The sequence below is a fragment of the Lagenorhynchus albirostris genome, chromosome 15 (genome assembly GCF_949774975.1).
Source record: "Lagenorhynchus albirostris chromosome 15, mLagAlb1.1, whole genome shotgun sequence".
NCBI classification, from domain to species: domain Eukaryota; kingdom Metazoa; phylum Chordata; class Mammalia; order Artiodactyla; family Delphinidae; genus Lagenorhynchus; species Lagenorhynchus albirostris.
The window spans coordinates 7,029,644-7,173,822 of NC_083109.1; positions in this window are offsets into that span (position 1 = coordinate 7,029,644).

Below are 144,179 nucleotides of genomic sequence, written 5' to 3' on the forward strand. Positions count from 1 at the left end.
GGGGCTTCCCTGGTGGCGCAGTGGTTGAGTCCGCCTGCCGATGCAGGGGACATGGGTTCGTGCCCCGGTCCGGGAAGATCCCACATGCCGTGGGGCGGCTGGGCCCGTGAGCCATGGCCGCTGAGCCTGCGCGTCCGGAGCCTGTGCTCCGCAATGGGAGAGGCCACAACAGTGAGAGGCCCACATACCGCAAAAATAAAAAATAAAAAATTGTGTCATACGTTTCCTATCAGACCACTCTCTGAGTATTCAGTTTCCTATTGTGGCTTTTCTTTAGGATGACTGAAATAATGTTCAGAGGTCTTTGGCCATTGCAAAACCATGTGAACTGAAAAAACAAAACAAAACAATAAACAAGATGAAGGAACTGGGGATGTTTAACCTGTTTGGGCAAAGACTTTGAAGAGGTACGCCAGCTGAGTTCTAACATTGAAGCGTGGTGCTACCCAGAAGGGGGTCAGCTGTATTTTGTAGGACGTCAGGAGGTAGCTCTGGACCATTGGGTAAAAATGACAGAAGGCAGACTTGAACACCAGCTGAGAAATTCTTTTTCTTTCTCAGACTTCTCTGAAATGCAGTCAAATTGCTTTGGGGAGGTAAGGCGTTGCTTACAAATGGAGACATTTAAGCAAAGACTAGTCAGTAAGGGACACACTGCTGTGACTTAGAGTAGATGCCTCCTGAAATGTTGCGATTCTAAGATCTATCAGAGGCCGCTCATGGATCCTCTCTCTTGTCATTGTGAAATAGTTTATTGTGGATAAATCTTTGATATTTTCCCAGCTTTATTTCAAAATCTTAGCACTATTCAAATCATTCATTTCAACAATTCCCTAACAATGCTTTCTAATTTATGTAAGCTATTACAATTAAAAGCTTGTTGTTTGTCCTCCTGTTTGGTTTGCTTACACGCAAAACAATTCGTGTTAATTTTTCAGTTGTCATGAAGCACAGACTGTTAAATTCCAGGGCCAGATAAGAGCAACACTTGGGTCTTCTCTCAATCTGCTACGTACGTATTTACTGCTGCAGTATATAAATATATATTTGGGGTCCAAATAGACCTTGGGGCAGAGAAATTTCTTTACATGAACTCATTTACTAAGAAATGAGTTTGATCAGTGTCTCAACACCACAGGCCCAGAAGGTAAAACGTAAGATGAAGTTAACTAGGTAACGTGATAATCAATCAAATTAATGCACTGTGCATCTAACTCCAAATATGTTTAATAATACAGCAGTGGGGCACAGTTACATAAATATCTACAGATCAATGTGTAAAAAATATCACATTTTAATGCAAAAAGTTTATCTTTTTTAAAAAGGTCCGTGTCTCTAATTTTCATAGCCGAATTTTGTGTTTGTTCATTCGTTTTCTCAGTACTCTGGAAACTTTGAGGCATCTTTGGCTCTTTTGTTATTTTTGATGGAAAGTATTGTTCTCATTCGGCCACTGGTTATAACTTCCAAGCTGAAAGCAGGTTCCCCTGTGATTTAAAGGAAACAAACAAAAGAGTTAATACAGTGCGGCACCAGAGGAAAATGTCTCAGACCTGTAATTGCCATCAGTTGGTGGGCCTGGTGGCTGTTTTCTGAAGTGGTTCCCAGGGGCTGAGCTAGACCTGCTGGAATCATTTCAGAACTCTAATCTGATATAAAGATCACGGAGATGAGGGTTAGGGTGAGGGGATATGGTGGAGGGCAGGTCTGGGGATTTAAAATTGGGTACCTTTTCCCTTTTTAAGTAGAAGATATGAAAACACCATGAGACCCTCCCACAATCCATACAGAGAGAGGAAAATCATCTTAAAATTCACTTTCAACCTATGACATTTCCTAAAATGCCCAAATTCTCAATATTTATACTCTGAATATCAAACCATGAGTTTTACTAAATCAGTCAGCTTTGTGGATTTACTCTGAAAGGTACAAGCACTCTTTCAAGCTCAAAATGACTTTTGGACATAAGAACCCATGTGTGCCTGCCCACACTGGGGACAGAGTTTAGCATAGAGGGTTGTTTGTTTATTTTTTACTCCTTCCTTTGTTTGGAGGAATATTGTAGGCTTTTCTTTTCTTTTGAGTAATTTAAAAAGTTCAGAAAATAATTTAATAGCTGTTTTCGTACAACTCAGAATTGACCATTGTTAAGAATTTATGATATTATTTCATCTTTTTTCTAGAAATAGAACAGTTCAGGTAAATTTGAAGTTCCTTTCCATACAAACCTGAATCCTACTTTTCTCTTCATTTCCTAAGTGGTACCATAATTATAAATGGTTTTCTTAGTATATTTTATGCTCTCATATACATGTGACTTGGCATGTCTATATGTATATATATAAAAGTGTGTATTGTGACACCATACTTTGTGGGTTTTTTTCCTGGTGATTGTTGGTATTGATTTAGGTTATTCATTTTAATAGCTTTATGGTGTTCCGTTACGTGAATATATCACATTTTGCTTCTAGAGCCCAGTGAATAGACATGTAGGTTGTTTACAGTTTTTCACTACTACAAAAAAATGCTTCGCATGCCTTCCTGTATAAGGTACATGCAGGTGTTTTTTCCCCTCTAGAATATGTATTTAAGAAAGGAATTGTGGTGTCCAAGCAAATGTGCATTTATATTGTCCTCCAGATGTTTTAGCAGTTGACATTAGTTTATTAGCGTATCCCTCTCTCTACATACTTACAAGCACTTGATAGACCTGAGTTCAGTTTCCTTACCTTCAACAGGAGGTAGATCAGTTACAAAATCACTGTTTCCTCTCCAGATATAATGCTCTGTGACAGTGTGCCTCACTTAGGGTCCAGGCCCTCCTCTTCCCTCCCTTCCTCTCCTCTCCTTTCCTGTCTCCCCCTCCCTTTCCTCTTCTCCTCTCCTCCCTGCATCCCTTACATTCTCCTCTCTACCCATGGCTTCAGTTGCAAGCTACACATTGAAGACAGCCAGAATTCAAGAGAAGATAGTATTTCAATGAGAAGGTGGTCCACTCTGGGTTGTGAGTGATGGAGAACAGGGGTGGTAGCATCTCCTCCAGTGGACCAACACTAAGTTTGTCACATAGTAGATGGTCAATAAAATAGTCTGAAATAGATGAATCTTAGATAGCTAAAGGTAGAATTAAAAAATATGCTGTAAGATTTTATAATGTTCTCAACTTGTAGGAAAGAACTATTAACAGTGGCTATTAAGTCAAAATATACAAGGTCCAGTGGTCTTGTGGGTCTTGCCTCTTTTTTTCAGGTTTCTTATTTGCTAGCTGGTTTTTTTTTTTTTGTCCTGTCTTTAACCAAACTGGTTAGTAGAAAATGTCCCAAGTTTTTGTTCTCTGGGTACATTTTTTTTTTTTTTTTTTTATGAAGAGAGATATTTTTCCAATGTTGAAGTCCTCTGAGAATGACTCGAATTTAAATTTGAATAGATTTGAGCCATGGTAACACCCAAAGCACAACAAAAACTCTTCCGTATCTCTGGAATAAATGGGTTCTGTCTGGCTTCATTCTACAGCACACTTGAACATTTGAATGCACAACTGACCAGCCCTTGGTGGGCTGGTTCATTCCTTTTCCTGAATGCCTGATATATTACCAGCACTTTATGAGTTACTTTGACGGATAACAAAGGATGCTATTTATTTTCCATGGAAAATAGTGGAAGGAAGGCTGACATTTCTTCTGAGTTTAGAGGCAAAATAATTGTAGTGGATATCTGTGTATGTGTTTGTTTATTTTCTTTAATTGACTTACTTATATGTACTTGTTATTTTATTTGCTGCCTAAATTCCATCGACCCTTCTTCTAGTTGTAGACCAAATTTTATCGGGGGAAACCAGTCTTTTCAGTTAATGAAGTTTAACTGGGATTGACCCCATTCTCAGCTCCAGGGATGACCATGGGAGTTGGGCCTATCGTTTGCCTATCGTTTCTTCCTCCTTGTCACAGGGACTACTTTAGGTTTGGGCACATGAAGTTCAGGAGATCTCCTCAAAATGTGGAATGAGGGGAACTCTTTTTTTTTTTTTTTTTTTTTTTTTGCAGTACGCGGGCCTCTCACCGCTACGGCCTCTCCCATTGCGGAGCACAGGCTCCGGACGTGCAGGCTCAGCGGCCATGGCTCACGGACCCAGCCGCTTCGCGGCATGTGGGATCTTCCCGGACCGGGGCACGAACCCGCGTCCCCTGCATCGGCAGGTGGACTCTCAACCACTGCGCCACCAGGGAAGCCTGAGGGGAACTCTTTTTTTCTGTGGGACTTGAGTCTCAGAGCCCATAGATCTGGGTCTGATGGCAGCCATCTTCCTCCAGAAGAAATCTGAAGGTGAGGACAACCTGGAGGAGGACGGAGATGCCAGAGCATCTGTGTTGCTCACTTGATGCTCATGATGGTGACATCATTTGACCCATTAGATCAAGCCACATGGCGAGCCACTTTGAATCCTATACTTTTCAGTGACATGAATAAAGAAATCCCTTCTTAGCTTATGCAAATTTGAAATGTATTTTTGTCATTTGTCATTTGCCACTGCAAAGAATAGTAGAGAGTTAGAAATTAGCCTATAAATCCAGAGAACATGGAAATACTATAGATGAAAAACTGAGGTTCAGGCTTATCTTTCTTTGATACTAGTTAGAAAATTTGGATAAACGGTTTGTCTAGATAGTTTCCCACTGTTTATGTAGTCCTCCTTCATCTGGTAATTAGAAACCCTCCTCTCATGTTGGGGGGGGGTCCATAAGTTATGAAGGAAAGACCCCAAAGAAGCCTAACCACCTGCTTCTGTTATTGAATGTTCCTGAGAGTTTAAACACATGATAAATAAGAGTCCTATTAATCAACAAGACTCATGGTGATGGAAAGGCCATACAAATGGAAGCTATTTAGGGAAAGTTATACTGTTAGTAGAATGAGATTTGAAAAGCATTAAACACTGGAACATTTTCTTTATAAAATCATCCTGTCTCCATCTCTGTCTCCTTGGAACATTAAACACAAATGAGTCCAAGCGAAATATTAAGGCTTTTGATGATTTATGATTAATCGTAAATTCAGAGAAAAACACACAAATTTGAGGCATTATTGTTATTAAGAGACAGTCAGTGCTTTTATCTTTTGCAGTCAGCATGTTCACTTACGTTCTCTCTTTTACATATTCACAGTCATGGTCATTTTGGAGACAATATACATAACTGGATTTTTAAAAAAGTTTCTTCACCATGGTGTCTTCTGGTTGGAAAGATTCCATAATTTAATATTTTCCCCAGCAGACAAGTTTTAAGACTTTATTTTACTTTCAGAGAAAAGATATGAGATGATGTTCATGCCAATGAGAAAGACGTCTGGTATGCTGTGTTGTTGAGATCTGGCCCCCAGAGGAGTTTTCTTTTACAATTTCCCCCTGTGACATTTAACACACGCATTTGTATTCTGCAGCTATTTTGTCGCGGTGGTTTCCTTTGTCCATCACTTCTCTCATCAGATTGGAAAGCGTTTCTTATCTTTTCCCATCTTGTCTCGGCAAAAATGCACTATTCGTACCAAGTTAACAAAACCTTATTTACAAACTATGATAGGACCGAAAACACCTAAAACTGAAAAGCGGTTGGTGGTATTCTTTGACAGATTGAACCATTTGAGGAAGACAGAAAACTTATCAGATTCCCACTCTAGACACACACGCTGAAATCACCCTGTGGTTCATTCAGACTCTTCCACTGTGCTTTGGGTGATGGTTAAGAATAGGAAACCACAATCCCAAATAACCCCAAACAAACTTTCCTTTTTCCACACATTCAAAGCAAAATAGAAAGTTTAAAAATTATCTGGGGCTTCCCTGGTGGCGCAGTGGTTGAGAGTCCGCCTGCCGATGCAGGGGACGCGGGTTCGTGCCCCGGTCCGGGAAGATCGCACATGCCGCGTAGCGGCTGGGCCTGTGAGCCATGGCCGCTGAGCCTGCGCGTCCGGAGCCTGTGCTCCGCAACGGGAGAGGCCACAACAGTGAGAGGCCCGTGTACCGCAAAAAAAAAAAAAAAAATTATCTGGATGGATACTCCCCAGACAACTACTGTGAGTAACACAAGTGAGAGATCCCACTGACTAATATAAGGTCAATTTCCTTGCCAAAAGGTGACTATCTAGTTCAAATAATTCCTAACAATTCTCAATGAGCGTATTAGAATAGCAAAAGTGGTTATGTGAGAAAAATACATCCTGGTTTTGGAATAAATTGAGGAATTAACAGCCATATGAAGTCTTAACATTAAAATATAAATGCAGTGAACTCAGAGGGACAGAAAACTTCCCAGTTTCCTTCTCAAGGAAGTTATTCCCAGTTTGTCCCCCAAAGAATCTCTTGTTTCACATTCTTAGACCATGGTCTTCTTCTCATTAAGAGCACTTTCAAGGTTGAGATTTTTAAATACATTTGTATAAATCCTCAGGGGCAGGGACGCTAATTTTTTTGCTCACCATTGAACCCCCAGTGTCTAATGCTGCTTGATACATATAGACACACAAATATTTGTGAGTGAAAAAAAAAGCTTATACAAAAGAGTGTCCACTGAATATTGTTTCTTGTGGTGGTTTGGAGGGGAACTGAAGTGTTAAACAATAAGGAATTGTTTTAAATACAATTTTGGTACACCCATAATAATGAGATGGCATGGACCACCCTCCCCCGCGCCCCCTCAAATTGATGTTTTTAAAGAATTTTTAGGAGTATTGACAAAGGGACATGGTACTTAGTAGAGAAAAGCAGGACAAAAGTCTAAACAACTTCGAATAACTATTCCAAGAAGATTACACAATTATTTTCCTTTTATCTCTTTCCTTTTTTGTTGCTTCAATTAATTTCTTTAGAATAATTTTTGTCACTCTTCACACTGCTCAGATAGGAAGTTAGTCCCACACATATGTAAAATTGGGGCTTAAAAACTCTTTGTGAAACTCTTAACTCCTATTTCAGCCTTGGCCCTAAGCATTATTTGACTTCCAACGTGTCACGTACATCATATAGACAAATAATTCCCCTAGGATTCCTCCAGGTACTTAATTTCCATGTAAGACATCTCAGAATTCCAAAAAGCACAACTTGTAAAAAGGGGTTCTGTTCTACGGGGACAAAACAGAATTAACCATACACATGCTTTACAAATTTCACTCACATGCCTACAGACTACATAACTGGAACTAATTGTAGGGATAACGTATACTGTTACACAATAGACTACTGTTTCTCAAACCATGTACCAGAGAACACTGATTCCTAGAGATTCTTATCTAGTGAATAAGAAAGGGTTTTCTACTCAACTAAACTTGGAAAATTCCATATACTAAGTCTCCTTGAAATCACCAAATTGTATTTGCATGTTAAAGGTTCAGAGAACTCTCCCAGGAAATAAAAGAAACTGATTAATGCCACCCACAGTTAAACAAATACACTTGTCTGCACCAGATAATATTGTTTTCTAGGTATATCTATTAAAAGACTACACAGCCCTCCCAACCGTTTTTTCTCACTAGCAAGTTAATTACATCACTACACCTTTGTCTTTCAGAAGGATAAAGCCCCAAGACCTTCTTGAAGCTTCCAGATTCTGGAATATCACCATAACATGTTATTTTGTTCAGAAAATCTAGTAAGACATAATTTTGTAAGCGTTGCAGTCTGCAAATATTGAGTAGAGTATAACAAAGCATTGTTGAACCTGCACTGACTCAGATTGATACTCACTTGCTAAGGAACTTATCCACCCCCCGCCCCCATGCAGTAACGTCACAGATCACACAATTCAAATTAATGAATGAGCAAAATTATAAAGTACCAAATATGATGAACGTCTGGTGGGTATTTCAGACCACTGTGGAGGAGGTGCCTTAACGCTGTGAATTCTGGAGTCTCTGTACACAACATGGGTTTAGGTAATATATTGCTTAAATTTTCTAAATTGCTGTAATCACCGTAAACCATCTTGTGTACAGGTATCACACTTATGTTAACACTGCATATTTTAATAAGTATCAGAAAAAAATACCACCAGCAATACCAAACTTGTTGTTTTCCAGATGCTGTTGCTTAGAATAAAGCTAAAGTAGGTCTAAGGTTTTAGAAAATGACTTGATTTAAAGAAAAATATTATGATCATTAATAGCATGAGTAATACATGGCAGAAAATCTGTAAGGGGCTATGAGAATGACGGGGTTGGGGAACAATGGGTTAATTATCAGTCTCCCATCCAAACGGGAGGTGGTTAGACTAGTGGCTCTTAAACTTGACTGTACATTGGAATCATCTGGGAAAAGGTTTTACGAAAACCAGTGCCATCTCCATATGGGCGTCAGTAATTCTTCTAAACTCCCAGGTGACTGACTCCAAGGTGGGTTAGAGAATTGTTGGGTTAAGGTATCATCCTAATCCTGCATTGCTCCTGATTCATTTCATTCTTCCAACTGCTTCTGGATCTTTCTTTGACCTGACTTGTCCATTCTACCCCATGCCAGTCCACCGAGCCCACACTGGTCAGTCCTTTCCTTGCAACAGAACTGAAATATTAGCTGCAGGAAGTTCGTGATCTTTCTATGGACATGGCTTGAATTCCAGCATTTCTATTAGTTTCCTGCCTCAATTACACAGATTTTAGAGTTGAACTTTAACTGTTCTGGTTGTTTGTGTGCTATGCACTACTATGCAAATCTCACGCAAAAGCTGGAGATTTAACTTTTCTCTAGTGCCAGAGAACTCTGCAGCAAAATTCTCTAAAATATCTGAGAATGCCTTCTGTAAGATGTTCTCCCTATAAGTTTTCTATAACTGTGGTTGTCAGTTTGTTTTGTAGGCTACGAAGAAGACTTTCTGGACTGAGTTAGAGGGTGTTTTCCCTCTTATTTAAAATTTCAAAATTCTGTTCTTTCCTCCACATACCCTATCCGCCGCTCAGACTCTGCCCAGCCTCCCACTCTCAAACCTCTCTTAGCTATAGCAGGTGAGGTTAAAGATGATCTACCTGCATAAAAATGAGTTGTTTTATTTTTTATTCTATAAATAATTACCAAGCACCCGTTTCATGCAGACAGCATGTAGAAGTCACACATGCAAAAATAGATTTTTCTCTGATATATCTAGGCTGTGCACTCAAATACTTTAGTTCATGATTCTGGGACTGAGACATAGAATATCAGTCCTTCAAACTACAGGTGTTCAAAAGAGATAGAAAGTTATTTTCTGCCTCAACATTGACCTATTTATTCTCTTACACCTGCAACTAATGCTAACACATATATATGGAATCTAAGAAAAAAAAAAAAGTCATGAAGAACCTAGGGGCAAGATGGGAATAAAGACACAGACCTACTAGAGAATGGACTTGAGGATATGGGGAGGGGGAAGGGTAAGCTGTGACAAAGGGAGAGAGTGGCATGGACATATGTACACTACCAAATAGATAGCTAAATACTGTCTAGATTCATCCATGTGGCTGCAAATGGCATTATTTCTAAATGAATAGATTTTGATTAGACAACCCACTGGGTTAAGACACTGTCCTAGTGCAGGCGTTGCCTCTGGTTCTAAATACATTCATCAGTGAATGCGTTTTGATTACATGAGTGAGTAATACCGACCAGTTCTGTGTGAATGAAGCTCAAGTGATGGGATCATACTACAGAGCAGGTCCCTGAACTTACATGAAATGAGAGTCATTGATAATCTTGCCCTGGATTCTCAAATAGCGTCACCAATCTTGCAACTGTTTGGAAGTCCAAATTATTCATATAGCATTTGTATACCTGGCAGTTCTTTTCCAAGGTATTGGCATTTATTCTACACGGTGCTCTGTGCCAAAGGTTGGAACAACGGGAAACAGCGTGGCCTCTGCTCTGGAGGAGCTCTAACAAGTGGGAAAGGTGGGGACTCCAGCAGGCAGTGGTATCCGGGTCTGCTGTAAGGACAGTACAGGGCATTGCAGGAGAGAGAGGAAGGGCACCTGATCACGCTGGCGAGGAGTACGGCAGCTTTCCAGAGGGAGTGACATGTGAGCTGAGCCCAAAGGCGGATGACTGGGATTAGCCTGGGTGAAGATCAAAGCTGAAGGTGAAAGGCGAGGTTTCAAGGAGAGAAAATTGCTTTACAGAGGCCCAGAGCGCAGCCACAAGATCCCAGCATCTGTAGAAATATATCCCCCTGGATGTGTGCCTTCTGTGTGGTGTGCCCTGAACATCCAGCAGCCTGAGAAAGGTGGGGGATCTGGGTCCCCGTGTTGATTGATTTAACAAATGCCAACAGGTACTTGAAAAATTGGAGCAAATGTGTTAGGAGTAATCTTCCCAATGAAGTTAAAACTGGGAGTTGACTGTGAGGGCGATTTGTGGTGTCTCCTTCCTTTGATGCCTGTTAGGACACGACAGACTGTAATGGACCTTGGAGGGTTTGCAACTACGTAATTCTCACTTTGTCAACAGAGCTGACCACATTGTATCATAGAAATCAGGCGACTGTCAAAAGGCAGTTTATCCTCGGCTTACTCTTCACCTCCAGACACACGTCACACGTCTCCTGGTCAACCAACATTTTCTCCACCCCGTGCATCCTTGCCCACCCTGACTCTCCCTTTGTACACGTCTGCTAGAGTAACACCCCGTAATAACACTGACTTGCTATGAAGGGCTCACACTTTCTGAATTTTCATTCAGAAAGCCTGTCCTTTCTTTTGTTTTGGTAGCAAATGCAGTACTGAGTACAAACACACACACACACGCCCCACAGGTATTCATTTTAGTATATGTTTGAATTAAAAAAGTAGGTTGTTCAGGTAAGTATTAAGAAAATGGTAGTGTAGATGGTACACAGGTATTTTGGTAACTGTAAATGACTGACCTTTGGGAAATATTTTGATAAACAGAATATGCATTTTTGGATTCTGATTGTAGTTTGAATCTCAGATTTACCGGGTGACAACATGGGAAAGTTAATCCATGTCACTGAAGCGCAGTTTTTAAATTTATGAAATGGGTTAATGTAATCTACAACATGGGTTTTTGGTTTTGGGACCCCTCATTTAGAACTTTATAGAAAACAAAGAGCGGAGTGTCTAGAATATGGCACATGGTGTAAATGTTCGTTCCATCTCTCCTGTCTCTCCTACAATAATTTGATGGTGTTCTCCCTCAGTGAGATCTGGATCTAATCTTTAGTAGGTAGGCACCATCACCCAGCACACTATTTTCGCCTGAATTTACACCGAGCCTTTTTTCATTCCGGTTCCCAGCTCTTCATTTCATTTTCAAAATTATCCAGCAAAGAGGCAAATTACTTTGTCTTTTAGGACTGTTCCTGGGTGTGCAGTCAGCATTCCGACAAAGGAGACCACAGCCTCATGTTTCCGTTTTCCAATTGCCGTGTTTACTGCGAGGGTGTTAAGATATTTTTATTGTGGGCTTGGTGTGAAAATAAAGCAGGCAGGATAAAATTTACTGGCAGTGGGATGTGACTCACGCCTCATATTCCCCAGAAGTTACAAGGTTTTAGTTAATAGCAAAAGCACAATTTCCCACTGATAATCCCATTTTTAACAAAATCCTAAAATCCAGGCTTTTTTTGGATTTCACCTTTTTTTTTTTTTTTTTTTTTTTTTTTTGCGGTACGCGGGCCTCTCACTGTTGTGGCCTCTCCCGTTGCGAGCACAGGCTCCGGACGCGCAGGCTCAGCGGCCATGGCTCACGGGCCCAGCCGCTCCGCGGCACGTGGGATCCTCCCGGACCGGGGGATGAACCCAACTCCGCTGCATTGGCAGGCGGACTCTCAACCACTACGCCACCAGGGGAGCCTCCCCATTTTTGTTTTTATTAACATCCTCCCTCTGTTCTAGTATCCAATCCAGGCGCCACCTTGCATTTAGTTGTTAGTCTCCTCTGTTCCCTCTGGTCTGTGACATTTCTCAGTTTTTTTGTTTGTTTGTTTTTGTTTTTTTCATGACCCATGAGAGCCTTGAGGATTACAGGACCCATATCCTGCAGAATGTCCCCCAGTCTGAGTCTTTCTGGTGATTTTCTTATGATTTGACTGAGGTCATAGATTTGGAGGAAGAAAAGCGAAAGATGAAGTGTCCTTCTTGGCACATCAAATGAGGTTGCACATGACACCCACAAGACCTCTCTGGTGATGTTGGCCTTTATCCCTTGGTAAGGGTGGCATCTGCCAGGTTTCTCCACTGTGGTTACTATTCTTACCTTTTCATACTCCATACTCTACTCTTTGGTAACAGTCACTAAGTCTAGCCCACTCTCAAGAGGGGAGGGGTAGAGAATCTATTGCCTGGAGGTGGAAATATCTACAGATATTAACACAGTGCTTCTGTAAGGAAATTTTATAAGCTCATTTAAAAAAATCTAACTATTTTGGGGTAGTTTTGCTTTATAAGTCAACCCCCATGCAGTATAATAAAATCCACATCTAATGTGGTCTTGATATTCTCTCTGGTCCTTGTGATTTGAAGTATTTATATAACAAAGTACCGTTGAGATGTATTCCTCGTTTTCATCTGTAAAACAGAAAGACCAGCCTCATATACTCTCTTTCTGTTTTCTTTTGAAAAAATAAATCCCTATATTAAATGTTGGAAGATACACGATCCCACAGGGATTTAGCAAAAAGAACAAAAGATGGATTTCTGTCAAGTCTAGAAAGCATTTCTGCCGATATTCACGGAGCATTTTCAGAGCGCACATGAGTTACTTATCTAGGGTAATTTCTTCAGTGCTGTTTGTAGATCAGCTATGGCAGTTTGCATCTCCTGCTACTTTGGTTCAAGAGGATGGGCAGTTATTCCAGAGACAATCTCTACATTGTAACACTTAACTTCTACAAAGGCATAACTGGTCTAAATCATTTGAAAACATTAGTCAATCAGAAAAGAAAAACTTACTGAATACTTAGAGTGTGATACACTGAAAAATGTACCTATCCTCATGAACAGATGCCAGTAGCTCGTTGCTTCAAAAATATTTCTTTGGAACTAGTTGGTTGAAAAGATATGACTTTTCAATGTAGTTACTGACTTTTCCCTCTTTGCTAAGGGAAATCACAATGACAAAAGCTCTGTGGCTGAATTTAATTTGGTGTTTCATTTTATGAAGTCAGAGTCCCAGACATTTCTCTGAGAGCTTCAGTGGGGACCAAACCATAGCCTAAAAGACAGCAGGCTCACTTTGGCCAGAAGATTATGCAGGTCCTGCAGCGGGGGGAGGAGAGTGACAGTTAATTGAGGATGTTAGCCTTTGTATGAAAAAGGGGGAAGAATCTAATACATTTCCATTATTCTAAAAATGTGGAAAACATGTTTTAGAAAACTTATAGAACACAAACAGCACAAAATTTAATTTTTTTTTTTTGCGGTACGCGGGCCTCTCACTGCTGTGGCCTCTCCTGTTGTGGAGCACAGGCTCTAATTTTTAATTGACAAGTTGTACTTCCTCAAAATTGAAACTTTTGCTTTTTGAAAGACATTTACTAGGAAAACCAAAGGCAAGTCTTGAATTGGGAGAAAATATTTGCAGATCATGTAACTGACAGGACCTAGAATATATAAAGAATGCCTAACAACACAATAACAAGTAGACAAATAACTGAAAAAAAGTGAGCAAAAGATTTGAATAGACACTTCGCAAATTAAGATCAACAAGCAGAAGGAAAGCTGCTCGATACCAAGAGTCAACAGAGAACTGAAAACTGAAACTACACCTGTTAGATTGGTGACAATAATAATAAGACTGCTGGACGTTGGAGAAATTTTGAGCAGCTGGAGGTCTTGTACTCTGTTAGTTGGAATGTAAAATGGTACATTAAGTCTGGGAAAACGTTTGATGGTTTTTTAAAAAAATTAAACATATATTTATCATAAGACCCAGCAATCCCACCCTAGGTGTTTTCCTAAAAGAAAACATAAAATACGTTATACCAAAACTTATATGTGAATAGTCATAGTAGCTGTATTTATAATCACCAAAAACTGTAAGCAACCCCAAATCTTCATCCATAGCTGAATGGAAAAAAGGTGTAGTATATACAATGGATATTACTCAGTAGTAAAAACAAACTGTTGACACATGCAGCATGACTAAATCTCAAAATAATTATGCTGAATGAAAGAAAAGAGACAAAAAATGTATAGTGTGTGATGCCATTTATGTAAAAATTCTAGAGCATATAAACTAATCCCTAGAGACAGAAAGGTGGTCAGTGGTTTCTGCAGGTGGCGTGGAGACAGCAATGGACATGATGGGGTATGAACAATTTTAGGGAATGATGAAAGTACTTTATCTTGATTGTAGTGATGGCTATGTAGATAGATACATATGTCAAAAGTGGTCAAATTGTACTATTTAACTGTATGAAATTTATTTTCTTCAGTTATACCTTGACAAAGTTGTTAAAACTTTCAAATGGCGAATGTTATGTTCGACTGATCTATTTGTGGTATAATCCAGTATAATTAATACTAGAGATTCAAAGTGAGAAATATATGAAAACCCAGTTGTATCAAAATTGTAATGATTCGTCTCACAAACTAACCAATCATTCTACCAGTCCTAGGCACCGTAGTTTAAAATATTCTGAAATTACAAGTGATCTTTGGCGTTTGTAGTTTTGACAGTCACAGTTTCAACAGCTCCCGAGACACCTCCAAGCCCCAGGCTGTGGGTGGCAGTTGGTATTTTGCTGAGACAGAGACTTGAGTGCCACACTCAGCAGATGAGGCATGTGGTCCCCAAGCGGCATCAGCCAGCAGCTGACTGGTACGTCTCCTCAGAGCTTTCTTCTTCTCTAATCCTCCCGGTGTCTGCAGTGGCCCTAACGACGTGATTGTATAATAGGCATGTGGGCATGTCTGTTTATAACAGGTAGCCCATCACAGAAAGGAGGAAAGGTGGTTAACTTCTGGTGTGAGGGTGTACACAGGAAACAGGCCTGTCCGTCTTAACAGAAGTGTGCCTTTATGTATTTGTGACGTGGGAGGTCAAGTCAGGCTTTTGCCTGAGAGCCAGAGGTCTGGGCTGAGATTAGAAAAATGAAACAGAGCCTGAAGGAAGGAGTAGGAGAGTAGACAAGTGGGCTTGGGGTGGGGATGGGGGATTCCAGGCAGAGGGATCAGCATGTGCTAAGCTAAGTGTGCTTGGGGGAAAATGGAAACAGATGAGACAATCATTTCTACAAGTTTCAATTTACGGATAGTTCAAGAACCATCACTCATAAATGTCCAGCCTAATCCTTTATGCATAAAGAAACAATGGACCATCTTGCCTCCAGAGTCCTAGGTTACATTTATCTTTTAGCATTCATAGACGAATTTGCCATGGATTTTTGTATTCTGATATATGGGTATTTAGCTTATGGGCACATACAATTAGAAACATGGGAAATATACAGCTGTTCTTGACTTTTCATTGTAGTTGATTTTATAAGGTAACTTCATCAGGCGGATTTAAAGTCCCTGAAGGGAAGGTCAAAACATTTTGGGCAAAGATAATAATTAAGCCATTCACAAATATGATCACGAATTATTAGTGTAGAAGTCACTGTTGAGGTCTAGTCCCCTCCCCCTAGCCCAAAGACATAATAAAATGAGCCAACACAGTTGATAAAGGACATTATTACTGGAAAATAAAACTTTAGAGATGCTTTCACTCCCAACTCCTCATAATAAAACTAATACCAATTTTTTTTATTCTAATAGATCATTAATTATAAAACACACCTTCAGTTTAAGGAATTGTTTATTTTGCAGGAGAAAAATACGCAACAGAATCACATTAAATATAGCACATTGATTGTCAAATGTAACTTAATTTTGAAAATGTTGTAAAACTTAAGTATTGACACGTACACATACTATATTTAAAATGGATAACCAACAAGGACCTACTGTATAGCACAGGGAACTCTGCTCAATATTATGTAACAACCTAAATGGGAAAAGAATTTGGAAAAGAATAGATACATGTATATGTATAACTGAATCACTTTGCTGTGCACCTGAAACTATCACAACATTGTTAATCAACTATACTCCAATATAAAATAAAAAGTTAAAAAAGTAATTAAATATTGAAGAAAAATAGCTTAAAAAAGAAAATAACCAAGAATAAAATCATTTAAAGAGGCTATGTGCTCAGTGCTTTATTGGGTTCTCTCATTGCATTCCCTGGAAAATCCTAGGTGACTAAGGGCCATTTCTATCCATGCTGTACAAACGAGCAAGCTGAGGTCCGATGCAGCTGAGCAGCTGAGTCAAAGCTAGAAAGGCTTCCATCAATTACGTTTCCCTTACCAGCTCAAAGTCAGCAGGAGAGAGGGGAATCAAAGATTCCCTTTGTCTCAATGCAGAATTTTGCAACACATCTGCCTCCTAACAAGTCACTGCCATGGCAAGCAGTTTCCAAAGAGATGAACTTGAAAAGTAAAAAGAAAACTGTCAACTAGCTATCCCGTGCCCCCCAACAAACCCCAGTTGAAACCAAAGTTCTGAGAGCTCTGTTTTTGATCTGCCAAATTAAATGTCTTTGTGAAATGTTAATCACAGCCGTTCATCTCTGAAAAGCCCCACCTGCTATAAAGCTTCTACATCTGTTAATAAGAACTCTGGGATGGGGAGTAAAGGAGGATGGTTCGTTTGTACAGTTTCACTGTGTTTTTTTTTTTTTTTTTTTTTTTTTTTTTGCGGTACGCGGGCCTCTCACTGCTGTGGCCTCTCCCATTGCGGAGCACAGGCTCCGGACGCCCAGGCTCAGTGGCCATGGCTCACGGGCCCAGCCGCTCTGCTGCATGTGGGATCCTCCCGGACCAGGGCACGAACCCGTGTCCCCTGCATTGGCAGGAGGACTCTCAACCACTGCGCCACCAGGGAAGCCCTCACTGTGTTTTTAAAACACTGGTAGTTTTATGCAATTTAGGTAGAGGGAAAAATAAAAGCAACTAGTTGGAATAAAAAAAAAATTGTGGTAGACTTGTGTGTGGGAACAGAGAGAAAGAGAGACAGAGAAAAGAAAGTGAGTAAAAAAATGAGGGGGAAATATTTTTGGTTTTTTGTTTGTTTGTTAATTTGTTTTGTTTTTAAATACAGCCTCCAGTAGAAAGCCTTGGCTTGAGGCTGGGGAAAAAATGGTTGTGCGCTCATTTAGAATATGCAAAGGATAAAACACAAGTAATGATTGCATTTAAACACTTTCAGAGCATACAAAATAGGCATGATGAGCCCTGCTTTGCCTATGCTGAAGTTCAAATGAAGCAAGGCAGGAAAAATGTTTTTTCTACTAAAAAACATTCTAAAGGGCCATCCAGAAGTAAGGGATTATTTTCACGATCGTTATCAATTTCTACCCCAGCAGCCAGAACAAGTTTGGTATGCATTTCAGTGAAATGCTGTGTATCATTGAGTGTATGTATTCTTACAGCACAGAAAATAGCCAGTGGCATGGCTTGGTGGTGATCTCCATCACTCAGCTTTTGTTGTTTCATGTCTCTGAATCTCCTTGCTAGAGATATTCTGAGCTCCCAGTTGTGATTCTAGTTGTCAGAGAAGAAACGAATGAACACCTGAATCAGTAGGAAATAGTCTTTGGATGTTTTATTGCCCTTCACCCTGTGGTACACATAGTTAATACAGGAGATGACAAGGTAATATTCCAACGCCGAGTCATGGAATCCCCATCAGACTGTGAGTGCCAGCCTTGCTTTCCTACGTAACCTGGAAGGTACTAGACACCCCATAAATATTGGTGCAATGAATGAACACTATGTATCTGGAAAAGCTTACATGATCCAAACCCTTCATCAAAGGCAACATTTAAAAGAAGACAGCTTGGCTCTTGATTAAGGAAATGGATTAATGGGTTCAAATTCTGACACAGAATTTGTGTATGTGCCATGGGACAGGGGTGGTGTGTCTTTCTCCCTCTCTCTTTCTCTTCCTCTCATTCTTGTCATATTTTTAAAAAAATGGCATTCGTTATATCCTCTGCTGATGGCGTATTATTATCAATGGTCCTTACGAGACTTCTCTTTTGTTATTTAACCATCCATTGACTCATTCATTCATCATTTCACCTCTGTGGTTCCCTCCCGCTCAACTCATGGGCAGCCATTCAAAGGTGTTTAATTTTAATCTTTTTGTTCACACGTGTCCTTGCAAAACTAGTATTGTTGAGCATGCCTGCATTTTTACTTGATGTTAATAGATTGTGGGCTATCTATCTCTCTGTCAAATATAGGCGGCTAATACATAGTAAGACAGATGGATCAATATGGTCCTTTTTTTCTGAATTAACCTTTGTTCCTTCTGCACTAGGGATTTACGTCCCATCTATATTGCTCTCTTACCTTCACGTTTTACCTTTTATCTCTCCCAGTGATGGACACACAGATCAATTCTTAACCTCCTGCAGTGAAACTTATTATACATGTCCCCTCTAGACCCGTGTGAGAATTTCTGTGACCCTACGCCCAGGAGCTGAACTACTGGTACATCACTAGGCATGTGGCAAGTGATCTGTGAGCCACAGTCGGCATATGACACGGACCCTTCCACCTTGGCCTTCCTGACGGCAGGAAGATGGTGCCCTGTGGCCACTCTCAGCCTGGCAGAGGTTCCAGGATCTGGTTCACAAACTTTCCTGAGCATCAGGGTCACTCGAGGGGGCTTGTTAAAGAGACTCTGGGACCCTAACCCCAGAGTTTCTCACTTAGAAGCTCTGAGATGGAGCCTGAAAATGTGCATTTCCAATAAGCAGCTGCAGCAGCTACGTCTGGCTCTGGGTCCATCGTTTGAGAGCCTCTGCTGTAGGCGGGGGTCAGGGGGAGAGGAGTGCTTGAGGCATCAGGGTGGTGGTTGTACGTACAGATGACGACCACTCAGTGCTGACTGGTGGCAGTAGCAGCACATCTTTAAGGTATCAGCAAAAGAAGGGCAACAAACTGGAGAGCGTGTTGAGGATTAGATATTTGAAACTTGCAGAAATCGCATCTAACTAGGGATCTGGGGAAAACCAGTGTTGGGTTTTCCTTTGCTTACTTTTATTTGGGCGCCCTTTCTCCTTTCTTCCCTCCTTCTGTTCTTATGCTGAGGACCTTTTCGTTCAATTTTTGCCATGGTGCTGGCTCTTACTCATTTGATAGTGAGTGGATTACTTTTATAGCAAAGCAGTTTGGCTCAGAAACATATCAAGTCAAAGGGGTTGACCGTGGCTCTGGGCAATTGCAAGTTTTTCCATAACAATTATGAATCTGTCCATCATATAAGTATCACTTTTGGATTGTTGGCTAGTCCCTGTTAACTAGACAGGGCACACATTTTAGCATCACTCACAGCTCTTAGGAAATTGTAAATGTGACTGCTGGCCATCTATTGGGCATTATTTCTAAGACTTATTTTAAGAATGGGGAACTTGTAATTTGATCTGTTGCAAATCAGTTTTCTGGTAATTTGGCAATATGCCCCACTTGATTAGAATTTCTTAGTTATTGTCTCTCATTCACCTTATAAATGCAGACATTTTCCTTTTGGAATTCTATAGCCATGTCTCAATCACCCACTGTTGATCTTCCCTCTTTTCCTTAATACATTTATTAGCTCATAAGACAACTGTTAGCATGTGGGACAGGTGTATTTTCTTTCTCTTCTGCATGCATCATAGTATCTTGCACAGTGTTAGCACAATGATTCCTGGAGAGCTGGGGTTAATTGTGTTCTCAGAGTCTCAGCACACTGCCTGGCACACAGTGGGTGCTCAGTCAATGCTTGTTGAATTAATAAGTGGACAGATGAATAGACGCTAAATACCGATTAATTGTTGTTTTTGATTAGTGGACAAGTCTTGTATTAGATCATTACTATTAAAACACTTCTTTTTTTTAACAATTTGTAATTGAAATGTCCACCTATTGCTTCCTAGCTTGGGGCTCAGGGAATTAGTATATTGTAGACACATTTTGTGCCTGAGAGATTTTTCTACTTAAGCGTTTAGCTACAATTAAGGGGTAGTGCCTGGAAGTAAACCCACCTCTAGTGAATTCCCCATTAAATGCTTGAAATCTCTTTGATAAGTAGGTGACAGATAAACAAATGCATCTAAAAACAATTCCAGTTATCTACAATGGTTAAAAATGAGGTACTCTGTTTTAAGTTAGTTTTCTCATTATGACAATGTTATTATTAACTTCGTTTTCTCATTAATAGAGAGTTTTATGTTCCACTTAGTATTTTCCAGTTTTCCCTTGAGGCTGTGATTATAGAAAGCAATCAAAGCCCATTGTAGAAAACATTGGAAAACAATAAAAGACCAGTATAAAAGGAAAATACCTACACCACCCAGATAATACTGCTGTTAATTTCTTGGTAAACGTTCTGTATGTATATTACATTGTACTATTGCGATTACATTGTATTTTAAAGCCCTGCTTTCACTTTGTTCAGCGTTAGACAAGAGTTGTTTCCCCAGGCTAATAAATATTATTTGAAGACACCTCTGTTTGCATGGCTGTATTACGTGGCACCACTTGGATACATTAACACTGACTCAAGCAGGTCCCCTTCTCATCGACGTACCAGTTGACTATCCTTGCACATATGTGTGCCTTTGTTTTCCTCTCTCACAGTTTAATAAGAATAGATTCCTATATGTGGAGTAAGTGGTTAAAGGTTGAGACTATCTTAAGGCATTTGATCTATATCAATACGTTTTTCAGAAAGCACTGCCCATCTTCACTAACTCTACCAGTGTATGCGAGTTCTCATCGTATTGTTTTGTTGTCATCGCTAAATATTACTATCTTATTAAAAAGGTGAGTAATGTGATAGATTAAATTTATCAGCTTCCAGTGCTTTAAAACAGAATGCCTCCTAAAATAACACAGACCATAAGGCATGTTAAATTTTCAGGAGCCTGAAAGTGGTAACTTGTATTGTAAAGGACAATAGGTAGAGACGTTATGGGACCCTAGAAGGAAAAGATCCTTGTTGTGTGATAACCTTTTGACATTTTTCAGATTAATGATCCTGTTTCTCTGTTTTTAGTTTCTCAGAAAATAGTGAATAGAATACATTTTTGTTGATATGGTCCTTTCCCATCACCCTCTAGCCCATCCCTAATAATCTACCTTCTACAGAAATATGTTGAAGATTTTTTTTCTCTTAAAAATTTGCATTCTAGACCTATGTCTACTCAAAACATAGAGACCAGGTCATCTGGGATTTATTATGGGTTCGTGGCATCTATTAAAAATTGAACATCAGTATTTTAGAGTCATTTTTACATTATTCATTAAAAAAAGAGGGGCTTATTTTCCAAATTATTAAAGTGTGACTCCCCCAAGGTGAGGACCCAGAATGGTTTTGTTCATTATTATGTAACCTCGCTTATAGAAGATGCTCAAAAAACATCTGACGTACAGACAGAAACCCATATTCTTTCTGCACAGGTGACAGAATACTGTGAGAGGTTTAGATTCACATGGAAATTCTCTGAATTTAAAGGATATATTGCACATAACGGGTAATGAATAAAGTAGGTGGGAGAGGTTCAGATTTCAGTTCCGTTTAAAGGAAATACTTTCCAACAAGAGAATTGATATGCCCAACCTCCAGCCCATCTCAGTTTCCTTCCAAGCACAGAATAGGAAAAGTAAGTGAAATCCGGCTCTCCACTGATGACTAACCACTGGTTTGTGGACCTGTGTTCCATTCTGAGTCTAATGGGGCCATCAGCATTGGGCACACACTCTTGAGAATCTCTGGCTGTTATAGACTCTCTACTGTGTAACTCACATCAGCACAACTCCTTTGACTTAGTTTCTTTCTTGTCCTGGAGCAAGTGGGGAGGCACCAGTGTGGGGTATCCATCCTTAAAAACTCATAGAGAAGATGGATTCTCAGCATCATCATTTTCTCCCTCCGCTCCCCCTCTCTTTTTTTATTTGTGTTTAGCCTTCAATGTCACTTTGCACGTAAATTACTCACCAGCAATTGGTTGGATGTCACTGACAAATTTTATTTATCCCATTCCTTTGACACTTCAGTATTTAAGTACCTTATTATGAGTAAGGTACTAGAACAAATCCACCCCAGTTCCCTACTGGGAGTTACACATGAATAAAATCCTCAACCAATGTAAATTCAATTGCTACCACTATAAGTGCCTTGATGGAGCTGTACATGGTACTATGAGACTGTTTAATAGGATTGCTTGACTCAGTAGGAAAAGGAAGGTAGAAAGGATCTAGCAGAAGGAAGAGCATACATTACTGCCCCTGAGACATTGTAGGAATGAAAAGCCTTTGCAGGTGAAGCACAGAGAGAAGGAACATGGGGGTGTATTGAGGCTGGAGTGGTAATCAAAGGCTAGATTATTCAAAACCTTGTAGGTTGTATTAGGATTTTGGTCTTCTATCCTAAGAACAATGAAAAGTCACCGAAATATTTTAAGTACAGATGACATGATTTGATTTTTAAAAATACTATTATGGAAAATTTCAGACATGTAAGAAATAGCTTTGCGCATCCATCAACGAACATTTTTCAACTCATGGTTAATCGTGTTTCATCTGTAACCAATCCATATTTCCCTGCCTCTCATCACATTTATTTTAAAGTAAACCCCAGGTATCTTATCATGATATCACTAAGCATATCTCTAAAAGTCAAGGACTCTTTTTCCAAAAATAACCACAAATACCTAAAAAAGCACAATAATTCATATTTCATAATATCATCAGATATCCAGTCAATGTTCAAAGTTTCTCAATCATATCATGTATGTGTAGTGTATGTGCGTCTGTGTATGTGTGTGCATGCGTGTGTGTATGTACAGAGTTTCTTCAAATCATGGTGCAAATAAGACTTATACATTGCAATTATTAGGTCTCTTTTAATCTATACATTCTTCTACCTTCTCTGTTTTTATCTCTTGCAGTTTATTTTTAAGGCGTTCGTGTTATTTATGATGTTACTTTCCCGTCTGAGTGTTGATTGGTGCCTCTTCATGGTGGCTGTGTTCCTCTGCCTTCAGTATTTCTTGCAAATTGGTAGTTAGATCTCTAGAGGCTTGTTCCTTTATGGATTCAGTTTTTGACAAACTGACCTCATAGGTGGTGTTCTGACCTTCACAAGGCACATAATTGTCTTTTTTCCTCGCTTTTCATTATGTTAGCAGCCATTGCTGATCATTGTCGACTTCATTAATTTATCGGAGTCTTAAAAAAAGTGATATGTGAATTCTATCATTCTTTCCTCATTCAGTAGGTGGAATAATCTATAAATAGAAATTTCCTTATCAGCCTTTTGGTTACCCTGAGGTCCAGTCCACATAAGAGAGACAGAATAAATACTCTCTTCTTTCCCTTTACTTAACATTCTTAAAATAATGAATTGGTCCCCTAAACCCCTGCAGAGGTAAACAGTGAGGATTTTAGTTTGTTTCATTTTGTCTTTAGTCAGTATAAGTGCATGGATTTAAATTTATTTGGATGTTTTAATTCATCGTACTTATTATCCTTATTGATGCTTCATAGACCAAAAGAGCAGTCAGCACTAGGCCTTGGGACTGTTGAAGATTCTCACCTCAGTCCTCAGTGGAGGGCTGGAAGTAGGGCATAGGTTAGCAGGGCGTTGAATAAGGAGGAAGGAAGGATGCCCAAACCCTTTGGTTTTCTCTATTACTTTGTGTCCTGAAATATCCATCTCATCCCAATCGAAGAATCTAAGAATGGTCTGGCCCAGAGAGGGGAGGGAGGCAATCCTACATGTGGGAAAATCATAGAACAAGGTTATTGTAATTTGTTTTTTATGATGTGCAACTTACCACTAACTTAATGGCTTAAAAGAACACTGATGTTTTAAATTTTACCATTTCCATGCGTCAGGAGTCTGGGTACCTTAGCTGGGCCCTCTGCTCAGCTTCTCACTAAGCTGAAATCAAGGTGTTGACTGTGGCTGTGTTCTCGTCTGAGGCTCCGTGTCCTCTTCAAGCCCACTGGTTGGTGGACAAGTTTAGTTCCTCGTGGTTGTAGGACTGAAGCCCACAGTTCCTAGAGGCTGCCCACTGTTCCTCTCTTGTGCTTTCTTCACAGTGTGGAAGTTTTCTGCTCCAAGGCCAACAAGAGAGAGCCTGTTGCTTTCAGTCTCTGACTTCTAGACCCTCTCTGAGAGAGCTTGCCTTATCAGATCAAGCCCACCAAGGGCAACCTCCCTTTTGATTAACTTAAAGTCAACCAGTTAGAGTTTTTAATTATATCCACAAAATCCTTTCACCTTTGCCAGAAAACACAGACTAATCAAGGGAATGATATCATATCACATTCACAGAGGATAGGATTGGATAAGAGCATAACTCATTGGGAATCCTCTTAGACTTCCACCTACCTCAGAAATTTGTAGCTTTATTTGCTGGGTCCAAGTCATGCTCCATCTCTGGGCCTTAATTTCCCTGCCTAGACAAGGAAAGGACTAAACTAGACGATTCCTAAGGCCCTCCCAGCACGAACATTCAAGGAGCTTACTGATCTGCTGGACTCACAATTTAATGAATGTTGGCTTCGTGGCTTGACATTAACACTCTCCCACAAAGTAAAGAAGGAAAAACTTTGTATAGCAGCAGAGGAGCTGCTATAAAGAAACAGACTTATAAATAATTAAGTAAGCTCTATGGTTTCAATGGGTGGTTTTTACAGACCTCATGGGTCAGTCATTGAGTTTAAAAGACTTGATGTGCTTAAATCTAGATTTGAAGAATCCATAAATTTGCCTTTTCAAGATAAAATTCTTGTTTTAATAGGACACATTCATGTGTTCTGTTTGTCCCACAGTTCATTCTAAAAATAAAACACACGAACAAACCTTTTCATTGTTTCGCAGAAATTGGAAGAGATACTATAGGGAGTAATTTTTTTTTTTTTTTTTGCGGTACGCGGGCCTCTCACCGCTGTGGCCCCTCCCCCTGTGGAGCACAGGCTCCGGACGCGCAGGCTCAGCGGCCATGGCTCACGGGCCCAGCCGCTCCGCGGCACGCCGGATCCTCCCAGACCCGGGCAGGAACCCGTGTCCCCTGCATCGGCAGGAGGCCTCCCAACCACTTCGCCACCAGGGAAGCCCTATAGTGAGTAATTTTTGACTTTTTTTTTTTTTTTTTTTTTTGTGGTACGCGGGCCTCTCACTGCCGCGGCCTCTCCCGTTGCGGAGCACAGGCTCCGGACGCGCAGGCTCAGCGGCCATGGCTCACGGGCCCAGCCGCTCCGTGGCATGTGGGATCTTCCCAGACGGAGGCATGAACCCGTGTCCCCTGCATCGGCAGGCGGACTCTCAACCACTGCGCCACCAGGGAAGCCCGTGAGTAATTTTTAATAAGAGCAATAGCATAATTAGTAAGAACCCCAGCTGATAAAATATCTGTTTAATTTAAGCAAGTGGTATGTTACTTTTAAAATAATCAGATTAAAGTTAAATACAGTACTTGGAATTATTTTTTATGTGTAATTTAGTGCTTTATAAAATAAGAAAATATAGTATTTAAGCGTTTAACATAGAATCCTGGGGAGATATTAACTCCTGACTCTTTCCCCTTTCTGCTTTTAGTCATTTGAAACAATGACAATGTAAAGCAGCAGGGCATTGTCCAGGAGGGTAAAGGATGATTTGTAGTAGGTTGTGCAAACTGGCCTAAGACAACTCGGTCTATTTTTTTTGAAAAAGGTATTTGTTGGTAGTTTTCAATAGTTAGAGGTAGAAAACAGCTGTAAGTCTTTTTAAAAAATAATTAATTAATTAATTTCGGCTGCGTTGGATCTTCAGTGCTGCATGCCGGCTTTCGCTAGTTGCGGCGAGCGGGGGCTACTCTTCGTCGTGGTGCGCGGACTTCTCATTTCGGTGGATTCTCTTGTTGCAGAGCACAAGCTGTAGGCACGTGGGCTTCAGCAGTTGTGGCTCGTGGGCTCTAGAGCGCAGGCTCAGTAGTTGTGGCACACGGGCTTAGTTGCTCCACAGCATGTGGGAGCTTCCCGGACCAGGGCTCAAACCCAATGTGTCCCCTGCATTGGCAGGCAGATTCTTAACCACTGTGCCACCAGGGAAGCCCCAGCTGTAAGTCTTTATCATACCTTTGCTACAGGTGGTGTATTAAAATGAAAGCTATTTCAGTCTGAATATGTGTCTATATTATTAGTAAAGCAGACACAAAAGGAGGCCTATAACCTGTCCCATAAACTCAGTAAATTCCAGCGCTCTCCTTCTGCACCAGGGTTTCTCATCCTTGGCACTACTGACATTGTGGAAGGATTATTCTTTGTTGGAGGGGGTTGCTGTCCTGTGCACTATGGGATGTTTAGCATCTTCCCTGGCCTTTACCTACCAGATGCCACCCTCTTGCCTTCCAATTCAGGACAACCAAAACACTATAGATAGTAAGAGGTCAATGGATACTTGCAGAAGGAATAACTGATTTTGCAGGGTCTGGAAGGAATAACTGGGCTTGGAGGGGAGGCTGGGTGTGGACAATTATGCTCTGTGATATTGTGATTTATAAGATATATATATATGTTTGGTTGCATTCAGATGACCAAAATATATTTCTCATATATTTGGTCTTCGTCCACAGTTTATGGCTCACAGCTCCCAAGACCATTGGAATTTCCAGAGCGATAAGAACAATGGGAGCATCTTTTGTTATAATACAGTCGGACCTCCATATCTGCAGGTTCTATACCTGTGGATTTCGCATTCTTGGATTCAATCAAAATTTCCATCCACGGTTGAATCTGAAGTTGTGGAGGACTGGCCGTATTTGTGGTACTATGACTTTTTATATAAAGGACTTGAGCATCTTCAGATTTTGGTATCTTTGGGGGCTCCTGAAACCAACCTCCCCCCATACCCAGGGATAACTGTATTTGGTCTCTTGTCTTCAGTTCCTGAAACACTTCAGAGTAAAGGTGAAGTGGTTGTCTTGTTATTCATAACAAGTCCCTTTCTACCACACCTGGGTTTATGTTAATGAAGGTGACTTTTGGAAAGCACCCAGGTATGGGAGCTAGTTGCCAGGGGACCAACTCTGAGTAGAGGTTTGGAAATTTCAGTCACACCTCCTAATTTCTGGGGAGGGGCTGGAGGTTGAATTAATCAGCAATGGCCAATGAGTTCATCAATCATCCCTATGTAATGAAGCCTCCATAAAAGCTAAAAGGAGGTAATTTAGAGAGCTTCCAAGGTGGGGAATGAGAACTCTTACATGTAACACCATGCGGGGCCCCAAGCTCCATGGGAGCAGAGGCTCCCTTATTTGGGACGTTGCCCTATGTATCTCTTCATCTGGCTGTTGATTAATATCTTTTAATATCCTTTGTAATAAACTGATTATCTAGTGAGTAAACAGGTTTCCTGAGTTCTGTGAGTCATTCTAGCAAATTAATCAAACCCAAGAACAGGGTCGTCGGGACCTCTGGTTTATACCCAGTGAGTCAGAAGCACAGGTAGCAACCTGGGCTTGCAGTTGGCATCTGAAGTAGAGGATGGTCTTGTGGAACCAAGTCTTTTTACCTGTGGAATCTGATGCTATCTCCAGGGAAATAGTGTCAGATCTGAGCTGAATTCTCAGACACACAAGAATTGCTTGTTGGTGTGGGGAAGCCTACGCACGCACACACACACAGATACACACACATATACACACGCACACATTGGCTTTGGGTCCAAGAACCCAAAAGATGCTCTGAAATAAAGGATCTACATGCATGACTCGGAAACCCAGCAGCTGTGAAGCAGATGGTACTGGAGAATGACCAGCCAAGACACAAGTATTCCTGTGTTCCAAGCGTGTGCACACGGCAATTCAGGGGGCGCAAACAGATGCCCATTCTGTGCTCTTGTATTGGGATTCCAAAGGCTCTTTATTGCTCAAGTCTTCATTCCTTGGTAGTTTACATTCATATGAAATAAGAGTTTCCAAAGGGACCCAGATAACTCACTATCTAGGAAAAATACTGCCTAAAATGATCTCCTACTGTACCTAGAGTTTTCTGAGTAGTTTTACAAATTTTTTTGCCAATTAGTGCGGGGAATCTGTGTGTCCTCTGGGCACAGCGCCTGAAGACAACTTAAGTTGGGCTGAATTCTGAGGGCACTAAGCCAGCTGATCCTCAGTATCGTGTTCTCCTGAAGGTGTTCACTGGCGGAACTTGCTCTTTGTAAATACTGTGGATCACGTATGCTGATGATCAAATGTCACTAAACGACCATGCTGCAAAAAGCAGTCAGTGATGTATTGACTTCATTCTCCATTTGTTGTCAACACTTCTTCTTTAAAAAATTAATTAAAAAATATATATATATACACAATCAAGGTGCGTAATGTCACTAACCTCCTTCATGGGATAAATGAATTGCCACTACTTGTCTCTTTTGACATTCAAGGAATTAACAGATTAAGTAGCTTGATATGGTCAAGACAATAAATTAAAATGAATTGACAGGTGTATATTCTAATGTGACTCCTCAATAAGCTATAATATATTCAATTGAATTCAGCAAATATGTATATCATGGTACCTCTCAAAATTCTCCACTAAAGTCACCTTGAAATCAATGGAGAATAAACTTGAACCCAGGAGAAGGCAGTTCTAGGGCAGCAGAAGCTGCCAGGAGAATGTTGGAAGCCATGTCGCACCCTTGTTTTATCTTCAGCATGCCCAGGGATTTTTATTTATTCCAGAAAGATTTCATGCATTTATAATAGTTAAGATATTTACTCCTGCCCTCAGATATTGTTGTATTGGCATTTCGGGAATAGTTCACGTTGGTATACAGTTTTGAAAATTCCCATGTCCAGCATTCACACCCCTGCTACATACATCCTAGTTTTAGAAGCATGGGGCACAAGGACACGTGCTGAGAGCAACAAAAAGACTGAGAAAGTGTAATCTTTCCCTTCGAGGTGCTTAAATCTGGTATTGATACTTAGAGCTAATTATGATCAAATACTTAGGTGCTAAGATCAAGGCTTTTATCTGGCTCATCTCATTTATTTGATCTTACAATAATTCTTTGAGGTGTTTATGATGATGATAATTATTGTTTTTTGGACGAAACTGCATCAAACTTAGAATGCTTTTGCTACTTGTTCAAAGTCATAAAGCCAGAAAGTGGGAAAACCGGGATTTGGACCCAGAAGTTCTGGCTGCAGAGTCCATCCCTACACATTGGTCCGCTTATCCTCTAAGTTCAGTGAAAATGAAAGAATTCACTTAGATATGGGGAAAACAACACTAGAACTTGTATTGCTTTTCTGCATCTGAGTTTAAATATCAAAGGATCATTGTGAAATATGATTCCTCATATGATATTCCTCATATCATTCCTCATTGTGAAATGCACGAATTTTAAGTGTACATTTTAATGAGCTTGGGGACATTCATACACTTATGTAATCCATACTCTATAAGATAAAGACCATTGTTATCATCCCCAGAAAGTTTTCTCCTCTGCAGGATTCTTCCTGGTCAACCTCTCCACCCCCAGTGAGACACTGCTCTTCTGATTTCTGTGACAATAGATTCGTTTGGCTTGTTCAGGGACTTATAAATGGAACCAGGCACTTTGTACTCTGTTGCACCTGACTGCTTTCGCTTAGCATAATGTTTTTGAGATTCATTTGCCCATGTTGTTTTGTGTGTCAGTAATACCTCATTCATTTTTATTGCCATGTCCATAGTCTCCTCCTCTATGTCTTAACAAATAAGGAAGAGTTTTTATCTGTCTGTGATATTTAAAGCCCTAAAAGGGGGGACTCAACAGAAGGGAGTCTGTAGGTCTTCAGAGCCTGCTGTGATTCAGGTGTCTTTTCCTGGCCCCCCTGGGTTGGCTCCTGCACTCAGCCCTGCTGGCTCTTCTCTCCCAGCCCAATCATTTGGCCACAACCACTGGTGGGTAAAGGATGGACACACAAGCTAAAGATTTGTGACAGTCTGGACCTAAGAGAAGTTAACCGACCCTGAGATTCCTTGATAACGTATCGTGCCCAATAAGAAAGTTTTATAATTTATGGTGAACAATTGAATGTCCTAAATCTTCACTTTTGGAAAATGTACACACAAGACAAGCAAATGACCATAAAAGGCAATCCGCTGGAGTTGTGTGTAAGTCCAATGATGCTGGGCTATCCCTCTGGTTCTCTAGGACCCATATGACTGTGTCCTTGGGTGTCTCACTCTCCCATACATAGCTGCCACAGTCTTCTAAAATCAAGAGGAACAGAGACGAGCAGGATTTCAGGAGGTGCCAAAGGCTTTTGGACAGTGTGGGATGGTATGGGCATCAGCAGTGGCTCAGAGATGAGAAGTTGCCTGAGGGCAGAGAACACAATAATGAAGCGACCATCATTAAACTGAACATCATGCTGTGGAGTAGTGGGCAATGATACTGTGTGGAGAAACTGGGCTCACATTAGAGAAGTCTTGAAAGCCAGAGTGAGGAGTTCATACTTAATTTGATGGGCACTGGGGTGTCATTTTGAGCACAGGATTGTCAGCTGAACAGCCCTTGAGGACAAATAATTTGGCAGAAAACTCAGTATGGTGAGAAAGGAAGGAAGCCCTGTGCTGGAAGCTGAGCTCCAATGGTGCAGTCTTTAGAAGGAAGGTGTGATTTCACTCCTTGGTGGAAGAATTTCTTTGGTTCTTTTTCCTCGTGGTGTGTGTGTATGTGTGTGTAATGGGCCTAAAACCAGCTGCACTGCAGGTTTTAAGCATAATTAACCTCACTGTGTTCAGACCTTTAAGTGTGTTATATTCTAGACCTTAAGCCAAGGCACAAATAAACCCAATTAGGCTAGTAATAGCTTTGGATTAAATTATATTAACTATTAAAAGAACATAATTTATACATAGTCAGCACATTGAACTCTTATTGTGGAGAAACCCCCGAAACACTAACTGGATATTAAAACCCGTGAGAAAACAAATCTGTATATCATCGAATTGCTTTTACTTTGAGATTGGGAGAGGTTGCGGGTAGTGGAATTATTATAGGAACAAAATGTGCCAAAGACATTTCAAATCAGCACATGAGAATAGGGAAAAACGAGTTTCTTGGTTTGGCAGCAACAGCGACATGCTTTGTAATAAACTGTAATTGAAATAAGAAACTAATACACGTCCACTTTTGTCTCTCCAAGAGATGGAAGAGCGGGATGGGGAAAACTAAAACTAGATGCTTCACACGTGGGATAATCATGTTACAAGTACAGTGAATGAAATTTTAAGGCAAAAAAAGACCTGAGAATGTTCTCCATGTTTACTTATTTTTTTCATAGTCTTAACTTTGTTCTGAATCTGCCTCTAGAATGATAGGAACTAAAATGAAATAAAATGTCAACTATGTTTGACATCATCGTTATTATCGCTATTATCATATATGTTTGAGTGTTTTCCTCATGTTCTTGGTTGTAGGAACTACAATGAAATATATATAAGGTGCATGGTTCAAATATGAATATAAATACAGTATATACATGGAGGAATCACTAATAATACAAGATAGCATAGTATAAATATTAAACATCTTCTATAGATAACATGTGCATTTCAAGAAAAATGGATGAGTATTTCCTTAGCAGGATTCCATAGAAATGGTGACCACAGACCATAGGAAACAAAATCATCTCTAGAGGTCAGAACTCAGCAGGTTTTAATAAAACATCCAGCTCTGATGTATGAGGGTTATTCAAGATCTAAGTTAAGAAGTTTAATTAGTGCTTTTTATAATAGAATATTTTTCTTTTTCTCAAGAGGCAGTGCAGAGTGTTGCTTTGATGTTAGGCTGACTTTCTCATGAGTACTGGCTACATGACCCTCAGCAAGTTGCTTAATCTGTCTGAATGTTGGTTTCTTCATCCATAAACTAGGAAGAATATTGAGACCATCCAGGTCTACCTCATGGGATTTTTGTGATACACAATAGATAGTGAAAAATAAGCAAAGTACCTAGCACATAGTTAGTAAGCACTCAATAAATACGTAGCATCATCATCACAAGAATTTGTTAGTGTTAAACTTCATTAGGTGTTAAAAGTTTCGAAAGAGATTTCATATACATAGAGTGATACCAGTTAGACAGGACATATTTGGGCTCAGATGTAGCTTATTTGTAGACACTTAGATTTGTCCAGTTTTTACAATGACAAATAATGGCATAAGGAATATCTTTGTAGATAATTAATGCATCACCAGGCATATTTCTGTAGGATAGTTTCATGACATCAAAATTGGGGGGCTAAATATTTATCAGCGCTACATTAGTCTCTTTTGTTTTGTTTTAGGTGCAAATGAGAAACTCTTTTTAAACTAGCTTAAATTAAAATATTTGTATATATTTTTTTCTGCACCAGTTACCACACTGTTAAAATACTGGGGCTTTTACATAATATATGCTGATTCTAGTAAGTTAAGTTCTTTTCCTTAATCAAAATAATTTTGCTGCTTCTCTTGTAATTCCTCTTTCGGATGAACTTTAGAATTAATCTCTCCAGTTCTATAAAAATACCGTGGGGGCTTTATGGGAATCTTATTAAATTAATATTGGTAAAATTAATTATTAATTTTGAAAGAATGCATAGATTTGCAATATTGAATTTCTTTCATCTTAAGCTTTCTTCAGTAAAGCCTTGTGGTTTCTTCTTAGATAGCCTTGGATTTTTTATTATGTTTATCCCTAGACATTTGATATACAAATATAATCTTCTCTATAACAAAATTTAATTGATTAAAAAGAGTATATAGGAAAGATATTGATATTTTAATATTATTAACCTTTAAGTCAAAACAATACAAAACAATAAAAATACCAATCAAATGAAATTTGCAATGTCTAAGGATATTGTAATCAATATCTCATTTAAGCTTCACAGATATTTTGTCAGATGTAATTATTTCTAATTTCATATTTTACCAATAAAAGATGTGAAGCTTAAAGAAATTATCCAGTACCCAGTCACACAGCCAGTGGCTTGGGTGTGGACCATGTTTTTAACCTCTGCTCTATATTATCTTCTTTCATTTAGGACATAAAGATTATTTCTAAGAAGTCCAACTAGATTACCATCCATTAACTGTTATTTTCTAACTAACTGGTAGTTTCTGCTTATAGATGGTTAATATTATCAATTTTGTGGGTTCCCCCATTTTAACTCGAGAAAACCTTGTTACCATTGTTTTGGGGTGTAGGCAGGACCCAGCATGTTCCTGTCGACCACAGGTTAAGTGGGGATCACTACACACTAATTTAGCTGCTGTTGTGAAATTCTCTTAGTTAAAAACATCTCTTTTCCTAAACCGTAGTCCCTGCAGGAAGTGTTGGTTATATTTAAAGTAAAAAATGTTTCTATGCAGAAATGTATCCACAATTGGTTGAAGTTTATGGAGGAGAATATGTTAAGTCAGTGGAGTGTACATAACAGTGTGGAGAATCTCAAAGGAGGCAAGTCAGAGTGCTCAGAAAACACTCCATCTCTAGAAAGGATGAATTACAGTGAAACAAACAAACGTGTACACCTGCTCTGGCTGATGCAGTTTTCAGAGAGGCTCTGTATGATCCTAAGTATTCTATCAATATTTCATATAGAGTCACTGGACCTATTTGAACCATCTGGTATTTCCTTGAATTCAGCTGAGGGTTTTAAAAGGCTCCAGAGCCCCATCTCAGATCTGGACTCAGGATCTCTGGAAAAGGACTCCCATGCTAATGTTTAAAACCCACTGGCTTTAGAATTTAGTTCAACCTAGATTAAAAAAACCACGTGGCACCTAACTGCCACTTATAGTAGAGAGTTCTCAACTTCTCTTTATGATGTTTAATTAAACAGCTTTTCTTTTTTCCTGAAAAATGTCCTAACCCTTAGTCAACTTTATAAAAATTTGTTATGCATGGATTAAGGTACAAGATTCCAGAACTAGAGCCATTTCTACCCTTGACAAACAGAATGTAGAGCTTTAACCTGTCTTGTAGCAGATAATGAAGAAACCCATACCTCCTGCTACAAGAGCAAATAGCTTGACTTTAGTACCTTTACAGTGGAAATTCTGCGGAGTAGAGCCCAGTCTGAATCTAGCCCCAGACCCAGGGCAAAAGGGCCTTGTTTACATGGTTTTATTGAAAATTCTGAGATGAATAATCATGGACAACAACTGCCTTTTCTGGTCTTAGTTAAAGAATGACTTTACAATTCTGGAGAAGGAGTTTAGTTATCACTTCCTAAAGGTGGCCAATAAGATTGTTAGCAACATGCCCACAGTAACAAAATTACAGTGGTTGTGCATTTTAATCACCAGTGCAGTTGCTCGAAGGGGCTCCGATCTGCTTTGATCTCCTCGTTTAATAGGGACTAGTTTAAATCTCCCCTGTATCACTCAGATCTCTTCAGTTCTCTGCAGATGCGTGCGTCCTACTCTGTCTGAACTGCCAGCATCTCTCACCTGACCAGGTCATTAACTTCCAGTTAACCTCGATTCCATGCAGCGTGCTCCGGATCCCTGCTCCCTGCACCCACTCTGGAACCTGTCTCCAAACTGCAGCCAAAATGATCTTTACAAAAGACAGCCTTTTTCACTACTGTATATAAAATGGATAAACAACAAGGACCTACTGTATAGCACAGGGAACAATATATTCAATATCTTGTAATAACCTATAATGGATAAGAATCTGAAGAAGAATAGATTATATATATGTGTGTATTATATATATATAACTGAATCACTTTGCTGTACCCCTGAAACACTGTAAATCAACTACACTTCAATTTTTTTAAAAAAGAGTCTTTTTTGGCAAACTACTTTTTTAATTAAAGATTTCTGTACAATATTATGTAAGTTGCAGGTGTACAGTATAGATTCACCATTTTTAAAGGTTATACTCCATTTATAGTTATTATAAAATAGTGGCTATATTCCCTGTGTTGTACAACATATTCTTACAGCTTTTTTATACCTAACAGGGCAAAATAGGGGTAGGGGAGTAAGAGGTTCAAAAGACAGCCTTTGGAAACTCCTCCATGATTTCCTATCTTAGGCCAAAGATCAAAATCCTTAATCTGATCTGTAAGTCATTGCTGGGTCTGGCAGTTCAACAGTATTTTTTTGTTTGCTTTTTTTGCGGTACGCGGGCCTCTCACTGTCTTGGCCTCTCCCGTTGTGGAGCACAGGCTCGGGACGCGCAGGCTCAGCGGCCATGGCTCACGGACCCAGCTGCCCCGCGGCATGTGGGATCCTCCCAGACCGGGGCACAAACCTGTGTCCCCTGCATCGGCAGGCAGACTCTCAACCACTGCGCCACCAGGGAAGCCCTAAGTTCAACAGTTTTACTTTTCAATATGCACGCCCCATCCTCCAGCATCGTCCCCACCTCTTGCGCCTTCACCTAGTGAACTTGTAGTCATTCTTCTGATCTTCACCTAAAACTCACTTTCTCGGGGAAGCCGGAGGCAGAGGTCAAACTCTTTTGCTGTGTGTATCAGAGACAAATTGTCTTCTCGCAGTGCCTTACATCAGCTTGTATTTAAACACTTATTCATGTGACAGTTTTTATTAATAGCTGTCTTTTGTGCTACACTGTAAATCAGCATCATTTAAGAAAAATATTGAATCCTGGCACCTAGCCGTATAAGTCTCTCAATACATTATTGGATAAATGAATAAATAAATCTTCTACCCAAATAAAAATATCTTATTTTTCTCCCAAAGATCATTTTCTTCGGAAAAAAGAAGTTTAACTCAGTTGAATTTCCTATCCTATTACTTAACGGAAGGACTCCGTTGCAAGCTAATATTGAATAAATACTTCACCGAGCTGCTTGCAGTCACTGCCACGTTTCCAGTGTGCACTTAGGCCCCACACGTGGCCAGAATACAAATCCTGAGACGGGCTCCCTGTCAAAGCAGATCTGTGACCGTCAGTGACACCCAGGATGTTTCATCCTCTGCCTGCCTCTGGGCATAGAGACCACAGAGGCAAAGAAAAGCTGTTGTATGACCCTTGGCATATCTGTTAGCGAAGGCCACAAACAATCTGGCCTGGGGGATTTCTTTGGAATAAAATACACTTGCAAATAGAGAACATTGAGAATGGCTCTTAACTCGTTGATGTTTCTGCTCAGTCTGTTCTGTGGAGCACAGACTCAAACATGGGTGAGACTTCCAGAAGCACAGATCCTACACAGACCTGAAGATCTGGTCCCCAGTTTCAAATTAATCACTGCACTGTAATGCATTGTTGTCGTTTGAAACATGGTGTTGGGATTTTGTTGCTGAAGATTTAACAAAGTTTTTTCAATTGCCTTCTTCCCTCCGTTATCAAAGAGAGAGTATACTGGACTGAGTTAAACAGGCAAGGAAGACTTTATTCAAGACTGTCCTGTTAGGGGAGAGAGATTGAACTCAATGCCATTCAAAAACAAAAGTCGGAGAGTGCTGGGGTGAGTTTGGTCATCTGTATTTGCTAGTTGGTCCTTATCTAAGTTGGGCTCCAACCCTCCTACAGAGGCTGGGAGATCGGGGCCCTATCTTTTTTTTTTTTTCTTTCTTCTTTCTGTTTTCTCTTTTTTTAAAAAAGTTCTAGTAAGAACACTTAATTTGAGCTTTCTTAACAAAATTGTAAGTGCGCAGCACCGTATTTTTAACTCGAGGCACAGTGTTGTACAACAGATGTCTAGAACTTACCCGTGTTATGTAACTGAAACATTACACCCGTTGAGCGGCAGGCTCCCACGAGCCCCGGCAACCTCCACTCTCTTGTGTGTTTCCATGAGTTTGACCATCCTAGATACCACCTATACGTGGAATTACGCAGTATTTATCCTTCCTTCTCTGACTGGCTTATCCCACCCAGCCTACCTTTCTTGATGATTACACTTCAAAGGGATGCCCCCCCAGGTCCTTGGGAAAGGCGGTCCTGGGCCATAAACCAGCAAGAGGCTGGGAGAAGATTGACATCTCAAAGGGGCAGAGAAAGGTTTTACAATTGCCAGGTTTTCTGAAGTAAATGCTCTAAGGAAGGGGAGGTTTGGGGGGTTAAGAGGGCCACTGTGGTCAAAAAGAAGCCCCTCTAGAGTCTAGTCAAGCTGAGGGGAACATTAAGAGGCTGTGTTCATCTCCCTTCTTCCCTCCCTCCCTCCCTTCTTTCCTTCCATTTTTGAATCCCAATAGTATTTGTTATAACAGAATTAGACCTCGTCGAAGGATGCTTTTATTTATTTTTTCCTATTTTTATTGAGATATAATTGACATGTAACACTGTATAAGTTTAAGGTACAGAACGTAATGATCTGATATATGTATATATTGTGAAATGGTCACCACAATAAGTTTAGTGAACATCCATCACCTCCTATACTTACCAATTATTTTTTCTTGTGATGAGAACTTTAAAGATCTGCTCTCTTAGCAACTTTTAAATATACGATACAGTATTGTTAACTATAACACCATGCTGTCCATTACATCCCCAGAACTTATTTATTTTATGGCTAGAAGTCTGTGCCTTTTGACCACCTTTATCTGTTTCCCTCACCCCCCAACTCTACCTCTGACAGCTACCAATCTGTTCTCTGTTTCTGTGAGTTCATTGTTTTAAGGTTCCGTCTTAAAGGATAATTTTAAAAAGGTAAAATCATGATGTTCATACAGATATAAAAAGGTATGCGTGTTGAAAATTTTATTGAGCTCAGTAATTAAATGAGGGAGCCAGGCGTATGGTATAACTGATTCAAAGGAAACTAGAAATACCAGACATTTATAGATCTTAAAATGAGGATGCAAATGGGGGTAACACTAGCCTTTTCTGCAGTGGGCGTGGAAGGTCAGTTGGATCTTTACTGAACAGGATTTGCGTGTCTGTACTTAAGAGTTATTTTGGGGCTTCCCTGGTGGCGCAGTGGCTGAGAGTCCGCCTGCCGATGCAGGGGACATGGGTTTGTGCCCCGGTCCGGGAAGATCCCACATGCCGCGGAGCGGCTGGGCCCGTGAGCCATGGCCGCTGAGCCTGTGCGTCCGGAGCCTGTGCTCCGCAACGGGAGAGGCCACAACAGTGAGAGGCCCGCGTACCGCAAAAAAAAAAAAAAAGAGTTATTTTGCATTGCTAGCAGTCCTCTCCAATTTACAGAGTTGTAAAGAATTCTCATAGAATCATGTAACCTCTATGGGTTTGCTTTAGACATTACATTGTTTTCCACTGAGGCACATTTTTTTCCCCTATAGGTCTTTAGTACCATGCCATATTATTTCTCTTCATTCCTTCTTAATCATCCTTTCACACTCATGCATTGAGTACCCATTATGGATCAGGTGTACTGAGAAGGGGGCAGACCTGTGATATACCAGTAGGCCTTCTGCCCTCAGGGTGCCTCAGTCAGGTTCAGATATGCTCACCATTAACTCAGCTTTGAGGAAGACTGATGCCTGATATCGGTGGGACCTAATGAAAAACTCTGGGATCTTTTTAAAGTGATTTCTTACCCTTGAGACTAATCCAGAGAGGTTTCCAAAGGAGGTGGCAGCTTGTCAGTGGCTGGCTCCACAAATACCACCAGTACAACCTATTGATAAAAAAAAAAAAAACTGAATTAACTGCTTACCCTGGTCAGAAAGAATACCATCTCCCAAAATTTGGCAGTGTCCCAGAGAGCGGAAGTTAAGGTCAGAACTCCTAAGGTCCTGCTCTTGCCATCTTAAAAGTCTTAATGATTTTGAACAAGGGGCCCCATAGTTTTGTTCTGCACGGGGTCCTGAAAATGTGGTAGCCAATCCTAACTATGTCCCGATGTGGCTAAAGTGTTCTAAGATTACGGATGAGAGGTTCATTAAATGTTTCTGGGTGGGAGAGGGTGACAGAGATGGTCAGCCAGGTGAATCAGAGCTCAGTTTGCGGAGTGAGCAAAAGTTCATAAGGCAGAGAAAAGGAGTCACACGATGGAGGGCACAACATGGTGGAGGGGACACAAAAGTCACCTGTTAAGCTTGGAAATGATAGGTCCTTTGTATAAGTTATGTGTACCAAGGGCAGTGCTAGGTCATAGGATGGAGTAAGCCAGATGCCAAAGGACTTTGAATACTTCAAAATAAGTGCTTTGGAACCTATTGTTTGGGCACTGGGGGAGGAGGGGGGACTTGAACGTTATTTGAGAAGAGTACTGACAGGCTCAGGAGCAGATTTTGGACAGCCACTCAAAATTGGTTGAATTGGGATTTTGAAGGGTAATATTTTAGTTCAAGCCCTGGCAGATGAATGTATATGCAAATTCTATTCAGTCCTGTCATTTTTATGCAAAAAGAACACAAAGGGTCTTCACAATTACTCTCTGGGGATGATACTAATGTAGACCACCAAGGGAAGAATCTTTAGACTTGCTGAGAGCTATGTTCAGAGTTTAAAGTACAAGAATTAGCCTCAAGACTAGTAAGGAAAATCTAGAAGTAAATAGAATTCCAAGTCTCAAGTTCAAAGCCATATCACATAGATATCACAGTCATTCCTAAACTGTATGTGTGACTGGAACGAGGAAAGAAGCAGGTGTGACAAGATACTTTATTGAGCTATTTTTAAAAATTAATTTATTTATTTTTGGCTGCATTGGGTCTTCATTGCTGTGCATGGGCTTTCTCTAGTTGTGGCGAGCGGGGGCTACACTTCGTTGCGGTGCATGAGCTTCTCATTGCAGTGGCTTCTCTTGTTGCGGAGCACGGGCTCTAAGCATGCGGGCTTCAGTAGTTATGGCACGTGGGCTCAGTAGTTGTGGCTCGCGGGCTCTAGAGCACAGGCTCAGTACTTGTGGCACATGGGCTTAGTTGCTCTGTGGCATGTGGCATCTTCCCAGACCAGGGCTTGAACCCGTGTCCCTTGCATTGGCAGGTGGATTCTTAACCACTGTGCCACCAGGGAAGTCCTTTACTGAGCTATTAACTTGTGTCTCTCCTCCCTTTATTTTCTTCTTTGTGCTGATTTGTTTCAAGCAGGCAACCAGGTGATAAAGGATAATTTTCAAAAAAAGGTAAAATCATGACTTCCATATAGATGTAAAATGAACACCTGCCAGAGATTTTACTTAACTCATTAATGAGAGCACCGATAAGGTTTTACAGCTGCTTCAAAGGAGAATCCAAGGTACAATACTTTTATAGATTAGGAATGCTGAAACAAATTTACAAATAGGTGAAAACTGGATTCTTCTACAGTGGGGAGGGGGATTTTCCTCTTCTCTGTGTTTGCATGTGTATGGACAAGTAATGTTTGCATTACCATAAGTTTTCTATACGTTAGCTTCTATTTCTACAGAGTTATAAAATAACCTAGTCAAAAAAAAAAAAAAAAAGGCACACACTCCCATAAGACAAAATAATCCCTGGAGGACCTCCAGCATTTCAGTGAAAGGACATCTAGTAATCTTTTTTACGCATTCCAAGGTCTTTATTTTTTCCATACAGAGGTCTTTTTGTGCCCCTTTGCCTCAGTGGAAGCTTATGTTTCACAGTATCAAAACCAACAGCTATCTGCCATTTTTTTTCTTTCTTCCATGTATTAATATTAAAACAGTAACCCTTGGAAGAGGTTATACTTGGAGGCCAGGAAGAGTAGAGAAGGGTGAGAAGGAATTCTGCAGTGCAGCCAGGAAAGCAGAGCCCTTTAGAACTTGGTGGTGGAGTCCTGTGTGAGGCATCGAGACCTCTGGGGAGGTGGGGAGATGGCTTTCCTGGGGTAGGAGGGTGGAAAACTGGATAACCAAAGCCCTTATACCTGGGAGGCCCAGGCAGATGGGGAGGGGGACATCAAGCCATAGCTGTATTGACTGATGACCAGGAACATCATGAAATTCGTCATCCAAACGAGGACACGTTTGAAGATGAAAGGGGACACTATACCAGGGCACCAGGATAAACCAGGATGATACTTTAGCACTGCAAATGGTCCAGGACATTTTCGTGTCCCTGAAACAGGAAGATCACATCTAAGTTGATTTCCAGGGGACAGTACCAGACAACCTTCAGTCCCTGAAAGGGAATTTCATTATACCTTACCACAGGTGCTGGCTTCAAAAGGCCATTAGCATGCCATATGGTCATAAGTAAAACTGTTTCAAAGGGATGTTTGGGCTGTTTACTGACATAACTTGAATATTTAGGAACAGTGAGTTAAATTGATTCTGAAAGAGTGAGTTTTTTTTAGAGATGATGTCATAGTAACAGAGGAAGTAGACTTTGTTCCTTGAAGTGGGTGAGAAGAATTTTAAATGGCTGAAGTATTGGAGTCATCTTGGTTGAAAGAATGTACATTTGATTTTTTTTTTTAACATCTTTATTGGGGTATAACTGCTTTACAATGGTGTGTTAGTTTCTGCTGTATAACAAAGTGAATCAGCTATACATATACATATATTCCCATATCTCCTCCCTCTTGCATCTCCCTCCCTCCTACCCTCCCTATCCCACCCCTCTAGGTGGTCACAAAGCACCGAGCTGATCTCCCTGTGCTACGTGGCTGCTTCCCACTAGCTATCTATTTTACATTTGGTAGTGTATATATGTCCATGCCACTCTCTCACTTCATCCCAGTTTACCCTTCCCCCTCCCTGTGTTCTCAAGTCCATTCTCTACGTTTGCATCTTGATTCCTGTCCTGCCCTTAGGTTCTTCATGACCATTTTTTTTTTTTTTTAGATACCATATATATGTATTAGGTACGGTATTTGTTTTCTCCTCTGACTTAATTCACTCTGTATGACAGACTCTAGGTCCATCCACCTCACTACAAATAACTCAATTTCGTTTCTTTTTATGGCTGAGTAATATTCCATTGTATATATGTGCCACATCTTCTTTATCCATTCATCTGTCGATGGACACCTAGGTTGCTTCCATGTCCTGGCTATTGTCACTAGAGCTGCAATGAACATTGTGGTACATGATTGCAAGAGTGTACATTTGAAAATGGTTCTGTATAACCCCTGGCGACACCTGCCTTACTGATGAGAGGCCTTGGGTAACACCCAGAGGTAACACCAAGAAGGGGTGGCCAATTCCTTGTAGGATAAAACAACTTCCTGCATTTTAGGGGACGTTTCTTGTTATTTTCCTAAGTTAGTCAGAAGTCAGTCCATTTCTCTAGACTTCAGAATATAAGAGACCCAGAGAACTGTCTCATTATTCACCATTTAACTTCCCCATCATTACCACCCTCCACACCCACCACACATTTTGAAATTGAGGGCTGTTTGAAATGAGTCTGTGTGAGTAGAACTGTATCACCAGCTATTGCATCTCCCTGTACCCCATCTCCATTATATTAGGGGACCTCCTAGGAGAGGGGAATACAAAACTCCTTCTGCAGATTTAGACTGTAGCCAACATCAACATTTGATTCAAAGAAAACAAAGAAATGTAATAATTCTTGTCCACTTGGGTTGTGGACTGAAAACTGTGCCTGATACTAAGTGAAGATGTAGGGCCATATCCCCTACCATAGGCATATAGGGCCGGGCTCTTACCAATATGTTCCCATGGACCCCTTGGTAGACTGGTGAAATCAAAGAATACCCTCTCAGGGCTTCCCTGGTGGCACAGTGGTTGAGAGTCCACCTGCCGATGCAGGGGACATGGGTTCGTGCCCCGGTCCGGGAAGATCCCACATGCCGCGGAGCGGCTGGGCCCGTGAGCCATGGCCGCTGAGCCTGTGCGTCCGGAGCCTGTGCTCCGCAACGGGAGAGGCCACAACAGTGAGAGACCCGTGTACCGCAAAAAAAAAAAAAAAAAAAGAATACTCTCTCAGAGTAAGGTTTTTAAGTGCATATCATAAATACAGAGGGTTACAAACAAAAATCAATCATATTAAGACATAATTATCAAAATATTTAAGCCATCACATTTATAATATGCTGACATATTTAATTAACACACTGAAAAACAAGACCTAGTAGTAGGTCTAATAACTATTATAATTGAAAAACAGTGATGAGAGTAAAAGCTATGTTGAGGTATCTGCAAGAACTGTGTTATGATGCTACCACAGCAGTGATCTCCATTCCAAAGGCAGCGTCATAGGTGCCTTTATTCTCCTGTGGTCTGTTGCCCACATTCCTAAGTGCAAGGAATAATAAATTGAAATCGGAGATAACAAACATAAAGGTATGGGTTTGTTTTGCATCAGCGTTTACAGGTTCCCTGAATTCTATCTCTGCACTCCTTCTGAGGTCTGTGGACCCACGATTGAGAGCCCCCTCGCATGGGGGCACCATTCTCCATCTCCATCCTCATAGGTTGCTAGCTACCATCTGTGAATCTACTTGTCCACACCACCAGCCAGCATCTGGGAGAGGGTGATAATCCTGTTTTCAAATCCACTTTAGCTTGTGAGTAAACACTGCCTGTGGTGTTGATTGCCAGCACTGGGGAAATTGCTCGCCCTGGGCCCACAGGGCCCGTAATCTTTCTCTCCCACTCCTTTACCCTTTGCCCTTCGTCTTCTCCTGGGAATTTGAAGATTTTATTCACTTTTCTCTTAAGGCACAGAGCCTTGGAATATGTAATTTTAACATCTCTGCTGATATCGAACTGTTTCCACTTCGTCTTTAAATCAGTTTAGTGGTTGTGAAATCCACTGCGGTATTGATATTCAATACGAGAGGCGTCAAGGCAATCGGAGGCCGTCGAAGCAGTGGTGCCCAGGAGAACCCTGGCACAGACTCAGCCAAAGAAAGTTAGAGGTGACGGCGGCAACAATGCCCAGTCCTGTGTGAAATGATTTTGTTTTTGAGGGATCTGTGGCCAGATCTTCTGAGGGAATAGATCTGGGGCTTCTCAGTGTGTCCCGAGGCCTAGTAGGCACATACATTTTGAGTAACTTGCCTCTGATAGCACGGAGAAAAAAATCCAGTCTCAGTACTCCAGCCTATGGTTGTATCTGTTTATCTGGGACACCCCTGAGAAATGACTACTTCCCCTGCTCAATTATGAATAAGAACCCCTTTCGCTTTCAGAACAATCCCAGTTTGAGTGATAAATTGTGTGGTCATTGCAGCGGATGCTGTCATGTCACTCAGATCCCTCTTCCAGGATTGAGGTGCTCATTTCCCCAGCGGCTAGGAGTGTTGGGGGCCCCCGGCTCTCAGTGATGGCTTATCTGGAAATTACCTTCAGTTGAAGAGAATCACTTTGCACAAGTTCATGACCCTCCCCTTTCTTGGGGTAGCTGGCCAGTGAAGGAGGGGGGCAGGCATAAAGGTCTAACTTCATTGACCAAAAGTACCCCAAGTCGGCTGGGACATCCGGGATCAGTGCAGCTTGGGGGGTTGGCTGAGGCCTTTGTTGCAGCCACATTGTAGCTCAGCTTCTCTCTCTGCTCAGTGCTGCTTCCTACGCTGCTCCCGTGGGTGTTGCCCTCAGGGACTTCCTGCAAGCAAATCTCCCGCTCAGGGTCTGTTTCTCCACACCCCTGACCTAAGGCAGTCATTCTATCTATTCAGCTCTGTGAGTTCTAGTCCCTGATCACCACTGTGACCTTTTCTCAAATATCCTAAGATCCTTACCCCCCCCCCCGCCAGTCCACTTGCTGTTCCTTCTTCTACTTCTCTTGTTCTGTCCCCAGATTGTCACATGTCACAAACTCCTTGTCTTTCTCAAATCTCATCTCCCCTATGAGGCGTTTTCTTCCCTGAATCTGTCCAAACAGTCATTTTCCGCACAGACTTCCTCTACTGCATTCTTTTTATTTCTTCCATAGCCCCATCACAAACCGAAACTATCTTGTTAATTTATTTACTTTCTTATTGATGTTCTCCTCTAGAATGTAAGTTCCTTCCGGGATGAAATCTTATCTGTCTTTTCACCCTGAATCTTCGATATCCAGAAAAGGGTCTAGCAGATAGTGAGCGCTCAATAATATTGGTTGAAGGAGTGAATAAGAATAAAGAGAAAGAAAGAAAAAAAACGTAGTGCAGGTTCATTTATAAAATTCTCCCTTATCTCTCCCAAATTTTTTTAGCTATTTGCTTAGCTTGCAATTTTTGCTTCATTTTCTAGGGAATATCCTTGCCAATTCCTCCCAAATTTCTCCTCTCCCACTGTTTCTACAACTTCCATTTCGAGAGTTTAATAGAAGATATTATCCACAAGTGTTATTAAGATTAATCGTAATAATAATAACTAGCATTTATTGAATGTCTGTATTGCCAGACACTTCACTGCTTTATATATAATAACATATTTAAATCTTATGAGAATTTGACATGTAGTTGTTATTATTATTCCTCTTTTATAGATGAAGAAACTGAAGTTGAGGGAAGTTTCAGGACTTGTTCAAGATCACACAGCTAATAAATGGCAGCAGAGCCAAAACACAAACCCACCTTTTCTAATGATCTTGTTATGTCGTTTCCGGTTGATGCAGTAAAAAGTGTGCATCATGTTCAGAGCCAGAGAGCCCTGGAATCTACTACTCTTGGGCCATGTCATCTTGGACTTTCCATAACCTCCTGGGACTCAGCTTCCTTATGACTAAATGTGGCTTATGATGAACCTGGTCTGCTGCAGTAATTAAGTGATAATGTATCTAGACATCTGGCATATGGTAGAAAATCCAAAGGGTTCATCCCCTTCTGATATATAACATTGTAAAAATTGAACCAAATTTCCTAGCTGCCATTTATCTTAGACTAATTAGAAGCTGGGGGCATCTTCAGTTTTGGTGGATAAAGCTCTGTGTGTTGCATGAACTCCACTAAGCTGTGTGTTTAGCCATGCATACTGACATACACATATGTGTCTGAGGAGCAACACTGCAGTTAAAACCACAGGTTTGGGCTTCCCTGGTGGCGCAGTGGTTGAGAGTCTGCCTGCCGATCAGGGGACGCGGGTTCGTGCCCTGGTCCGGGAGGATCCCACATGCCGCGGAGCGGCTGGGCTCGCGAGCCATGGCCGCTGAGCCTGCACTTCCGGAGCCTGTGCTCTGCAACGGGAGAGGCCACAACAGTGAGAGCCCTGCGAACCGCAAAATAAATAAATAAATTTATCTTAAAAAAAAAAACCCACAGGTTTTAGGGTCCCCAGAACAGGATCTCATCTTTGTTACTTCTTACCCCTCCTGCTGCCTTACAGCCTCCCGCTTACTTTGGGAATAAATCATATGTTTGATCTCTCTGATCCTATGTTTCCTCATCTGTAAATGGATTGGTTTAAGAATTAAATGAAGTATTGCCTATTTCGTGTAGGATTCGACCTATGGCAACCCATCTATTACAGTTAATACTGATTCTCAATAATAATGTTAATAGTTATTCCCTTTTTAAGTTTATTACTTAGTTATATGTTATTATAGAACGCTTTTGACTAGGCTTCTTATTATAAATACAGAACCATGAGGTCTTAGAGAAAAAGGGATAGAACCTGTAAATGCCACAAGGGCAGGCCCAGGGGCCTCACCGCCAGCCTCAGCCTGAACCCCCATTGTGTAATAACCAAGGCTAAGAGCAGTACTGGGTCCATTAGAGTTGCTTCGTAAACATGTGTTGGGTGTCTTACCTCTCCCACTGTTGAGTGAGCCCTCAGACTCTGTCTGGGACCCACTGATGCTGAATTTGTTCATTTCAGAGTGGTCTCTCCACGTGGTCGTCTATTTTTTCTGGCTATTTGAGGTATCCATCTAGGGCATCTCCAATTTACTGGGATCTTAGTTCAATAATCTTTAATTTAAAATAATCTTAGAATTCCAAAATAATACAATTGAAGGCAAACTTCATTATCATTTTACTTGCTGATGAAGTCTAACTCCAAAAGATAGGATCAATTCCTGCTCCTCCCATGAATTTGTAAAAAAAAAAAAAAAAAAGTGAACCTAGTTTTTGAGAAATCAGAGCAATTCAAATTCTTATTCTAGTTGCTGTTGCATTAGGTAGAGTGTCTCCCGATACATGAATTTCAAGAAGGTACTCCTAGCACAGGAATTTGGATGTGAAATTATGAGGGTAATTTCCCTGCCTTTTAAGATTTAAGGATTCTTTGTCCTATTTGTCTTCAACTTAAAAGATTATTATATCTTCCTTTTATCTGAGAAATGGCCTTGAACAGATATCTTCGCTGCTGGAGGAATTCTTGCTGACACACTCAGAAAGGCCAGGCAAAAGCAACTTGCTGGCATAATTGGCAAGGATATTGCATCTCATTCCACTTAACATAATTAGATCTGGTTATATATAATTACTCCCTTCCACAGGAAAATTTCCTTGAAAGGTTAAAATATTGATTGCTGAGAGTGGAGATTTCACTTTCCCACGTTGACCATAGGTAGAAATAATAATCTGTTGAACCACTCTTATCTAACGTGTTTTATTCAAGTATACATTCCTTTTTTCACCTCAAACGTATTTAACTTCTCCCCAAAGAACTATAATCAAGCTTAACCCAAATGAATGAGTCCAAAAACAGAACCACATTTTCCTGTTAAAAACCCCACATTCTTTCTTTATTATTTTTAACACCCTGTGCTCTTAACATGTAAATTCACTTGATTGTGATAAAGAAATAAGAAGGAAGTGCTTCAACTCATTGAAAAAACTTTGGCATTGAATTTTCATTGGGTAAAAGTAAGCAAAAGGAGGAAAATAGCAAAGCAACAATTAAGCTGTCAAGACAACGTTTTCCTGACTTCCCTCCATCCTTTTCCCTGTTCTTTCTTTAATCTCTCAGAGATGTGTTTGCTTTCCTGACTATGAAGTAGGTGGAATCATCTTCAAGGTCTTAAGCAATGGCTGCCCATCGTAGAGAAAAAGCCAAGGTCCTCACAGAGGCTCACGGTCCATCCTCTGGCTTTCTCTCTCTCTGGCTTTTGTTTTAACTTCCTGCATTCCTGGTCCTTCATCCCACTCCACTCACTGGGCTTCTCACTGTTCCTGTGACACGCCACTCAGGTTCTTATAAAAAATCCATTGCTTTATTCTTCCTGAAATGCTCTGTCTACGCGGCTTGCTCTTTCCTTTTTCAATTTTCTCTACTTTATTTTCTGTCTCCTCCAACGTAAAAAGGAAGCAGGCTGACCATTACTTATTTCTGTCCTCATTTACTACTGATGGTGCCTAGATTATCCTGTAATTTCATATTATGTTCTGAGAAAGCCATGTGGAATAGAAACAAGTTAATATTTAGGTTTATTGATGAGTACTTCTTTTCACCATCACCATGAAATAGAACATAGGCAAAATAAATACTTGAGGAAAGAAACCTCTGTGTTACAAAACTGGACAATTTTGTAGGTTAGTCCATGTCCTAACTATGTATCTAAAATAACAGGGTTGTAGGTGACCTTCAGGATCTCCTTCTGCTTACAGATGAAGCCTTTTAGATGATGGACTCTGCAAGTTAATTTTTGACATTTACCAAAGATTCCCGTATAAGGTAGTGACTTTAAAAGTCGTATAATCCAAATCCCCTCCATACATATTCATCCAATTTCTCAGTGATTAAATGAGTTCTACAAATTCATAGTCGATTTTTTGTCTTGCTTCTGCTTGAATCCTTCTGGGTTTGTGGAGTCCTTCATTACTTGTTTAATTAATCAAATATCTCTTGAGTGTCAGTGTTCCTGGTTTTGTGTTATGTGCTGGGTACACAAAGGAAAATAGGACAGTCAATGAATTTATCCTATGACGGTGGCCCAGCAGATCTAATTATTACCGGAAAGTTTAAATTTACTCTAAACCAAGTGCCAGGTAGGCACCGCCAGATCCTTGTTCTTTATCAGAGTGAAACCAGTGAGTGAGAGTTTTAGGTTAAGTGTGATTGGGTATCAGCGACTTCATGTGAGTCATCCTACTAGTGTAACTCAAATCCTTATTCCAAGCCTTGCAGACATTCAAATTCTTGTCTAAATAGCTTTGAACTTGATCATAAATAGAGATCAGAACTGGCTGGGGGCAGACTCATGGACAGCTCTATGAAGTCTTACTTCCATGACAGGTGCCTCTAACCCAAATGGTAAATGCAGCCTTGCCTTCAAGTTTCACAAAAAAATCCAAATCACATAAGCGCTTGTGATGCAGAAAAGTTTTACTGAAGATTTGAGGGCTTTGTGGTGGTGAGGAGTTAAGTTGCAGTGATGCCAACGAATTCATATTGTTTGAAGATTAGTGTTTTAGTTAGGGTATATTCTATGCTGCTATAACAAAGAGACCCCCAAAACGGGAACGCGGAAGTTGATTTGTCACCTATGGAACAACACAGGTAAAGGAAGCAGAGGTGGTCCAGGGCTGATGGATGGATAGATAGATAGATAGATAGACAGATAGATCTATGTGTACATTCTAGGACATGTCTATGTACTCATACAGCCACATAAAATTGTAGTGTTTGTGACAGTTGCAAATGCAGACTGATTCAGCTGGGTTGTGTGGGCCATTCAGTACCCCAAGTGGTGGTGTCATTTTAACATGATTTTCCAAAAATGGTGAACAACTAACTTTGGTAAAATACTTAACAAAATACATACCTCCTTAACAAAATTAAGGAAAAACGCTGCCCTTCATTTACATGATAATTGCATTCCTGGAAAATACACTCATTAAAATTATCCCCAGATACATTATATCTGTATATTCATTTGGGGTCTTTCAAAAGTCGTGTGGATATGGAATGACCTCTTATTTAGGTCAGGACTGTCCAATGTTTCAGAGAACTTCTAGCATCCTAGACCTACCCACTAAATGCTAGTAGCGCCCCTGGATATTATGACAATAAAAATGCTCCCACGGATTTCCAAAATGCCCCCCTGGAGATGGCATTGCCTTTACTGAGAGCCATTGCTCTAGAGGAACTTGGGTGGAGTGTTCTTTCCCTGACTTTGGGGCCAAGGGTCATTCTGAGCAAAAGCACAGTAGTTACCATTCGTCTGCCTTCTTCCAAAGGTATAGGTTGTAAGGAAGCTAAGTTCTTGGCCTTTGTAACTGACACAGGTTGCGGTGAATGTGCACCTGTGTGCAGACACATTAACAGAATCGCCTATGCATTTTCTAATGACCACTCAGACTTTATGAGTGTGATTTTCTCCATGCGGAATTTAGGGAGGAAAAAAATTGTGGGAGAAAAGGAAAAAGCAATCTTCTTTTGCCACAAATATCTTAGACCCATTATTGTAAGATGTGTGAAAGTACTAAATTTACAGAAAGGTCTAAGTAATAGCAAACAAGGTGAGGAAATTTATTTCTAACAGGCAAGGTATAATCTCCCTAAAACGTACCTTGAAGTAGACTTATTCACCTGTACATTTAGGTTACTTTGCTGTCAACGGAAACTGGAGGAAGATTTGAGGGCAAATGTTAACCTGAAATGCACACACAACTGCATGCAAATATCTACGGCACAATTTTGCTTTAGTTAAGTAGAAGACATTCATCATTCTTGCAAACTTTTAGCTCCTGGTAGTAAGCAGGTTTCTTTCTTAATGATCAGATTCTCCTTCCTTAGTCTTTTCAGTTTTTTAGGTTTTTTTTTCAACATTCTTGGCTACCGAATCCTTGTTTTTCAGGAGGGTAGAAGATTAATGATTCTCTATGACTATAAGAAGCCATCCACTTCTGGGTCCCCCAGACTCTTCATCCATAATATAGGGGAGGAAGTTTGAACTAGAGCCTCTAATGGCCCTTCCAGTTCAAGATCTTAGGTTTCAGGGACCCTAACTCTAGCTGAATGCCCTTGAGTTTAATAGCAAGGATATTCTTCTAATAAATGGGTAAAGCGACTGATTTTTCCAGTAGATAATTAGGACACCCCACACATTCAATTTACTCTTCTGCCATGTTTTGTTTATCTCAGTTTAGTCTCACATCTCTGTAGCACATAATCTGGATTTGAATCTCAGGCAGATGACTCATTAGCTAGGTGACCTTGAGGCTATTACTAACCATCTCAGTGCTGCAGTTTCTTCAAGTGTAAAAGGGAGATAATATTAGTCTCTATAGAGACCTTGTGAGGAGTAAATATTTGCACATATTAGCTGCTTATCATGGTCCCCAGCACATGGTAGGCACTCAGCATTATTTATTTACTTATCATATAAGTTACAGGTGTACAATACAGTGATTCACAATTTTAAAGGCTCCATTTATAGTTGTTATACAATATTGGCTATATCCCACATGTTATACAATGTAACCTTGCAGCTTATTTTATACCTAATAGTTTGTACCTCTTAATCCCCCAGAGAGACCTTATTTTTAAAGTGCTTTGGGATTTGAGTTTCAGGATGTCATAGATTTGAGAGCAGGAAGAAATCCCGAAGCTCAGGCATAGTTTTCTGAAGTGGAGAACTGCTTCTGTGGGCAGAAGGGAAGTGGTTTATTTGTGGAGGGAAACACAGAGGACACGCCCATACAAGGTCCCAAGACAGACGTGCGCACTGCGCACTTTTCCATTCCTGAGGCCACCTTATCATCTGTGGCCTCATCGGCACCTATCAAGCATCATTTGACTTGTTATATATATCCCTAGTTCCCAGCATGTGGGGGACATTTGGTCAACAGCCAGTGAAGTGAATGAGGTCATTTCATTCCTGGACATTTCTCCAAACTCACTTTTTCCTGTTGCCAGGGCTTGCTATAAAACATTTTGTCTTCAGTATTTCAGAGATTTGGATTTGTAATGAATTTCTGAAATCAGATTGAATCCGGCAGTGCCCGGCCTCCCAGAAATACTGTGGAGTGTTTTCCCAGCCTATCATTTGTCGCTCTGCAATGGTTCCACCAACACAAACTGAGAAGTACCCCCTCGCAACAGTTTTACAGCACAGTAATTTCATTTTGTCCATAACCTTGAGAGAGGTGCGCTTGGGGTTCCTATTATAATGTAACAAATGAAGGTTCGAGTCTTCCCATTCACATCAAATATATGGATTTTTTAACCCTGGGAGGATTTTACTTTTCCATTATATTAATGATAAGTGTTATAGGCTTCAGTTTTCTCTAAGTTGATATAGTTCTGCTATATCCTTCAAATGCTAAGGGCTACTCTCTTTCTTCCTTCTCAGAACAAGTTCATCAGTCATTATGGGAATTTCAAACATGAATCTGAGGTAGCAGGCCAACACTAGAGCTATAGACTGTTTTGTACCCTCAAAATCCATATGTTGAAGCCTAACCCCCACCAGATGGTATCAGGAGGGTGGAGCCCCCCTGAATGAGATTAGTGTCCTTGTCAAAGAGATGCCCGAGAGCTCCCTCACCTCTTCTGCCATGTGAGGACACTGCAAGAAGATGACAGTCTATGAACCAGGAAGCAGCCCCCATGAGACACTGAATCTGCCCATGCCTTGACCTTGGACTTTCCAGCCTCTGGAACAGTGAAAAACAAATGCTTTTTGTTAGAGCTACCCAGCCTATAGTGCTCTGCTGTAGCAGCCTGAGTGGACTAAGACAGCTAGGGTAAAGGGAGCATGGCACTTGCTTCAGGCACACAATTTAAGGGGTCACCAAAAAACATAGCAACCCAGATAAATAATATTTTAATGCAATATTTTAAAAAGTTAAAATTAATTTAAAATCCCATGATGAAAAAAATAAATTTTTTTGACATCTTTATTGGAGTATAATTGCTTTAAAATGGTATATTAGTTTTTGCTTTATAACAAAGTGAATCAGCTATACATATACATATATCCCTATATCTCCTCCCTCTTGTGTCTCCCTCCCTCTCATCTTCTCTATCCCACCCCTCTAGCTGGTCACAAATCACTGAGCTGATCTCCCTGTGCTATGTGGCTGCTTCCCACTAGCTGTCGGTTTTACATTTGGTAGTGTATATATGTCCATGCCACTCTCTTACTTTGTCCCAGCTTACCCTTCTCCCTCCCTGTCTCCTCAATTCCATTCTCTAGTAGGTCTGGGTCTTTATTCCCGTTCTGCTCCTAGGTTCTTGATGACCTTTTTTTTTTTTTTTTAGATACGATATATATGTATTAGCGTATGGTATTTGTTTTCTCCTTCTGACTTACTTCACTCTGTGTGACATACTCTAGGTCCATCCACCTCACTACAAATAACTCAATTTCGTTTCTTTTTATGGCTGAGTAATATTCCATTGTATATATGTGCCACATCTTCTTTATCCATTCATCTGTCGATGGACAGATGAAGCAACTTAGGTTGCTTCCATATCCTGGCTATTGTAAATAGAGCTTCAGTGAACATTGTGGTACATGACTCTTTTTGAATTATGGTTTTCTCAGGGTATATGCCCAGTAGTGGGAGTGCTGGGTCGTATGGTAGTTCTATTTTTAGTTTTCTAAGGAACCTCCATACTGTACTCCATAGTGTCTGTATCAATTTACATTCACACCAACAGTGCAAGAGGGTTCCCTTTTCTCCACACCCTCTCCAGCATTTATTGTTTCTAGATTTTTTGATGATGGCCATTCTGACTGGTGTGAGATGATATCTCAGAGTAGTTTTGATTTGCATTTCTCTAATGATTGATGATGTTGAGCATTCTTTCATGTGTTTGTTGGCAATCTGTATATCTTCTGTGGAGAAATGTCTATTTAGGTCTTCTGCCCATTTTTGGATTGGGTTCTTTGTTTTTTTGATATTGAGCTGCATGAGTTACTTGAAAATCTTGGAGATTAATCCTTTGTCAGTTGCTTCATTTGCAAATATTTTCTCCCATTCTGAGGGTTGTCTTTTGGTCTTGTTTATGGTTTCCTTTGCTGTGCAAAAGCTTTTAAGTTTTATTAGGTCCCATTTGTTTATTTTTGTTTTATTTCCATTTCTGTAGGAGGTGGGTCAGAAAGGATCTTGCTGTGATTTATGTCATAGAGTGTTCTGCCTATGTTTTCCTCTAAGAGTTTGATAGTGTCTGGCCTTACATTTAGGTCTTTAATCCATTTTGAGTTTATTTTTGTGTATGGTGTTAGGGAGTGTTCTAATTTCATTCTTTTACATGTAGCTGTCCAGATTTGCCAGCACCACTTATTGAAGAGGCTGTCTTTTCTCCATTGTATATTCTTGCCTCCTTTATCAAAAATAAGGTGACCATATGTGTGTGGGTTTATCTCTGGGCTTTCTATTCTGTTCCATTGATCTATATTTCTGTTTTTGTGCCAGTACCATACTGTCTTGATTACTGTAGCTTTGTAGTATAGTCTGAAGTCAGGGAGCCTGATTCCTCTAGCTCCGTTTTTCTTTCTCAAGATTGCTTTGGCTACTCAGGGTCTTATGTGTTTCCATACAAATTGTGAAATTTTTTGTTCCAGTTCTGTGAAAAATGCCATTGGTAGTTTGATGGGGATTGCATTGAATCTGTAGATTGCTTAGGGTAGTAGAGTCATTTTCACAATGTTGATTCTTCCAATCCAAGACCATGGTATATCTGTCCATCTATTTGTATCCTCTTTAATTTCTTTAGTCAATGTCTTATAGTTCTCTGCATATAGGTTTTTTGTCTCCTTAGGTAAGTTTATTCCTAGGTATTTTATTCTTTTTGTTGCAATGGTAAATGGAAGTGTTTCCGTAATTTCTCTTTCAGATTTTTCATCATTAGTGTATAGGAATGCAAGATATTTCTGTGCATTAATTCTGTTACTTTACCAGATTCATTGATTAGCTCTAGTAGTTTTCTGGTAGCATCTTTAGCGTTCTCTATGTATCATATCATGTCATCTGCAAACAGTGACAGTTTTACTTATTCTTTTCCAATTTGGATTCATTTTATTTCTTTTTCTTCTATGATTGCTGTGGCTAAAACTTCCAAAAAATGTTGAATAATGGTGAGAGTGGGAAAACTTGTCTTGTTCCTGACCTTAGTGGAAATGGTTTCAGCTTTTCACCATTGAGTACGATGTTGGCTGTGAGTTTGCCATATATGGCCTTTATTATGTTGAGGTAAGTTCCCTCTGTGCCTACTTTATGGAGGGTTTTTTTTTTTATCATAAATGGGTGTTGGAATTTTGTCAAAAGCTTTCTCTGCATCTATTGAGATGATCATATGGTTTTTATCCTTCAGTTTGTTAATATGGTGGATCACATTGATTGATTTGCGTGTTTTTTATATATATATATATATATATATTTTTTTTTTTTTTTTTGCGGTATGCGGGCCTCTCACTTGTTGTGGCCTCTCCCATTGTGGAGCCCAGGCTCCGGACATGCAGGCTCAGTGGCCATGACTTACGGGCCTAGCCGCTCCGTGGCATGTGGGATCTTCCCAGACCGGGATCTTCCCAGATCTTCACAAACCCGTGTCCCCTGCATTGGCAGGCAGACTCTCAACGACTGCGCCACCAGGGAAGCCCTGATTTGCTTATATTGAAGAATCCTTGCATTTCTGGGAGAAACCCCACTAGATCATGGTGTATTATACTTTTAATGTGCTGTTGGATTCTGTTTGCTAGTATTTTGTTGAGGATTTTTGCATCTATATCATCAGTGATATTGGCCTGTAGTTTTCTTTCTTTGTGACATCTTTGTCTGGTTTTGGTATCAGGGTGATGGTGGCCTCATAGAATGAGTTTGGGAGTGTTCCTCCCTCTGCCATATTTTGGAAGAGTTTGAGAAGGATAGGTTTTAGCTCTTCTCTAAATGTTTGATAGAATTCACCTGTGAAGCCATCTGGTCCTGGGCTTTTGTTTGTTGGAAGATTTTTAATCACAGTTTCAATTTCAGTGCTTGTGATTGGTCTGTTTATATTTTCTATTTCTTCCTGGTTCAGTCTCAGAAGGTTGTGCATTTCTAAGAATTTTTCCATTTCTTCCAGGTTGTCCATTATGTTGGCATAGAGTTGCTTGTAGAAATCTGTCATGATCCTTTGTATTTCTGCGGTGTCAGCTGTTACTTTCCCTTTTGCATTTCTAATTCTATTGATTTGAGTCTTCTCCCTTTTTGTCTTGATGAGTCTGGCTAATGGTTTATCAATTTTGTTTATCTTCTCAAAGAACCAGCTTTTAGTTTTATTGGTCTTTGCTGTCGTTTCCTTCATTTCTTTTTCATTTATTTCTCATCTGATCTTTATGATTTCTTTCCTTCTGGTAACTTTTGGGTTTTTTTGTTCTTCTTCCTCTAATTGCTTTAGGTGTAAGGTTAGGTTGTTTATTTGAGGTGTTTCTTGTTTTTGGAGGTAGGATTGTATTGCTATAATCTTCCCTCTTAGAACTGCTTTTGCTGCATCCCATAGATTTTGGGTTGTTGTGTTTTTATTGTCATTTGTTTCTAGGTATTTTTTGATTTCCTCTTTGATTGCTTCAGTGATCTCTTGGTTATTAAGTAGTATACTGTTTAGCCTCCGTATGTTTGTATTTTTTACAGATTTTTTTCCTGTAATTGATGTCTAGTCTCATAGTGTTGTGGTGGGAAAAGATACTTGATATGATTTCTATTTTCTTCAATTTACCGAGGCTTGATTTGTGACCCAAGATATGACCTATCCTGGAGAATGTTCCATGAGCACTTGAGAAGAAAGTGTTTTCTGTTGTTTTTGGATGCAATGTCCTATAAATATCAATTAAGTACATCTTGTTTAATGTGTCATTTTAAGCTTGTGTTTCCGTATTTATTTTCATTTTGGATTACCTGTCCATTGGTGTAAGTGGGGTGTGAAAGTCCCCTACTATGATTGTGTTATTGTCGATTTCCCCTTTTATGGATATTAGCATTTGTCTTATGTATTGAGGTGCTCCTATGTTGGGTGCAGAAATATTTACAATTGTTGTATCTTTTTCTTGGATTGATCCCTTGATCATTATGTAGTGTCCTTCTCTGTCTCTTGTAATTGTCTTTAATGTCTGTTTTGTCTGATATTAGAATTGCTACTCCAGCTTTCTTCTGATTTCCATTTGCATGGAATATCTTTTTCCATCCCCTCACTTTCAGTCTGTGTGTGTCCCTAGGTCTGAAGTGGGTCTCTTGTAGACAGCATATGTACGGGTTTTGTTTTTGTATCCATTCAACCAGTCTATGTCTTTTGGTTGGAGCATTTAATGCATTTATATTTAAGGTAGTTATCAATATGTATGTTCCTATCACTATTTTCTTAATCGTTTTGGGTTTGTTATTGTAGGTCTTTTCCTTCTTTTGTGTTTCCTGCCTAGAGAAGTTCCTTTAGCATTTGTTGTAAAGCTGGCTTGGTGTGGCTGAATTGTCTTAGCTTTTGCTTGTCTGTAAAGGTTTTAATTTCTTCGTCGAATCTGAATGAGATCCTTGCTGGGAAGAGTAATCTTGGTTGTAAGTTCTTCCCTTTCATCACTTTAAATATGTCCTGCCACTCCCTTCTGGCTTGCAGAGTTTGTGCTGAAAGATCAGCTGTTAACCTTATGGGGATTCCCTTGTATGTTACTTGTTTTTCCCTTGCTGCTTTTAATTTTTTCCCTTTGTATTTAATTTTTGATAGTTTGATTAATATGCGTCTTGGTGTATTTCTCCTTGGATTTATCCTGTATGGGACTCTCTGCGCTTCCTGGACCTGATTAACTATTTCCTTTCCCATATTAGGGAAGTTTTCAACGATAATCTCTTCAAATATTTTCTCAGTCCCTTTCTTTTTCTCTTCTTCTTCTGGAACCCCTATAATTCGAATGTTGGTGCGTTTAATGTTGTTCCCGAGGCCTCTGAGATGGTCCTCAATTCTTTCATTCTTTTTTCTTTATTCTGCTCTGCAGTAGTTATTTCCACTATTTTATCTTCCAGGTCACTTATCCGTTCTTCTGCCTCAGTTATTCTGCTATTGATTCCTTCTAGAGAATTTTTCATTTCATTTATTGTGTTGTTCATCATTTTTTGCTCTTTAGTTTTTCTAGGTCCTTGTTAAACATTTCATGTATTTTCTCCATTGTATTTCCAAGATTTTGGATCATCTTTGCTATCATTATTCTGAATTCTTTTTCAGGTAGAGTGCCTGTTTCCTCTCCATTTGTTTGGTCTGGTGGGTTGTTACCTTGCTCCTTCACCTGCAGTGTGTTTCTCTGTCTTCTCATTTTACTAAATTTACTGTGTTTGGGGTCTCCTTTTCACAGGCTGCAAGTTCATAGTTCCTGTTGTTTTTGGTGTCTACCCCCAGTGGCTAAGGTTGGTTCAATGGGTTGTGTACGCTTCCTGGTGGAGGGAACTAGTGCCTGTGTTCTGGTGGATAAGGCTGGATCTTGTCTTTCTGGTGGGAAGGGCCGCATCTGGTGGCGTGTTTTGGGGTGTCTGTGACCTTATTATTATTTTAGGCAGCCTCTCTGCTAATGGGTGGGGTTGTGTTCCTGTCTTGCTACTCGTTAGGCATGGGGTGTCCAGCACTGGAGCTTGCTGGTCGTTGAGTGGAGCTGTGTCTTGGCGTTGAGATGGAGATCTCTGGGAGGTTTTCGCTGTTTGATATCACATGGAGCCGTGAGGTCTCTGGTGGACCATCGTCCTGAACTCAGCTCTCCCACCTCAGAGGCACAGGCCTGTTGCCGGGCTGGAGCACCAAGACCCTGTCATCCACATGGCTCAGAATAAAAGGGAGAAAAAAAGAAAGGAAAAAATAAAATAAAATAATTAAAATACAAAATAAAAAATAGTTATTAAAATTTTTTTTAAGTAATAAGAAAGAAAGAAGAGAGCAACCAAACCAAAAATCAAATCCACCAATGATAACAAGCACTAAAAACTATACTAAAAAAAACCTGTAGAGACAGAACCCTAGGACAAATGGTGAAAGCAAAGCTATACAGACAAAATCACACACAGAAGCATACACGTACAAACAAAAAGAGAAAAAGGGGGGAAAATATATATATAATATATATTTAATATATAATATATATATTTAATATATAAATATATATATTTAATATATATATATTTTATATATATATATATAGTTGCTCCCAAAGTCCACCTCCTCAATTGGGATGATTTGTTGTCTATTCAGGTATTCCGCAGATGCAGGGCACCTGAAGTTGGTTGTGGAGATTGAATCTGCTTCTCCTGAGGCTGCTGGGAGAGATTTCCCTTCCTCTTGTTTGTTCGCACAGCTCCCGGGGCTCGGCTTTGGATTTGGCCCCGCCTCTGCGTGTAGGTCACCTGAGGGCGTCTATTCCCGCCCAGACAGGATGGGGTTAAAGGAGCAGCTGCTTCCGGGGCTCTGGCTCACTCAGGCCGGGGGGGGGGGGGGGGGAGGGAGGGGCACGGAGGCGGGGCGAGCCTGCGGCGGCAGAGGCCGTCATGACGTTGCGCCAGCTTGAGGCGCGCCGCGTTCTTCCGGGGAAGTTGGCCGTGGATCCCGGGACCCTGGCAGTGGCGGGCTGCACAGGCTCCCCAGAAGGGGGGTGTGGAGAGTGACCTGTGCTCGCACACAGGCTTCTTGGTGGCGGCAGCAGCAGCCTTAGCGTCTCATGCCGTCTCTGGGGTCCGTGCTTTTAGCCGCGGCTCGCGCCCGTCTCTGGAGCTCCTTTAAGCAGCGCTCTGAATCCCCTCTCCTCGCGCACCAGGAAACGAAGAGGGAAGAAGAAGTCTCTTGCCTCTTCGGCAGGCCCAGACCTTTGCCCGGACTCCCTCCCGGCTAGCCGTGGTGCACTAGCCCCCTGCAGGCTGTGTTCACGCCGCCAACCCCCGTCCTCTGCCTGCGCTCCGACTGAAGCCCGAGCCTCAGCTCCCAGCCCCGCCCGCCTCGGCGGGGGAGCAGACAAGCCTCTCGCGCCGGTGAGTGCCGGTCGGCCCTGATTCTTTGTGCGGGAATCTCTCCGCTTTTCCCTCCACACCCCTTTGCTGCGCTCTCCTCCTCGGCTCCGAAGCTTCCCCCTTCCGCCACCCGCAGTCTCCGCCTGCAAAGGGGCTTCCTAGTGTGTGGAAACTTTTCCTCCTTCACAGCTCCCTCCCAGAGGTGCAGGTCCCGTCCCTATCCTTTTATCTCTGTTTTTTCTTTTGCCCTACCCAGGTACGTGGGGAGTTTCTTGCCTTTTGGGAGGTCTGAGGTCTTCTGCCAGCATTCAGTAGGTGTTCTGTAGGAGTTGTTCCACGTGTAGATGTATTTCTGATGTATTTGTGGGGAGGAAGGTGATCTCCACGTCTTACTCTTCCGCCATCTTGAAGCTTCTCCCAAAATCAAAATTTTAAAGAAAGATTGGGTCAGGAGTGATGTTAAGGTGAGCCATGAGTTAAAAGGAATCAATAATACTAATCCTGTGTTTTTTAAAAAATGTTTTGTGCATCATGGATGTTTTGGTATTAATTGTGATTTTAAAAAAATACTGCATTATAATATGATTTATCTGGATAACTGAATGTTTCGGCTTTCCCTCTCCCACCTTAGATTTTGTGCCTGATGTTTGTACCTCTCTCCTCCCATGTTAGTCTCTGCCCTGAAAGAGAGGCTCATTCGTGCCTCTTCACATCGTGTTGAGGAAACTTACAGGTGCTCCAGAGGGATGGGTTCCACCTGAGCATGGGGTTGTGTGAGAGCAAATGGCCAAGGGCAGTGAGGGAATTCAGGAGCTGTGTTTTGTCTCAAATTGATCTCAGAGCCCCCAGGGAGCTCTGTGTTCTCTCCAGGCCTCAGGCTTGCTAACTTTGAAACCAAGCAGTCCACAGGTGGGCAGCCACGGAAGAATCTCCTTCTGGGGGCCATTAAAGGAAAGCTGATAAGTAGAGAGAGACTGTAGGATGAGGAATCTGCTCCTAGACACTTCATTGGGATGTGCATTTAAGTGTTAGGATTCCATGTGTTTTAGTTTTTACTACCGTCTCAAAAGTCAGTGGATTCTGTAAGCCACGGGGTGCCATTTTTTTTCAGTAAAGGGCCAGATGGGAAATAGTTTAGGCCTACAGACTGTACAGTCTTTCACAACTACTCATTTCTGCCATTACAGTGTGAAAGCGGCCATAGGCATTACATGGATGGGCATGATGGTATTCTAATAGGACTTCATCTGGGGACTAAAATTTGCATTTCATGTGATTTTCGTGTTTACAAAATATTCTTTTGCTTGTTTGTTCGACCATTAAAAAAAAAACGCTCAGAGGTAGCTCTGAGACAATCTAAGAATGTCTTTCAGCAAAGTGTTTCAAAGAATCTTCTGGAAGGTAATGTAAAAATGTGTTTAGTTTCTCAGATAAGTCACAATTTTTATATAGAGATTGAGAGGGAGGGGATTGAAGAGAACCACAGATTTGTTGTTCTAGTTAAGTTGCATTAGGTACTCCTGCAATACGCTTTAACATTTCATAATTATTGGTGTTGAGCATTTAAATTGCCTGTAGTTATGTCTCTTTTCTCGTCTGGACTGACAGTTCTGTGAGGGCTAAGGTCTGTCTGTCTTGTGCCCTTGACTGCCAGGACAAATTTGGCAAAAAACAGGATTACAATGAATGTTTGATGAATACATAAACACATATTTACATCCCAAGAAAAATAGCAGAATATTTCCATATTTCAGGCTCACCACAAATACTATGTTTGTCAATATGAGCATACTTTTGCAGAGATTTATGAAGACATTAATCCACTAGGAAAAATAACATTGTTTCATTCTCCAGAGGCAAGATAGTCTAACATCAGCAGACAGTAATAAAATACTCTTTTGTCTAAGTTATTAACTACCCACCATAAAATCAAAAATCAAAAGAAGACTTAAAGCACTTCCCTGGTGGTGCAGTGGTTAAGAATCTGCCTGCCAATGCAGGGGACACAGGTTCAAGACCCTGGTCCAGGAAGATCCCATGTGCCAAGGGGCAGCTAAGCCTGTGTGCCACAACTACTGAAGCCCACGCACCTAGAGCCCGTGCTCCACAACAAGAGAAGCCACCGCAATGAGAAGCCTGCGCACCACAACAAAGAGTAGCCCCTGCTCGCCGCAACTAGAGAAAGCCCGCGCGCAGCAACGAAGACCCAATGTAGCCATAAATAAATAAATAACTTAATTAATTCATAATTAATTAAAAATAAGACTTATATGGTTATATCTTGGTTTTAAATGGATAAAATAAAGTATTTCCTTACTTTCAAAATAAACCAGGAATCTCAAAGTATCGAAATGTATCAGTGGGCTGGTTTTGGACAGGAATCAGTCAGTCTTTGTTAACATAAGGAAATGTCCTGGGTCTGGTAATTCAATTTTAAGATGGATGCTATTCAATTATTTAGTAATAAGTAAATCCTCCTAGAGCAGCATTACACAAGCACTGTGCTTTTTTTTAAATAGGGTTGGGGGGAGGTGAGATGGCAACTTATTGATCAGATGAGACCATGGGTGGCTGATAAATTTCTGCAAATGCCAGAGTATGGCCAACAGCACTGCATGCCTCTTAGAAATGATTCTAGAATTTTATCTATACGTTAAAAGCTAAATTGCACAGCACTGGCATCTTTTCAGTGCAAAAGCCATCTCAGGGGATCCTCATTCCATCTCAGGCAAAGTTCTAAGGTTGATACCTAAGGCAGAAATCATCTGCAGGGTGGACTATCTGTGAAAATCTCTTAGGGAGGCATCCTATTGGAAACTGACATACAGTAGGTCAGTGATTCGATCTGGCTACTTATGCTGTTGGGTAGGAAGAGATCTCTGTTTTTCTGGGTAAGTACCACATGAAGTAGTTGGCTTGTGCTTTTAGGCAGTGCTGTGAAAAAGGGGGTTCTGCATCTTTAAGCCCCAGCGAGTCTGATGGTTATACCACGAAAGGCAGTTGAGAAGGGAGATGGAAGAAGAAATAACAAATCTGTGTTTCCCACATCACTCTCACTCTGGAATGATTTGCTCATTGGTTGCATGGAGGGGGCAGTTGCTTGCGCTGTTGCAGGCATAGCTGACGCCCTGTGAATTGACCTCCACTCAGCCACCTCGCGGGATTAAGTAACTCCCCTGTTCCCTCTGTAAAGCATACTGACTCCTTCTGCCTCCGTGTTGAAGACACTTGGCTAGTAGGCTCATCTCTAGTTCTCCTGGACACTTCTCTTAAGCTCTGTGCTTACCAAGTATTCGCTTTGCTGTCTTAAATGTGTTAGTGGTAATTGTACTTGCTATTATAATTATACAGTTTAATTAAGTATTATATAAACTGATAAACTGTTAAGTGTGAAAAGAGAATTGTCTCTATGAAAACCAAGTTGAATGCCTTGGGGGAAAAATGATAAAGGCAATTAGCTGAAAAATGCTATCACATTAGGTGTGAGGGAGACAAATGATAAGACAGTGAAAATATCATAAAAATCTAGTAGTCTGAACTCAAATTATATTAAAAGTTTTTTGAGGTCTTGCGGCATTTTCAAGCAACTGCCAGTGGTGAAATTAGAATGATACGTTATATTTCAAGTGAGGAAGGAAATGTGGAACTCCAGTCAGCAGATCTGCACTCAGGATCGTATTCTACATCAAAAAAATGGGAACATTGTAGATTTATATGTTTTAAAAGTGGAAATAAACTGGTTAGGACAGAGACTTTGCATTGTTCACTAGTATTTATTCTTTAGTTTTTTCTTTAATCATAGAAACCCTGAGTTCTAGCTGGGTCACACATCTCAACTGGAGAATAAATTGCTAAGGTGCCCTTGCAGCTCCGTATGGCTAAGCTCTGGCCAAGAGGGTGTGAGTTGAAGTGATGGGTCCCGTTTCTGTCATGCCTTTAAGAGGAACATTCATGCACTCACTTTTATCTTCTTCCTATTGTCTGGGACACAGATGCAGTAGTGGGAGCCAGAGCTACTCCCTCGGACCTAGAGATGATGGCTGCCGTGTGCTGAGATGGACCTATCCCATCGGTTCTGGACCACCTTCCCCTCCTCTGCTGCTACCGTTTGGTAGGTGAGAAATCAACTTCTGTCTTCATTAATCCACTGTATTGTTGGAGTTTCTTTTTTATAACAGCATAGAATGTACCCTAAATAAAACACACTATAGCTTTAGATAAATATATACATATATACAACTTACATTTTTATATGTGGCTCATCAGATATTTATATTTGTGTAATTACATGTGTAATTATTTTCTGATTTTCACTTTAAATGACCTTTTCAATTAACCAAGCAATCTACCAGTTCTGATATCAAGGCTTCTATTCTATTATTTTTCTTCTCCTTTTAAACTGGGCATAACAGTTGAGTTGTATCAGTTAAAAGTGCTTTTGGTGAGAGTTGAATTTGCTCTCTCTTTAGCATAGGATTGGCCAGCTTGCATTTGTCAGCATATGTACCAGAAAAAGAAAGGGGCAACAGCTCAGAGACCACCCGCTGCACCCCTAAGAGTGGCCACTTTGGAGGACCCCATGGCCGCCGTTCATACTGGAGCTTATATGAATGGCACCCCCAGAGTTGAGCAGTGCACAGCCTGGGTAGCTGTAGATGGTGCTCCTGCTGATGCTTGCCCAAAGGGCTTTTCTCTCGAATGGACTTGAGGACATGGGGAGGAGGAAGGGTAAGCTGGGATGAAGAGAGAGAGTAACACTGACATATATACACTACCAAATGTAAAATAGATAGCTAGTGGGAAGCAGCCGCATTAGCACAGGGAGATCAGCTCGGTGCTTTGTGTCCACCTAGAGGGGTGGGATAGGGAGGGTGGGAGGGAGACGCAAGAGGGAGTGGATGTGGGGATATATGTATACATATAGCTGATTCACTTTGTGATACAGCAGAAACTAACACGACATTGTAAAACAATTATACTCCAATAAAGATGTCAAAAAAAAAACCCCCAAACCACGTCATTAATCAACCACTGATACATTGTGCTGGCGAGAATGTAGCAAAGCAGACACTCTCATACATCGTTGGTGGGAGTGAAGGTTGGTGAAGTGCTTGAGGAGAGCAGTGCCTATCCAAAACTAAACACTATATACGCTTTGAGAAAGATTATCTTCTCCTAGGAGGTTATTTAAGAAATTCTCATACATGTGCACGGAGAGACATGTTCAAGTGCGTCCATTATAATAGTGGAGAAAAATCTAAATGCCCCTCTTCTGTTCCTTCCTTTGTTATTTGAGCACAACTAAAATAGTGCAGATTATGGAAATTCAGGCTGGAAGAGACACACAATGACCCTGACCTCGGGGAGCATACCTTCCTGTGAGGTGTCAGATTAACAGCCAACAGATGCACAAATAAATATGTATCACAATGTCAAACAGTGAATAAGGCCATGGAGACGTTATTTACGATTCTTTATGGAATGCTATTAAGCCATTACAAAAGGATGACATATCATACCGTATGATATGTCATATCAGACATATACCAATGACTGATATGAAAAATTATCAAAAAATTTTCAGTTCTTTCCATGAAAAGAAATTGCACTGCAATACAATGTGAGTCGTAAGGTCGCAACCATGTAACAGTATGTGTCTGTGGGCATATATATGACTCTAATTGTACAGAAAACACCTGAAAGCGTGTGTATCCGAAGAGATAGTAGCTATATCTAGGGTGAGTGTCTAAGTGCCAGGCGAGGGCAGGTGTGCATATGTGGGGTGAGGTGGGGCAGTACAAACAAGAGGGGTGTTAATACTTTATTCTGCATCACTGCGTCTTCCACACTGAGACTGTGTTCCCATTCTACTTCTGTGTTTAAAGAGAAGAAACCTACGGCAACTAATCAGTGCTTCTCTAAAGCTGATAAGGGAATAGGGCAATGGAGAAGGGTACTCTCCTGCCCTGACGCTAGGACTGTAAATCTGTCTAACCTTTCTAGAAGGGAATATCGACAGCTTTAAAAAGCTCAGCTTTTTGAAGCAGCAGTTTCACATCAGGAAAAGCCTAGAGAAGTCACCCATGATATGCAAAAGAAATTTAAATAGAAGAATGTCTGTTTCAGATTTGCTTACAGAAATTTAAAAAATGATGTCCAACACTAGGGAAATGACTAAATAAATTATGGCAGTTCCCACATGATAAAACATTACACAATTCAAAGTCTTCTTTTAGGGACTGTGAACATATAAATGCTCACAGCATGGCAATTTGTGGGGAAAATCGTAGAAAACAAAAACTGACCACATAGCATAATCCAATGTTGTAATAAAAATCATCTGTGTATCTACCTATGCATTTATGCATCTGTGTAGGTATGTATGTATCTATCTATCCGTTAATCCATCCATTTACCTAACAAAAAACTGGAATGAAAACGAAAATTTTTAAAGTGATAGTATTAATGTATAATTGTGTTTTTTAAATTAATTTTGTAAAGTTTTCTAGGTGTCTGCAATGCAGAGGTATTACTTTTATGAACACACACACACACACACACACACACACACACACACAGCAATACTAGTTATCTTACTACAAATATCAGACACAAAGAGAACCCATGTGTGGCAACCGTTACCATCATCTCTTCTCCTTTACGGGGTGCCAACTCAAAAGGTTATCAATCCTGAGGAAAATGTGCTACTGTAACAGTTACTATGCCTTAGGTTGAACCATATGAAATTGCTCTGTTTGTAGGTAAAAATATTGGAAATTTTATATGGTTCAACATACTAGCTATAGTGTATTCTGTAATCTAAATGAAATTAGTCAACCTCTTCAGACTCTCATTCTTTATTGCAAAGAGTCATTCTTTCTGGGAGACTTTGAGATGATGGTGGTAATGTGCTTTGTGTTTGTGAGATGAGGGGTTTCGGCAATCGCACGGAGAAGGGCCCCAAGCTTGGTATTTTTACTGTACTGTCCCTGCTGTAAAATTCTTAATAATTTTTGAACAATGGGCCACATGTTTTCATTTGCACTGAGCCCCACCAATTCTATAGTGCTCCTAGATGGGAACATTCTTGAGACCAGTGGCCTGTGATTTCTAGTATGCATATAAAGATGATAGTATTTTTGGAAACCCTAAGGGAGCAGTCAAATAAAATTGCTCTCATTTTCTAAGCCATAAACCTAGGCACATTAACACCAGCCTCTGTGTCATTGGGAACATCTCAGGGGATGCAGTAGGTGTCCATGAGTAGGAGGTAATGGAAGGCTTCACTGGGTTCTTCTAACTTAAAAAAAAAAAAAAAAGGTGATAAAGTTATATAACTCACCAGGGTCCAGGTGGGCATGTGGAGTCCTCATTATTGCATTCATAAGCTTTCCATATACCCATCAAGAAGAAAAGGCATTCTATTGATACTTGCTTGCTTTTGGGATGAAACGGGCAGGAAATAAAACAGCTCTAGCTTGTGTGTGTCCCCCAGTTACAGAAAACATGATGCCTGTTAGGTTGGGTTCCTGCCTTTTTAAAACTGTGCTCTCCACCTGAAACTGATATAAGTCAACTCTACTTCAATTAAAAAAACAAACAAAAAATCTGTGCTCTCCACAGAACGTACTCAATTCCACTCCTGTTTCCTGCCAGAATGAGATCCTTACTTAATGCAGAAAAGAGGAAGATGCAGAGGATAGAATTTGTTTGTCACACACTCCCAAACACCTACACATCAGGTCGTTGCATTTAACCCATCACATTTTTGAGGGGCTGTAGTTCTGTCTCTCACTCTAAAATAATAAAACATACATACGGAATATTTTTGGGATACACAGACCAGTCTTAAGTGAGTCCTTGCTTATAAGCTATTATCTCCATATCTTTTGTATAGATTTTCAAATCAAGTGATATTCTGCTGTCTAGTATATTCCAGTATGGAGTTTGTCTCTGAAAAAGTTCCATCGTTTGGCCTAATATTTCCACACCTAAGAATATATCCCAGGTAAATAATTAGTGATACTCACAAACATCTCAGTTTAAGAACACTCATGTCAGGATTGCTTAAAGTCCTTTTTAAAAATGATGCCCAGCAATAGGGAAATGATTTTCTAAATTATGGTAATTCCATGTAATGGACAGTTGTACAGCCATTAGAAATCTTATTTATAAAAAATTGTTAATGACTTGAGGTGGGGTTATAGCTCAGCGTATTAATCTGCTCGTTGCCTGTGTATTTAACTACCCAAAACCACACCAGAGGAAAAATAGCCAAAGAACCCAAAAGGCTAACGAGATAAAGCTGTGGATCCAGGCTTGGACGGCGGCTTTTCTTTTTTCAGAGGCCAGAGGAGGGAAAGTTGCAAGATGGCTAGGAGACCCAAATTCTGGAGAAGTTGGCTGCCTGGGGAGACCATGTGTCCTAGAAATGGGAGGAAGGAGGAAAGGATACTCCATTGCGAGATGCAGGGAGAGGAGTGTAGACTCTGAGTTACTAGTACGAGTCATCACTCGAAGAGCCACTGTTCAACAGCCTTGTGTCTCAGGAGAGAGGATCAAGGAGATGGGCTGATTGGGAGGGGATGAGAAGGGGGAACCTTGCTATCCTGGACAAGGCAGAACTTGGTAGAACTGGTAGGAAATAGCTACAATTATGGTGGCAGTGGATGAATCACATAGTAAAGTCCTTTTTTTTTCGTTTTTCTTTCTTTTACAATATGTGACCGTTCTGAGATTGATTCTTTCATTCAATAACTATTTCACAAGCATCTGTTATTTGCCGGGCACCCTACTGGGTACCGGCTGTAACTGTTGAACACGATAGGTTTCTGCCTTCAGGAAACTGTGCTGCATGTTCATGAAGGAACACTCAGCAAACAGAACACAACAGGAGAGCAGGATGGCATTGCAATGGGGTCATGTTTTTCCTGATAGAAATATAATGCCATTAATATGAATGGCTTCGTGAAGAATTTTGAGTTTTGCTGGTCCAGCACATAAGTCAGTCTTCAGTAAATGCTTGGAGCGGGGAGTGACGGGTAGGTTCTGATTTGATTTCTTTCAAAAATTGGTTTTGAAAGTTAGGGAAAGGATTCTCTCATCAAGTGTCTGAGCAAGCGGGTCTCAATGATGATATATTGATATCTGGTATGTTGAAGTTAGTTTTGAGATGTATTACCAATAATTAGTAACTGATATAGAGTACCAGAGGTTTTTAAAATCATTTAAAAAATATAGTCAATGATATTGCAAGTAAAATAATGACTTGCATCATGATACCTAGGCGAGGAAAGACTGGACTTACATCTCCAGAGAGCTGGAGATTGTCATGAAACTTACATCCAGTTTTGTCTCTGCCTCAGCTCACTGCATCACTGATATGGTGCTTTAATATGTCTGAATTTTCTTGTTTTCCAAATGGATACGTCTATGAGAGTTAGTAGATTGCTTAATATTTATTTTGTGACTGGTAAAGCTTCATCTTGAAACCATTGTTTTTGCTTTAGTTTGTAAACAATTATCAGTATAAAAGCTCCCATGAAGAAGCATTCATTTCCAGTTTTACTCACAGGCAGTATAAATTTTAAAATTAGGGATATCAAGCAGACGCATGCAATGTTAGGTGTCCGGCCTGAGCGGAAACAGTCCACATGTAAGATAATGACGGGCAGGGGCTGTGGTGAACTTCCGGATGTGTCCCAGATTTGAAACAATCCCTAAAGAAAGTTGTGTGCAGGGAACTTCCGGCCACTGGCGGCTCACCATCTCTCTGCTTAAGTGCCACCGTCATCTATCCTGCTTTCAATGCCTTCTCTTCGGTTGATATGGTTCTCATCATTGGATTTCTTTTAAAGCTTACTTTTTCCTAAAATATTTATGTACATCAACCGTAATACATAACCAGCAATCTATATCAGAGGAATCTTTAGCCCTGTTACGGCAAAAGACTTGGAGGACATAAGGTAGAATTTTCCAGAAGGTAAGCCAGCCTAAGTTCATAGACGTTTCAATGACCCTTCTGTCTTCTTGAGCCTAGTCGTCTCAAGGATTCAGCCTGATGTTTCCATTGGTGAAAACTTTTGATTGCCAGTGACAGACATTCTTATTCTAATTGACTTAAGCAGAAAAGAGAAAATCAGTTTTTAGTATATATAATTAAAACGTCCCAAATTAGATTTGGTTTTTAGGGAGCAAACAATGTTTGGGGGGCCAGGTCTCTCCAGTTTTGTCTGTGCTCCCTTCCATGTTGATTTCATGCTAAGGTTCTACTAATGGCAAGACAGAAGCCCTTAACCTACATGATTACAACTTTAAGTCCAGTGGAGAAGAATGTATGCTTTTATTTCAATATTTTTCTCAATAACTTGTACCTAAATCCCTGACTCAGGCTCTGCTTCTGTGGAATCCAACCTAAGAGAGCAAGGAAGGAAAAAACCCCAAACTGTGTCTGGGAGAGTAGTAGGATCTCAGATAGTAGAGGACAATGGTTTCCATTGTTTGAATGCTCAGACTGATTGATGGATAAGGATTTCAGAATAATTCCTGCTGATCCCTGTCAGAACAAAGAAAACCTATAGAGCTTATTATTATTATTATTACACTATTATTTTACTCACTTTTCTTTTTCTTTTCCTTTTTCTTTTTTCTTGGATGAAGACTCAAGTCAAATTCACATGGCTATTTGTAAGACACTTACAATGTCAAAACACCCAAGCCCCTGCTTGGGTGACATTGGGATTCAATATTTTGGGGAAAATGGAGGTCTGGATTTTAGGGACTCTGTAACTGCTCTTTGTTTTAAATGGGTAAGAGGTACTTTGGGTGAAAGCCTAAGGGTTAGTTAATGCTGTGTCCTTTGATATGACTCTACTAAAAAAAGACCAGAGTGAGTAGAAATTTTATGACTCAAAAGAATTCATCTAAATTTCATGTATTTTGGAGGTGACCTCTGTGAAGCTTTCTGGCACTCTGATTTCACATTCCAAAGACCAGGAATGAAAGAGGAAGGGTTATAATTTAAGGCCATAGTATAAACACAGTTGATTGCAGAGAACAATAAATTGCCATTGGAAATCAATGCATTATTTTGCAAAGCTTGTCTGGGGAGAATCATTCCATCCTCACAGACACAGTGAATGTTTGCTAGATTTATAGTTGTTTGCTGGGGATTTATACAGCATCATATTTCCAATGGAATCCGTAAGGAAAGGAAGCCTGGTTATTCAGTCTCCCTTTAGGTAGTACAAACTGCAGAGGAGTCTCAGAGAAGAGGCATTGAGAGCTATAAAGGAGGGAGCTTTTCCTCGTGCAATTAATTGGCCAATTAAAGAAAAGATTCCTGGCATAGTTCATTTAACTGTTCACTTTTTAATGCTTTACTTTGCACATAGGGGCCCCAAATTAGATAAATTTATTTTATTAATGCAGATAATATTAAACATTTAGGCAGTCTTGCTATATGATGCGTAGTTGTATATATTTAAAGGGAAAATTTAACATGTATCAGGACATTGAAAATATAAAATATGTTGGTTGTAGTCACAGAATGTATCAAACCCTAAATTATAATTTACACAGAGCAGGAAAGTGGGATTTGAACAGTTTGGATTCAGGCATCAACAGTTTGAAGGAGGCATCTACTAAACATTTAATTTTTTTCCCCTAAAATTCTTACTTAAAAGTATTGAGAACTTTAGATACATAGTAAAATCTGATTTAGTTGCAATTCTCTAATATGGAGTTCATAATGATGTGATTTAGCTAGACTAACACTGGCTTGTGACCTCTATTCAAAGAAAATTAGTTTTGCTATGGAAAAGGATCTTGCCAGGGAGCATCTTATCTATTTATTAAAGTACTTGACAGCACGGAAGTTGCATTTCATTGAAATTGTTTTATAATTTACCTGGACCCCAATTAGTACAAAATTGTGGTGTTTGACTATATACTTCACTTTATGCCACAAGAACATCTAGTTCAGTTTAAATATAATATTCTTTTCTAATAAAATATTTTTATCAAGTTAGATCTTTTCCTCCTTTAAAGATCCTTCTTTTAATTTTTATACCATAAATAATAATGGAATATCATCATTGTGTAATAAAACATTTATCTTCTGGATAAACCGCTCCACTCTTATTATTTGTGTCCTGAAATAGAGTCATTTTATGAATTGAAATCATAAACTGTCTTAGCTCTAAGTATAAATTAAGCAGAGCCTATAACATGTCAGCTGGCCATTTTCAACCAATACCAGGAAGAAGCTTGGACGTTTCCAAAGTCCCATGTTAGACAAAATAATCAATGTCCAAGGGTCTTGTGTCAGGTGAATGCGTAGCAAGGTGATTGCTAAGACAGATTTGAATAAAAACAAAAACATTCAAAGGGTAACATTCCTGACCGAGACTATTTCCCCATCTGAATGCACAAAGCTGTGAGAACTGCTCCATCTGTAACTATCTCCATCCAGAGCATAAGACTCCACTTTCAGGACAGGTGTCAGGGAAAATGGGGATTTTCTCATTATCCCAGGGACCTTGTCTGACCTAGCGTGACTTCTAATGAATAACCTAATGAGGCCTCTGAAACAATCCAGTCTCTAAGATCAGTCCAAGAAGATGCTCAGGCTCTGTGTGACCCAGTTCTGGCAAGTCCAGTCTCTAGAGCCAGAGAGTAGTTAGGGGAGGTTAAAGGGAAAAGTGCTTTATATTGTTTCTATTAAAAATGACCAAGCATGTAAGGCGCACTGATTTTAATCAGCCTCCCACACGTTTTGAGGACTTTGGAAACCCTAGCAAGTTCCAAAAGCTCTTAAGTTTCCGTTAGACACAGTATAACCTAGGGCCACCATCTCAGAAGATATACTCACAATATTTAACAGTCCACAAATTCTTCCATTTATCTGCATCTCCCCCTTCAGCTTGAAATTACTGATCTGTAAGATAAGGTAACATTTGGTCACTTATTCACCAAATACTTATTGTTCTACATCAGTCATTGTGGGTAGGCATTGGAGATACAGAAATTAATGTGATAGACAAAATTCTTGTTGTCGGAGACCTTGTATTCCTGGGTGGGAGTGTACGGCAACAACAGACAAGTCTTTCAAATAAAAATTCAGAGCTGTAAGTACTATAACAAACAAAGCAGGGTGAGGCGTTACAGTGATGTGGTTGACATAGCAGCTGTTTTAGTTAAGAAATCAGAAGGCCTTTTTTTGTGTTTTAATATTCCACCTTTCAAAGTGTTTCATCAAAAGGCAGATATATTTTTGTAAAATGGTGGTATAAGTCCATGTTCTCCAGAGAATCAGAACCAATAGGATATAGGTGTAGATATAGATATATAGTAATAGATATAGATATAAATGTAGATATAAGAGGAGATTTATGATAGCAGTTGGCTCATGTGGTTATGGAGGCTAAGATGCTCCACAGTCTGCTGTCTGCAAGCCGGAGAACCAGGAAAGTCAGTGGTATAATTCAGTCCAAGTCCGAAGTCCTGAGGGACAGTGGGACAGTGGGTTTAAGTCTTGGGGTCAGAAGGTCCGAGAACAGGAGCTTCCATGTCCAAGGACAGGAAAAGATGGGCGTTCCAGCACAAGGAGAGAGAGAGAATTCGCCCTTCCCTCACCTTTCTGTTCCGTTCGGGCACCCGATGGATTGCATGGTGCTACACACGTTGGTGAGAGTGGTTCTTTGCTCCATCTACCAGATCAAATGCTAATCATTTCCAGGCACACACTCACAGACACACCCAGAGATAATGTTTTTCCAACTGTCTGGGCATCCCTTAGGGCAGTCAAGTTGACACTTAAAATGAACCATTACAATGGTATCAGAGTTCATCTTTATTTCAGCTTGTTAATTATATCAGTGTCCTGCATATATGTGTATAAATGTTGGATATTTATGGTAATTTGGAAGACCTATGGGTTTGAAGCCTGAATTTGTACAGTTTAGCTGTTCCCTTTGAAAAAGAATATGTCTCATCACTTACATGTTAGAAGGGGAAGAATAGGTGCCTGATTTTGTAGTCAGACCTGTGGCGTGGAGTCCTTCTGTGAGAGGTGGGGTACCCACGGCACACACATTACTATTGGAGGCTCCTATCTCCTTAAATCAGCAGAATTCTTGTTGATTTCAAAGGCGTTCTATGAAGATAAGGTTGCATACTGACTGATAGATCAGAGCCTAAGAGATTCCACATCATTCCACATATGCACTTTTAACTTGTAAGTCTTTCAAACAATACGGTTGTCAATAATTTAGTAAATAATCTCCAATGTCCTAAAACTTATAGCACTTTGGGTTTGCAGTCTGGTAATGTTTTACATCCTGGATGCTACTACAAATCAAAAATCTTTATTATAGAGCCAAGTACTTACACAGAGCTCTCCTAGAAAAGGGGGATAAAGGACAAATGCTTGTAGATAAGTATTTGCACAATAAAAATGTTTTAATGAGAAAATCTTGCTGCAACTTGGAACACGAAATCGAGTAACTTTCATCTCATTTGCCTGGTTTTTGATGAGATCGTCAAGTCTAGTTTGACCACAGTTAGATGAGACCTGAAAGTGGGGGAAATGGTTCTGCTTATTACTCAGAAGAGTGCCTTGCACTTAAGAGATGCTTAATGAACCTGTGTTAAATTGCTACCTCCCCGATTTACGGGGGACACATGGTGTAGTCCTGAAAACAAGTGTTATTCTTCCAAGCGGGAGGGAATAATTCACAAACATCCTGCTTTAACTATAGCTCATGTGTGTCGGGAATTATTAGCAAAATACATGGACATGCATGGAATATTGGTGCTGTTATTTCTTATAACAGTGGTTCTTAACTCTATCCAAACTAATGTCAATTTTTATAACAAATATTTCATACTATATCTTTTAGTCTTATGAAGTAAAGTAAAAGTCATAGGTAATATGACCAACTTACCATATAATTTTAAAATACAATGTCCTAATCATAATATAAATGAGAAATAAGAGAAAACTACTGTGATTTATAGCAATAATAATATAATGTGTATTTTAATACAGGAACGTTTAGTCCTGACCATGCTAGAAGGCAAAATGTAGTTGTCAAATGTTTGCACTTAGATATAAAATTGCCTATTTATACACATCTACACAACTAATGGAGGTATATTGTGTTGGTTGTTGTATCTGGAAGATGCTGAGGTTTTCCAGAACGATGAATGAATGACTCAGTAAAGTTATGAACCGCAGTAGAAGCTTATATCAATTTACACAGACATTGTGCTTCTGGAAAATTGAGTGGTTAAAACTGTGAAAAAGATACTAGATTTGCACGTGAAGGGCATTACATTCTAGGTTCATAATATGAATGACGTAATATTAAAATATTATGTCCATTGCTACCTACATGGACATCCATGGGGACATTTCAAAGTCACTCAGAATACAAGAGCATCCTTTGTTCTTTGATACAGAGACGTCCAGTATCCCTGGACCCCATTTTCCAAATCATGGTCATGGCTACCCCATGCCCTATTCATTGTGACAACCATAGGAAAAGTCCCTTCATATTTCCAAAATGTTCCCTATGAGGCCATACTGTGCCCATTGAGACCCATTGAATTATGTCACGAAGGCAAGACGGTGATTGTGAATCTCTCCTCTGGCTTATCATGTGATATCTTTTTGTCACTCTTTCCCAAGTTCCTGGTAATTTTTGAGATAGTAACACCACATGGCACTCTCGCCACCACTGACAGTTGGTTGATGGCATAGTTTTCCTGTTCCCTAGTCATTTAAAATGGAAATAAAACGAACCCTGTATGTTTAAAAGTAGTTCTGGTTTACATTACTATATGACTGGAGAAAAATTATTGCTACACGGAGGGAACGATTAATCACATGGAAGACAAAGACAAATAAAAAGCAGGACTTTTTTCATCTTTAAATATGAAGAAGAAAATGTAACAGTAAAGGAAATATGCAAAAAGGAGAAAAAGACAAATGATTGTTGGGTTCAACTAGTTTTGAATGTCTTAAAGCATTGAGAAATGGGAGCATAAATATAGTTTTTGTTTTTGTTTTTTTGCGGTACGCGGGCCTCTCACTGCTGTGGCCTCTCCCATTGCGGAGCACAGGCTCCGGACACGCAGGCTCAGCGGCCATGGCTCACGGGCCCAGCCGCTCCGCGGCATGTGGGATCTTCCCGGGCCGGGGCACGAACCTGTGTCCCCTGCATTGGCAGGCGGACTCTGAACCACTGTGCCACCAGGGAAGCCCATAAATATACTTTTGATAATTGTAATACTTCAGATTTTAAGCAAAGCTCAGAAAAAGTGGCTGGTAGGTTAAATTACTTCTATCCTTGGGTGTTTGGGTTGTAATGTTAAGGATTTTAAGTAATTGGCTCATAAACTCAATTGACCATTAAACTGCAATTGACTAAAATATTAAAGCCACTTGGGGGGGAAGCCTGAATTACAATTAGCGGAGTGATTCGAGTAAATTTCACAAATGCCTATTGAAGATCTAGCACATGTCAAACTCTGGGAAGAACTAGGATTTATTAACCACTTACTAGAAGCTACATATATGGTTTTCCACAGTTTTCTCAGTGACTCTCTATGTGAGTATTTTATCCCCACTTTATAGATTAGAGCACTGGGGTTCAGCAAAGCTCAGAGAATGAATCCTAGAACCTAGAATTTGCATGTCCATCTGTTTCATCCTTAGGGAGGAGGGTGTATCATCCAGGTACTAGGTCCTAGGCTAGGACAGGTGCATGCTCTATTTCCTTTATTCTTCAAAGAACCAAATGATAAAGGTGGCAGCTGTTTCTCTAACTTTAGAGCTGAGTCAGTGAAGGCTCGGAAAGTTAAGTGACTTGGTTCGGATCACACCACGAATGAACAGTGTAAGTCAGACATAAGGTTGGGTTGATGTGAATTCAGAGGACTTATTCTTTCCATCATGGTCCCCTATGCTTAGTAGCATCATCTCACTTTTTCATTTCTCTACTTGACATTATTCTTTACATTTAACTCTTGTGTGATCCTCATTAATTACAAAGATCGAAGCGTAATTTTTTTGTAATGTTAGAAAACACTTGTATTAGCTAAATTATCTAATTCCCCAGAGAAATCTTGAAAAATGTGTGACATGGAAAAAGAGTACCGTGGGGAGTGTGGAAAGCAGCGCCCTCCCCTGTTCATATGTGCTCATTATCGGCAGATTAAGGTTTCTGAGAAGCATCATAGTAAATACATGGTTTAACTTGGTTAATGCAGTTAACTGCATTAAACTCATTGGTTTTTCCCAAACTTATTTGCCCAGAGAATCCTGTTCTCCACTAACGTCTGTTAAAATCCTCAGGATGTAATGTCTCATCTAAGACATTTGGGAACAAAAAAGATTGTCTAATTAGTTTTTGAGAGGCAAGGTAGTTTTTCACATAGTTAATCTGCCTTTTGCAAAATTGAAGGGAGTCCAAGTTTCGGCCTCTGCTTTGGGTACCTCCTTCTGTTCTCTGTTTTTTAAAGCCGTGGCCTAGACTTCATCCACAATCTTTTCTAGTCAACATTAATTTGTGAGGACTCAGAAATAGGGTACAGATAGTATTCAAGAATGCAGGTAGCACAGAAGACACCCAGATGGGATGCATGTTCCATTTGAATGAGAAATGCAGTCATCTTTAATGTCAGATAAAAGCCAAGGATTATCACTCATTTTTGTTAAGCAAAAATATAACGTGAGGGGCTCCCCTGGTGGCGCAGTGGTTGAGAGTCCGCCTGCCGATGCAGGGGACACGAGTTTGTGCCCCGGTCCGGGAGGATCCCACATGCCGCGGAGCGGCTGGGCCCGTGAGCCATGGCCGCTGAGCCTGGACCCGCAATGGGAGAGGCCACAACAGTGAGAGGCCCGCGTACCGCCAAAAAAAAACAAACAAAAAAACAACAACGTGAGAAGAATATCATCTTTAATCATTTCGTTTCGTCCCAAGGATAGATTCAAGTGATGCAAATCCCCCCCCAAAAAAAAATGTTCACTTGGGTGAAATTAAAATCTTTTGGCTTACACGTGCTAAGAAAATCCTGATTTCACCATATAATATAGAGCATTCTATTCTGTATCTTCACAGTATCTTCATAATTGATCCTGAGAAGCCTGTTGCCTGCAAACCTTCTCTCTGTCTCTCTGTGTCCTGGATCTGCAATCTATACAAGCTCCCAGTACTACACCTAAGAATTCTTGCATTTGACAGCTGTATTTATAGGCTTTATTTTTAAACTGAAGAAGTTAGCATACAAAAGAGATTTCAGAAATTTCTGACCACCTAATGAATGACCCTGGAATCCCTGAAAGGTTATTGATGAAAAAGTTGCCGCTGATTAGATATTTGAATACAGAATTTTAACTGAACCTTATACTTGTTTTATGTGAAGGTGTAAGGGGTGAATGCAATATTAGGATACAAGGAGCTTATATCTGACAGAAAGTAATAAATAATAAATGTGAAAGAACTTGAAAGTGAATTTGCATTTATAAGGGCTATTCAATGTGATGAGCCATTATTATCATTCTTATTATGAGAAGCCCACATTTCCAATTTTGGGATTTATATGTTTTCAACAACTAATTTTTTTTCTTTCAGAATCTACACAGCACAGGTACAATATAATGAGGCATTTGAAAACTTCCCATGGAAGGAAGCTGTTTCATATGATATTTACAGAACTTCACAAGCCTTTAACTACAATCAAACTAGTAACACACGCGCGCGCGCACACACACACACACACACACACACTTTTAACTTTCCCCTCTTCAGTATCTTAAGTTTGTTCAACAGACGCCTAATGACTGCACGTCCTGTGTGCTGGAGATACTCATATGACTGAGCACATACTTTTAAACAATTAATATTAAACGGATCCATTGCATAAGTAACACAGACTTATTTAAGAAAATCTGGATAACTGAAAAATTATGAAGGAGTGAATCATCCATAATCCCTTTCCTTGAAGACAGGTCCTGGCAGGATGCTGGTGGGCCTCCTCCTGACTTTGGTTCATCTGTATCACTCGCCTCACTTTGTATTTTGTGTGAAACAGGATCATATTATGTGTACTGTTTTATAGCCTTTCTCTTTCTTCACTTAATATTGTTAACATTTCTCCAAACCAATGAATATCCTTCTACAGCAGAATTTTGAACAAGCACTTATTTTTTTAATTTTTTTTTTTTTGTGGTATGCGTGCCTCTCACTGCTGTGGCCTCTCCCGCTGCGGAGCACAGGCTCCGGACGCGCAGGCTCAGCGGCCATGGCTCACGGGCCCAGCCGCTCCGCGGCATGTGGGATCTTCCCGGACCGGGGCACGAACCCGCGTCCCCTGCATCGGCAGGTGGACTCTCAACCACTGCGCCACCAGGGAAGCCCTGAACAAGCACTTATTAATTCATCATATGGCTATGCCGTATTTTACTTAACCTAATGCAGTTGTTCAAGAGGGGCATCCACGGCTTCTTTGCTGTGGTAAAAAACACCTGTAACGATTTCCCAAGTGAATACATATTTGAGCACATTTCTAGTGCCATTTCTAGACTAAAATGAATGAACATTTTGAGAGGTTTAATACAGATGAGTAATTTGCCCAAATAGGTTGTACCAACACCCCCTCTGTTATTTGATTTCATGCCATCTTGTCCTTCTCCTGGGCAGCATTGATCACAGTTGCAAATGAATACTTAATTTTCTGCTTTGTGTTCATGTTTTCCACCAGAATGTAAGTCCTGTGAGGACAGGGGATGTCTGCCTTGGACACTGCTGTCTATATCTTCACCTGGAACTGTGCCTGGCATGAAGAAGTCACTCAATAGGTGTTTGTAAAATGAAAGGAGGAAGGGGGGCAAATGAGCCAAGTGGGAGGGCAGGAAGAAGAAATTGGAAGTGAAGGGAGAAAGGACAGAAAGATAGACTCACTCTGGCTCAGTTTTATTAGTTTGTAGATTAAGGGGGCGTGGTTAACAGCTAATTCTTGAGCTCGTTTCAATCTAACAGTTTTTAGCCCTGGAAATTATAAATACTATAAATAGAATCTGTCCAGGTCAGTGAAAATGGCTTTCAGAAATGAGAAGGATTTAATGTCAGAGAACAGGTAGAAATGTGTAGCTTAATGGCTGATTGCACAAGCCTGAGTGTGACACAGGTACTTGGTTTCCCTACCAGGAAACTTTGTAGTGTTGCTGCAACACCTGGTGATAAAACATTGGAAATCCTGGGCTTTCCTCCAGCACAAGGGACACGAAGGGAGGGAGGTTGGCAGTGGCCTGGGGAGATGAGTGAAAAAAATAACAAGTAGACAAGTATTTGCATGTATGCTGCAAACACAGATTGGCAAAGCATTAAAGAAAATAAATATCTTACCTCCAATGATTGCTGGAAAGGATATGGAGGAGAGCCTTTAAAGTGAGCAGGTGAAGAAATATTGGTACAGGTAAGAAGGACCTACTGGTTTAAAGGCTGGAACTCAGATTCTTAAACTAACATGTATTTACTGGGTTGAAGACCATTCAACTTAGAAAAAGGAAATTGGTTTTTTGTTTTGGTATGTAACTTACTTCACAGCCTTTCTTTCATTTCCCCACTTTCTAAAAAAAAAAATACTTCTTTTTTTTTTTTCGGTTGAGAGAAAAGGATCTGGCCCCTTTGAGTGGAATTTGGAGCTAATTTGAGTGTCAACTACGGTTAACTAAATTGACATGGGAGAAAAACTGATCATTAGTTTGGGAACACCCAGGAGGGTACGGTGTACATCAGCATGGAAGAACTGTGCATTTGGCTGGTGCACAGTCAATAGTAAATATTAATAAAACAAATTCCATTGTTTTCAACTTTGGGGAGGGGAAGCTGTGCTCAGGGACTTTTGTTTCAAATCCCCTAACTAAAATTAGTGTTTTAAAAAATACTGTTCCTCTCTGAAATGATGGAAATTTAAATTCTCCCTGTTAGGTTTATGCTGGATTTAGGAAATGCAAAGGTGATACTTCAGGAGAGGAGGTTAAGATTAGTGGGAAAAAAAATCAGACAGAGGGTATTTAAATACCATGCTACAGACGAGTAATATATTCAGTCTTGTAAGAAGGTTTTCGAGATCTAAAGGAATAAGCAGAACTGTGGTTAAAAAGGAATTTAAAGAGAGGGGAGGCACTTTGGAGACTTCAGTGATTAAAGGGTACCATTCATAGTCATAACAACATGAGGCAAATAGCTTATACTCTGTGCTGGCTCTTAGATGAATTCATTCAATATTTCCCATTTCTTTAAGAGGATGTAAGAAAGTCATTTACTGTGTATTGAGCAGGAGATGCTGTGTTCCAAAATGAGGCTCTTAGCACTGCAGCTCTAGGAAGGGAGGGCTCTCTGTCAGTGTGATGCTTTATCTAACTTTGTTTTCCCACCTGCATCTAAATTCTGGATCCCTCCAGGGAAACCTTTCAGGTTTCTGCTAGGGGCTGTTCACGCTGTGAGACCGTTAACTGAAGTATAGAGAGTTAGGGCTCCAGGAAGTTTCATAATGGTTCTGGTCATTTGATGGGGGAGAAAGAGAGGGGAGAGGGATGCAGAGCATGCAAAGTTACAACGGGGCTTCTTTCCACAGGTTTTTTTTTTTTTTTTTAACATCTTTATTGGAGTATAATTGCTTTACAATGGTTTGTTGGTTTCTGCTTTATAACAAAGTGAATCAGCTATACATATACATATATCACCATATCTCCTCCCTCATGCGTCTCCCTCCCACACTCCCAAACCCACCCCTGTAGGTGGTCACAAAGCACCGAGCTGATCTCCCTGTGCTATGCGGCTGCTTCCCACTAGCTGTTTCACATTTGGTAGTGTATATATGTCCATGCCACTCTCTCACTTTGTCCCAGCTTACCCTTCCCCCTCCCCGTTTTTGAGTTAGGTAGTTGAGCTTAAACTTCAGCTCTGTCTTCGTTGGTCAGCTCTACGCAAGTAACCAAAGTTATTCCCCACCAGAGAATATTTGTGCATTACAGATTGAGTTCAGAATTAAAAGTAATTCTGTATGCAGTGACCTTTCTAGAGCCTGACACATTATAAACATTTAGGAAATGGTAGTTTAAAGCCAAAATAACAGTAATAGAGTAGTGGCTGCTTAGCTATCAATTATCATATGATTTGGCCTTCTAAGAAGTGTAACTTTTAATTTTTGTTATGTTAAACAAGGACGTGGACAATAGTAGAAAGAATCCTGTACTGAAGTAAGAAGGCTGGGTTTATCACATAACCTTAGGCAAGTCATTAAACCTTCTGGGCCTTGGTGTTACTGTATTAGTTTCTTGTTGCTGCTATAACAAATGACCACAGACTTAGTGTCTAAAAACAACATACATTTGTTGTCTTACAGTTCTGTAGTTCAGAAGTCTGACACAGGTCTCAGTAGGCTAAAGTCAAGATGTTGGCAAGCCTGCATTTCTTCTGGAGGCTTCAGGGGAGAATCCACTTCCTTTCCTTTTCCAGCTTCTAGAGACAGCCCACATTCCTTGCCTCCTAACTCTTCTCCATCTTCAAAGCCAGCAACTGCTGGTTGAATCCTTTCCCATCGCTTTATTCTGACATCCTCTCTGCCTTCCTCTTCCACTTTTAAGGACGCGTGTGATTATGTTAGGCCTGCCTGGATAACCTGGGATCATCTCTCCATCTCAAGGTCACTGATTAGCAACCTTAATTCTGTCTGCAACTTTCATTGTCCCTTGCCATATACGGTTAATATAGTCACATGTTCTGGGAATTAGGACATGGATATTTTGGGGTGGCTATTATTCTGCCTACCACATTTATATCTATTATATGGAAATAATAGCTAATATAGAATTTATTTTAAATGAAAACATATAGATTTCCATTCCTTTGCTAATCATATTTAGGACAAGGACTTTTTCTTTGAGTATTTGAGTCCTGCATCTTTCTTACGTAAACCGTACCCTTAACACACATTGAGAGTTCTCAGTTTCTTTTTTTAATTAAGAGGAAATTAAAAAGAATACATTGTGAAGCAATGTATGTAGACTATTTTTAGATATTTTAATGATGTTTTCATTTTATATGATTTTATCCCCTCAAGCCTAGTTCAATTTCCTTTCCAGTTTCCAAACATTTCAACTTAATTTTCATTGAAAAATTAGTTTTCACTAATGTTCACCAATTTATGTACCATATGTATGCTTTCAGTAGCAGGAACAGATAGCATAAACAATTACAGGTGATCTGGTTTGCATAGAATTTACCCACTGGAAGCACAGGTGTGCAGGCCAACAAGTGATCCAGGGACTAGTAAGCATCAGTCACAGTGTTTTACTGAAGCAATGGAGATTGTAAAGTTAGTTAAGCGGAGATTGATTAAAGAGCTTCTACTGTAATGGAATCTGATGTTATTGAGTGCTTATTGTACACCAGACACCACATGTATGTTTACCTGCATTATATCTTTAAACTTTTATTACAACACTTTGAGGAAAGTTGAACCTGATAAGAGAAGTAATTTCCCCAAAGCCAAGTAACTAGTTGGAATAAAGTTAGGACTTGAAGTTACACAGTTAGACTCTAGTTAATCACACAATCCCACTCCCAGTCTGTCATACAGTTCTCACAGGGCTGCATGAAGGATTAAAGGAGGGAAGGATTAAAGGTGAAAATGCCTGGAGGACCCAAGGCGTTGTCATGGTTGGTGTTTAATCGTATTTGGCTGATTCAAATCTAAAGACTTAGCTTAGTAGTTATCAACCAAAAACAATCGCCCAGTTGTGGAGTATAGGCTATAGGTGAACTCCTGTGCCTGGAAGTGTTAAGATTTTTTTTAAAAAGATAGAATAGATACAGGACATATAATAATAGCTACCATTTATTGAGCACTTATTCCGTGCCAGGCACTGTGTCACGCTCTTAGTATATGTTATCTCATTCAGTCCAATGCCCACAACCCTATGAAGTTGACACTATTATTATTCCATTTTACAGTTAAGAATACTAAGCAAAAGGAATTAAATTGTTTGCTTTAGGTCAGAGAGATGGTAGATGGTAAAGCTCTGGAGGGATTTGATGAGGTTTATCAGATTCTAAACTTCAGTTCTTGGAAATCTTTTTCTGAGGAGAAGGGTAGGTAGAATAATACAATGAAGAAAGAAGGGACAAAACTTAGCTAATTTTAGAATGTCAAATTGGTTCATTTCCCGCAAGTTATCTTTTTTGTTTCTGTTTTGTTACTATCTCCCCCAAAAGGCTACACATCTGTAGACACAGAAATAATCTGAGTCATTAAAAGCCTGTTGAGAGCAAACAGATAAGAGGATGCATGCATGTTTTGTAGGTTTATTGTTTATGTTAAAATCTTAGAATTAGTAACTACCTGAATGTAACAGCAATTATGATAGCCATGTTTAGATGAAGACTGTTTGGGTAAAATACTGAGTCCCTAAATTCTTGGCCGGTTACCTACAGTCTTCCCATTTTTGAAGAAGGATGCAGTATGGAATGCTCTGGGGGAAATGTACAGTCCACATCTTTACAGAGAAATTCTGACCCTGGAGTGCGAGGCTGAGCCATGAGGACTCTTCTGGCTACACTGGCCAAAGGCCATCCTGAAAAACAGGTTGACCAGACATTTTTGCTCTGCTCCCTAGGCTAGGTCTATAACCTAATGGAGGCTGTCAGTGGTTTCTATCTTGGCTGTCTTGAGCCTTCATGGTTCCATGGACCTCTGAACCACACCACCACCCAAGAGCCCTTGCAAAATGGAAACAGAACAGGTAGACTGGATTCTCACCTCTACTCTCTAGTCAGTCTGAGTAGCTCTGTCTTTATCTGGTGTGTTTATTTAAACTCGGGATTCCATTTTGTTTGATTAAAGAGTTCTGAGGCTTTTTTTCCCTCTCTCTTTCTTCCCTGCTCTAGGTCATGATGCTCTGAAGAGAGGGACAAAAAAAGATGAAGCAAGCAAAGGAAGCAGGTAAGGAGAAGTGTTTACCCTTAAGGGCTTTCCTGCTCCGCCGAAACCAGCATCTCCTGATCATGTGACCCATTTGGCTTTTGTCCAAGGATGTGCTGGCTCTTTCCTTTCTCATTTACATCACACTTCTCTCTCTTTTTACAGTAGGATATAAGCTCCAGAAGCAGGGCCATTGTCTAACTTCAGTGCTATAGCTCCCATTTCCAGAGCAGCGTCTGGTTTTGGGTAATCATTTGTATGTTTGTTTGAATGAATGAAAAAAATGTGGATGTATAAATTAATGAATGAAGATTCATTGGGGTGGAGCAGACTTGACAAAGGAGGGAAAAGCAGGGCAAAGGATGGCGACATTTTAACATCATAAAAGTGAAATGAGTGACACAGGAGGAGGGAACTTTCTCCTTTGGTCCTATCATGATTTTCAAGGTCACTATTAAGATCATGTCAACTTGAAAAAGTGGACAATTCTCTTCCCCTTTCAACATGTCACCACTGGATCCAGTTGAAATGAGACTGTCTGTTTCCCGGTGTCACATGGCCGAAATCTCTCAGAGTTGAAGGGGCAGAGTTTATATCCCCTCACAGTAATTTTCTAGCTATGGGATTTGGGGCAGATCACCTAAACCTATCTGTGTAATGACGTTCGTAATGCTTTTGCCTCCTATTGTGAAATCAGAAAGTTAAGTCTCCTTTTTGAGAAGGGAAATGTGAAAGAGATCTGTATTTCTCTCTTCCCCCATCTCCGTTTCCTGTCTCTTCTGGCCCAGTCTTGATGAAAGGAATCATAAGTTAGGCAAGGGATTTTGGAAAGAATGGAAACAACCCTAAGGACCTAAAAATACCTTTTTATTCAGGTGCCATGACGTGCAGCATTTTTCTCTATAAACAAGACAGGGAAGGATACAGAATATTTATTTATTTATTTATTTATTTTTAACATCTTTATTGGAGTGTAATTGCTTTACAATGGTGTGTTAGTTTCTGCTTTACAACAAAATGAATCAGCTATGTATATACATATGTTCCCATATCTCTTCCCTCTTGCGTCTCCCTCCCTCCCACCCTCCCTATCCCACCCCGGATACAGAATATTTAAAACTCATGAATGAAATAGGGGGCAATGGTTCCAGGTAAAATTAGATTTGATTATGATTGGTTCTTTTATGCAAGTTAGATAATCTCCCCAAGTTTTCTCAGATTCAGTGGAAAGAAGACAAACCTTTTCGGAACCATCAAACTCTTAGACTATACAGACTTTCTTTAACGTAGGACTCCAACCTTTATCCCCAAGACTTGTGTTAACTCCACAATTACAATTTTAGAGAAAATGTGTCATAAAACTCTGTTGTAGGGAAAGTGTTCATAAAGTTTGTCTTATCACTTGTATTAATTGTAAATAGACTTACAAATTCCTCCTCCCTACTAATCCCTTTTAAAAAATCTGTAGTGAAGGAGAAATCAGTTCAGCTTGTGTTTAAAAAGTGACTAATGTGTCATCAGAAACCCGATAATTGCCAGAGCCTCTTGGTCTCAGTTACCTCACAGGCTTTCATTTGGTGTGAAAACCAAATGAAATAGTGGCTTCCAAAACTCTTTTAAATCGGTAAGCCGAGAAATACATCTGAGGCATTGAGTAATGCTGTAGTTGGAGTGAGCTTGGGTCAAGTACTAACATCCGTCATCCAAAGTCTTTGGAATAAACCAAGGCACTTTTCATTTCTGATTTCATTGTCTCCTTGTAACAACCATTAGAGATTAAGCCTTTTAGATGCCCTTACTAATAGGGAGATTATGACCTAAATTCCTACCTCACGCGAAGTTCAAAATAATCCGTAAGAAAACACACATGAATGAATGTCCTACAAATCTCTGTGTTCCCCCATAATTATTATTTAGACTTTTTAACATTACAAATTATTGCCCCCCCCCCCAGATTAATGCCTCTGCCTTTGCTGGTGCCCCAAACATGTACTTCATTTGCCTACTGGTGATGCCAGCCCTGGATTTATGTCATCTTCTACATGGTGTAAATTAAGTAGTAAAATCCATCCTCGACTCGTTTTTAATCACCTTAATCCAACAGTTTTTTTCAAAAGAGTTTGGGCATGTTCTAAGATTGATTTTTTTTTTTTCTGGTTCTGAGTTTGGCTAAGTGAACCATTAAAGAAAGAAACAAATGGAACCACATAACAAATGAAGACACGCCTCAGGCAGCAGCACACGTCTCTTTAACTCCCATCTGCCGAGCTCAGGTTTCTGAGGCGAAATGCGGCAGAATGCGGGTGTGCGCGATCCTTTTTTCCTCTCCCTGAAGATCCACGTCCTTCCTATTTAAAGGCCTGACGTCATGACCCACCGCCCAAGGGCGGCCAGAACACGCGTGCAGTTCTGATGGGGGGGTCCCTCGTGCACAGACCTCACCTGGGAGGCATGTTCCCTTGATGTATTTTTCTTTCCTTCGCCTACACCTGTCCTCAGGTGGGTCTGTGTGCACAGCCTGTGTCTGCAGCCCCTGCCTGGCAGTGAGTAGTGATGACAGGGGCTGGAGGATTATTTTCAGGAAGACTTAGGGAAAAAGACGTTTCTGTGGGGTAATAAAGAACCTGGTACGGGTGCTGTTTCTGGAGCACAGGTGCAGCTGTGCTTTCAAGCCTCGTCTTGGATTTATTCAGCACTTGCACTTGCCAGGCAATCAATGTTTCTCTCAAGTCTGAGCTTGACGTCCTGGGAGATGTGCTGTTTCCCTCTGTGAAATGAGGATGGTGGACTTCAACCTCTGGAGGTCTCCTCCAGCTCTCACACCTGTAAGATTCACATTCCTGGTAAATCCCTCACCCTTTTCCCCTCAGTGTCCGGAAGGATGTGCTCACTGCAGTTGACTTGGATACGTGGCTCCCAATGGCAGTCAGAGTCATCTTTTAAGATGCAGGTTAAAGGATGTTATTTCCAAGCTCCTGTGATTCCAGTAGCTTCCCAGTATGGTTGGCAGAGAAGCTAGCATCTTACCCGTTTGCACAGCCGGACCTGGTCCCAGCTTACCTCTGGGACCTCAGCTCTGCTACTTCTCCCTGAGCTCGGCGGGCTTCTTGCCACTTTAACAAGCGGACACGTTCCAGGCCAAGACCCATGCCCTTGTTTTTCTCTGTGTGCAGATCACTTCTTTCTAGTACTTCCCCAGCCAGATCCTTCTCTACCGTTCAAGCATCACCTCCAGTATCACCTCCAGAGGGAGGCTTCTCTGATTCCCTTGACCTAACGGAACCCAAGGAGGCATCCTCTCCCATCAGCCCTTTTTATTTTCATCATGACCGTTAACAGAAGCTGAAATTTATCTCATGTATTTGTTGTTTGTCTGTTTTGCCTACAAGAGTATACAGTAATGGATGGAGGTCTTCTCTCATTTGTTTCTGTATCCCTCACAGCTAGAAAAGAGTACAGTGGGTGTCCAATAATATGTGTGAAATGAATATATAACAAAACAACATGGCAGCTTATACTTAACTTATTGCGTGTCACGTGCTGTTCTAGGTGTTTTTATATTGACTAGTTGAATTCTGATACTGGCTTAATGACATGGATGCAATTATTACCCCCATTAATAGCCTAGGGAATTGAGGAACAGAGGGGATGAGTAATTTGCCAAATGATGTGACCGAATGAACCCTGGCTTTGTGCTTTCTGGGTGGAGCTTAAAATGTCATCCACAGACATCTTTGAAGAATGTGATCTGGAAACTTGGAGCATTTACTGTGTCGTGACTGTCCCCATTAAAGTGAGAGAGCTTACAATTCCTTTGTCAGCTAATTAACAAAGCTTATTTAGGAAGTAAGCATTTAAAAAGAAAAATTTCTCTACATCTCTTTTGCCGCTGGAGAATCAGAGCAGGCGTTACACAAGGACACAGCCCTGGGTCATCTGGTAAAGCACCTGAGACTCTCAGGGACGGAAAGAGTTTTCTTTTTCTTTTCATTTTTTTAGTCATACCCTTAAACCCTGAACAATTAAGAAAATCCCCTCAGTATGTTCAGATTAATAAAGCAAATATTTTACAAGCTGATCTTTCTTGAGTATTAGAATAAGCAATTCAGAGCCGCTGAATGAATCCTACCGGCTTTATTGAAATATTAAAACCTGTAAATAATTTATAATGGAGAGACTCACAGAAGACATGAAGTCTTCAGAACATTACATATATAAATTATATACACTGTATGATTCAAGAAGTTTAATGTCTTAGAAAATATCCACCCCGCCCTCCCATGTTCAGCCCACCCGTAATAGAATTTGGAGGGAGAGAGGTTAAAATGAATACGGAGAAAGGAGATTAGGATTCCAGACTACTGGTTTTTGCAAAGAGCAAAACCAACTGTTGTCCTCAAATCAGCCAGACATGTTACTTGGGAAAACATATGCATGTTTATGAGAGGCCGTATTACAAGTGTTACTGCTGTGATAAAAATACTCAAGCTAGGTTGGGGCCTATTCCCTCCCCCTCCCCCAACCCCATGCATTTCATGCATTTCCTTTGTAAAAACTGTAACACTTGGACCTCCTCCTATAATGCTTTCATCCCCTCTAGACCTGAAGCTCAAAGAGGACACTGCCTGGCTCACTGGCTGTGTTCTAGGAGCCAAAGCTGTGTGATTTCGGGCTTATCACTCAATCTCTCTGTGCCCCAGGATTCTCATCTGTAAATTGGAGATAGTAAAAGTAGTTAACCCCTAGGGTTATTATGAGGAGTGCATATGTCAATGCAAGTAACACACTTAGAAGAGTGAAGACTTCTAGAGTAAGAACCAAAGTTTTAGTTGTTATTATTTTCAATAGAATGTAGGTTACTCAGGAGAAGGGACTTCATATATTTTGTCCATTGATGATTCCCTAGTGCCTAGAATAAGGCCTTGGACATAACTGGCACCTAGTTAATAATTCTTAAACAAATTAATTACTAAATTAATATTTTAGATCCTTAATGATTAGATTTAAAATTTTAAAATTTATTTTATTTATTTTTTGGCTGTGTTGGGTCTTCATCGCTGCACGCGGGCTTTCTCTAGTTGCGGCAAGCGGGGGCTACTCTGTTGCGGTGTGCTGGCTTCTCATTGTGGTGGCTTCTCGTTGCGGAGCACGGGCTCTAGGTGCATGGGCTTCAGGAGTTGTGGCTCGTGGGCTCAGTAGTTGTGGCACACGGGCTTAGTTGCTCTGCAGCATGTGGGATCTTCCTGGACCAGGGCTCAAACCCGTGTCCCATGCATTGGCAGGCAGATTCTTAACCACTGCGCCACCAGGGAAGCCCAATAATTAGATTTTAATGTTGGGCTGCAGTATGGTTAAACAGTACATACACACACCCCTATATTTTCATGATTTTCAGTGTAAACTTCTGATTAATTACTTTGGCCCGCTATTGGGAGGACAACCAAATAGCACGAGATACACCCCCAGCTCTGGACATCTGGGAGGTGGATTGTTTGCCTTCAGCTCTCAGCTGTCTTTGAACTCTGCCTCTGGCCAGTTCCCCAGTTGTTTCCTCATGCTCTGGATCAAAGCCATAGCTTGCTTTAATTTTGCAAAGGGGCAGTGCAACTTATCATCACAAGCATTGCAACAGGGAAGTAAATAGCCCCTCACCTTAAATGCCAATTTATTGTTCCCACTCTGTCACACTTGATTACAATAGAGTTTTCCTGCAAGGCTGAAATTAGCTTTTCATTTTGACTGACTGCCATCCAGGTCTGAAAAATAGCAGCTTGTCTGTTTCAATATTTACACCTCCATTCAGAAGAGGTTTACATTATGGCCAATTAGGACTTAATTGTTAGCCATCACTCAAACATTTGCTGGCTGTCAGCAGAGTAAAAGCCATCATTCTCTTTTTACTCTCCTGACCTCCACGACCCTTAGACCCTTGCAACAAAGAGTGGAGGAATTTCTTTCCCTTAGGATGGGCTTGGCTGAGAATGTAATAGTCCTTTCAGCTCTCAGCTTCAGAAAGTGGCCGGACGCAAGTGTTAATTGTCCAGTTTAATGGAAGATGGTTAAGCTCGCTTGTTAGGCATCTGTTGTTTTCGCCTCCCTAACCTGCTGCGTTTCCCAGTATTCTTGCAGCAGAAATCTGATTTGGTGTTGGAGACATTCTCTGTGGCTTGGATGATTGCACTGTCCTAGCTGGGCTTCCAGCTTCTACCACTGGCCCCTACAGCATATTCTCCACAACTGCGATGTGGAGTGAGTCTTCTAGAAATATGTCGGATCACGTGATTCCTCTGTTGCAAAGCCTGTGATGCCTGCCTGTCTCAAGCAGGATTAAGGCCAGTGTCTGTGCGATGGCTCTCAGGGCCCTCCATCCCCCCACCATTCCCACACGACATCCCTCACTCTTTTCCTCATACACTCTGGACATGTTATATATTTATTTGTACGTTGTCTGTCTCCTCAAAGATGTAAATTCCAGGAAGGCAGGGACATGTTCATGTTTATTTATGTAGCCCAGCGTCTCTATTCTTTTGCTCTTTCTTCCTGTTAATCTCAAGTCTGCCGCTGTCTGCAGGTCCTTGGGCCCCATTGCTGCCCCCCGGGCTTCCCGGTGCCTCTCATCAACCTCCCCCTTCTGGTGATGCTACAGGTGGCAAAATAAACCATCCTTTATTATTATCCTCCCACATCCTTCTGTTTCCCTTGGTGCATATTGTAGTGAACTAACTCCCTCTGAGGTATGAGAGGACTTTCATGGTAAAAAGTTTTTATTCTATTCAAATGCATATCTGATTGGAGGAATTGTAGGCAACATGTCAAAGTTTTATGTTTGCGGCAGATGCTTGAGAAAGGGGCTTTTTTTTAAACTTATGACATCTTTTAAAAATAATTTATTATTAATACTTCGGTCAATAATAAATATTATACTGTAATAAAATTTATACTGTAAATCTTGACTTACAGTGTTATGTTAGCTTTTGGTGTACAGCAAAGTGATTCAGATATATACATATATATGTTACATATATTCTTTTTCATATTCTTTTCCATTATGGTTTATTACAGGTTACTGAATATAGTTCCCTATGCAATACAGTAGGACCTTGTTGTTTATCTGTGTATAATAGTTTGTATCTATTAATCCCAAACTCCTAATTTATCCCTCTCCCCCACCCCCTTTCCCCTGATGAATGGATAAAGACGATGTGATATATATACAATGAACTATTACTCAGCCATCAAAAGGAATGAAATAATGCCCTTTGCAGCAACATGGAAAGACCTAGAGATTATCATACTAAGTGAAGTAAGTCAGACAGAGAAAGACAAACACCATGTGACATCACTTATATGTAGACTCTAAAATATGACACAAATGGACTTATTTACAAAACAGAAACAGATTCACATAGAGAAAGGGACATTGATGAACTGATCAATGAGAAAGCTCCTCAGGAGTGGTCCAGCTCACTGTACCAGGAGGTCTGTGGGCCACGAGATGTTCCACAAGTGACAGGGTCCAGAGAATGTTTCTTTTAGCTGGCCCTGTGTTTAAAACATAAAAGAACCAATATTGAAAAAACAAGAGATTTTGTAGAGAAATCCAATTCCCAGCTTTTCCTAAAAAACTGCACAACCTGGCAAATTTCTCCTGGCCTCACTGTCTGGAGCTTAGGCTCATCTGGCCCCTTTGGATGAGGCCTGCCTTCTGCTTTAATCTCAGTCTCCACCAGGACCTCTTCACTCATTTATATGGAACTGTGGTCACGTGAGTAACCAAGAGTCTTCAAGCCTCCATTTAATGTGTCCCAGGCTTGGTTTGTGGGTGACCTGGAATCTCTTTTCTCAGTCTTAGGAAATGCACCCTAATTTAGTGCTGGCATGAGTGGATACTCGTATCCCTTCAATAAGCACCTCTGGTTTGTCTCTGAGTGAACCTGGTGAGGCTACATTGGCTTCCTGTTCTGATACTCTTGAAACCACTTGCTCTGCGGCATTTTTAAAAATCATTGATGCCTACGTCTAACTCCAGACCAATTGAATAGAAACCCCTGGGGTCTGGGACCCCATCTTGGTAATTCTTTAACCTTCTCAGGCAATTCTAAATGTGTAGCCAGGGTTGAGGCCCATTTTGGAAAAGCTCTTTACTGATTCTTATCGCAGGGGAGAGTGTAATTCAGTTAGGGCAGCCTGGGGTGGACTTGGCCCAAGGTCAAAGCCTAAGGTGACCAATAGGGAGCATCTCCAGCCTTTACACTGTGTCTCCAGGTATGATCCTGGGATCCTCGCCCCCAGGTGAAGTAGCAGCTCTGATTGACTGAAGGTTCCCCTGGCTTGCTTTTGTCTTTATTGGAACAATAAAAGGATATGAAACACGAAGAGCAGGAGAAGAAATTAACTAGCATGGCAGTTCGTGATGAGAAGACACTCTCCTTTGTCTAATGGGGTCCTAAGAGAATGTAACTTTGGGGCATCACTGTTTTTGCATCTGATTCTGGACGGTGTTTGAAAGCCTTCATTTAGAGCTTAATCTTGCTGTCGCTCACCAAAATTTACCAGTCATTGAGCACCATGATTCTCTTTTCTCTCTCTGAGTTGAGATTTATAGCATCCTCCATAAATGATCCCCGACGGTCAGATACGTGCCTGAAAACGTAGTTAGAGACGAGTCCGCACTGCCTCAGGACCAGGAGAGAGATGGCTAATCTTCAGGGACCTGAGAGCTGGCAGGGAACATCCACAAGTCGCGCCCACCTGGCCCTCCATCTCAAGCAGGCAGTTTATCGCAGGCGGATCTCGGAAAGCTCTCCTCCCGAGATTGTCGTCATTGCTTCGAAGTGCTCCAGCTTGCTCTGGGGCCACGGAAGACAAAACTTTCAAATACCTTTATGTGAACAGATTTTCCCAGCAGACCACAATTCACAGAAAAACCTGCTTACAGACCGAGCCTGGAGGGTGATCAATGGGACGAGGTGGGGAAAAGTTACCTCTGTTTAATTAGCTGTGGGCTCGTGACGAATGTCAAGAGCAGCTGCGAACGTGGCTCGGCTGCTTAATTTCAGACTGTTTTATGTTCGGGCATTGCTCTTGTCTCCCAAACTTTGTCAAGATCGTTTTACCAAGAGCACTCGCTGGAAAGCCTTTTATGGAGAAAAAGGCAGATAACATATTCTGTCAGGCAGTAAAGCAGCCACTTAGAGACAGCACTTTGATTATATTCTTTGAAAGAAAGAGAGAATTGGGTTTTAACTACTATCCCGAATCCCTCACCTAAGGGGTAGAATTATAAAAGCACTTGTGTCACCCTTGTTATTACTGCATATTTGGGCAACGCTAAATTAAAAATAGGATTATTTGTCAAAAATGGCTCATTATTTAAAAAAGCTTAACATAGTAAAAATAAATTTATAAAACGGCTCATTTTTACTAGAGCATGCGCCATGTGGTTTGTTAACACAGAGAGGAGTTTCCTGGGCATGTTCATCCGATTTGGCCTGAGATGTTCTCCTTATGGTTTAGGCAACAGAGCAGAGTCCCTGGACCCACTTGTTCTGTTGGTTTCCTTGAATAAAGCAAATGAGCTTTAGAAGAAGGGTTTCAAATGGAGCCTTCCCCCACCATTCCCATGTCATTATGAAAGAGCTTTGCTGGTCAATGGGGAAAGCCCATTATTCATTTTTTACTAAAGTGTGTTGGTGGGCAGAGGGGCTACAAAGTTGAATGACATCAACTCTGCCTCAGGAAGATCCTAGTCCAGTGGGAGAGAGAAATGTAATGAACATTTTTATTTTCTTTTAATTGTTTTGATTTGTTGACCCAGTGCCTTTTCTGGAAATGGTACCTCCACCCTGTGAACACAGCACACAATCAGTGGACCAGCCCCTGGTTATGTCATGACACTGCTGCCTTTGCCGTAGTTAATTGTTCAGTCATGAGTACCTTGTTCTAGTTGAGCAGATGAATCATTTTCCCAAGACTTGTGGATTTGGGAAAAAACAAGAAATCGTCTAAAGTAGTAAGTCATGCGTCGGTTTATTCAACACAAGTTCAATGTTGAAGGTATCTAGGTGTTAACAGTGCAAAAGGAAAGAAGTCTCTGCTTTCATGGAACTAGTGCTGTACCGGTGGATCAGCTCTCTGGGAAACATTTTAAAAGTCCTGATTTGTCTGTCACGTCTTCCATCCATTTTTTGACTGGGTTGTTTGTTATTTTGATATTGAGCTATGTGAGCTGTTTGTATATTTTGGAGATTAATCCCTTGTCAGTTGCTTTGTTTGCAAATATTTTCTCCCATTCTGAGGGTTGTTTCTTTTCATCTCATTTATGGTTTTCTTTGCTGTGCAAAAACTTTTAAGTTTAATTAGGTCCCATTTGTTTTTATTTTCATTACTCTAGGAGGTGGGCCAAAAAAGATCTTGCTGTGATTTATGTCAAAGAGTTTTCTTCCTATGTTTTCCTCTAAGAGTTTTATAGTGTCCAGTCTTACATTTAGGTCTTTAATCCATTTTGAGTTAATTTTTGTGTATGGTGTTAGGGAGTGTTCTAATTTCATTCCTTTACGTGTAGCTGTCCAGTTTTCCCAGCACCACTTATTGAAGAGGCTGTCTTTTCTCCATTGTATATCCTTGCCTCATTTGCCATAAATTAGGTGACCATAGGTACATGGGTTTATCTCTGGGCTTTCTATCCTGTTCCATTGAGCTATACTTCTGTTCTTGTACCAGTACCATACTGTCATGATTACTGTAGCTTTGTAGTATAGTCTGAAGTCAGGGAGCCTGATTCCTCCAGCACCATTTTTCTTTCTCAAGATTGCTTTGACTAATTGGGGTCTTTTGTGTTTCCATATAAAATTGTAGAATTTTTTGTTCTAATTCTATGAAAAATATCAAGAGTCACATGAAAATATGCTCAACATCACTATTTATTAGAGAAAATACAGATCAAAACTACGATGAGGTATCACCTCACACCGGTCAGAATGGCCATCATCAAAAAATCTATAAACAGTAAATGCTGGAGAGGTTGTGGAGAAAAGGGAACCCTCTTGTACTGTTGGTGGGAATGTAAATTGATACAGTCATTATGGAGAACAGTATGGAGTTTCCTTAAAAAACTAAAAATAGAACTACCATATGACCCAGAAATCCCACTACTGGGCCCTGAGAAAACCATAATTCAAAAAGACACATGTACCCCGATGTTCATTGCAGCACTGTTTACAATAGCCAGGACATGGAAGCAACCTAAGTGTCCATCGACAGATGAATGGATAAAGAAGATGTGGCACATATATACAATGGAATATTACTCAGCCATAAAAAGAAATGAAATTGGGCCATTGGTGGAGACATGGATGGACCTAGAGTCTGTCATACAGAGTGAAATAAGTCAAAAGAGAAAAACAAATATCGTATATTAATGCATATATGTGGGATCTAGAAAAATGGTACAGATGGACCTATTTTCAGGGCGGGAATAGAGACACAGAAGTAGAGAATGGACATGTGGACATGGGTTGGGGAGTTGGGTGGGATGAATTGGGAGATTGGGAGTGACATATATGCACTGCTATATGTAAAACAGATAGCTAGTGGGAACCTGCTGTATAGCGCAGGGAGCTCAGCTCGGTGCTCTGTGGTGAACTAGATGGGTGGGATGTCAGGGGAGGGAAGTGCAAGAGGGAGGGAATATATGTATACATACAGCTAATTCACTTCGTTTTACAGCAGAAACTAACACAACGTTGTAAAGCAACTATACCCCAATAAAAGAAAGTCCTGATTTATAGCATTTTTCAGTTTCCACGGTGTCATCTGTTTAACAAGTGGTTCACAGAATTCCTGCTTATTTGACAGTTAGCTGTCATGAGCCCATGTGAACTAGCCCTGGCACACCTGTGCATGGGGCTCCCATTATATCATGATAAGACAGAAGTTAAATGGGTAAACTAATAGGTAAACACAGTACTTTCACATGTGGTTAAATGCTATAAAGCAAATAAGCAATGGAATAGGACGTGAGCAGTTAAATGGGAGCCAACTGTCAAATATTCAGGGATTTTGTGAGCCACAGTTGCGTATGATAAGTACCCAGTAAGTATGAGCTAGGGAAGTCCTCTCTTAGGAGTCGGTGTTTGAACTGATTTATAACAATGGGGAAGGAAGTTGTCAGGCAAAATCCTTTGCAGGCTGAGGGCAGAGCAAATGCTGAGGGCCGGTGGCCAGAAAAAGTTTAATTCAGCGTGTTTATGTGAGGGTGGGGAGAGTACATAAGACGAATGGAAAGTCTCTGGTTCCTTGAGGACCAGAGAAGTCTAGAAATTCATTTTTCAGAGAAAGAGGGGGAGAGGGAGAGAGAGGGAGAGGGGAGGAATGAAGCAGGTACACATAGAAGCACAGAAAGGCTTGGATGAACAGTGACGGGAAGGCTTTTCGCAGCATTGGAGTCCGCATTCTGGACGCCTCTGAGAACCAGTTGATTTCCTGCCTTGGATTGAAAGTATCCAGTATCCTTTACAGTAAATTCCTGTTCCGATTAGAATTTTGTGACTTGTTACCAAAACAGTTGTGACACTTTTTTTTTTTTAGACTTTTTTTTTTTTTTGATGTGGACCATTTTATTTTTAAAGTCTTTATTGAATTTGTTACAGTATTGCTTCTGTTTTATGTTTTGGGTTTTTGGCCGCAAGGCATGTGGCATCTTAGCTCCCTGACCAGGGATCAAACCGACACCCTCTGCACTGGAAGGCGAAGTCTCAACCACTGAATCACCAGGGAAGTCCCATGACACAACTTTTGTGTGCTGGTACACACACACACACACACACACACACACACACACACACACACACACACACACACACACACACACACACACACACACACACACACACACACACACACACATTTTCCCTCCAAGATTTGAAAAATTGAGAGTAATCCTCGTGGCAGATGATGCATTTACAATCTAAACCCAGAGAACGTATCGTCGGGCTAGAAGGCATTGTTCACATGCCTGAGTTCGCCACCGAGGTTCATCGCACACCAAAGCCTCAGAAAATAGATACTGGAGAAGTGAATAAGGGACTTAATTATGTTTCAGGAAAGAGTTATCAAGTTTGAGTACGCATCGGAAATAGCCTTGCTTAAAATGCGGGTGGAAGGACGCTACCTCCCATGATTCTGCACTTTTAACAGTCACCCCAGTGATCTAGGATCCAGGGAAACTGAGCCATGCTTCAGTAAGTTTGGATTTAGCAGAAGAACTTGCTGGAAAAGCATGTAAGCCTTGAGAATTATTCACACATTGTCACTCAGGAGGTGGCAGAGGCACTGGCAGAAGAGTAGTCTGGGGTTCCAGTTTAACAGCTTCATTCATAGGTTCGGGGGAGCCATCTTCCCTTGGGTTCTGATACACGTAAAATGAGAGGTTTGATGATGCCAGTGGCTCCTTCTATTGGCTCCGACCTTCCGCGACTGGCTTGGTGATCTTAGGAAACGCGCCTACCCTCCCAGCACTGTAATTTCTGCACTGACAATACGGCAGCATCTCTCAAGCCCCTCACTTCCCTTGGGCGATGGTTCTTAGAATATTGGTGAGAAGACACCTCCTCAAAAGTGGTCATTTTGTCTTAGAACTTGGGCCAGGTTCTCCTTCCTTCATCTGTGGAATGAAGTTGTCGGGTAGATCTCTGTTTATCAAAGGGTTGAACATGAATCTGAGATAATTTTAGATGGGAAGAGGACACGCTGTTAAACCTGAATTGGTGCTCTTTTAAATTATTCTCCAGTCTTTCTGAAAAATTAAAGGCTCACTTTGAGGTTATTGTGGCTGTAACACTTTTACCACTGATAATTATCCCCTTCTAACAAAAAGAGGGGTAACTTCAACTTTTGAGTTTTATATACCTGTATCTTCATATATTTAAGAACTTCCAGTAGATACCTGCCATTTCCTCCCCATCTATGGGGAGAACCTGATACATAGGAAATCCATCTGAGTCTCCCAAAGAAAGTATGGTTGTGTGGTTGAGATGACAAATTGTGAATTGAAGAACTATGCAGAACATCCTTGGTTGGAGAAATGACTCAAGAGGATGAAAGTAGGAAAGTTACAGTTACGTTCTTAGTCACCTGATTCAGGTGTCCATTGGCAAGAAAGGTGAAGTCACTGTAAATATTTCCCGACTTCAGTTGCCCATGTGAAAATTTGGACTGCTAAGGAGAGAATCATATGTCTACGCTGGAGATATGATTCTTGTTAAGTGAGTTCTGAGTGTAGCTTATGTAGAGGCAATTCTTATTGATATAAATACAAGTTCTATGAGGGGAAAGTCCTCTCCACCTCCACACAATATTTACTTCTTTCTAAACTCCAGTTTAAGCTGAAGTAATAATTTTTCAAGTCAGCCTTGACTTTTCCTGAGTAACTCACTCTACTGCTAAAATAAAAGTACAGGATGCCCGGTGGAATCTGAATGTCAGATAAAACGGTGAGTAATTTTTTTATATAAGTAGGTCCCATGCAGTATTTGTCCCACATATAAGACATGCTTACACTAAAAAAAAATTATTCATGTTTATCAGAAATTCACATTTAACCGGGCATCTTGTATTTTACCTGGTGACTCCAACCACACTTATGCAGCAAAGATAAGGTCACATATTTCTATGAGGTGGATCTTATTCTGATCTGGTGTCAGGGATGCTAATGCTTCTTGTTGCTAAGAGAGTTATATAGACTAAGTCAGCGGCTCCTGAAATGAGTCCACATACGTAGCAAAATTTACAGTTTCATGGCAGGATGAGAAAAAATAAAACGTGATAAATTTCTTATAACACTATATGTATTTAACTTTAAATAATAATAATTCATTTTGAGATTTTTTTTCCCTTTATTAGTAAAAAAATATTCTTCCATAAAATGATGAGAATAATCTATGGTAGGATGTTATTGTTTTGGTGAATGTTTTCATGTCCTTATTGGGCAAATCAGAAAGTTGGCGATATTGTGTCAGTCCCAATTTTTAAAATTGGTCTGAAAAATCCTAAAAATTAGGAACTGCTGGATTAAAATTTTAAAATCTTACTAAAATAGGTGACATGTTTTTATTAAATAGACTCACATCAGAAACATTGCATATTAAGGATCTGTGAGCTACTTAGAGAAAGCTGCTCTGGAGAAGACCCCGTTGAACATGACCACATCTGTTGAGAGATGGAAGAAAGAAGAATAAAAGTCATGTGAAAGGAGCACAGGAGTCTTTGGCTGTGTTCCTGTCTATTTATAATCGTTTTATTCCTCTCCCCCAAAATACCAAGCCCTCGAGTACTTAGGGCTTCCATTTGTTCCTGACTCACGTAAGAGTCCCTCTCCTTTGTGGGAGGATGCAGTAGCACCATGTTGTGCCTTCCCCCACGAAGTGGTCTTTTCTCCTGTGCTATTTTTATTGTTTGGTTTTAGTAAACAAGAATATATTTTTCAAGGGTTTCTTTCAAAGGTTCACGGTCTGGACTGGTTGTCTATGGCTACTTAACAAACTGCCCCGAAACTTAGCGGCTTAAAAGAGCACATATTTATGACCTCACAGTTTCTGTGGGTCAGGCAGGCTGGGCTGGGGTCTCACAGAGCTTCAGTCAAGGTGTCAGCCAGGGCGGGGGTTTCATCTGAAGCCTCAAGGATCCACTTCCAGGCTTCCTCAGTGGTTATTGGCTGGATTCAGTTCCTCGTGGGTTGTTGGACGGAGGTCATTGCGTTCTTTCTGGGTGTTGACGTCACCCTCAGTTCCTTGTCCACTGGGCTTCTCTATCATGGCAGCTGGCTTTCTCAGAGACAGCAATGAAGAGAGTCTGTTAGCAAAAGGGATGTTACTGTCTTTTGTAACCTAATCACAGAAGAGATCTCCCATCACTTTTGCTGTATCCTGTTAGTTAGAGGCAAGTCATGGGTCCCACCCACTCCAGAGAAGGCAGTTACACAAGAGTGTGAATACCAGGATGTGGGGATCACTGTGCATCATCTTACAAGTCTGAGTACTACTCTCAGACTCGCCTCCTTAATTGTTTTTCTTATTTCGTCCACTACTACTCCCTAATGTAAGAGGTGGATGTGTAGATCAAGGTCATATCAAAACTAATCTCATCTGTAATAGGTTTACCATTTCTGCTAACAACACTGTCATAACAGGTTCACAACGTCCATTCATTAAGAAAAGATTTTAAGACTGTGAAATTAAAAAAAAATGTATATGCTGAAGTGAACTAATGGTGGAAGAATTTGACTACTGATCATGCCTTTCACTACTGCATGCTTTCTACCATCACAGATTTATCAGGGACTTGCTACACAGTAATAGCTTCTTGGGGTTTTTTCTCTACTAAATCCTTTTTTAAAAAATAAATGTGCATTTCAGAATGCTGCCTTGATCTTCTCTATTTAGTGCCAGGTGAAGTAAGGGGTTATTCAAGTGGTGGCCGTCAAGCAAGTTCCACACCGATTTGCTATAAATTGTTAGCAAATTTGTATATAATATATATATTTATAATATATATTTATATATATTATAAATATATATTTATATATATAATATATAAATAAATTATTTGCTATAAATTATTAAACATGTCAACTCTTGGGATCATAGATTTTTAATGTAGGTGCCTTAATTGTATGCATGTTGCTTGTATTAGATGAAAAGAGTATAGAATTTTAATGCAAGTGCTTAAACGTGATCTTCCAAAGAGAACACTGTCACTCAGGGATAATTCCTCTTATACAAAGGAAAGGTTGGTTAAACAAGTTAAACGTCACTACAAGATGTAATTTGTGAACTCTAGACTCTGATAATTACACAATTAGAACACGTGTCTCCCTGTTATAAGAGCATTTTCCGTAGTTTTGGCCCTGTACTTCAGAATTTCTTCTAGGGATTAATTCAGGAATGAGGACATTGCAGGTGTTGAAAATAGAGAAAGTGTTGTGAAATAGCCAGATGTTTGATTTAGCATTTCTTTTGTGGCAGAACATGTGTAGTTTAGCTCCCCTGCATGGAAATCATTTAATTTAACAGCACAATAAACATTTAGAAGAACATTAATATTTGATTACAAAGTTATATTATTATTATAATGTCATTTCTTTTCAAAATATATTGGCTTTAGCCTCTCTTGGAATTACCACTTTGAGAACAAAAGGAGGAGTAAATTCTCAGCATATGTCCTAAGCTAGAAAGCAGATATCAGTCATACTTAGAGTTTTAGAGGTAAAACTAAAAAAAAAAAAAAAAAAGATTGGTTAGAACTTTGGAACAATTAATGCACTTTTATAATGAAAGAAAATGTTCGTGCATAAATTCTGTCAAATATTTACTTCACTGAACTCAAGTCACTCAAACCAGTTGCTTGAATGAGTAGAAAGTGATTTTAACTGAATTGACTAATAAGGTCTATCAACTTCTATACTGTAACTTTAATGAATTTTTTGGGGAAAAATTTTAAAATGCTCTATATGAGATTTTTATCTATTAATTATACCATATTTGCTTTGTGCAGTGGTTCATGAACTACTTATGTAAGAAGATATGCCATGATTAACCAGAAATCTTGGGAAAGTAGTCTTGATTAACTGAAATACCTGCTTAGCTCAAGACTCACCAGCAAAGACATTTTGGTTTCAAATTCTGTTGTGAAAAATATTACTCCAATTCATTTATCCAAAAATTCTATACTAAGCATCTGGTATTTTCCAGACATTGGTTCAGGCACTTTGGAAACACTGGAAAACAAGACAGGCAGGAGTCCTTGTCTTCAGGGAACTGACGCTCTGGAGAGGAAGACAGACAATAAATGTAACAAATTAGTAAGTTATAAGTTTTTTTCTTAAGGAGGTGATAGGTTACTAGGGCAAAAGGAAAAATTTGTGCATGTTGAGGAGACTCATCAGTGGAGAGGGTGGGTAAGCATCGATTGCTGCATTAAATATGGTCATCAGGGTGAACCTCATTGAGGAGCTGCTGTTTGAACAAAGAACAACCTTATGAAGGTGATGGAACAAGCTGAGTAGATGCATATTTTGGGGAAGAACGTGTCAACAAGGGAGAGGCAAGGCAAGAGCTTCCAGTGGGAGTGTGCGAGGACCAGTGTGGGTGGGCTTATTTTTATTATATTGCATATAATGGCCAAGATGGAACTGTAATGTAATGACCAAGGAATTTAGAGAGCTGTAGGGCAATTTAAAAGGGAATGTTGGGCTTCCCTGGTGGCGCAGTGGTTGAGAGTCCGCCTGCCGATGCAGGGGACGCGGGTTCGTGCCCCGGTCCGGGAAGATCCCACGTGCCGTGGAGCGGCTGGGCCCGTGAGCCATGGCCGCTGAGCCTGCGTGTCTGGAGCCTGTGCTCTGCAACAGGAGAGGCCAAAACAGTGAGAGGCCCGTGTACCGCAAAAAAAAAAAAAAAAAGGGAATGTTTATCATTCAGGCCTGTTCATTGGAAAGGTCACAGAGTCGGAGTTGAATTTGTATGCACTCCATGTACTTAGCACATGTGAGGAGTTTTTTAAAATCCAAAAGAGAATTTGACATCACCTTTGCCCTCAAGGTGATGAGACTAGCTTTTGTAAAATAAAAATTGAGTAACATGACATCGCTAAAGCAGGGAAGTATGAACAAATGCTGTCAGCATTCATAGGGAGATGACTGGAAATACATCTTGTCAGGGATGCTTCTTGGAAGAGGGAGGAGTCCAGCTGGGTATTCAGTTAACAATGAGGCTGTGAATTCGAGTGGGAGGTGGTGCTCATCTTCGTTCTCGCTTATCACACTCGCCTATTTTGATATAAATGACAGGGCCGGGTACTTGGGCAGCCAGTCCCCAAGAGGTTCCCCAGTGGTCTCAGCGTCCTGGTGTTCTCACCCTCTGTGTAGTCACCTCACACATTTTTACCAGGTTGCGCTGTGTGACCAGTAGAATCCAGGGGAAATGATGGTATGTCACATCTGAAATTATCTTATAAAAGACTCTGTGGCCTCTCTCTCTCTCTCATTTATATGAGTAAAGCAAACAAAATTCGGTGCAGTGCCTCTCCCTCTCAAACTGAAATTCAGCTTTGAAACATCCCTGAAAAGGCAGATTTTGCTCTCTCCACTTTGCAAGTGAAAAAACTGAGTCACAGAGAATAAGCAATTTTAAAGGCATTTAAAATAATTTTCTCAAGGATGCAGTTATTTAATAAGCTGCTAAGCTGGAATTTGAACCTGTATAATCCAGAATCTATATAACTGCAAATCTCACATACTTTCCACTGTGTCATACATAGCAAAATCAGCTGACCATCCATAAAGATGTTTGTTGAAATAAACATACATCACATAAAAAATAATGGCAATAATAATAATATCATGGTGATACCTGACTTACACCAATCATGTTTCTATGCCGGTATGTGGTCTTGGAGCCTCAAAGACTTACTTGGATCAAAATATTCTGGCGATGTCTTTCCCTGCCCTCGTTTCTAGGTATTTTGGCATTTGGTATGGGGGATGGGGGGATGAAGAATTTTTCTCAAAATGACAGAAAACGGATCATTTGCATGGGCAGTGCCAGCTGGGGAGAGGGAGCATACGCTTGCATTCAGGAAAAGTTTCACAGGATGTAAAAAGAAACCATCTGCTTTTTCTTTTTGTTCTTGTTTAAGAACAGCTTGTGTTTGCAACTCACAATTTAAAACATGGTAATAACCTACAGGACTTTGTGAAGCATGAATCGTACTGCTTGTTTTTTCTCATTTTTCCCTACTTATTTTTTCACTCTGTGTTTGCAGAAAGCAGAATGCAAAGGAGATATTTGCATGTTGCAACTTGGATAATAAGATTCTTCTGATCACGGCCTGAGTCTGCCCTTTTTTTGGTGTGTTTTCTGGGCATTCCTGGCTTCCGCAATGATATCCGGACAATACGAATCGAAAGTAACGCTCAACTTTGCTATAAGAAACGCCTTAGGCTGAGACCGTGGCTCGGTGCCCTTCCTGCTCATCCTCTGCAGAGAAACATTCCTGCGACCCGGCTGTACCTGCAACAGCACCTGTTAGGGACTTGGAAATAGTTTTTGGAAAAAACAGCAGTTTTTTTTTTTTTTTTTTGCGGTACGCAGGCCTCTCACTGTTGTGGCCTCTCCCGTTGTGGAGCACAGGCTCCGGACGCGCAGGCTCAGCGGCCATGGCTCACGGGCCCAGCCGCTCCGTGGCATGTGGGATCTTCCCGGACCGGGGCACGAACCTGCGTCCCCTGCATCGGCAGGTGGACCCTCAACCACTGCGCCACCAGGGAAGCCCAAAACAGCAGTTTTATATGTTTACCTTTATTATTAGCATTCAGCTCGACAGCTTTGATATATGCCTTCTCTCCTTCCTGAAGATTTCTTAATGACTCAGACTTCACCACTGCTGAAGTGCAAACCAGTGGTATGAGCTTACCGTTTGTAGAAAGAAAGACGGAAGGGGGCTAGTGGAGTTTCCAGTGGAAGGGCCTTAAAGGTCCTTTGGGGTCAGCGATCAGACAATATTGCAAAGTGGTTAAGATCAATTAGACTCTCTGAGTGAGAATCATGGATCCTCCAACTTGCTAGCTCTGGGGCTTCAGGCAAGCTACTTAACCTCTCTGGGTCTGAGTTCTCTTACCTACAATATGGGAATAATAATATTAGCCATCTGCAAGCGTTGTTACGAAGGTTTAGTGAGTTAGTTAGAAAGTGCTCAGGATGGTATTTTGAACACAGGAAGCACTAGTGAAAGAACCAGGACCTATGGCAGGAAATTCCCCCAATTTAATAACACCATATCATGGTTTCCTGCAACATATAACACTCTCACCTATATACACACAGTGATGGGATATACATAAATTTAACAGTATGTACATACATATCATATATATATATATAAAATTATACATAACATTTATTAAACACCTCTCAACCCAGAGTTTCTCAGCCTCTGCCCTACTGAAATTTTGAGGCAGATGAATCTCCGTTGCGGGGCTGCCCTGTGCACGGCGGGATGTCGTGCAGCATCCCTGGCCTCCACCCACTGGGTGCCAGTGGCCTATCCCCCTCCTGTTATGATAACCAGAAGTGTCTCCAGATATTGTCAAATGTGCCCTGGGAGTCAGAATCGCCTTGGTTACCGCCAGTCTAATCGACCTTGCCCAACTTTAAAATCGCCTATGTATGCGACCCTAAGTTCTGATGAGGAAAAAGCAAGGGATACACAAGGCTTCATTGGGCATCAAAGTAGGAAAATGTCTGCTGGTCCTGATTGTACTAAGGCTTCAGGGAACAAATTCAAACTTCACTCTTTGTATATGTGCCCAGTAAGTGCGGATGTGCTAAATTTATTTGAAAGGAAATCACTGCAGACTCATTAAGCACTCAATTTCCTGTCTCTTTGTATGAACGTCTTTTAAGTTAAGATGTTATCTTCTTAGTAAGTGGTAGATGGGGTAGCTCAGGCATATACATCAGACTAGTGAGTTTTCTTGAGGACTGGAAGTTTCTGAAAATAAAATGCAAGAGTTAAAACTATTTTTGGAATGATTTTGAATCTTCTAATGTTTTGACATTGCATTTTTGAAGTGGCAGCAGAGCCCTTATCAGTTTGTGGATATCAGTGCAACATGCATTAGACTTTTCCAGAGGTTTTAAAAAATTATCAAGCTCCCATTCATCAAATAGTTTAAATTATTCCCATTTATTTACATCTTTCCAAGTACCTAATTGACTCTTGTCAAATTCAAGAGTTGCAGATGCAAAATTTTATTTTCTTTTGGTTTTTATTTTTTTTAACATCTTTATTGGCGTATAATTGCTTTACAATGGTGTGTTAGTTTCTGCTTTACAACAAAATGAATCAGTTATATATATACATATGTTCCCATATCTCTTCCCTCTTGTGTCTCCCTCTCTCCTACCCTCCCTATCCCACCCCTCCAGGTGATCACAAAGCACCGAGCTGATCTCCCTGTGCTATGCGGCTGCTTCCCACTAGCTATCTATTTTACGTTTGGTAGTGTATATATGTCCATGCCTCTCTCTCGCTTTGTCACAGCTTACCCTTCCCCCTCCCCATATCCTCAAGTCCATTCTCTAGTAGGTCTGTGTCTTTATTCCTGTCTTACCCCTAGGTTCTTCACGACATTTTTTTTTCGTGGATTCCATATATATGTGTTAGCATACGGTATTTTTCTTTCTCTTTTTGACTTACTTCACTCTGTATGACAGACTCTAGGTCTATCCAGCTCATTAAAAATAGCTCAATTTCGTTTCTTTTTATGGCTGAGTAATATTCCATTGTATATATGTGCCACATCTTCTTTATCCATTCATCTGATGATGGACACTTAGGTTGTTTCCATGTCTGGCTATTGTAAATAGAGCTGCAATGAACATTTTGGTACATGACTCTTTTTGAATTACGGTTTTCTCAGGGTATATGCCCAGTAGTGGGATTGCTGGGTCATATGGTAGTTCTATTGTAGTTTTTTAAGGAACCTCCATACTGTTCTCCACAGTGGCTGTATCAATTTACATTCCCATCAAGAGTGCAGGAGGGTTCCCTTTTCTCCACACCCTCTCCAGCATTTATAGTTTCTAGATTTTTTGATGATGGCCATTCTGACCGGCGTGAGATGATATCTCATTGTAGTTTTGATTTGCATTTCTCTAATGATTAGTGATGAGCATTCTTGCATGTGTTTGTTGGCAGTCTGTATATCTTCTTTGGAGAAATGTCTATTTAGGTCTTCTGCCCATTTTTGGATTGGGTTGTTTGTTCTTTTGTTATTGAGCTGCATGAGCTGCTTATAAATTTTGGAGATTAATCCTTTGTCAATTGCTTCATTTGCAAATATTTTCTCCCATTCTGAGGGTTGTCTTTTGGTCTTGTTTATGGTTTCCTTTGCTGTGCAAAAGCTTTGAAGTTTCATTAGGTCCCATTTGTTTATTTTTGTATTTATTTCCATTTGTCTAGGAGGTGGGTCAAAAAGGATCTTGCTGTGATTTATGTCATAGAGTGTTCTGCCTATGTTTTCCTCTAAGAGTTTGATAGTATCTGGCCTTACATTTAGGTCTTTAATCCATTTTGAGTTTATTTTTCTGTATGGTGTTAGGGAGTGATCTAATTTCATACTTTTATATGTACCTGTCCAGTTTTCCCAGCACCACTTATTGAAGAGGCTGTCCTTTCTCCACTGTACATTCCTGCCTCCTTCATCAAAGATAAGGTGACCATATGTGCGTGGGTTTATCTCTGGGCTTTCTATCCTGTTCCATTGATCTATCTTTCTGTTTTTGTGCCAGTACCATACTGTCTTGATTACCGTAGCTTTGTAGTTTAGTCTGAAGTCAGGGGGCCTGATTCCTCCAGCTCCGTTTTTCGTTCTCAAGATTGCTTTGGCTGTTCGGGGTCTTATGTGTTTCCATACAAATTGTGAAATTTTTTGTTCTAGTTCTGTGAAAAATGCCATTGGTAGTTTGATAGGGATTGCATTGAATCCATAGATTGCTTTGGGTAGTAGAGTCCTTTTCACAATTTTCCAATCCAAGAACATGGTATATCTCTCCATCTACTTGTATCATCTTTAATTTCTTTCATCAGTGTCTTATAATTTTCTGCATACAGGTCTTTTATCTCCTTAGGTAGGTTTATTCCTACATATTTTATTGTTTCTGTTGCAATGGTAAATGGGAGTGTTTTCTTGATTTCACTTTCAGATTTTTCACTATTAGTGTATAGGAATGCCAGAGATTTCTGTGCATTAATTTTGTATCCTGCTACTTTACCAAATTCATTGATTAGCTCTAGTAGTTTTCTGGTGGCATCTTTAGGATTCTCTATGTATAGTATCATGTCATCTGCAAACAGTGACAGCTTTACTTCTTCTTTTCCGATTTGGATTCCTTTTATTTCCTGATTGCTGTGGCTGATTGCTGGGGCTAAAACTTCCAAAGCTATGTTGAATAAGAGTGGTGAGAGTGGGCAACCTTGTCTTGTTCCTGATCTTAGTGGAAATGCTTTCAGTTTTTCACCATTGAGGATGATGTTGGTTGTGGGTTCGTCATATATGGCCTTTATTATGTTGAGGAAAGTTCCCTCTATGCCTTTCTGCAGGGATTTTATCATAAATGGGTGTTGAATTTTGTCGAAAGCTTTCTCTGCATCTATTGAGATGATCATATGGTTTTTCTCCTTCAGTTTGTTAATATGGTATATCATGTTGATTGATTTGCATATATTGAAGAATCCTTCCATTCCTGGAATAAACCCCACTTGATCATGGTGTATGATCCGTTTAATGTGCTGTTGGATTCTGTTTGCTAGTATTTTGTTGAGGATTTTTGCATCTATGTTCATCAGTGCTATGTTCATCAGTGCATCTATGTTCATCAGTGTAGTTTTCTTTCTTTGTGACATCCTTGTCTGGTTTTGGTATCAGGGTGATGGTGGCCTCGTAGAATGAGTTTAGGAGCGTTCCTCCCTCTGATATATTTTGGAAGAGTTTGAGAAGGATAGGTGTTAGCTCTTCTCTAAATGTTTGATAGAATTCGCCTGTGAAGCCATCTGTTCCTGGGGTTTTGTTTGTTGGAAGATTTTTAATTACAGTTTCAATTTCAGTGCTTGTGATTGGTCTGTTCATATTTTCGATTTCTTCCTGATTTAGTCTTGGCAGGTTGTGCATTTCTAAGAATTTGTCCATTTCTTCCAGGTTGTCCATTTTATTGGCATAGAGTTGCTTGTAGTAATCGCTCATGATCCTTTGTATTTCTGCAGTGTCAGTTGTTACTTCTCCTTTTTCATTTCTAATTCTATTGATTTGAGTCTTCTCCCTTTTTGTCTTGATGAGTCTAGCTAATGGTTTATCAATTTTGTTTATCTTCTCAAAGAACCAGCTTTTAGTTTTATTGATCTTTGCTATCGTTTCCTTCATTTCTTTTTCATTTGTATCTGACCTGATTTTTATGATTTCTTTCCTTCTGCTAAATTTGGGGGGTTTTTTGTTCTTCTTTCTCTAATTGCTTTAGGTGCAAGGTTAGGTTGTTTATTCGAGATGTTTCCTGTTTCTTAAGGTAGGATTGTATTGCTATAAACTTCCCTCTTAGAACTGCTTTTGCTGCATCCCGTAGATTTTGGGTCGTCGTGTCTCCATTGTCATTTGTTTCTAGGTATTTTTTTATTTCCTCTTTGATTTCTTCAGTGATCACTTTGTTATTAAGTAGTGTATTGTTTAGCCTCCATGTGTTTGTATTTTTTACAGATCTTTTCCTGTAATTGATATCTAGTCTCATAGCGTTGTGGTCAGAAAAGATACTTGATACAATTTCGATTTTCTTAAATTTACCAAGGCTTGATTTGTGACCCAAGATATGATCTATCCTGGAGAATGTTCCATGAGCACTAGAGAAAAATGTGTATTCTGTTGTTTTTGGATGGAATGTCCTATAAATATCAATTAAGTCCATCTCGTTTAATGTATCATTTAAAGCTTGTGTTTCCTTATTTATTTTCATTTTGGATGATCTGTCCATGGGTGAAAGTGGGGTGTTAAAGTCCCCTACTATGAATGTGTTAGTGTCAGATTCCCCTTTTATGGCTGTTAGTATTTGCCTTATGTATTGAGGTGCTCCTATGTTGGGTGCATAAATATTTACAATTGTTGTATCTTCTTCTTGGATCGATCCCTTGATCATTATGTAGTGTCCTTCTTTGTCTCTTCTAATAGTCTTTATTTTAAAGTCTATTTTGTCTGGTATGAGAATTGCTACTCCAGCTTTCTTTTGGTTTCCATTTGCGTGAAATATCTTTTTCCATCCCCTTACTTTCATTCTGTATGTGTCTCTAGGTCTGAAGTGGGTCTCTTGTAGACAGCAAGTATATGGGTTTTGTTTTTGTATCCATTCAGCCAATCTGTGTCTTTTGGTGGGAGCATTTAGTCCATTTACATTTAAGGTAATTATAGATATGTATGTTCCTATTCCCATTTTCTTAATTCTTTTGGGTTCGTTATTGTAGGTCTTTTCCTTCTCTTGTGTTTCTTGCCTAGAGAAATTCCTTTAGCAGTTGTTGTAGAGCTGGTTTGGTAGTGCTGAACTCTCTCAGCTTTTGCTTGTCTGCAAAGGTTTTAATTTCTCCATCAAATCTGAATGAGATCCTTGCTGGGTAGAGTAATCTTGGTTGCACGTTTTTCTCCTTCATCACTTTAAATATGTCCTGCCAGTCCCTTCTGGCTTGCAGAGTTTTTGCTGAAAGATCAGCTGTTAACCTTATGGGGATTCCCTTGTGTGTTATTTGTGGTTTTTCCCTTTTAATATGCTTTTAATATGTTTTCTTTGTATTTAATTTTTGACAGTTTGAATAATATGTGTCTTGGCGTATTTCTCCTTGGATTTATCCTGTATGGGACTCTCTGTGCTTCCTGGACTTGATTGACTATTTCCTTTCCCATATTAGGGAAGTTTTCAACTATAATCTCTTCAGATATTTTCTCAGTCCCTCTCTTTTTTCTTCTTCTTCTGGAACCCCTATAATTGGAACGTTGGTGCGTTTAATGTTGTCCCAGAGGTCTCTGAGACTGTCTGCAATTCTTTTCATTGTTTTTTCTTTATTCTGCTCTGTAGTAGTTATTTCCACTATTTTATCTTCCAGGTCACTTATCCGTTCTTGTGCCTCAGTTATTGTGATATTGATCCCATCTAGAGTATTTTTAATTTCATTTATTGTGTTGTTCATCATTGTTTGTTTCATCTTTAGTTCTGCTAGGTCCTTGTTAAATGTTTCTTGCATTTTGTGTATTCTATTTCCAAGATTTTGGATCATCTTTACTATCGTTATTCTGAATTCTTTTTCAGGTAGACTGCCTATTTCCTCTTCCTTTGTTAGGTCTGGCTGGTTTTTATCTTGCTCCTTCATCTGCTGTGTGTTTTTCTGTCTTCTCATTTTGCTTATCTTACTGTGTTTGGGGTCTCCTTTTTACAGGCTGCAGGTTTGTAGTTCCCATTGTTTTTGGTGTCTGCCCCCAGTGGCTAAGGTTGGTTCAGTGGGTTGTGTAGGCTTCCTGGTGGAGGGGACTAGTGCCTGTGTTCTGGTGGATGAGGCTGGATCTTGTCTTTCTGGTGGGCAGGTCCACGTCTGGTGGTGTGTTTTGGGGTGCCTGTGGACTTATTATGATTTTAGGCAGCCACTCTGCTAATGGGTGGGGTTGTGTTCCTGTCTTGCTAGTTGTTTGTCATAGGATGTCCAGCACTGTAGCTTGCTGGTCGTTGAGTGAAGCTGGGTGCTGGTGTTGAGATGGAGATCTCTGGGAGATTTTCGCCGTTTGTTATTATGTGGAGCTGGGAGGTCTCTTGTGGACCAGTGTCCTGAAGTTGGCTCTCCCACCTCAGAGGCACAGCACTGACTCCTGGCTGGAGCACCAAGAGCCTTTCATCCACATGGCTCAGAGTAAAAGGGAGAAGAAGTAGAAAGAAAGAATTAGTAGGAGTAGAAAGAAAGAAGAAAGAAAGAAAGAAAGGGAGGGAAGGAGAGAGGGAGGGAGGGAGGAAGGAAGGAGGGAAGGAATGAAAAAAAGAAAGAATGAAGATAAAGTAAAATAAAATAAAGTAAGAAAATATAATAAAGTTATTAAAATAAAAAAGTAATTATTAAGAGAAAAAAAATTAAATAAAAAAAAACGGACGGATAGAGCCCTAGGACAAATGGTGGAAGCAAAGCTGTACATACAAAATTTCACACAGAAGCATACACATACACACTCACAAAAAGAGGAAAAGGGGAAAAAATCATGCTCCAAAGTCCACCTCCTCGATTTGGAATGATTTGTTGTCGATTCAGGTATTCCACAGGTGCTGGGTACATCAAGTTGATTGTGGAGCTTTAATCCGCTGCTTCTGAGGCTGCTGGGAGAGATTTCCCTTTGTCTTCTTTGTTCTCACAGCTCCCAGGGGCTCAGCTTTGGATTTGGCCCCGCCTCTGTGTGTAGGTCGCCGGAGGGCGTCTGTTCTTGGCTCAGACAGGACAGGGTTAAAGGAGCAGCTGATTCGGGGGGCGCTGGCTCACTCAGGCCGGGGGGAAGGAGAGGCACGGCGTGTGGGGTGAGCCTGCGGTGGCAGAGGCCGTCATGACGTTGCACCAGCTTGAGGCGTGCCGCGTTCTCCCGGGGAAGTTGTCCCTGGATCCCGGGACCCTGGCAGTGGTGGGCTGCACAGGCTCCCGGGAAGAGGGGTGTGGATAGTGACCTGTGCTCGCACACAGGCTTCTTGGTGGCGGCAGCAGCAGCCTTAGTGTCTCCCGCCCGTCTCTGGGGGCCGCCCTTTTAGCCGCGGCTCGCACCCGTCTCTGGAGCTCCTTTAAGCAGCGCTCTGAATCCCCTCTCCTCGCGCACCAGGAAACAGAGGGAAGAAAAATCTCTTGCCTCTTCGGCAGGTCCAGACTTTTCCCCGGACTCCCTCCCGGCTAGCCGTGGCGCACTAACCCCCTGCAGGCTGTGTTCACGCCGCCAACCCCCGTCCTCTCCCGGCGCTCCGACTGAAGCCCAAGCCTCAGCTCCCAGCCCCGCCCGCTCCGGCGGGGGAGCAGACAAGCCTCTCAGGCTGGTGAGTGCCGGTCGGCCCTGATCCTCTGTGCGGGAATCTCTCCGCTTTTCCCTCTGCACCCCTGGTTGCTGTGCTCTCCTCCGCGGCTCCGAAGCTTCCCCCTCCGCCACCCGCAGTCTCCACCCGCGAAGGGGCTTCCTAGTGTGTGGAAACCTTTCCTCCTTCACAGCTCCCTCCCACTGGTGCAGGTCCCGTCCCTATCCTTTTGTCTCTGTTTATTCTTTTTCCCTACCCAGGTACGTGGGGAGTTTCTTGCCTTTTGGGAGGTCTGAGGTCTTCTGCCAGCGTTCAATAGGTGTTCTGTAGGAGTTGTTCCAGGTATAGATGTATTTTTGTTGTAAGTGTGGGGAGGAAGGTGATCTCCGCGTCTTACTCTTCCGCCATCTTCCCGGAAGACTTGGTTTTTAGTTTAAATGAATCATTTTATGCAATGTGAACAATGAACACAACTGCAGTCAAGATGATCTGTTGTTTTCATACTTGACAGTCTCTCAGCTGCAAAAGCATAGCAACGATAGATGAAATAACAAATAGGAAATACTGAAAAAGACATGGCTATGCTTGGGAAAAGGATACGCATCTTCCCAAGCTGGGGTCCTGGTCTGGAATCAGGCAGCCCTGCTGGTAGGACGTTGCCTGCAGGTAACTGAGTCAGAGAACGGGGCAAGGAGGTGGGAAACCAGCACCATGTTTGTTGCTTGGAGGCAAGGGCTGGGCTGGCCTGGGGGTACTCTGGAAAGGAACTGAAAAAGAAACTCCACAGATTGATGCCGGGTGCTATGACTTTCAGAAAGCTGAAGACCTAGGGAAATATGAGGCTGCAGACTTAGCCTTGAAACCAAGAAGAGAATCATTCCAACTCAGTGGCTGGATATGGAATATCCTCTTTGTCTCCACAGATGTAGAGTCTCGAATTGCCATTAAAAAACCAATGCTGGGGCTTCCCTGGTGGCGCAGTGGTTGAGAGTCCGCCTGCTGATGCAGGGGATGCGGTTTGTGCCTTGGTCCGGGAAGATCCCAAATGCAGCGGAGCGGCTGGGCCTGTGAGCCATGGCCGCTAAGCCTGCGCGTCTGGAGCCTGTGCTTCACAATGGGAGAGGCCACAACAGTGAGAGGCCTGCGTACCGCAAAAAAAAAAAACAACAAAAAAACCAATGCTAGACTGGAGACTCAAAGGATTCGGTAAAGGAATAAACAAAATTGTGTGTGTGTGTGTGTGTGTGAGAGAGAGAGAGAGAGAGATCACAGCTAAAAAGTGAAAAATGTAAAAATAAAATAAAGATTTTGTATGCATGTTCAGTAAGTACAGATGTGCTAAGTCAGAACGGTTTGCAAACCAAGCATATGAAGTTATCTAGTGCCAAGGAAGCTGCAAAATAAACAATTGGAACAATTAAACTCATCTGGAAAACCCTAGTTTAAGGCAACAACTGGTCCTTGGGTGTGTAACATGCACTGTTAACAGTGCCTCACGTTGACGGAGCTTATGTTTTTATGGCATGTTTAAGGAAGAAATAAGTACAGAAACTGCATCCACAAGGAACTATAAATCCATAAGAAACTATAAAACAAAAACAAGCAGCAATGAAATAAAAAACATGGAAATCAAATAGAAATCTTAGCAGTGATAAGCAGGACCATTCAAATAAGGCATTCATTAAACAGCTGAATTATAGGAATGGACGTTGTCAAAAAGAACTTGTGTGGCCAATATAATACTGAGATTCTATGATACAGAACAAACTATGAAAAACCAGTAAGATGTTATGAAGATTGAGAGGTTCCAACATACGTTTGTAAAAGGATATTTTTTTAAAAAGATGAACTCACGATTTTCATACAGATATAAAATGAACCCACGTTAAAGACTTGATTTAACTCATTATTAATGAGGGAATCTGTAAGGTGTTAGAACTGGTTTGAAGAAGAAGCCAAAGAAGGACGAATTTATACTGAGTTAAAGGAATACTGAAATTAATTTGCAAGTAGACGATGGAAAAGAGGCTTTTTCCATGCAGAGTTGAGATTCATGCATGAGTGAATTGAACCTCCATGGGCCAGAATTTTCATATCTGTGGATGCTCCGTTTCAGGGGGTGGCAAATTATGCTCAGAGGCTGAGCTTGTCTTTGCCAGTTGCTTATTTAACGTAAGTTCACTGTGAGATTTATAAGAAATTCACAAGCTAAGAGCGGATAGAATAAAATCTCTTAATAAGCCAACAAAGAAATAACATACTCCAAACAAATGATAAATTGATTGCCCTGTTGTTCCAGGCAAGGGAGAATGAAAGGAAGAAAGTCCAAATTTAGTTCAAGGTGCACCTTTGTAGGAGTTGGTACCAGGGAGAGAGGGCTTGACCAACCAATAGCTGAGGTGCAGCTGCCGGTGCAGAAAGGCAGGTCCTTCACTGCTAGTACTTGGTTGCTAAGGAACCATGGCGCCATGCTGGCCTGCAGGCTGGGCTATCACTCCAGGGACCATTGCAAAGCCACTGCCTATGAGGATTCCTCCCCGAGGCAGGCACAGACGTCCCTTCTCTTGCCGAGGCTGCGGCTCGTTTTAACATCACTGCCCACCAAGAGTAGCCAGGCCACGGCAGGAGCATGATCTTCGGAGAGCTACATCAGCAAAAGGGGAGCTTTTGCTCAGGCCAAAACTCTTCAGATACTCCTCACAAACTCCCAGTATTTACATTCTAAATGTCCCCTCACCACAGCTGCTTCTCCACCTGTTCTTATCGATAAGCCCCCAGCAACTGAGCTACTTATCAACCATCCTGACAAAACTCACCTCATTCTTATATCAAATCAACTTTACTTCAAAGAAAAACTTCTTGTTTGGTTTGTTTTGTGTTGTCTTTGTCATAAACAAGTGGCTTAAAACAGCTTCACTTAAATCATAAATGGATTTGAAATCATATCAAACCAATACACCAGGGGTAAGAATTCTTTCCCATTGCTGCTGCTCACAGTTTGTACAGTCGTAAAGCAGCTCCAAGGCAAGGAAAGACTATAAGCAGATGACCCAGAAGAGTATGCTCAAAGCCAGGGGTTGGGGACTTCCGTGGTGGTCCAATGATAAAGTATCGCCTTCCAGTGCAGGGGATGCGGGTTCGATCCCTGGTCAGGGAACTAAGATCCCACACGCTGTGGGGCAACCAGGCCTGCTTGCCACAAACTACAGAGCCCACTGGAACCCACACGTCACAACTAGAGAAGAGAAAACCCGCACGCCACAACTAGAGAGAAGCCGGTGCACCACAACGAGAGCTCCCGCACCACAACGAAGATCCAGCATGCCGCAACTAAGACCCGACACGGCCAAAAATAAATAAATTAAAAAAAAAAAAAGCCAGGGGTTGGCAAACTATGGTCTTGGGCCAAATCCAGCCTCCAGTTTCACGCCCATCTGTTTGTTGTCTACAGCGGATTGTATCCTGTGTGGCAGGGTTGAAAATTTGTGACAGAGTCCATAGGACCTGCAAAAGCTAAAAACAGTCACCATCTGGACCTTTACAGGAAAAGTTAGCCCACTCCTATTCTAAATGGACTGTTCTACTGAAGAACATGAATAGAACTTTAAAAGAAAATGATGGAGAGAATGGTAAAAAAGCAATATATTTAAAAAATTAACAATTTTCACTAGAATTAAAGCAGGTCATGAGTCCTTAAACCAATAATTCACTCTGAGAACAAACAGAAACATAAAATTAGATTGACCTAGACACGCTGTAGAAAAACTGCAAACATTAACAGAGGCAGGAAAAAAATTAAAGTGTGATAAAGGGAAAAAGATGTTCAATGAGAGAATAAATTCTGCATCAGAACTATAATGGAAAAGTATTTTACTGTATTATCTGATCTGATGTTTATAATTATTCTAGGAGCAGGTACGAATATTGCCACCAGTCTTTAGCAATGAAGAAATTAAGATCAAAGTCACACAGCTGGTAACTGGCAGAGCTAAGGCTGGAATTCTGGTCTTCTGGCTTGAGAAGCACTGAGATTTGGCCACTCTGCTCTGCTACCTTGTTATTATAAAGAAATAGATTTTTTTTAAAGGGTGAGTAACACACAATCCTCAGGCAACACAGAATGAGAAGTCAGCTAGCTGGTTGAGTTATACAGAGACTTTTGCAGCCAAGAACCATCATATGCAAAGGCTTCTGGCTGGAGGAGCCTGCCGTAGATCCAAGCACTGGAAGAAGAGTTACAGCTGGAGAATGGAAGGGGCGAGGGGCAGATGGGGCTGAAGACCAGGTGAGATTCTGCAGGCTTTCAGGTTGTGCCAAAGATTTCACATTATTCTAAGAGCAATGAGAAGATACTGAAGTTTTAAAAACAATTAGAGGGATGGGTGACTTGATCTGATTTGCATTTTGAAAAAAGCCTTTGGTGTGATGACTGCATTGGAGTTGGGCCAGAATGGATGCGGGGAGACCAATTAGAAAGCCGCTGATATATAATAGCCTAGATGATTACATGCCCCAAGGGAGCTGCTAACCAAATAATGAGAACTTACGCTCTTCAGACTGGAGGTGGAGAAGTACAGGACACGGGTGTGACTATTTGCATATGGAATCTTGATCCCTTCCCCTGGCTTGTTCTTGCATTTATATTCTTCAGTATTTGGCCTTACTCGCAGATGGAATAAACTTCCATTGCTCTCGGTGCCTGAATTCCCAAGGCAAGCGAACATGATGCTGTGATTGATCCTCTTTTTGTTCTTCGTGCCTGTGTGCTTTGTGCTTCTTATCTCCACTACAGCACTCTTCACATTGAATTATATGTCCAATCACCTCTGCCTTCTTGCTTCAAGAGAAGCCCTCGAGAATGAAAGCTGCTTCTTATTTACCTTTGCATCCCTACTGCCTACAAGTGCAGATCAAAAATAGTCATTCAGTACAAGTTGTTGACTAAATGAATGGGACTCAATTATGTGGAACAGATCATTTTCTTCTGCCAATTTTAGCAGCTCCTTTATCTTACGTGTTTCTAGACTTAATGCTAATTCCCAGGCTCCTTAGGAATTGAAAACCTTCCAAAATAAACCTATTATTCATTTAAGTCAATACTGTTTCTTACGTAGAATATATAGGCCATTATAAATGTTTTGAATAACACAAACATACTTGAATTCTGCTGAAGATATTCAGTACCTTAATGATAAACTAATAATGTCTCTAGAGACATGTGTTATTTATTTTTTCCTGCACACCTGCTCTTCTCTGTGACCTGATCAGTATCTCTCTGGGTCTCAGTTTTCTCACAAAACAGAGATACCAGTTATCCACTTTGACCGTTTTTATAAGGATAAATGAGATAATATGGAGTATGTTCAAGCAGCACATGGTAGGTACAAAGGGATTAAACTCCCTTCTTTTATTTTTGTATCTCCACCTTTTTTTTTTTTTTTTTTTTGTCCTTTATGTAATCATCATGCCATGGATTATCTAACTGGCTAGGTGTCCTTTTCAAAATTCTCTTATTTTATGTTACTGAATCTCTTCCAATATTTGCTCAGATTCTGCCTTTTCTGCTTCTCAATAGAATAAAATCGGAAGGCCTATGTCCCATACCCCATGAATGTTCTGATTTCAGAAATGCCCCCCCCAAATTTTCCCTTGGGGGAGGACAATTCAAATTTATCAAATTGTTCTAATCTATCCAGTATTACCTCTTTTCTGCATCACATGAAAATCTGCAGATGGTATAGAACTCCTTCGTTCCCCGATCTTGTTATCAGATGCACTGTTACCCAGGAAAACTGGGCAGGACCAGCTTGGTGATGAGCTGGAGACAATGAAGCCTTTTATTCTTGGCAGCACTTTGCAGGGTTGGTGTGTCTGAATTTAGGATCGGCAGACGCGTTTGTTACTCCCTCCTTGTCCACACCCCCCCCCCCCGCACTGGCTCTGGATTTTCTTTAATCGTCCACTTTGCATGAGTTTCCGCTCTCCCTGTGTATTTTAATAGGCTATTATTTTGAGTCCTACGTGAGAATTTCTTATATTCAAATATTCAATAGCAATTTTGTGCACCTTTGTTGTTTTCAGTTGTCAGATGAAGCCCCTTTTAAGGTAAACATTTTAATAAACACACTCTTTTCGCCTGGGTCGTAATGCGAAGTAGAAATGAATGCATGAGCAACCCCTGCCTTTCTTTGCCTCAAACAGCTCACTTGGTGTATGATTTGCCTCTGTTCTCAGAGTGTTACAGTAAGGAGCTGGAGGGACCCTCACCCTCCAAGTTAGAATTTAGGTGTCTTTACGTTCTGAAGTCTTCTGGAATGTGTGTTTCCACTAACGTTATCTCATAGACTTAGGTGAGACGGAGAAGGAACACTTTATATGTCCTGGTAACACAAACACGGGATCAAGAAGACACTGCCAAGGCTCTAATTGAGATTGTCTAGGGCAGGGCTTCTTGTGCTTTAACCTGTACGTGAATCACTTAGAGATCTTGTTAAAATGCAGTTTCTGACTCAGTGGGTCTGGGCTTCAGATTCTCCATGTCCAACACATTTTAAAGAAGCCCCTGGTGGTGACAGTGCTGCTGGTCTGTGGCTCTGGTTGCAGCTGTCAAGACTCCCCCCGGCATTCCTGTCCACTTATTGTGATGCTCACCATTCAATGTGCCCCCCCCAGGTAATGCTGATAGGCAACCTGATGTGGGAACTGTATTAGTGTCCCACGGCTGCTGTAACAACTTACCACAAACTGGGTGGCTTATAACAACAGAAATTTGTTCTCTAACAGTTCTGGAGGCCAGAAGTTCAAAATTAAGGCATCGGCAGGGCTGTGCTCCTTCCAGAGGCTCTAAAGGAGATTACGTTCCTTGCCCCTTCCAGCTACCGATGGCTGTCGGCATTCCTTGGCTTGTGGCTGCTCGCTTCCATCTCTGCCTCTGTCTTCACATGGCTTCCTTCTCCTCTCCATGTCTCTCCTTTGTATGTTTCCTTTAAGGGCACCCGTCATTGAATTTAGGGCTGTATTGGGGTTGTCTAGAGAAGCAGAACTAATAAGATATCTCTATTTCTGTATATCTATCAACATCTATCTATCTATCTATTATCTAGCTACCTAGCTTTAATAATTACATCAGCAAAGACCTTTGTTTCCATTTAAAGTCACATTAACAGGTTCTGGGGGTTAGGATATGGACGTAATCTTCTGAGAGCCAGCGTTCAGCCAACTCTAGGAACCATGTGACTTCATTACCTCCAGCAATGTCCCATTCAAACCAGATATCCTATAATTCTAAATAGGAAAACTGTTCATTTTAATAGCACTCTTAATGTAGAAACGAGGGTGTTTTTGCCTGCTTAGACGTCAGCATCCTCTGAATGTCTGCAGAGGGCGAGGGGAGACTGGAGAGGACTCAAGTATATCGACACAAGTGTTAAATTCAAGGAACAAAGTAGGTGAAGGAGGAAGGTGGAGGCGAGACTAAAATAAAAACCAAAGAAAGTAGGACACAAGGCAACCGTAATAAAGAAACAGTGTGTGGCTTCCATCTGAGTCACTGTAAGTCTCCACCAGCACTTCTCTAAAAGGCACATGGCTCACCGGAGGATCTTGTTCACATGAAGTGGGTCCGGGGTGGGGTCTGAGATGCTGCGTGTCTAGGTGGCGCTGATGCTGCTCGTCCATGGACCACACTGAGTAGCAAGGGCTTAGGCTGGGTAGAGGCAACAAGAAGGTGTGAAAGGCATTAATTAGACTGGGTGTCCGTGGCTAGGGAGCAGAACCTTTGGGTCTATGAAGAACTGGAGAAAGTGTGTGCACCTTCTTTTTAGCCTCCTTACAAAATTCAAGTCTCTTGTTGCCAAACGTTTGAGTTTTCAAAAGAATCTGTATTGTCATATAAAATCTCTATAATCAGTGTTGGCAACCTATTCACAGATTTCAGAAACAACTCGTGAGACAAATGAATCAAAACTATATTTCAAAGAAGGACTGCCAGTGTGTAACCTCTGGCAGGTGGGTCTTTTATGCCCCATTTGTAAATCGAGCAGATTTGTGACTCCTTTTGTATAAAACAGTAATTATTAAAAACAGTGACAGAGATACTAAAGAAAAAAAAAGAGCAACAATTTACTGTTAAGTGTTGAACTAGCTTGTGTTCTGTTTTGTTTTACGCAGCTCTCCAAATGGGTAGCTGTTCAGAACACACCATGTCAGGAAGGAAATGAGACGTTCCAAGGGCTGTTAACGACTCCACCAGAGATTTAGGAAGATCACTTCAGTGTTGCTTAATGTTGGTATTTATTTAATTCTGGTGCATAAGGGAAAATTTTCATTCTCACTGGTCCTCAAACTCACACTGGCTTATATGACTGTGGCTTAATGACCCATTAATGTTAGACTATAGTGTTACCTTACAAAATAAATAGTGACAGGAGAGAGGACAGCCTGGAGTAGTTGCTTTTAATATATTTTACATCTAAAGAATTGTTGTTGTTGGAAGTTAGAGTTACCATGGTTTCATCAGCTGATTTGTTTGATAGTACCAGGTTAAGCTGGTCCTGTTATTTGACAACCTCCCATCTCTAATCTACTGTGAGTTTAGGTTAATAAATCCTTCCCCGGGTGAATCCTTTGAACAATGCTAGATAATCTGTAAAGGGCTAAATTGTATAGCTTAGGCATCCCCAGGAGAACATTGCTATCCCTCTGTATAGATGATCTAGATCTTGAGATTTTTAAAAGCTACGAACATTGATGTAAATGCAACATCCCAAGGGATGTATAATAAACAGTAGCTAGAGGAGCAAGAAATACAGCAACTGTTTGCAACTCTCCATGCGAAGTTAGAGAGCCATACCACAATATTTCACTGTAACGGAGTACAGAGAATATGATTTAACTGGCAGAAGAACCAGCATCATAATATAGCCAGATATTTCATAATAGAGCTTTATTACGTAAAATTTAGAGCCATTCCAAATGTTCCTGAAAAGCCTTGCAAAGGCATCCGACAGTTGCAAAGAGAAGTTGGTACTCTGCTGAGCTCGGAAGTCACCAGCTTCAGGATCTGTGGTTGAATTAAGGCCTTTGTGAACTTAACAAGGTGTTTGAATGAGGAATTGAAATATAGAAAATGATTGGGGGGGGGCTTTATTTTTTACCCTACTGGGTTGTTTCCAAGAATTATTTCTTTCTGTGAGTAAGATGTAACAAAATCTCATCAGCAAATCTAGTATGCAATCTATGAAGTTTAACGTAAAAAAAAAAAAAAAAAACTCAAACACATAAAAGTAGGAAAAGATAGGCCAAAGCACATGGTCCTGTTTACCTGGGGAGCTCATTGTGAGTTACCAATATTAAAAGCCTGCTACCTTCCCTTGATTGATAGTAGCTTCCTGGAACTCTGTCTTAGGAGAAATTCTGAGGCTGATTGTTAGTTCTCTGCGAAAAAAGTGCTGCAGTTGATGAACAATGTCCGCCTTGGGCGTGGGAAAGGAGTGGAAGTTACATATATGCTATATATTTGCGTGGATTATTCGTATTAATACTTAAAGGGTTTCTTTTACTTGAAACTTTATAAAGAAGAGTACAAGGATCAATTGAGAACGTCTGAACCTTCTCTATTGAAAGAGACCTAAACGTAATTCATTAGACAAATAACAATAAATAAGATACAGACCACATGGAAAATAACGAAAACTGGTTCTTGACAATGGCAATGGATAAATCTCAGCCCTTTGCAAATCCTATGTGAAAATCCCAGAGGAGCAGTTCATGGGAGTTACTACCTAAGCAACAGCAGTAAGGCAATATTGAATGCATGGGTGTGGGATACGGAATAGTTGGCTGGGACTATCTACCTAACCAAATGCCTTCTCTCACATATCGGTGATCATGATGTAAATGTGGGCCTTTGAAAACTCACAATCTACTTCAGGTTATGAAACTTCAATGTCACTGTCTGTGGTTGGCAGAATGACATCTAACATGGCCCTACCCTCATCCCTGTGAACCTAAGAACGTGTATGTTACATAGCAAAAACAAAAACAAACCAACTGTGCAGATTTTAAGGTTCTGAATCTTAAAAATGGGAGATTATCTGGGATTATCCATGTAGGCTGAGTCTAACACAGAGAGGCAAATATCCATAATATTCAACATAATATTGAAGGAGAAGAACAAAGGTGAGGGACTGACATTACCTGACTTCAAGACTTACCATAAAGATACAATAATCAAGACAGTGTGGTATTGGTGAAAGAACAGACAAATAGATCAGCGGAACAGGATAGAAAGCCCAGAAACAGACCCACATAAATGTATTCAACTGATCTTTGACAAAGGAGCAAAGGCAATACAGTGGAGCAGAAATAGTTTTTTTGATCAGTGATGCTGGAACAACTCAACATCCACGTGCAAAAAAGAAAACCCCAAACAAAACAAAAAGACAACTAGACACACCTTACACCCTTCACAGAAATTAACTCAAAGTGGATAGCAGACCTAAATGTAAAATGCAAACCTATGAAATTCCTAGTGGATAACGCAGGAGAAAACAGATGACCTTGAGTATGGTGATAACTTTTTAGATATAACACCAAAGACATAACTCATGAAAGAAATACTTGATAAACTGAACTTCACTGAAATTAAAAACTTGTTCTCTGAAAGATAATGTCAAGAGGAAGAGAATACAAGCCACAGCTGGGAGAAAAACATTTGCAAAAGACACATCTGATGAAGGACTTATCCAAAATACACAAAGAACTCTTAAAATAAGGGGAAAAAAAACTGATCAAAAAATAGACTGAAGATCTTGACACCTCATCAAATGGCAAATAAGCATATGAAAAGATACTCAGCATCATGTCATCAGGGAAATGCACATTAAAACAACAAGATACCACGACACACCTATTAGAAAGGCCAAAGTCCAGAACGCTGACAACATCAAATGCTGGTGAGGATGTGGAGCAACAGGAACTCTCATTCAGTGCTGGTGGAAAATGCAAAGTGGTGCAGCCACTTTGGAAGACAGTTTGGCTGTTTCTTACAAAATGAAACATACATTTACCCACATTTGTTTTTAAGTGTCAAGCTTCACCAGTTACTTTTTCCCCACGGTGCTGTCCGCAGTTGGAGCATCTGTTTTTGCTTTCTGCCTCTCTGACTTTGCGCTGTGATGGTGAAGGGGAGGGATCATGAATATAACACTCCCTTTAACCTTGCACTTCCCTCTTCCCCTGCTTTTAGTGTGAAGAGAACAGTTTCCTGGCTGGTAGGGCATGAAATAGCACCCAACACAGCAGAGAAGTCATCGCTTCTGTGACGATTCCTCTTTCACAATTCTCTTCTCCTTCTCTGTACTAGGCCACTCCTGATGCATTGCCTGGGCTGTTTGTATTTAATCCCATATGCTTTCAAAGGGCAGAGTCTACTGTAATACCAGGGAACCAGTTTGTCTGATCCTGCCTTTCCCTGAGTTTTTAATAATTGAGTAGGTCTACTGGGTTCATTGTCTAGGGCAGAATGTCTCATCCTCAGTACTAATGACATTGTTTGGGCTGAGTAATTATCTGTTGTGTGTTTGTACGTGTGAGGATGTGTCCTGGGCATTGGAGGATGTTTTGTAGCAGCCTTGGAGTCTGCTTGCTAGATGCCAATAGCAGTCCTGAGTTGTGACAACCAAAATTATCCCAACATTGCCAAATATCCCCTGGGGGACAAAACCACCCCAAGCTGAGAACCACTGGCTTAGCGTAAAGCTACTAGTCCTAATGGGCTTATTTCCCTCATCTGTGGGATCATAGTTTTAAGTAGACCACCATTCCTTCTTCAAGTGAGACATGCAGAGCAAACCAGGTGCTAGCCTAGTCAGTTTCATGATGAAAGCAAAAATTTGTGCTTTTTTAAGGGAAAGTCCCCCACGTAGTCAGCATATTGGGACCCAGTGAAGTCTTCTCTCCAACTTTGAAAAGCTTAATTAAACAAGCAAATTCAGCTGGAGGATTTATAGTGGTTAGCGATCACTTCCAACTCTGTTGCACTCATAGCCAAAAAGAACTTGAGCAAACAAATTCTTAACCTGCCCCCTGGATTGAGTTCTGAAAGGCATGATGTGGCATTCTCCTTCTGGGTCACTGTTTCCCAAAGTGGGATCCTCACACGCTTTGGTACACAAGGTGATCTTAGGTAGTACGATGTAAACCTTTACATTTCATGAGACATGTGTTCACCTTAATAATATATGTTGTGTGTGTGTTGGGGGGGAGGGATAACCAGCATACCAAACTCATAGTGCAAGTCTTCTTTAGAATAAATGTATGCACAGAAAGTGAGCCGATGTAAGGAACATAATAGGACAGAGTAGATACATATGGATTGTTTCCTATTGCTATTGTAACAAATTATCACAAACTCAGTGACTGAAAACAACACAAGCTTTGTGGTGCAGTTTTGGAGATCAGAAATCTAAACTGGGTCTTGTGGGCTAAAATAGGTATTGGCAGAGTTGTGTTCTTCCTGGAGGCTATGGGGAGTTTCCTTGCCTTTTCCAGCTTCTAGAGGCACCTGCATTCCCTGCCCTGTGACCCTTCCCTCCATTGTTCTAACCTCTCCTTCTGGCATCACATCTCCTTTTTCTGACTTCCACACTCTTTTCTCTCTTTTTTAAGGGCCTTTGTAACTATAATAAGTCCCCTACGTATGAACGAGTTCCGTTCTGAGAGTGCATTCATTAAGTCCAATTTGTTTGTAAGTCCAAAAAAGTTAGCCTAGGTACCCAACTAACACAATCGGCTCTGTAGTACTGTACTGTACTAGGTGTATAATACTTTTCACACAAATAATACATTAAAAACACACAAAAAATAAAGAAAACATTTACTTACAGTACAGCACCTTGAAAAGTACAGTAGTACAGTACTGTACTGGCATACGGGGCTGGCATCACGTGAACAGACAAGAAGAGTTACTGACTGGAGGAGGGAGAGGAGGTGGGAGATGGTAGAGCTGAAGGATCCTCAGCAATAGGAGACGGAGGGCAAGCTGCAGTTTCACTCACGCCTGACATTGATGGAGCGCACGTTGACATCTTTGAAAGTTCGCGACTTGAAGGTCCAAAGGTAGGGGATTTACTGTACATTGGTTCTACTTGGAAAATCTAGGATATTTTTCCAATCTTAAGATCCTTAATTTAATCACATCTGCAAAGTCCCTTTTGCCATGTAAGATAACATAGTCACAAGTTCCTGGGATTAAGATGTAGACAACTTTGTGGGGAGAAGCATTATCACAACATATGAAGGAGAAGTTGTCATGGTGATACATGACTGGATAAATGACGTTTAGGAAATCTTGTTTTAGTTATTTATTACTGTGAAGCAAATTATCCCAAAACTTAATGGCTAAAATAACACGTTATCTCACAGTTTCTGTGAGTCAGGAAAGGGTAGCAGCCCAGCTGGGTTCTCTGTTTTGGGGTCTGTCTCAAGGTGTCAGCTGGGCCACAGTCATCTCAAGGTTCACCTGGGACAGGACCCGCTTCCAAGTTCACCCATGGCCGTGGGTGAGCCTCAATTCCCTGCGGTTGAACTGAGGTCTTAGTTCCTCATTGACTGTTGGCTGGAGGCCCCCTCCTTGCCACGCGGGCCTCTCTGTGGGGAGGCGTGTAGCTCTGTCTTCATCAAAGTGATTGAGTGAAAGCGCAAGAGAGGATGAGCAAGATGCAGGTCCCCATCCTTTACAGCCTCATCCCAGAAGCAGCATCCGCTCCCTTTTGCCATATTCTCTTCATTAGAAGCGAGTCCCTAGGTCCGGCCTATACCACGCAGCAGGCAGTTACACAAGGGCATGAATCCAGGTGGTAGGAGAACTGGGGGGTCATCTTGGAGTCTGCCTCGACACTCATGTTAAGTCCTAAGTTTTCCGCTACCTGCCATGCAGTCCCACCTGTGAGCAGAAAAGTGATTATTCGATAGATGTGCTTTCCTCCAGGAATCTGGACGTCCCCCAGCCCCCCTGGGAAAACTGGCCTTCTTGGTTTCCCTCAGGGTCACCAGCCCTTTCCCCACGTACCCTTCTCTGTTGTCAAACGTCCTCTTCGTGTTCCCACTAGATCCCTAAATTATTGCTTTTTTTTTTTTTTTTTTTGGTACGTGGGCCTCTCACTGTTGTGGCCTCTCCCGTTGCGGAGCACAGGCTCCGGACACGCAGGCTCAGCGGCCATGGCTCACGGGCTCAGCCGCTCTGCGGCATGTGGGATCTTCCTGGACCGGGGCACGAACCCGCGTCCCCTGCATCGGCAGGTGGACTCTCAACCACTGCGCCACCAGGGAAGCCCTATTGTTTATTTAAACAAATTTATGTAAGTTTATTTAAAAATTTAACTTGAGAATAATTTAACTTTTTAAAAATTATGTATAATTATTTTTTAAAATTTATGTAATGTTAGACATTGTTTAAGAAGGTTCAGGACAAGAAAAAAGAAACATATAAATATACTTGCTTAAATTAAATTAAGCCCCAAACTGAGCTCCCGCTCTTTAGAGTATTGGGAAACTCAATTACAGAAATTTTTAGGGCAGAAATAGAGCTTCTCCACTTCCAATGAATGAATCAGATTTTTAATTATCTACGTCTTTCTCCCTTACTTTGTCTTTCTCCCCTTCAACCTCCCAAACCCCCTTTCTCACAACTTTTCGGGTTTCATTCTGATAATCAAGGGATTTTTTTTAAAATGTATGCTTTACAGCTGGTTAATTTATATTCTGGTTTGTGTGGAGTCTAAAAGAGTCGGAGGAGCCTGGCTCTTTTATGAAACCAGATGGTGAAAAGGATTGGAGGATGATCCTTACAAAGTGTGCAGGTCGGTTAATTTCCCCCTCTGTGTATTATGATGCGCTGTAGGTAACCCTTATGAATTTAATTTGGTGACCTTTTGCAGCTGTCAGGCCTCAATAATTTTCACCTGTTTTGATATTCCCCCAAATTGCTGAGGGCATTACAACATAAAAAGGGCTGGTGAATATGCATAAATGTGTGGGATCTTGAGCAGTAGTTTATGTGGGTGAAGGGGGTTCAGAAGGCCGGTTGTATCCTGCATCCCCTGGAGGGATTGCATTCTTGGAAGATAAAGTGGAGTTTGAAAACAAACAGTGTTTTCCACCCTTTGCTTTCATTCATATTTAATAATAACCAATTACCCTAAAAATGCAAAAAGCTTTAAAAGAGGGCATATAATGTTTTCTATTTATCAAAGGGGAACATGGGTTTAAAAGATAATTGCGCATCTCTGTTCTTGCTAGTGGTCTTTGAAGCCAATACTAGGCATACATTAAGCTCCTTTTAAATTTCAAGGGGCAGCAGCAAAAATAGCAGAACCATCCCACAACTGTCTTCATGCTTTACTATCTGTCCCCTACCCCTTGTGAAGGATTTCGTGTTTCTAACTCTTATTCCTTGATATGAAAATAGATGTAGAAATTAGTATGAGGAAGGCAACAAAAACACTGCATTTTAATTGCACTCTAAATATTTTATAATTTTTTTTCATAATCTTGTAGAAAGGCTCCATAGATCATTTTATAAAAATGACTTTCCTGGCAAATTTCAAATCAAGATGGGAGAGTGTCTTATCTTTAAAGTGATCATTTGTATCTAGACTACTCTACTGGGTTAAACAGCCCTAGTAAAAAATGATATTACTGTTTTATACTAATAAATGTTGTTTTTACCTGAGTAAGACATTAAAAAAAAAAAAGAAAGAAAACTGAAAAAGGCCTGCCCTGGAGTGGGAATATCATTTTCTTGAAATAGTGGCTTCTTGTATTTATGCTTAACAGATTATACATTACTCCCAGATCAGTGGCCAAGTTCCTCCTGATTAAATCATCTTGAATTTCCTCCACATTCAGGCCAAAAGACAAAACAAAGCAACAACAACAACAAAAACCTCTAAATGTGAATTATTTTAGAAAATAGGAAGTCAAGATCTGGTGCCTTAAGGGAACCCGTGTTCCACATGGAAATTGAGATCTCAGTTCTCCAACATCCAAACTGTCTTGGAGGAATTTTGTACATGTGAATAACCCCCGTTGGAGATGGCCTGCAGCAGTCTTGAGGCAGATGACGTTCTGTTGTCCAAGGACAAATGATGATGTCCGTCCATTCAGGGACATCTACTAAAGCCAGTGGAAAACGACTATGGAAATAGACATTCTGGAGGGAGCATCCCGAGTTTCCCTCTGACTTCTACCTTGCTTGTCTTCTCTTTGTTTTACTTTTTATTTTGTTTTATATTTTATTTTATTCTAATTTCTTTTTGTTCTTTCCCACATCTTTCTTTACCTATGGCCTTGACTAACATATCACAAGGTTTGCAAACACAGTTCTCTGGGATTACCATTCTGATGGTTTTTGGAATTGCACCAAGGATGCCCATCCGTCATGGTGGCACAAAAACAGGCACTACCCCTGCCTACAAGTTCCCATTCAAGACACCAGCTGCTGCCTTGTGCTTAAGCCTCAGGGGTGTGCACCCCATCTTCCCTACCCTATGAAACCCTGGTCCTGCTTTAATGGAGAGTCACCCAAGTCTCCAGCTGCTCCTTGAGGTGCAGATGCTAAATAGAGAATTTAACTTGAATTTGAGTCACTTAATTCAGTTTTTTTTTTTTAATGTTGGGGGTAGGAGTTTATTAATTAATTTATTTATTTTTGGCTGTGTTGGGTCTTCGTTTCTGTGCGAGGGCTTTCTCTAGTTGCGGCAAGCGGGGACCACTCTTCATCGCGGCATGCGGGCCTCTCACTATCGCGGCCTCTCCCGTTGCGGAGCACAGGCTCCAGACGCGCAGGCTCAGTAGTTGTGGCTCACGGGCCTAGTTGCTCCGCGGCATGTGGGATCCTCCCAGACCAGGGCTCGAACCCGTGTCCCCTGCATTAGCAGGCAGTCTCAACCACTGCGCCACCAGGGAAGCCCTTAATTCAGTTTTTTGATACCAGTTATTTCTCCTTTCTATTCTGCGATCTTAATTATAGATCTGTAGTCTATTATCCTTTAATTTCTATGAGTTTAGAAGTAAATATGACTATCAAAAGTAATGACATTTCTCACCTACAGTTTAGTTCAATCTATTGATTTTCTAACTAATTTAACAATTATCAGTGTCACATTTCATTCTTAACTTGGACATTTCATTTCCAACTTAGGCTTATATGCATCTTTCCTGGGTGTCTGTTGTTTCTGCTTCCAAGTCCTCTCTAAAATACATGCTATTGTCCATCATTTGATTATTTTAAACTAAATTTGTTACTTATGTAAAAAAAAAAATGGAGTCACTATGAATGAGTCTGTTGTGAATAAGCTAAATCATGTTTTAAAACTCATTTAAACCCACTGCACTTCAAATGTTGCAGTCATTTTGCCAGTTATATTTATAATGGTTTGTATATTACACTCCTCTCTTCCTGAGGAAAGAGACCGTAGTATTTATCTTTGCATCTTCAGTATTTAGCATTAAATAGGCATTTTATTAACTGGGTAACTAAAAGTAGTATCTAAAATGAATGTGAGAATTTCTTACACAGGAATCATTGTTAACAGCCCTGAGTCCAAAAAGATGTTTATTCTGTGCTTACTGTGTGTCAGAAACGTTTTCAGGTACTTTACATGATTAATTCATTTATCTGCCAACAAACTCATGAAGTAGATCTGTCATTACCCTCATGTACTGAAGGGTAAGTCACAGCAGAGCCAGGATTAATTGGATCTTAACTGCTATGCCCTATTGTTTCTGAATACAACTGGAAATGGTTGTCCCATTTTCTGGTAGCAGGCTCTGACCCAAGGATGTCACATACTCAAAGGGAAATTCACCGGGGGTGTTTATGTGCAGACTCAGGTATCTGACATTCTGACCCTCTCCAAATTTCAGAAGCATCTTGAGTTTTTCTCTTTTATGAAGGAGTGGGAAAGACAGGGGCTAGAGGGGTGGAGAGAGAGAGAGAATATTTGTGTCTCTAATACACGCATTTGGGCACTACCCACCTGGGACATACAGCCCATCATCGCAAGGTTCTTTCCATTAATTACATGGTTTTGAGCAGAGTAGTGACTTCATTGGATTTGTGTTTCCAAAGGATCCCTTTGAATCCTTTTTGAAGGGAGTTTTCATAGGATGAGGAAAGATTCATTTAAATTTTGGTCTAAACCGTACAGGTAGATAGTGTTTAGTGAAAGGATACTACTAAGTATTTGTTGAATTTCATTGCCTGAAAAACAAAAAAAAGTTGAGCATGGTACCAGCCACATATGCATGCTAATCTTTTTCAATGCAGACAACAAGCAAATGGAAACTGGAGAACTCTTAATCAAGACCCCTCTCATCACTTGTGATGCTTTCAAGATGTGTCAAAATGTTTTCCTTATCAGTTTTTTTCTGAAGTGATGAATGCATTTTCTTCTTATAAAAAAATCACGTTAAAAACTACTGAAGGTTCTAAACAGCAGTGTACAATAGAAAAAACAGTCCTGGTCCTTAGGCACAAACGATTTTCAATTCTCTACAGAGAAGTCGTTTCACATCCTGACGCTCAGAAAATGAATGATTCCAAGGAGCACATAGAATTGTGCTGTAGGGCTCCTTGGAGCTCCTTGGAACTTGTAACCAACCCAAACATTTTTACCAGCTCCATAACGATACCCAAGTCAATAATAAAGGGGTGATTCAGTAGCCAATCCAAATCCAAATGACAGTGCCCTTAAAAACAAACAGCCCAATCGAAGTGACATTGATGCTGCTTTGAAACAATAAATATTAGCTCTGTCACGGCTTAACTGCACCGAAGTGCCGTATTGTCTCTGGCTGTCGCCTTAGGAAACCTCCCAAGGAGGAGAGAAAAGTGCCTCAACAGATCTCATTTTAGTTGCAGCCAGTAACTTCAAGTTGCTTTCAACTTCAGGTTTGTCTCTGCTTGCAGTTTTGTATATCGATCTCATCACGGATGGAATCTTGGTTATTCTGCATTGAAAGAGGGTTCCTATTCTCCACCATATCACTCTGATTCTCTACATCTATAAATTTAGAGGGTGAGGTATATTCTGTAAAGCAAAAGGAATATCTTGTTTTCTTTTCTAATGCAATTATAGTCTTCTCTAATCTTGACCTCCAAGTTTGAGGAGAAAACTTTTGAATTTCCCCCGCCCCTTGCAATAAAGATCCATTGCAAATGCACGGGTAATGTTAAACCTTGGTCCGGGTCATCAGCGTGAATAAACTGGTTTACTAATAAAAAGAAAATTATATAAAAATAAACATGAAATGAAAAGAAATATTATATGCATATATTTTGGGGGGAGGGAGAGAGATAACTGAAACCTGCATAAATTAAGACTTGATGGTCTAAGACTGTAACTCTTTTAGTTTCTCCCAAGTTTATTTTTAACATTTGTAAAGGAAGCCATTAATCCATATATTCTCCATTCCTAAATCATAACGGTGAAATATCTGCTGTAATTGAGGAGTGCTAATTTCAGTCTTACAGACTATATTCCTTCCTCTCTGTTACCCCAAGATTCTTTCATTCACTCTTCAGGCATTCATTTCTTTCTCTCATGACCTATTTCAGATAGTGTTTTAATCACTAGGGATGGGAAACATCTAAAACATGTCCCCTGCTTTATAGTTAAGATTTAAGGGGCAGACAAACATGAATAACTGGCTACAGAACCAGGCAAAATAAAAGAAATTCTTAAAAGAATATAAGCAGCAAAGTTCATTGCTGAAGAAAAATAAACTAATTGTGATCACCTTCCTCATACTGGAAAACTTCAACAACAGTCAAGACAATCTTACATAATTCTGCCAGTATAGAAGCAGCCCCCCTTGCCCTGGCAACTGATTCCATTAGTAACAGTTACGCACAGGGAGGATATTCAATTTCCCTGACCCTGGTTTTTTGTTTAAAAAAATAAGTCAGCCTAACCCGAGCCAAGTCACTGCTTGACTTCTGAAGCTTGAATCTTCTAAATCCTTTTAAACCTACAGTCACAACAGAAGCACACAGTAACAAGCATTTCACAAGGAAACAGAGCATGATTATCAGAGGGTCTAATGGGGTGAAATGGGATACAAGGAGAAAGGGGAACTCCACACTGGTTATGGGTGGTCTTGTGACTCCCAGCCTAGGAGGACACGTGATCGTGCCTGACGTGATTTCCCCATTGACAGCTACTCAGCGCGTTTGTTACGCGTTCGTTGTCAGAGAACTTGTCGTAAGTCTATTCTGTGAACTTCTTTATTTATTTCGTAGAGGAAGAAGAAGAAATGTTAAGCATTGACTGATTCAATTCTCATACATTTAAGACTGAAAAATACATACATACAATCATTACACATCTTGACATCTGCCTCTTTCCTAAATTTTCACTGTTCCTTGCTATCTTCTGTCTCTGTGCTTTTATCAAACAACATAGTCAGCCCTTAAGCAACTGCTTAAGCAAGATTTTACTTTAGACTGTTCTTAAAAAAAAAAAAAATCCCATGTCTAGAGTCAGACCTGCATAATAAGGCCGATTTCCACTCCCAAATGGAGTAAAGAGCCTCAGGGTGTGTGCCACATGCAAGCTAAACTTTAACATTAATGTACATCGCAGAGGTGAAGCTGATGGTGTGGGGTAAATCCTTTGACTTCGGTTCCTCTCTAATCACATTCCCCTGGACTCCAGGCCATCCTTCACATGGCACCTCGTTGAGATGAGGAGAGGTACCCAAGTTTCAAACCAACGATATAATTACACTGAAAGTTTGTCCAATGAGAAGACTTAGTGCCAGTTCTAAAGAGCTTTATAGTTTCATTTTTACATATAAATTATTTATTTATTTATCTTTGGCTGCGTTGGGTCTTCATTGCTGCGCGTAGGCTTTCTCTAGTTGCAGCGAGCAGGGTTACTCTTCATTGCAGCGTGTACGCTTCTCATTGCGGTGGCTTCTCTTGTTGTGGAGCATGGGTTCTAGGCATGCTGGCTTCAGTAGTTGTGGCATGCGGGCTCAGTAGTTGCGGTTTGCGGGCTCTAGAGCGCAGGCTCAGTAGTTGTGGTGCATGGGCTTAGTTGCTCCGTGGCATGTGGGATTTTTCCGGACCAGGGCTCGAACCCATGTCCCCTGCATAGGCAGGCAGATTCTTAACCACTGCACCACCAGGGAAGTCCCAGGAGCTTTATAGTTTGTAAACGATGTGTTTATTTTGGAAAATAACCTAAGCAGTGACTTCTGGAACAGAAGATCGTGTCAAGGTAAAGATAGATGGAATGCAAAATGGAAAATTTTTAGAAGGCCTAAATTCCTCAATCAAATAGACCAGCGCTCTTCAGAGATTGTAAATGTTATACAGGATTACTGGCCATACAGGGTTGCTTGGGATGGTTGTAAATCCAGCTTAATCTGCTCGAGGCCACCCCCCACCCCAAAGCCATCTAATAGAAGACTAAAATCTAAGCGTAAGTATAACTTGTAAAATGCAGTTTCATGACAATACAAGCAAATATAATTTAGATTTAGCTTATAGAAGGGAAAAAAACAACTTTAAGGTAAGGAAAGAGCTCAAATGAAGGAAGAGTCAGAGTTTAGAGCATCTCTGTAGTTTTTTATTTTTGCGGTACGCGGGCCTCTCACTGTTGTGGCCTCTCCCATTGCGGAGCACAGGCTCCGGACACGCAGGCTCAGCAGCCATGGCTCACGGGCCCAGCCGCTCTGCGGCATGTGGGATCTTCCCGGACCGGGGCACGAACCTGCGTCCCCTGCATCGGCAGGCGGACTCTCAACCACTGCGCCACCAGGGAAGCCCATCTCTATAGTTTTAACCCTCGCTGTGGTCAATTTTCTTTGGCACAAATGCTAAGTTGGTGGAAAGGATTGGCTTTAGAACATGGGTATTAGTGACTAGCACTAGATGATGTGCACTTAAGTACTTCCTTCTTGCAGACCTTACATTATTTGCTCTCACACAAACCCATGTTTTGATATTATTTTCCTGCTTAAAAGATAAGGAAAGGGGCTTTAGTGGTATTAAGTAGCCCAAACCCTATTATTAGTGATGAAAAAAGACAGAAGTCAGACCCAGGTCTTTCCTTCCAACTCCATAGTCTGTCTCAGCACTGAGAGCACAGGTGTCTGCTGTGTTAGGGGAAGGGCTTTGGGTTGTTCTGCGAATAAACTTCCTTGGGATGATCAAGATGTCTGCCTCATTTTTATTATTTTTAGTTCTACTTACCAACCTTCTTAAACAAGATTTGGGGAAGGGCAGGCAATAATTTTATATTAGTCCATTCTTAGGGAAGACACTTCATGATGTCTTGAGCCAATAATACACAAAATGACAGATTTCCTCCTCAAAATGGAATATACTAAGTGGAGCTGCAGTGGGATCCTAGTCGTAGATATTGATGAGATTGTAAAAAGTTGCGGCGATTGTTTAGCAAGTCCAATAGTAGAACGCCTTTCGTGTGCCCTAAGAACACGCAGAGCTATCTGTGGTTCTTGGCCGCTTGGTACCCATTTCCATAGTGCACTCACCACTTTTTGGTGGGGTAACTTGTAGTGCAGCTCCCTTTTGGAGAATTATTGGTGAAATTAGAAATAAAGATACCTCGGTCTTCCCTAGTCAGTGGGGGAGCACAGGACCCCAGCTTGTGCTCTTAGACTCTTTACCTATGGAGGTTGAATGGAATGGACTCTGACAAGGATGGAGAAAACAAATGATGGGACTTATTCCTCCCAGTAGCTCATGCCCAGATGTGATGACTGATTAATATCTGCTGCCTGGACACCAGTTGTCGCACCATTTTGTACCCCCTTCAAGCCAGGTCTTTGAGCTCTTCAATGATCATGTCCTACCTTAAATTTACGATCTTATGAAGGAGACAGCAGAGGGCACTTCAACTCAAATAGCACCACTTCCAAGAAGCCATCCTTGACTGCCCCCTCTGAAGTAAGTGCCCCACCCCACTCACACTCCCTATTATAATATCCAGTTTTAATATCCTTCCCAGCAGTTCATACTTTCTGACTTTATCTTGTTTATTGTGTATCTTCATATGTTTGAGCAGTTGAGCCTCATAGAGTTTTCTGCCAGCTATGGCAGCAAAGGACATGGAAAGTGTCTCCCACATGTCTGGGAACAGTTGGTTTAAGGACATCCAGAGGGTGTGAAGAGTCTTCACAGTCAGGAAGAGGGGGATGCAGCTGGTTCCATGGACTAGCAGATAAAAGCCAGACGGGAACAAGGGTGTCTGTAGACTCCAAGGTGACAGGAAGAAAGTGCAAAAATCTAGATTGTTGACTTACTTTCTAGCTCCTGATTCAACACTAGGTGTGTTTGTGTGTTCTGTTGCAGAAATAAAACACAATGAGAAAATATTTTTTTGTACACTTGAGTTTAGACTGAGACTTATACCTCATAAACATGATTGTGAATTCCTCAAACAATGTGGAGATATAAAATGTACTATGGGTCTCTTCTAATCCGATCCCTGGAGAGAAGCCCCACAGCTCTTCTTATAATTATGTCAACAGTGATACAGATATAAGTATGTACTTAGATACTGACAGAATCACATCTCTAGATAGAGCGGTAGTCATTGTTGAATGAACAAATAGGATAACACCATATGTACAATTCAGAATCAATTTTTAGATGTTAGAAAACAGCTTTTTTGAATTTGAGAAAATGAAATATGTCAATCATTGATAGGTTGACAGCTGACAATGTCAATTAGGAATAAAGTGTATTTTCTTTTTCCATATAAAGCTCCTTTAGCTTTGAAACTTTGGATCCAAATTGCTTGCTGTAATCAAGAGGCCAGCAGGGTAAGATGAATTGTTGCTGTAAGAGTGGGTTCCTTGACAAGAAGAATGAACTTCCACTGGCAAACTCATGAAAAATCAAAGATATTTAGTGCATGACTTTGGAAATGAAAATTATGTACAAGGAGTTTGTTCTCTGATTGATTACAATTAGACAGTTCTAAAACCAAAGTAGATTAATTAAACCCCCTCAATTAATTCTTCTCTAAGAACTTTGGGTATGAAGAAGGAGAAAAAATGCTTTATTATTATTTTTTTCCTCTCAGAAACTATCAACTGAAATAATCTAAACCTCAGGGGTACCTTGGGAAATACAGTGCATTTCTACCAGGTATTTAAAAGTTTACTCAATCCTTTCAGAGAGGTTGTGACTGCCAAATAAATTTCTCAGGGTATCAGGGTTAATAATATAATGATCCCAGTGTTTATTTGGCTGAAAATTTTAGGTTATCATTCATGTTATTATTTTTTTTGTGACCAAATGTAATTGATGCTTTCAGAGTTTGAGAGAAAAAAAAGTCAGTGAGTATATTTTCTTGAATAAGGGCCATGTTTAAGATTTAGGGCCATTTAGGGCCATTTAGACTCTACCCTACGTGTAATTCATTGGTTTGAGTGTTTACGTAAAACCAACATGTAGCAAGTGTGTGTGCCTTAGTCCGTTCAGGCTGCTGTAACAAACTACCACAGACTGGGTAGCTTATAAACAACAGAAATTGTTCATGGAGGTTGGGAAGTCTAAGGTTAAGGAGCTGGCAGATTCAGTGTCTGATGAGAGCCTACTTCCTAGACGACCATCTCTTTGCTGAAACCTCACATGGTGGAAGAGGCAAGGGACATTTCTTGGACACTTTTATAAAGGCACTAATCCATTCATGAGGGCTCTGCCTCATGACTTACCTCCCAAAGGCCCCACCTCTTAATACCATCACTTTGGGGGGTTAGGTTTCAATATACGAATTTTGAAGGGAAATAAATGTTCAGATCTTGGCAATGTGTGTAAATATGTACACATATATAAATGCCCTATTTTTGTCAAGCTAGGTATTTATCTGAATGCAAAATGGCGATGATGATAAAATTAATGTTAATTTCTGTGATTACAATTACACAAGTTTCTAAGGGTCGGATGTAGCCTAGAATATGTGAACATCAAAGGAGATTGAGGAAGTATAAAATGTACATTTTGCATTTTTATTTGGGGGAGGAAATAGATCTGATACATTTTCTTTTTTTCCTACACAACCTGAAGAATAAGCTTCAGTGCAGATCAACCAGGGGATGCTGATGGGGAAGTGAAGAGACAGAGAGTGATTGTTGAACTCACAATTCATCTCGGGTTCTGGGGGATGAGATCACATAGTAAATAGAGAACACACTGCTGACCTCATCTTAGATCCTGCCAGAAGAAGTGAGACTTCCAAGGAAATCAACAGACAGAACTGAACCTCCCTTTGGAGCAGAGCTGCAAGACTAACTATGAAAGGAGGCATTTTTCAGACATCAAGGGAGAGTAGTGGCAGCAGAAACAGGCTGGACGGACTCAACAAGTGTCAGCTTGGTTTTCCAAAAGCATTGCATTTTGGGTGGAGTGATCGAGCTTAATGCTCTTACAAAGAACTTACTCTTTGAGTTTCCATCAGATATTAGAGAAAAAAAAAAGATTCCTAATCCAAATTCCTGATTCCATTTTTTGAAGTCTGGCTGCTGATAGATTTTAAGCCTCTGCCCTCTCTCTTCCCCTTGCGCCCACATCTGTATAGGGAAGCTTGCTGTTCTTGCCTTTGGCACCAGTGGGACATTGAAACCATGCAAGCCCCTGCCTGGGAGGGAACTCTCACCCTGGCTGCATCCTTACCCTTAATAAAAACCCAGGGCATCGGGCTTCCCTGGTGGTGCAGTGGTTGAGAGTCCGCCTGCCGATGCAGGGGACACGGGTTCATGCCCCGGTCTGGGAGGATCCCACGTGCCGTGGAGCGGCTGGGCCCATGAGCCATGGCTGCTGAGCCTGCACGTCCGGAGCCTGTGCTCCGCAACGGGAGAGGCCACAGCAGTGAGAGGCCCGCATACTGCAAAAAAAAAAAAAAAAAAAAACCCCAGGGCAGTATCTTTTCTTTGCTCTCAAGCGCTTTCTGACCTGCTCGAGATGCTGGCCCTGCTTTCCCAGAGACCTCAGTTACATAAATAATAAACCTTTACATACCCTCCTGGGGTGTGTGTGGCATCATCAGCCTCCACGTCTGACCCAAACTTTGCGTGGGATCCATCCTGATTTTTAAGTGGTGACCATGACATGGACATTATCCTTAGGGAGCGTATAATGAAAGGGGATATGTAACACCTGTCCTAAGTCAGTGTTAGGCAGAGCAACCTCCCTGCACATGGTAGGTCTTGAATGAATGCTGTCGAGAATGATAGTGTTTGCATTTGTTACATCATGAGATCATATCAGCACATGAGCAATCAACTGAGTTTTTTAAAATCACTTTTTATCTCCTACATAAATGGAGTGTAAGGATGAAGGTGACTTTCTCTGAAAGTGAAAACATTCCTTCCTTTATAGGGAAAGGCAATTAGGCTGAAGATTGGAATTTTCTTACCTGGAGAAAGAGGGAATTAGCATTTTCTAAAATGTTGATGTCATATTCTAATGAACTAATTATGGGCTCCCTAACTGAAGGAAGTAAATGTAAAAGAAGTAATGAAGATTATGGTGTGATGGGCAAATGGGATACGAGGCAGAACATTCTAGAAAACTAAAGGACATGGGAAGACGAGAGGGACATTAACCCTGGGTATCCTGAGCTGAAAGAATGGACCCAATTTGGAGGTTGTTACCTGGCAGGTGAACCAAGAAAAAGACTGCTGTGAAAGATGCTATTTAAATTAAGACATATTCCTTTCAGCCCAGCATCCTGTTCTTCATTTAAGTGGAGATGATGCCATTTGTACCAAGCATCCCACTGGTTGACCCAGAAGCAATGCCCATCCCGTGAAAGGTGTGTCACAACAGTACCTCTACGAAGATAACCGTATGGTTAAAGAGGACCACTGCACACACAACGTGGTCCTAAGAAGGAGACTCCAGATCTTCATTGAAAGAATTAAGGAGCATATTGGTCCACCCTGAGCCAAGAGAGTGCCAAGCAGATGCTGCTGACGTAGGTCTGTGTTAATAATTAAACCACATTTTGTGAGGCATGGATGTTCTTAGCATAAACAAAGGGAGTTAGAGAAAAGTTACAGTTCTTCAGAAAAGTTTTATGGTAGGCTTTAGGAATATTATGAAAAGTATAGTTGAGAGGATAGGGTTTTTCATGGGTGGGACTGTCATTAGCAAAGGATTTCCTTCTTTTTTCTGGCTGAATCACACACACACACACACACACACACACACACACACACACACACACACACACACACACACACACACACACACACACACACACCCACCCACCCAAAGCCTGAGCTGTGGAAAGAGGCAGATCTGGATCAAACCTGATTCTGTTTTATACATTCAACATTTATGGACCACCTATTAAGTTCCAGGCACAAGATATGGACACTTGGAAATCCTATTTAATCTGTCTGTGTCTCATTTTCCTCATATAAAGATAAATTTGTTGAGAGCAGGACTTATTGTTTCCAAGATATCTGAACAGTATTTAACACACAGGAGGCCTTCAAAATATAAGCTAAATGCAAAGATTATACTTCACATGTTATTGTCAAGATTAAATAAAATAATGCATATACAACATTTAACATAGCAAATAGACAATGCTCAGAAATGTCAATTACTTTTCTTACTTGCCAGGAAAAAAACAGTCCAAGAAATTTGACTAACATTCTTTTAACTTTTTCCATTTTTCCTAATAGATTAAATAAATACATAGCCTTTTAAGGTATAGTCATATAGATATAGTTAATCAGATTGGAGAAAAATGATAGCAGTTAAATAGATTGGGAAAAAAGTCATCATCACAAGGGTCACCTTTTCAAACCCCAAACCGAAAATCTGTAATCTGCCTGCAAAAGATCTCTGCAGTGCACGAGAGGGTAAAGCAGCAGATTTTTCTGCTGCCTCTGGAGGAATATATATCTGCTGTAGTTATCAGTTCAGCCACGGAGAATAATTTAATCATATTGTAAATGACATCCCAACAAAAGGTCATCAGATCTAGCAGGGCCTCATCAACTTAGGAATATTAGACCTGCTTTTTTGTTGTTGGAAAATGATTCAGTGCCTCACTCTGCTTCATAAGAAAACTGGGGAGTCAAGAAAATGTGTCTGAGCTGAGCAGTGAAAACCCTGGAGCCCAGGTCAAGCAAAGCGGACAGCGGACAGTGATCCTCTCCAGTTGCAAATTCGCCCGCCAGCTGTGGGGTTTCTTCTGCCCCCCCCTTTTTTCCCTTAAGGTGACTAAGTAAACATATTAGAATGATACATAAGCAAAAATCACTTAACCATACTAGAGATCTGGATCCCACTAAAAAGCCTGCAGGGGCAAAAAAGAAATAAAGAAGGAATTGTCAACATCTGCTGTTCAGTCAAGCAAGAGGCATCTGCTGTGGTGACGCATTTACTTTCCAGGTTAAGAGTGGTTTTGTTGCGGGAGGGTGAGAAGCACAGCCTGTCACTTGTAGCTCATAAGTGGGGCTGGAGTAGCAGGTGGACGGCGTCTCAATGGGGTCTCTACCACCTACTAACCACACGCCCCTTGGCGGGTTACTTAACTTTTTCTAAACTGCAGTTTCGTCATCCATAAATTAGGCTCCTACATCTCCCAACTCACAGGGTTGTTGGGACCATTAAATGAGAAAATGTAATGAAGAGCTAAGCGCAATGAATGGCACAAAGCAAGAAAATCAGTAATGTGAGTTATCTTGAATATTATTCAGTTAACTAAGTTCTAGACACTGACTTCTGTAATATTCCTAGTCTTTAGTTAAGAGATTCAACCCAAAGAAATGATCTCAGTTTGAACATTAGTCTTAAATTGCTAAAACGGATGACTGGGGATGATTTTTGCATTTATGTTGTACTCAGATCAGCAGTCTTTGGACACATTTCTAGTTGTGATGGCAGAAGAAGAAATAGTTCACCTAATTGAATTAATAAAATGGAAGGGGAGCAAGGATGGTGCATTGCTTTCTGTTGCTGCATAAAAAAAATTTTTTTTCACTTAGCAGCTTAAAGCAACACACTTATTATTATCTCTCATTTTCCTTAGGTTGGGAGTCTGATACGTTTTAGCTGGTTCTTCTGCTCAGGGTCTCACAAGCCTGTGATCAAGGTGTCAGCCAGGGCTGGGGTCTCATCTGAGGTTGGGGTCTTCTTCCAGGCTCCCTGACTGCTGTCAGAATTCAGTTCATTGTAGTTAAAGGACTGAGGTCCTCAGCTCCCATGTTGCCTACCACGTGGTCCACTCCACAGCACAGCAGTTTTCTTACTCAAGGCTAACAGGAAAGCATCTTCTGCTGCTTCAGATTTCTCTTCCTCCTATCTCTGTCTTTTGAGCCTTTCAGAAGGGCTCTGTCGGTATTATGGGCTGGGCACGCACACCAATGCATGGAGATCTTGGGGGTCATTCTGGAATTCTGCCTAATGCAGATGGTGAAGGGAAAATTCCATAAAATTCCTGGAAGTTTGTTTTGTTATTAAAGCAATATTGGACAGATAGGTCTCCACTAGCAAAAAATCATAGTTTGTCTCTAAATCTAGTTTCTCATTCTAAGGATACGATCTCTCCCTGTGCTGCAGCTATATAAGGAGGAATAATGCACTCAAACTGCATCTGGGAGGAAGTGAGGAAGCAATCACTATGGCCACGTATGCCAAAATATCTTTGCACAAGATCTATTTTCCCTAATTGTGCATGAACCCTTCTTTGCAATCCTATTTCTGATGCATCCAAAAGGAGCACCATTCAGGTCTCACCTAGAGGGGAAGATATTATCAGCCTAATTAGTAGGCAAGGCTCCAGTTGCGTGATCTGATTCATTATGCCAGAGTTCAAAACCCTATTCCTCTTCTCACTTTTTTTTTTTTTTTTGCGGTACGCGGGCCTCTCACTGTTGTGGCCTCTCCCGTTGCGGAGCACAGGCTCTGGACGCGCAGGCTCAGCGGCCATGGCTCATGGGCCCAGCCGCTCCACGGCATGTGGGATCTTCCCGGACCGGGGCACAAACCCGTGTCCCCTGCATGGGCAGGCGGACTCCCAACCAGTGCGCCACCAGGGAAGCCCCTCTCTTCTCACTTTTGCTGCAGTTCAAAAGGAATCCATGCATGGCTGTATACTCCCAATTGTTTGAGTGGTGGCTTCAACTCAACCCCAGTCTGAATTATCACCAAGCCTCCAGCCTGGCATGTTAATCTATCCAGACTCCTTGCCGAGGCTGCCTAATAGGAGACCCGATGATAACAGGGAATGTCACGTCGCCTTCCCGTACCAGGAACTGTAGAGTCTTAGCCAGTGTTTACCCAGAGCTCGTCAGATTTATCTTTCAGATCCTGGGGGAAAATGCGTGAATGACAGGAGCACAGGGGAAAACTCTAAATCTTTGGGTGTGTACCACTCAGAGCTTCAGCCAGTTAGCCAAGATTCATTAGGCAGTGGTTCAATTGTTTTTTCAATATTACTTTGGAAGGATTTTCAGTCTCTTCTGGTATTTCTAGATATTTTTTCTATAATTTCCTTTTCCTAGTTTTGGAGTATTCATTTGCGATGAGGATGCTGGTGACAACACCCAGTATACACCACCATACACACACAGGCACTATATATTTTGATTAGATAATAATTTAAACTTTTAGTATGAATATTGTATTCTTGCCATGGACCCTCATAGCACTGTCTTTTTCCTTCATTGCACTTACCATAGATTATAAGTATACATGTACTTGGGTGATTCTTTGATTATTTTTCCTTTTCCCCACTAAGCTCCACGTGGGCAGGGACTGAATTTGTTTTGCTCACTGTTGTATATCCATGGCGTCCACAGTCATTATCATAGAGTCAAAGGGTAGAATGTATTTGTTGAATG